A 144,179-nucleotide genomic window follows, 5' to 3' on the forward strand; every position below is an offset into this window, starting at 1 on the left:
CAGTTTGCCATCTGTCCTGGGTCTGGCCGGCAGAGGACCTCAAAGGGCAGATTTCATCTCCCTCACTTGGCCCTGACATTCAAATCCTGTCTGTTCTTACTTACGAAACAATAACGGCATTTATGTCCCAGCCCCTCACAGATGGCTTGACAGCCCCTGCTCCCTCTCCTGCCCCTCCATCCGAGAGAGTCGGGAAGGGACGGTCACTTTCAACTGAGGATGAAGCTGACAAAAGCCCTCGTAGACAGAGAGCATTTTAATTAGGACGTGACAGATGAAACTCATGCACCTTTGCCCTAAGCGTCAACTGGAGAAGCCCCATGGAGAGAGCGTGCACTTGGGAATCAGACTATTGTTGGACCCTGGCTCCCTCCTTACTAGCTGTGTGACTCTGGACAAGATAATTTACTTCTCTGTTCAGCTGTCTTAGCTACAAAAATAACTGCTTCCCTGGAGTTGCTGAAGATTTAATTTAATGGGATAATGTATGTAAATCACCTCAGATCTGACACAGAAGGAGCTTCTTAAACAGTAGGTATTATTGTTAGTAGCTTACTTAGGCTCTCAGCAAATGTGTCTTAAGCCAAGGAAGTCTCCAGGAACGCAGCTGCAAATCTTTTTCTTTGTTGAACTAAGCTCTTCCCAGAACTTGTCCAGAAAGTCAGTTCATCACAGGGTTGTGAGAGACCTTAGAAGCCAGTTGATCTGCCCACTTTACAGACAGGGAAACCAAGGACCAGAGAAAAGTGTTGGCCAGGGCCACCCAGTGAGACAATGGCAGAGCCAGGAGTGGAACCCTAGATCCCTGAGTTTTCCATCTTCACTTTCCCAGCTCTTTACATTCTGTATCAGTTACTGTTGCTGCATAACAAATATCCCCCAAATTTAGTGACTTAAAACAACAACAACTGTGTTCTTATCTGTATTCATTTGCTGGGCTGCCAAAGCAAAATGCCACAGACTGGGTGGCTTAAACGACAGAGATTTATTTTCTCATAGTTCTGGAGGATGGAAGTCCAAGACCAAGGTGTCAACAAGTTTCTTTTCTCCTGAGGCCTCTCTCCTTGTCTTGCAGACGGCCACCTTCTTGCTGTGTCCCCTTGTGTTCTTTCCTCTGTGCAAACACAGCCCTGGTGTCTCTTCCTCTTCTTATGAGGACACCAGTCATATTGGAATTAGGGCCCCACCCTTATGACCTCATTTAACCTTAGTCACCTCTTTAAAGGCCTGATCTCCAAATACAAACACATTCTAAGGTACTGGGGGTTAGGACTGTAGCATATAATTTGGAGGAGGTGGAGACGATTTAGCCCATGGCAGTATCTCTCACTGTTTCTGTGGGTCAGGAGTTTGGGAGGGCCCAGAGGGCAGTTCTGCTAAGGGTTTCTCATGCTATAGCAGTCAGATGGTGGCTGAGATACAATGTTGGGGGCTGGAGCATGTGGGAAATGGCGGGCATTTCTTTCTCTTCACGTAGTCTCAGGGATTCTCCAGGGGCTTCTCTCCAGGAGCACTAGTTTGGGTTTCCCCAGGTGGCACGATGGTTTACATGGCAGCACAGGGCTCTGACCCAAGTGACCAGCCAACAAGCTGGCAGGTGTGCAGTCAGGCAGGGCATCACTTCCGCCCCCTTCTGTGGGTCACACGTCATGAGCTGTACCGGGTTGGAGAGTGTCCCCTCAAATCCATGTATGCCCAGAACCTCAGCATGTCACTTTATTTGGACATAGGGTCTTTGCAGATGGTTAAAATGAGGTCCTACTGGAATAGGGTGGGCTGTCAGTCCAGTATGATGGGTGTCTTTATAAGGAGAGGGGGATTCAGATCCAGAAACACGGAGGAGACTCAAGGGGAAAAGACCACGTGAAGACAGAGGCAGAGACTGTAAGGATACAGCCCCAAGGAACGCCAAGAATGGCCAGCCGCCACCAGAAACTACGAAGAAGCAAAGAAGGAGTCTCCCCTAGAGCCTTCGGAGGGAGCGTGGCCCTTGCCAACACCTTGAGCCATTGATGTTCCTGAATAAACAACAGGAGAATAAATTCTTGTTGTTTTAAGTCACCCAGTTTGGTTCATTTGTTACGGCAGCCCCAGGAAACCAAAGACACAAGCCCACCCAGATCAAAGGGAAGGGAATCAGACTCCACCTCAGGAGGGAAAGTGGTGAAGTTCTAGAAGATCACAGAACTTGCAGTGTTCACCTTTCAACAGTACAATCTGCCCCAGACTCTGAGTCGATTAGATGACTGTGACTTAGGTCACAGGCCTCCAGACCCACCCGAGCCAATCCAAGCTCTCTGGGGTGGACCACCCGCAGCCTAGGGGGCTCCTGGACCATTAACATGGTGGCAAGAATAGAGGCTGGCTCAGGTGGGCAGAGAAGCTGGGGAGGAATGGCCTCTGGACCAGCATGAAACAAGCCAACTCCCCATGAAGCCTGAAAAGGGACATTTGCCAGCCGACGCCAGGAGTCTGAGCTTAAGGAAGATCTCATCTTTCCAGGGCTGGCTGGGGCTAAAGAGGAGGGTCTTTCTGATTCTAGAGGTGCTCTGCCCACCTGGAGCTGTTCCAGGCTGCCAGCCCAAGCTGCTGTCCTGCCCTCTCACCAACACACCCTTCACTGGGTCCAGCAGGACCCGCATTTTGATCTCAAATGCCAACTTTTAGGTTTCGGTGGGGGAGGGAGACCTCCAGCTTCCTAGGGTTAGGTGCTGAGACCAGTGCCCAGAGGTCTCAGCAGTACATCCTAACTATTCAATCAGTTGGGATGCTGAGGGCTAATACTACTACTAATAATAATAAACCAAAGCTCTCCCTTGAGCTGCCTCGATCTCAAAGGAAATGTTTCACTTCCTAAAAGTGTAAGACCAGAAGTGGGGCAAACTTCAGGCATACTGTATTCATTAAGGAAACCCTAGTGCAAGCAAAAGCAAACTCACAAGTGATTAATGGCTCCAGGTACCATAGAGGTTTATTTCTTATTCACGTAAAGCCCAAAGCAGGATTCTGACTGGCAGGTGTCTCTTCTTCAAGGTGTGATTCAGGGACCCAGGGTCCTTCCATCCCCTGGCTTCTGTATCTTCAACATGTGGCCTCCATTATCACCACACTCGACTGCATCACTCTTGCAGAAAAGGAAAAAGCATGAATGATAAATGGTGAGCTCAAGGGTAGGGAGTTGCTTACTTCCTGTCTCCCCAGCAAGAATACAGGCTCCATGAGGGCAGAAAGTTGAGTCTGTTTTATGCTCTAATGTATCACCAGTGCCATGCAGTGCTTGGGACATTGCAGACCATCAATAAGTCTGTGTTGGACAAATGAATAAAAGGGCTACTAGGGCAATCAGGACTGCATGTCTCCTGACTCACACCCAGAAGGACAAGGAGAAGGGATTTAAAAAATAATGTTTCTCCAGCCATGAAATATACAGGTTTTCCTTTTCTGGCTCTTGAATCTGGCCAGGCCAGTTTAGGAGGCATGCTCCCCCAAGACTAGAATCCACCCCCCTCAGTGAGTTGGCTCTTGTTTTCAAGCTGATACCTCATGGTTGCAAGATGGCTGCCATAGCCCCAAGCATTACAACTTCACGCTATAGCAGCCAAAGAAAGAAATAAAAAGGAGGACTCTAGCTAAAGGAGCTCCCCATATACACCTCCCTTTTCTTGTCAGAGAAGAAAATCTTTCCCAGAAGCTTTCCTGTGCACTTCATAATCCAGAATAGGAAGACATGACCTTCCCTAGCTTCAGGTGAGCTGGGCAAAGGGAATATCAGGATTTTTGAGCCTCCAGCATGGGATGTGCGCAAGGGTGAGGGGTAGACAGCCAGCAGGGTTTGCCACACAACCTTACGCAAGACCAGCTCAAAGTGGGGCCCTGTAGAAGCTGCATGGAGGAGGTATCCAGGCTATCCTGGGAGAGGTGTCAGGCAAGGTCAGAGCCAGCACAAGCCACACAACATTCCTAGTTAAGTAACTGGGGCAGAGGTGGGTTCTATGCCTGAGTGTCCACCGCCCAGCCCAGCATCCTCCCCGCAGCTCCAGTAAGCCCCAGTCCATGGGAAGCGAGCAGTAAGGTCCTTGGAACAGCCCGTGAGCAGGCTCAGAGGTACAGGCCTCCCATAAGAAGAAGCACAAGAATGGAGATAAAACACTTTGCTGCTTTCCATCAAACCCTGCGCAATGTAAGGGCTCCAAGGCAGAAACGCCACACATCACTGTTCTCACACCTCACGGTATCCCTATGTCCTCCTGAAGCTGTTTTCCTCCTATTTAATTTCTCCCTCTTGGGGCCACTATAATATACAGTACAATATATTTTTTCCTGGAAAGGACAGCGATTCCGTCAGCATTACAAAGGCACCTTCAATTCGAATTCAACTTGTAACCACAGCTGAGGACAATCTCACTTTTAGTCACTATTATGTGGAATGTTATTCATTACTTCTTCTTACTTCCAGCAAAATATTTTCTATTAATGTATATCCTTTGTGACCCTTTTTCTTTTAACACGACTGAATTCTTCTCTACCACGCTATTATGTGAGGAGAACACACGTGCTGAACTCCAGAGTGTCTTTGACTTCTTGGGAAAGAGAAAGCAAAATGGAATTGAATTGAGGCTCTTTTCCCTGGGCCCGTCCTCAGGACTTGCCGAGACCCCGCTTTCTCCATCCCCTGACCTGCCTAATGAGTGCGCGGGTCCAAGGGGCCATAGGGCAGGGTCGGTCTTCCTGATCGTCCCGAGCTTTAGGGCTCAGTGGGCCATGCAAGTACAAGTCTAAGACAGAGAGGAGTTTGGTGACCCCGGACACACCCCCATCGGAGGGATAGCCTGCTCTGGACAAGGGAGCAGTTACAAGTGGAAGCTGCCTTGGCATGTGGGAGAGTCAAGGCTGGGAGCAAAGCAGGAAAGCCACTGAGCCCAGGGAGCCCCCATGAGCCTCAGTGCTGGCCTCCTCAACGTGGGCTCATCCCCCAGGGTAGTGGGAAGGTAGCAATCTCCCCTGGTCACCGTGCATGGCCACCTCTGAAGGGTAGGGCTCTCTACCTGGGAGTCTTGGCTGGTCTTCAGAAGAAGCAGAACCTGCCAACAGGGGGACACTGCTCTCAGGACCTGATAGATTGGGAAGGAAGAAAGGCAAAAAATGCCTCCTAACCTCAAGGGCTGCCAATGCCACCTCCACCAGGAAGCCTTCCTGATCCCTCCACCCCATCCCTGTTGCTCCTCTCACATTATGCACTGGGGGTCTGTGCGTTTCTGCCACACCCAGGCTTTTCTCATTCATCAGTGAAAGCCCAGAGCCTAATTTCTACTCAATGCTCGGAAAATACTAGCTGACTTGATTGAGACAGCCAGGGACACAGAGACAGTTAAACGTAAAGTTCAATAGCATTGGCCTTGGCAGCAGCAAGTGGGTCTGGTGAGGGCTCCCTCAATACACAGATCCTTGAAGACCTGATTTTAGTGATTTAGAGGAAGGCAAGGCACATCGAGGGCCAGGTCATGGCCAAGTGGTCATTTGAAAGCTGAATCCCATCATTTCCACATCACGTGGAGAGCCTGTAATCAACCAACTCCTGGAAGGCACCTTGCCATTTACAAAGAGCTCTGGGGGACAGGAAAGAAAAATACATTTGAAATGCTTATGCTAGCATTGGGTTAGTATCTAGAATGGGCACGAAACTCCTGCAAATCAGTAAGAAAAGGAGAGCAGACCTAATAGAAAAATGGACAAAAGAAGAGAACCTGCAACATACAGAGGAAGAAAACGAAAGAACCAACAAGTAGGTGAAGAGGTGCTCAGGCACGTGGGTTTCAGGGAGATGCTGCTTAAAACAAATCTCGCACGGCACACACGGTAGACTGGAAACAGCCAGAAAGCCGAGTTATGCCCAGTGTTGGCGATGATGTGGGCAATGGCAACAGTTATTCAATTTAGATTTCTGAGACTCAAACAATCCCACTTCTGGGTTTACAGCCCCAAGGAATTCTTACCCTGACCCAGAAGGGCCCTTGAGGGCGTTCACTGCAGCGTTACAATGTTATTACAATGTTTCACTGAAACATAGGCTCACTGCACTTTGAGAAGCACCAGTGTTTTATGTACATCCAAGAAAGGGAAAAAAATCTGCCAGTTAAACAATGACAAACTGCTTTCTTATCACTTAGAATTTTTATACTCATGAAAAGGGACCTTTTTAGACTTGTTTAGACATAACTCTTCTTGAAAATTATTTTTCACTCTTAGGCACACATAGAAAGGAAAATATACATGAAACTAAGTGAATGAAGTCTTCCTAGCCTTCGTGTCCAGAGCTCACCTAAGACTCAGAGTTCTCGGTACCCGTCTTTTTCCAAACTGCGTTGCTTTCAGAGAACTGATCAGGAAGCGTTTCTTAAATGAATGCTCTGCTATTTTCTCCTGACTCTCTTCAGGCTTCAGTCGCCCTTGCACAAGCTCCAGCTCTGGTCCTGAGGATGTTTGTGAGGGGCGAGCAGTGGCAACTACATCACAGCGGCCAATAGCGAGCGCAAGAGACCACCCGACTTCAGAGACCTCAAACTAACTAAAAACGTGCATCTGAGAATCCTTGAAACTTGGTACCTGTGGACTTGGCGGTCATCTGGGAAAGATGGGAGAGATGAGGTGGAGACTAGGCAGTGGCTAGAAGCACTGGGCGGGGTGCACACACACGACTCTTTGTGTAAATCAAAACAATAATTCTCACTAAACCTACTGGGATGGTTGTCTACTGGAGGGAAAGATAAAGAAAGAGGGGCGTGGGGAGAAAGTGGAGGAAGTAACTAAGTAATTAACAACAGGAACAACAGTGACAAAAACAAGAGAGGGCTCTTGAAAATATCAAAGGAGGTCACATGTTCTTTGCATTTAATCCGCATAACTCTGAGCACCTCCAGTTGGTGAAACTGAGGTTCTCAGAGAGTGGGATGGAGACCCGGGTCCGGGAAGAGGAACACTTCCATTTATTGAGCACCTATGGTATGCCAGGTGCTCACTTAGTCTCCTAACCATCGGCCCAGGTAGGCATGAATGTCCACACTCTATAGATGCAGAAACCGAGGTCCAGAGAGGGAAGCTTTCTTGCTTGGGGACATACAGCTCATAAAGGACCAGGCTGAGATTTGAGCCCGGGGATGAGACTCCAAAACACGTCTCTCCGCACGTCGCCTCTTCCACTGCATGCCCATTAAAGGCTCAGGGCGGGAGAGGGAGGCAGAAGAAATTCCAAGGAATTGGAGCCCAAGGCCACGTCTGCAGAGAGTAGAAGAGCTCTGCACATTGGACGAGGACGGGGACGGGGAGCTCCAGCCAGCGGAGGAGACCAATCCCACGTCACACTGTGAAACCACGAGGTCAGGTGGCTTCACTCACAGGGGGTTAACATGCAGACAAAGACGTGGGGCTGTAGCCACAGAGCAGGCTTGGTGGACAGACCACCGTGGGCGTCTCTGCCACATCCACACTCTGCCCGGAACTCCAGGCAGGTCTCAGAGCGTCTGAGCCCCGTGCATTCTTCCTTCCAGCCACCTTACACGCACTTTTGTGCCCAGTCTTGGAGGCAGGTGGGGAGACTGGCGCCCAAAGGATGGTTCCGATACAACGGGGTTAGTATTAAATTATGTGCAACTTGAAAGTCAGGGGGGCTTCTTGGAAGAAGCGATCTCAGAGCTGGTGGGAAAGAAGAGTGACAGCAGCCCGCCAAGGGATGTTGACGGAGAGTGAACACCAAACCCAAAGGGCTGTGCCAGCACTGTCCTTGCACAGCCGCCCTGTGCCACAGGGAAGACGTTGCCTGCATCGCACTGATGAGAGATCTGAGACTCAGAGACACAAAAGGACTCACTCCGTGTACCTCTAAACCCTGCGCCCTTCCTGCTGTATCCCAACACCCTGCAGATATTCAAGGTAAAATAACCACTGGGGCACAGGTGCCCGTCAAAAGGGAAGCAAGCTGGTGGGACCTCAAACAGCTGCCTGTAAGTGGAGCTGAAGGCTCCAACGGAGACAGTGGTCATGAGACGGGTTTCGGGGGCAGGAGGCTTTGTTCAACGCTCTGACAAGTCCTCCCCGACCCCCACACATAAAGTGCAGCCCCCACCCCCATCCTAGCATATCCTCATTCCATTTCCAGCCAGGGAGGTAGACAAATCCCAGCTCACACCATGCAGTCACATGCCAGTCAGGCAGCTTCACTGACCCTTGGCCTTTCTTTCCTTCCAACGTACTAGCTATTTTACTTATTTACTTGTACTGTTTCTCTCGCAGGAGAAGGGATTTGGGTCTGCTCTCTTCTTTGCCACATCTCCTGGATCTAGAACAACGTTTGCATATAGGCAGCCTCAGTAAAAGCTTTACTGAATGAATGAAATCATGCCCGTCTTACACACATGCTAAGGTATTACGTAGTAACTCCTTTCCCGATGCCCCAGAGTGGCCAGTGGAGGGTCTGAGCGGGGCTGGGACATGCTCAGATCTGCAGGAGTGGGCAATGGTTAGCAGCCAGGCTGCCGGGGTGTGACTCTTACCCCTGCAACAGGCCAGCCTTGTAATTGTGTGCAGGTCACTGAATCTTAGCTTCCTCATGTGCAAAATGGGGATGAAAATATACGTCCTTCAGGGTGTTTTGTGAGCAAGAAATGAGTTAATACACGTGATGTTCACAACGGTGCCTGGCACTTAGTAAATGTTATAGAAGTGTTAGCTGTGTATCAGTTAGTGTTTGCTGTGTAACAAACTACCCAAAGTAGTGACTTAAAACGGCAATCATTTATTTAACGCACGATTCTGTCCTTTGGCAATCTGGATGTTCCTCAACTGCGAAGTCCTTTTGCTGGCCTGACTGGGCTCACTGGTGTGTGTGTTGGCAACAGTGACCTCAATCACATGTTGTTTAAAGGGGGATCTTGGTGTGTGTCTCATCTTCTGGCAGGCTTTTCACGTGGTGTCTCAGGCTTTTTCGTGTGGCAGCTGTGGTGTTTCCAAGCTCCTGTTTGCATCATTTTGCTAATATCCTATTGGCCAAAATATAGTCACCCCAGCTTCAAGGTGTAGAGGAAGAGACTGTACCTCTTGATGGGAGGAGAGGAATTTGTGGCTGTTGTTGAAATCCACCACTGCCCTTACTTGTTCAGAAAGGCCAAAGGCATCTAAAGGGAACTCAGAAAACCTTTGCCAACGGCCAGATTTGATAGGAGACTGGGAGCCCTCTGGGGTGTGAGAAATGGGAAAGCAGCCTGCCTTACTCCTTAATCTTACCTCCCAGTCCTCCGCCATAAAAACCAGTTATTTTTAGTGGTAAGTGAGCTAATGCCAGAAATCGATTTCTGCCCTGTCTCAAATGGTCCTTAGACTTTGGGGGATGGAGAGGGGATGGAGATGGGGATGGAGTGCAGGCTCAGAGCAGACCCTCTTTCAGGGGGTGGCCCGCCTCTGCCTGAGCCACCCTTCTGAGGGCGGCGCTCTCACCCTCAGTCTGCACGGTCCAGGCTGCAAAAGCCCAATCTCAGTGCCTTCTCAAACAATAATTTGAAATCAATGAATTCTGCTCTAACGTACTACTCCTCCCCCATGATTACTGAGCTCTAGACATGGGGAAACAGACATTTCTGCACTGAGCCCTCGGTCCGTGATTACCATTATTGCATAATTGGGGACATCAGAGGCAACAGAGGGCTGCAAGCTGCCAGGCCCAAGCTCCCGCTCAAATGACACCCTGAGTTCAGCTGCTGGGAGACGGGGAAATGTTGGTAATTGAGACTAAAGACTGTTCTGTGTCGCTTTCTAATTTTCTACAGTCAGTTCTTTTGCATTCTGCAGTGGGATCCTTTTGGTAATTGACTTTCATATACTACTGGTTATGTATCGCACTTAAATGGGAGTGTTTCTGGCAGGGCTGAGCTGCATGATGGATCTAGAAGTGAATTTCATTAGGGGAGCCAGCTCTGCAGATCTGGCCACCCCCAATAGTGCCCGCCACACGCCAGTGCTCAGAAAACACGAGCCTCCAGATACGTTCACACAATTATCAGTGGACAGAAAGCATGGCGTGATCCCCATGTGCGTATAGCAACCAGGCACATGATCACAGAATCCCCACATCTTTTCCCTCACTTTACAAGATCGGGTGAGCTTAGAAGGACAAGAAATAAGTGAGGAAACTGAGGCTCAGTTTCAAAGTTGGATCAGTCCTTCCCAATGCACTTTCTTGCACACCTACTGTATGTCAAGCAGGAAATACAGACACGAAAAAGGAAAGGTGTTCACAGCATGGGGGTGGGGTGGGGAGAGAGAACAAGCAAACAAGTTGTAGTAAATGCATCGGGAAAGTCTACACGACAGAGATTTATAGAAATGCAGGATGGGGCAGAGAGGAGAGTAACTCTCCATGGGCACTGGGGAGGTAAAAGTCAAGTTAAGTCTGGAAGGATATCTAGGAAGCAAGCTGGTGGAGAGGGGGTTAAGGCAGCCCAGTTAGAGCAGCAAACAAATGTGCTGCCTATTTCAGGGAAGGGAAGAAATTCTGCAGGATGCATGTGCCACGAGCACCGCAGAGTGAACTGATCTCAAGTCCCTGGCCTTGACAACATCCACAGTATTTGTGGGCGTGTGCTATCCAACTGTTTTGCAAATATGTCGCCCACTTCCGTGTTTACATGGAACCTTTCATGACACCCTGTTGGGAAGCCACCTACTCATCTCATTGGGGCTGTCATCACTCCAACCTCATTTGGAGTCTTATTTTAGAATTGCCGCTGGAGTCCATTTGTAAGCCATATAACGATTTTGTTTATATAGCAATACAATATTTTTGATCCCAAGTGCTATATTCCTCAGCTCAACTATCCATTTTTTGCTAGATTTGGCTCCAAAGAATTCGGAACTATCTCCAAACGTGAAATCCAGCCTCAAAAGTTGAGCATGGCCTCTGAACTGTGCCTGCTCAAAGAAATGGGCAGGGGACCTGGTGCCCAAAGGCTGATGATTCTGAGTGTCCATAACTGTCTACATCATTCTGTGGGATTATTAAGCCGGCCCTGTCCCCACTCCCAACTTATTCACCCTTATCTAAACACACCCACTTTCACTTCCAATTCTTGCAGCTCAAGGTCAGCCAGAGGAGCCAAAGACCCCAAGATTTGGATTGGGGGTTAAAGAGCTATAAGAGGTTATGCTTACTTTAGGAGACAACATACCTATTAAGATATAAATAATACAGAATGTTTGTTTCCAAAAGTCTGATGAGTAATTGAAATCTACACCTCGTATGCAGACAATGCTGGGGAGGGTAGCAAAGCATTTTCCATTAAAAACGTTAGCAAAATCTTTTTCAAGGGCACACAATCCTGAACCCAGATGCATGAACCCAGAGCCATTTCTAGACCAACGTGAGAGTCGCAAGGTTCCCCTCCTGTTGTCATGCATGGGGGCGCCTCCCCACACCAGGCTGGTGTGTGAGCCCCCAGCCCAGAACCACCACGCCAGGAGCATACTGCAGTTCTAGGATGCCCACCTTGGCTCTTGGAATTACATGCTGTGAACTATTGAAAATAAAACCCTGGGACCACACAGAGCATCGGAAAGAAGGACTGGCATTTCCAGGCTGGGAATTCCAGATCGAGGCGCCTGGGTGAGGTCTGTGGTCCCCGCTCCCAAGGGCAACTGGGGCGGCTGGCTGCCCTGCTTTCCATGGATGCTGACGAGCAGGATGACACCGTCATTCACCAGGAAAAGTTCACTTCCCAAAATACCACATGCTGCAGGTAAACGGAAGAAAGGTCAAAGTGATGTAGGTGTGTGTGTTATAAACCATCTTGTACATAAAAATTGCCTAATTACTAGGAAGATATGGAAGAGCACATACTAATCTGAGCAGCGAACCCTCGGGGCTGTGCAGGAGGGGAGAGCATCTTGGGATGTTGAGAACTTTAGACTTCCTCCAGCTGCAGAGAAGATGCCAAAATTCTTTATGCCCCCACCCCACTCCCACACTATTACATATAAAGCAACCTCTGTACAAATAGCAGGGAAACGTCATATATATTTGAATCTTTTGTATTCATTTCATACTTAAGTAATGTGACAAATCATTGTTTCTTACTCTTTGCTCTTGAATTTTCATTATGAAGATTCAAAAGGTATAAATTTCATATATTAGGTTTGGAAGCATGTATAGCATGATACTTGAATGAATTACTTTTTGTTGACTTCTGTCTATTTCAATCAGATTTTGAAATAAAATGGGTGAACATAGTGTTCCCCATCTCCTTTTACTTTGCTGGGTACCCAATCTCTCTGTGACCCAACTCAGCAAATATGGGTTCTTTACCATTCAAAGATCAAATCCCTTCTGAAGCAATACAATTCTTCTTTTAAAAATAACTTCATAATTCATTTATCCCACCAAAAAATCATTTATTAAGTGTCTCTTATGTTCTAGACATTGGGCATTGTTCCAGTATTTCTGTGAGTTTTTTGGAAAAAGACAACATATAGATATGTAATTATAAAAATAGTTGTTTATAAATGTAAAGCAGGGAGCAAATAGGAGGGACATCTAAGCCAGGTTGATGGGATCAGGGAAGGCTTCCTGGAGGAAGTGAAGCTAGACTCTTAACGAATTAATAGGAATCAATTAATTGCAAAAGACGAGAAAGGGCTTTGGGGGCAGCAGGGGTGTCCCATTCAAAGACACGGGGGTTAATGGTGGAGTAGAAGGACGTGCTCTCACTGCCTCTTGTGAGAACACCAGAATCACAACTAGCTGCTGGACAATCATCGACAGGAAGACACTGGAACTCACCAAAAAAGATACCCCACATCCAAAGACAAAGGAGAAGCCACAATGAGACGGTAGGTGGGATGCAATCACAGTAAAATCAAATCCCATAACTGCTGGGTGGTAGACTCACAGATTGGAGAACACTTATACCGCAGAAGTCCACCCACTTGAGTGAAGGGTCTCAGCCCCACGTCAGGCTTCCCAACCTGGGGGTCCGGCAATAGGAGGAGGAATTCCCAGAGAATCAGACTTTGAAAGCTAGTGGGATTTGATTGCAGGACTTTGACAGGACTGGGGGAAACAGAGACTCCACTCTTGGAGGGCACACACAAAGTAGTGTGTGCATCGGGACCCAGGGGAAGGAGCAGTGACCCCAGGGGAGACTGAACCAGACCTGCTGCTAGTGTTGGAGGGCCTCCTGCAGAGGCAGGTGGTGGCTGTGGCTCACCGTGGGGACAAGGACACTGGCAGCAGAAGTTCTGGGAAGTGCTCCTTGGCATGAGCCCTCCCAGAGTCTGTCATTAGCCCCACCAAAGAGTCCAGGTAGGCTCCAGTGTTGGGTCACCTCAGGCCAAACAACCAACAGGGAGGGAACCCAGACCCACCCATCAGCAGTCAAGCGGATTAAAGTTCTACTGAGCTCTACCCACCACAGCAACAATCAGCTCTACCCACCACCAGTCCCTCTCATCAGGAAACTTGCACAAGCCTCTTAGATAGCCTCATCCACCAGAGGTCAAACAGCAGAAGCAAAAAGTACTACAATCCTGCAGCCTGTGGAACAAAAAATACATTCACAGAAAGATAGACAAGATGAAAAGGCAGAGGGCTATGTAACAATGAAGGAACAAGACAAAATCCCAGAAAAACAACTAAATGAAGTGGAGATAGGCAACCTTCCAGAAAAAGAATTCAGAATAATGATAGTAAAGATGATCCAGGACCTCGGAAAAAGAATGGAGGCAAAGATCAAGAACATGCAAGAAATGTTTAACAAAGACCTAGAAGGATTAAAGAACAAACAAACAGAGATGAACAATACAATAACCGAAATGAAAACTACACTAGAAGGAATCAATAGCAGAATAACTGAGGCAGAAGAACGGATAAGTGACGTGGAAGACAGAATGGTGGAATTCACTGCTGCAGAACAGAATAAAGAAAAAAGAATGAAAAGAAATGAAGACAGCCTAAGAGACCTCTGAGACAATATTAAATGCAACAACATTCGCATTATAGGAGTCCCAGAAGGAGAAGAGAGAGAGAAAGGACCCAAGAAAATATTTGAAGAGATTATAGTCGAAAACTTCCCTAACATGGGAAAGGAAATAGCCACCCAAGTCCAGGAAGTGCAGTGAGTCCCATACAGGATAAACCCAAGGAGAAACATGACAAGACACATAGTAATCAAACTGGCAAAAATTAAAGACAAAGAAAAATTATTGAAAGCAGCAAGGGAAAAACAACAAATTATATACAAGGGAACTCCCATAAGGTTAACACCTGATTTCTCAGCAGAAACTCTACAAGCCAGAAGGGAGTGGCATGATATACTTAAAGTGATGAAAGGGAAGAACCTACAACCAAGATTACTTTACCCAGCAAGGATCTCATTCAGATTTGATGGAGAAATCAAAAGCTTTACAGACAAGCAAAAGCTAAGAGAATTCAGCACCACCAAACCAGCTCTACAACAAATGCTAAAGGAACTTCTCTAAGTGGGAAACACAAGAGAAGAAAAGGACCTACAAAAACAAACCAAAACAATTAAGAAAATGGTCATAGGAACTACATATCAATAATTACCTTAAACATGAATGGATTAAATGCTCCAATCAAAAGACACAGGCTTGCTGAATGGATACAAAAACAAGACCCATATATATGCCCTCTACAAGAGACCCACTTCAGACCTAGGGACACATACAGACTGAAAGCCAGGGGATGGAAAAAGATATTCCATGCAAATGGAAATCAGATGAAAGCTGGAGTAGCAATATTCAAATCAGATAAAATAGACTTTAAAATAAAGAATGTTACAAGAGACAAAGAAGGACACTACATAATGATCAAGGGATCAATCCAAGAAGAAGATATAACAATTATAAATATATATGCACCCAACATAGGAGCACCTCAATAAATAAGGCAACTACTAACAGCTAAAAAAGAGGAAATCGACAATAACACAATAATAGTGGGGGACTTTAACACCTCAATTACACCAATGGACAAATCATCCAAAATGAAAATAAATAAGGAAACAGAAGCTTTAAATGACACAATAGACCAGATAGATTTAATTGATATTTATAGGACATTCCATCCAAAAACAGCAGATTGCACTTTCTTCTCAAGTGCACACGGAACATTCTCCAGGATAGATCACATCTTGGGTCACAAATCAAGCCTCAGTAAATTTAAGAAAACTGAAATCATATCAAGCATCTTTTCTGACCACAATGCTATGAGATTAGAAATGAATTACAGGGAAAAAAAACGTAAAAAACACAAACACATGGAGGCTAAACAATACGTTACTAAATAACCAAGAGATCACTGAAGAAATCAAAGAGGAACTCAGAAAATACCTAGAGACAAATGACAATGAAAACATGATGATCCAAAACCTATGGATGCGGCAAAAGCAGTTCTAAGAGGGAGGTTTATAGCTATACAAGCCTACCTCAAGAAACAAGAAAAATCTCAAATAAACAATCTAACCTTACACCTAAAGGAACTAGAGAAAGAAGAACAAACAAAACCCAACGTTAGCGAAGGAAAGAAATCATAAAGAGCGGAGCAGAAATAAATGAAATAGCAACAAAGAAAACAATAGCAAAGATCAATAAAACTAAAATCTGGTTCTTTGAGAAGATAAACAAAATTGATACACCATTAGCCAGACTCATCAAGAAAAAGAGGGAGAGGACTCAAATCAATAAAATTAGAAATGAAAAAGGAGAAGTTACAACAGACACCGCAGAAATACAAAGCATCTTAAGAGACTACTACAAGCAACTCTATGCCAATACAATGGACAACCTGGAAGAAATGGACAAATTCTTAGAAAGGTATAACCTTCCAAGACTGAACCAGGAAGAAATAGAAATTATGAACAGACCAATCACAAGTAATGAAATTGAAACTGTGATTAAAAAATCTTCCAACAAACTAAAGTCCAGGACCAGATAGCTTCACAGGTGAATTCTATCAAACATTTAGAGAAGAGCTAACACCCATCCTTCTCAAACTCTTCCAAAAAATTGCAGAGGAAGGAACACTCCCAAACTCATTCTATGAGGCCACCATCACCCTGATACCAAAACCAGACAAAGATACTACAAAAAAAGAAAATTACAGACCAATATCACTGATGAAAATAGATGCAAAAATCCTCAACAAAATACTAGCAAACAGAATCCAACAACACATTAAAAGGATCATACACCATGATCAAGTGGGATTTATCCCAGGGATGCAAGGATTCTTCAATATATGCAAATCAATCAATGTGATACACCATATTAACAAATTGAAGAATAAAAACCATATGATCATCTCAATAGATGGAGAAAAAGCTTTTGACAAAATTCAACACCGATTTATGATAAAAACTCTCCAGAAAGTGGGCATAGAGTGAACCTACCTCGACATAATAAAGGCAGAGCACAGGAAGCCCCTGAAGGGCTTTCTTGAGCAGCACAGGACTCCAGTTTCCTCAGGGAAGTGGAGAGAGAGCTGCAGGGGCTGAAAACGAGGTAGCCCACTTGGACCCGAGCCTTCCTCCCCCACTCAGCATGGCCTAAAACATTTAAAATCATCTCTAAAAATGTTTAAGGATAAAATGAAGGAAACATCCCCAAAACTGGGATGAAAGACATAGAGAAAAAACAGGAGAGGTCCAACAAGTAACTGCTAAGAGGTTCAAAAACAAAACAGAGAAATTGGAGGGAAGGAAATAATCAAAGAATACTTCTCTGAACTGAGAAACAAAGTCTTCTGGTAGGAAAGGGGTACAGAGTCCAAGCCACATCATGTGAAAATCTGAAACAGCTTCCTCAGTGGTCACCGCTGGTTTCTACTCTTGTTCCTCTGCAGCCAGAATAGCTCAGGTGGTCTTTTAAAAGGGGAAAGTGGAGCCTATCACTCCTCTGTGTGTAACTTTCCAAGTGCTTTTCATTTCAAGTAGAATACAATCCAGACTCCACAGCCCTATGTGATGTGATATGGCTTCTGCTGAACTGTCCAACTTCATTTTTGCCAGTCTTTTGTCCACCACTCCAGCCACACTCTACCCCCTGCACCTCAAACACACTGAGCTCAGGACCTTTACTCTTCCATTTGCCTCTATCTAGAACTGTCTTCTCCAGGTGGCCCCCTCCTTCTTGCCCTCCATGTCTCAGCTCTGACATCATCTCGTCAGAGGGATCTTCCCTGGTCACCCTGATTAACATAGCACCCGCTGTCCAACAGACTTTCTCCAAATTCATTTTTCTCTTTTATATTCTTCACTGTACTGTCATAATCTGAAGTTATTGTAGTTATTTGTACATTTCTTATCTTTTTTTCCCTACGAGATTATAAACTCTGGAAAACCTCATCTGTCTTATTCATGTAGAACCTTCAGAGTTTTGAACAGTGCCTGAAACAAAGTGAATGTTCAATATTTGACAAATAATTGAGTTCCCCAGTACAGCAAATGATAAGAAGCCTCACCAAGGTATGCAATATTATAACAGCAAGGGTAAAGAGAAGATCCTAAGAGTTTGAGAAAAGGGTATCAGAATTCATTGGAATTCCCCTAAGCAACACTAAATGCCAGGAGACAGTAGTGCAACATTTTAAAATATTGAAGGAAAAGACTTTTCAAGCTAGGCTTCTATACCTAGCCAAACTATCAGATGTGAAGAGAGATTAAAGATATATTTTTTCAGACATGCAAGGATTAAAAAAAATTAATAACCTACAACACATGTTTTTAAAGAAGCTTCTGGAGGATGTACTAGTGCAAAGTAAGAGAGAAAATCAAGAAAGAAGCTATTGAAACCAGGAACAAGAGATTCAATACAACAAAGTGGTAAAGAAGTTCAGTATTACAATGAGGGGGAGCCCTAGGTGAACAGCCCTGCAGGAACTCGGGCACTAACTGGTACTCAACTGAGCAAGAAGGAAGGCTCCAGGACGGAGGCCTCTAATTAGAAAAAGAAAGAATTTGATAGATTTTTTTGATATGATTGAAATAAACAATACCTACCTAATTGAAATAATATAAACACTGACTACCAATTTATCGAAAAATATATAATTTTATTGAGATGATAGGAAAGAGTAGAAGAGAGCAAAGATCTCTCATTTTTTCTAACCACAACAAGAACACAATACTTGAGTTTTAAAATTGATAACTAGTAAGTTCATTAATGTCACAAGATTCAAGATCAACACAAAAAACTTAATTACATTTCTTTATACTAACAATGAACCAGTGGAAACCAAAATTCAAAACACAACACCATTTACAATTGCTCCAGAGGAAATGAAATACTTAGGTATACACTTAACAAAATAAGTAAAGGATCTGCATACTGAAACTTAAATACTGATGAAAGAAATCAAAGACCTAAATAAATGGAGAGACACACTGTGTTCACAGGTAGGATGACTCAACATAGTAAAGATGCTGATCCTCCCAAAATTAATCAAAGTTTTAATGTCACTTCTATTAAAATTCCAGCAAATTTTTTTTGCAGACATGGGTTTATTCTAAAACTTATTATAGAAAGGAAAAGGCTCTAGAATAATTAAAACAATCTTAAAAATGCACCAAGTGGGAGGAATCATTCTACCTAACACTAAGGCTTACTATATCTTACAATAATCAAAACAGCACACTGTATTGACAGAAGGATGAGCATAGGTATCAATGGAACAGAAAAGAAATTCCACAGATACACCCACTTACAAATATGTCCAACTAATTTTTGACAAAGGTGCAAAAGCAATTCAACAGAGGAGGGACAATCTTTCCAAGAAATGGTTCTGGAACAACTGGATATCTATAGGCAAACAAACTGAATCTTGACTTAAAACTCAGACTTTATACAAAAATTAACTCAAAATGGATGACAAATGTGAAACATAAAAATAAAACTTTGGGGAAAGATAGAAAATCTAGGGCTAGGCTGAGTTCTTAGACTTGATACCAAAAGCACAATCCATACAAGGCAAAATCCACAGTGGATGGGTGTTATAGAATGTTTGTGTTCCCCCAAATTCATTATGTTCAATTCATACCCTCAGTATGATGGCATTAGGAGGTGGGACCTTCGGAAGGTAGTTAGGATTAGATGAAGTCATGAGGATGGAGCCCTCATAAATGGGATTAGTGCCCTTATAAGAGTCCAAGAAAACTCGCTTCCCCTCTCTGCTCTCCTCAATGTGAGGATAGAAGCAGCTGGTAGTCTGCAACCCAGAAGAGGGCCTTCATCAGAACGAGACCATGCTGGCACTCTGATCTCAGACTTCTACTCTATTTCTCCAGAACTCTGAGAAATAAAGCCACCCAGTCTATGGTATCTTTGTTATAAGCAGCCCAAGCTAAGACAATGGAGATCTCTTAAGTTTAGCATTCATAATTCAACTCTCTGGGAAAAAGAAACTTCTCTATGGAAATGGACTAGTCCAAGCAGAAAGAAACTTAGGATAATTACATGGTAGTGCATCGCTTCAAATCCTCTCTCATTCCAGCCCAAGCTGCAGTGACAGACTCCACACAGGCTTCCACCAGCTCATGACTGTAACCTGATAGCCCCTCTTATATTTCCTTCTTTGGGATTTGTATGAGATGCCTGCCAGGAATAGTGGACCTTCCACACGTGCAACTCAGAAGTGTGGGAAACTTCACACCCAAAAAAAGAGAGATGGGTTGGAGATTGTGAGATGCAGTTCACTGGGCTCTTTGGAAGGTCCTGCAGGATGTGAGTGTCAGACACTCTAAGGCGTAGCCAACTCGAGATGCATCCCTGTAACTGTGCTCCCTCCTTCCCTGTTTCCATTCCCTTGTCCCTCACCTCTGCTCCCTGGGACCACATTCACAAATAAATGACCTGCACATAAGCCTTCATCTCAGGTGCAGCTTTCTGAAGGTCTCAGGGTAAGGATGGGGTTCTTCTAAAGGTGGCCGACTCAAGTGGCTCTCCATGGAAGCCCCAAAATGCCAGCTCTAAGCTACCCTCCTCCTCACACACACAGTCTCAGAACTTCCTTTCACCTTTTAATGGCTTGCACTTATATATAAATAGACAGCCAAGGAAGTGCCAGACATTTGAGGAAACCATCTAAAATAAAGTACAGGGACTTCCCTGGTGGCGCAGTGGTTGAGAATCTGCCTGCAAATGCAGGGGACACGGGTTCAAGCCCTGGTACAGGAAGATCCTACATGCTGCCGAGCAACTAAGCCCATGTGCCACAACTACTGAGCCTGTGCTCTAGAGCCCATGAGCCACAACTACTGAGCCTGAGTGCCACAACTACTGAAGCCCACATGCCTAGAGCCCAAGCTCTGCAACAAGAGAAGCCACCGCAATGAGAAACCCAAACACCACAAGGAAGAGTAAGTTGCGCTCACCACAACTAGAGAAAGTCCTTGCGCAGCAACAGAGACCCAACAACAAAGACCCAATGTAGCCATAAATTAATTAATTAAATAGATTTAAAAAAATAAAGGACAAAGATCCAAACAAAATGGGGGAGTGGGAATGCAATTTGTAGAAACAGAGACTATGTAGGGACAAAAAAGCTTCCAAATACTATAATGAAAATCCTCAGAGATATAAGGAGATCCTGCACGCACGAGAAAGGACATTTGAAGAACAAAAAGCTCTTGGAAATTAAAAATATGACAGCAGAAATTTTAAAAAATCCTAGGAGTTAGAAGAAAATATTGAGGAAACCTCCCAGGAAGTAGAGGGAAAAAGATAAAAGAGACAGCAAGTAGGTGGGGGGAGAAGGAAAAAAACTTAGAAGATCAGCCTATGATTCCCAATATCTGAACAGAAGCTCCAGAAAGAGAGAACAGAGTAGCTTCAAGTGTGCTCAACAGCAACTCTAGAACTAGAAGGTATCAGAGTAATGCCTTTGAAACGTTGAAGAAAAATTATTTCCAATCCATGATTCTGTACAAGTCAAACTATCAGCCAAGAGGAAAGGTAGAACAAAGACATCCTCAGACATGCAAGAATTCAAAAAACTTACCTCCCACACACCTTTTTCTCAGGGAACTAATGGAGGATGTGCTCCTCCTGATTAAGAGGGTAAACCAAGGAGAAACACACGGGGCCAGGTAACAGGTGATCCAACAGGGAAGAGATGCAAAGAGGAAACCCCAGGGTCGGGGAGAAGAAGCGACCCAGGAAGACTGCTGCACAGGTGGGTGAGGCTTTGAAAACCTGTGCCCCAGGCCTGCACGGGGTTCTAGAGCCAGCCACTTGCGTCCAGCATAGACAGGCAAAACCGCAGTCTCTTCTACTGATGGAATCACTAAGAGATCTTCAAAGATAATATAAAACCGAATGAATGATGAGATGATATACGCCCAAACATTGTGAGCAGTTACATTAAAATAGGTGTTTGACCTCACAGCTTGGCTACAGCCTTTATCCCAATAAATTGCAATATAGAAAAAATAAGAGTTTGCATTCTTTCTTTCCTCTCCCCCTCCCCGCCCCCCCCCCAATAAATGGATATGCAGATTGTGGCTTTGGAAGGCTATCCAAACCTGTAACAGTTTTTATTTCTGGGGAGGGAACCTAGGACTATGGAAAAGGAAAGGTTCTTAATTTTTCTGTCATGGATTCTTTCAGTTTTTCATGAAACAAAAACAGGATTATCTTCTATCTAGATTCCTTGGTGGTCCATAATCTTAAATTTAAGACTTCACCATTTACCTTTCTTTAATGAAAGTATTTTTATGTATTCTTGATGCCGAAACAGTTAATTTTTAGCATATATATTTAATATATATAATAGGTTCCCAAATGTGATATGGTATGCTATTTTAAAATTTCTGCCAATTACTTTTTTTCCCATCATACTCTCTATATAGTTCTTTTTTTTTTGGCAGTTGATGTAAGATACTATATAAGTTATAGGTGTACAATATAATCACTATTTACCTTTGTTCCAACTGATTTTTATATCATGTACCTTACATGTATTACCTATGAGTATCTCCTAAAAATTAGTTTAAAATAAAGTATGGGTAGGTGAGGTCTAACATATATCGTAGACATTCACTTAAAGCCCACAAAGGCCATCCATCAACAGCTAGAGTGTTCCCTGGAAAACCACGGTAGGGCTGTTCCTGCCTTCAGTCTTCATGGGAGAAACCACCAACCCTGACCTCTTACAGAGTTGGTGACCCGATTTTCAAAGCCAGTTCTATCTTTATCAAAGGCCAACTCGTTACCTATACATTTTTAATAGTATATTAATTTCACTGCATATCATCTAACACTGGATAAAATGATCTTGACCCCTTCCATCAGCTTCTGACAGAGGACAAAAACCACCAGAGAGGCCCTCCGGCATTTCTGTTCCTTTGTTAAGACAGATGAAGCTCTTCACCTCTGTCAAGGAGGCCACGCTCTCACTGATGGCAACCCAGCCATTTAGCCAAAGGCTAGAGAAGCAAATCCAGACAAAAGATCATATGTGAATGTGAGCTACTAAACATACTTAAAATGGAAATATAATTATAACGAACGCTTGGGTTTCACTAGAATTTGTCTGCCAGGTGGCCTTCGGTAGGGAGCATAGCACCACCAAAGCTACAGCTTGACAGCAGTTCTGAGTAAGAGAAAAGCTAACCAGAAGAATGGCCAGACACTAGGGAGTGGGTAGTACCCCAACCCGCCGCTTACTGCTTTCAAAATTAAGATTAAACTACAACTCCTAATATCTTCTGAATGGGGAAATAGAAAAAGCCGCCAATTGGAGTTTAAGAAAAAAAAAAAGAAAGCCTGTATATTTTTGAGGTGGATAATCTGTTCATTTCAAAACAGGACATCAGCAAATTCGACAGACCAGGGGTGGAGACGTTCTTTAGAGGCACTCAGCTGAGTCAGGGTGACAGGACACATTCGCCTAGTAGTTTCTCTCCATATCTTCATTCCCAGGGTCCTGATGATTCAGAGAAAAAACGTCAACTGAACGTGCCTGCACTAGTCTAATTTCTTTTGACAGCCTGCTTCACAAATTCTAAAAAATTTTGAAAGTATCTTTGAAAATGGAAAACAGACCCACCGTCCCGATATGGAGGGAGCGGGCACTCAATGTGGAAAGTAAAATCTTGGCAAGCCAATTTGCAAAGGGCTGGGGTGGGTGTGCGTGTCAGGGTTAGAAATGATCTGAATTAAAAACCACGAACAATGGGGACTATCGGTTAGGCACGAGGGCTCTGAGCCTATGTGCTGGCTCGTCTACAATTTTTTTTTTTTTTTTTTAACGTCTGGCAGAATGTTTTACAGACTTAAACCCAGCAAGACTACAATTCTACCAGAAGGTGCCTCAGATGGTTTTGCTAATAATTTTGATCAGCTGAAATGGAGAAAAACATCATTTCAATTATTCACTTTTCAAAGCCGTCAACTTTAAGTTGGAATAGTAAATGCCCACCTTCCTCCCTGCACTGCCATCAACCAAATAAAACCAAACCCCAACGAAGCCTCACAGAGAGGAAAAGGGGGTTGGCAGCGACAGTTCTGGATATGTTCATGTACTAAAAATCTTGTTAATGTTAATTTCTTGCCCCTCAGGAAGTTGAGTTCAGCTTAAGTGTAACTTTGGGGAAAGTTCCTTTAGAGAACTAGGGGGGAGGCTGGCACTGCTCCTGCTGCAAAGATGCAAGTGCGAACCACCGTATATTGGCTTTTGTTTTAATAGCCTTTTAACCAACTTTGTTAATGGACTGAGTGCAATTTAGATATGGAACTTGGCTAAAACGTAGCTTCAACTGGCTATTAAAATTTAAGAGCCAACTAAGATAGCTAATTACAAAAAAGCTCCAGTGATAATGCTAAGCTGACTTAGTAATAGCAAATGACAGTCTGTCTGGTCTTATTCCCATAGGGAAAGAAACTCTTAACTGAAGTCAACCAGACACTGTGCAGCCAACCTAATTGCATTACTGGTATTATGGGATACAAATCCGGCAGCTCGCTGGGACAAAACAGGGAAGGCAGTCTGTCAGATTGGAGGCAGAAAGCAACCGACCCTCTTGTCCATACCAGTTACAGCAGGTTCCGGGAAATTTTATTTTTATTCACAGTTGATGGGGAAGTGTTCTTTCCTGAGGAAACTCCCTGTCAAACCCTAGGGAGGAGGGAGGACGCCAGGAAACAGACTCCAAAAAGCAGTTCAAAAGGAGAAGATGTTTTCACCGAGACAGGATGAGAGTCTCCCGTTAGATATTTAGGTCTGAAAAAGACAACAATATATAGCTGACTGCTAAAAAGTTGAGCTTGTGGGGGGAAAATGTTTCACTTCTTTGCTTCATTACAGATACCCTCATTATGGCATCAGTGGAAGTGCAGACTAGCTCTCCTGTGAAGATTTATCATGTGTGGTGGCCACTTTGAATCGGGGGTGCCGGAGTCTTTAACATTCCCTAGTCAAGTGTCTCCCTGCTGTGCCTGTAAATGTCAGTCCAGTTTTTTCACGGCTGTGCGCACAGATTAGAAACAGCAGGAGAGCTGCGGAGTATGACTACAATACCAGTCAGGACACTTGTCTTTGTGGCGCTGCTCAAGTGATTCTTGGAATGCAGGACCCTGCTGTTTTCTAATATTTACACACAACTGGAGTCATCAAGAGCAGTAAATGCAGTCTAAAGGCAGCTTGCTTCTTTTGTTAGGGACTTTACATTCAAATAGGGATATCAACAATAATACCAAAAAAAACACACCACACCCGCGGTTTTAAAAAGTTTCATATTCCTCCCCCCCACCCCCAGTTTTGCTGCTAAAAGACCAACCCGGTATTATCATGACTGTTCATTTAGCTCGACCCCTCCCTTCTGAACATCGTCTGTGTGCATCACACAGTTCATTGGGAACAGCAGGGGTTCCGGATTCTTGCCCTCGAATTGTGACTCTGCAGGCTGTGGCTCCTCTGGCCTCGACAGGAACCCACAGGGCCTTAGGAACCATTTTGATATAATTCCAGCCACCTTTGCTCTCTGAACACTTTGCATGACAAATCAAAGACTTATTGGGGGCCTGCAGCACCTGGAACACAGATGACTTCTTTTTCAAAAGCATAGTTAGGAAGTTTAACAAAAGGTGTGTCAGGGGAAAGCCCACTGTGACTGCATGTCTATCTTAAGAAATGTCTAAATGATCCTTCTTTAAATTATAAATTATAGGGTAAGTTACATATTTGTCTTAAGCTCTTAAACATCTGCCAAGGATTTTTACAGGAGAAATTTGAGGGGTGCTCTTCACCTTATTAAACTTATACAGTGATGTTTGTCAATTATTTCTCAATAAAACTGGAAAAAAAAAAAACTTCAGGGGGCTGGTAGGAGGCGATGGGGTGTTACACAGGGACCACATCACACGCCTTTGCGACCAGCGTTAAGCAGGTTAGGATGTGCACAAGCCCTTCTTCCCGCTGGACTGACTCAGGCGTCAGCACCAAAATGTTCTACAAGAGTTAACAAAATAAAGGAAGACAAAAAAAAAAAAAAAAAAAAAAAAGCTCTTTTTGGGGGGGTCGAGGGGGAGAACTAAAATGCTTAGAACATGAAAGTCTTCTTAAGGATCTTAAAGGCACATTTCTCTATCTAGAAAAGTTCAAGACAGAAACCATGACTCTCTTGGCCAGGCAATCTAACAGAATCAACATGTACTTCCAATTGTAACCTTCCCTGGATACATGCTGCCCTAGAACTTTCCAGTGTTTAGGCTCAGCAGACCCTTCAGGCCCTTTACTCTTTGAAGTTCCCATCCGACCCTTATAAGGAAAGTCTGAGGTATCTCTCACATCTGAGAATTATACCGAGAAGGCGCACCATGAACTTCTGTACTGTGCTTTTTATGTCAAGGTCAGAAAAAATATTAAATACAGCAATTTTTTAGTTATTAAACAACCTGTAGTCCAGGTGTTATAAGGTCTTCATTTACATAACTGTGATCACTTTTCACTTGCTTCTAAGAGATACCAGAAACAGAAAGACAACCTACAGAAAAATGGAAACAGATTTCATACTACTGTCCCACTTCCTCCCCAGCCCCCCGCCCAAGGCAGGATCCGTGCCTTTAATATTCCTTCCTGCCTCCGTACTCCAGGCACAAAGATTATCTTATAGACCGACTCCACTGATAACTCAGACCCCTAAAAAACGGTTGACTTAACCAAGCCGAAAAGAGGATAGAGTTTTTTGAAGATCCTTTGCAGTGGTTCATAAATAAAACTGTACTTGCTTCATGGAGAAATTTTACAGGTAACTTCACGACGAGCCCAAATTACAAAAATTCAGGAACACTACTCATAAGTTGCAAAATACTACTGCTATAATAAAAGTCACCAATATATGAATAACACATCCTTAGTACAGTGAAAATAGTAAGCATTTTATTCGTAAAGTAACACCCAAGTGATAAAGAGAGCTGCCTAAACCATCTGGTCAGCAGTATACTGCACAGAATCACTTCTTCAGTGTCTTGTATTCTTTATACCAGTAGAGCTTAATGAATCAGGGGTATATATAGAATAAACTGTGGAACTTTAAAAGACACACACACACTAAACTTCACCAATGCAACTATTACAACTAGGAAAAATTATGTAAGCATGAAACAGGACTGAAAAATAACACAGCCAAAGGACAAGCGTTTGATTTTTGTGGTGGTAGTGAGATCATAAATGAATTTTTTCTTTCATTTTGTTTTCTGTTAATGTGGTTTGGGCAGTAAATAAGAATTAATAAGTAAATGGCACTAATTAAGTCAGTGTGGTGCTGGCATAAGAACAGACAGATCAATGAAATTGAACTGACAGTCAGAAACAGACCCTGGTATAAGAACTTAATCTGTAATAAAACAGGCGACACAAACCAGGATGGAAAGGGGGTGAGGAAGAGAATTTATTTAACAAATGGTAGTGGAGCTACTGGTTAGCTATTTGAAAAAAAAATCCATTGTGACCCTTACTTCATGGCATACATACACCACATTAAATTTCATATGGATTAAAAATTCAGAAGCATTAAAACACAAATCCTAGAAAAAGCCCTGGTAAATATTTCTGATATCAGGATGGGAAATATTTTAAAACAGTAGCAGAAATTACAGTGAAAAAGATGAACAGATTCAAGTGATAAAAATTAAATCGTCAACAAAAAATAAACTGGAAAAAGTCAGCAACAAACATGACAGAGGTTAAGATCATTACTATACAAACAGTACAAACACAGACATCAAAAAGCAAATAGAATTAGTTTAAAATAAAAAACTGCTCAGGTTCACTAGCAATTAAAAAAAATTTACCTTATCAAATTATAAAAATTAGTAGCACTCAAGGTTGACAAAAATGTAAGTTGAGCACTGATTTCTGGGTAAAGTGTTAACTGACGGAGTTTTGCAAACCAAGTTGATAATGTGCACCAATAACCTTCCATTTTCATAGTCTTTCACCCAGTGCTTCCCTTTTGAAAATCTAAGGAAATATCTGTACATGTAGACAAAGACTTATGCCCAACTTTATTCCAGAATATTGTTTATAATATCCCAATACTGAAAACAACTTAAACCTCCAACATTAGGGAAATGGTCATGAAAGTATCACGAATCCATAAGAAAAAATATTATAGAAACATAAAAACGATATTTATGAAGTATCTGTAATAACATGGAAAGTATTTAATGTTCACTTTAAAGAGCAGAATATAAAGCTTTTATAAAGTATGATGTTTAAAGATAAAAATGCATAGAGAAGGCTGGAAAAAAATGTGTCAAAATGTTAACAGTGGCTGTCTGTGGGTGGTAGTAATATGGCTAGTTTGTCTTCTGACACTTTTCTGTATATTCTAAATTTTCTACAATGATCAAGTACTATTAATACACTTTGATGACCAGATGAATATAGTTTTAAAGGATAAACAAGCATACACACACACACGCACACAAATACATATAATGTATTTATATTTCTACCACTAATTCATTACTATGCAACTTAGCTATTGATATGCACATGTAAGTTGGTAATTCAAAGAAATAATTGGGGTTTTGTTGCCCTGGCCTATTAGTGTCTGATTTGTCTTAAAAGATCACTATTGAAGAACACCCAGAAGATATTTTACATCAGGGCTTAGATGGTTGTCAAAGATTTACCAGCTGCTGTCTAGAAAATATAGCGCACATGTAGCTCCCACTGTCTGAAGGACAAGGGCCTGTACAGGTGTGGGTCCTCAACAGACTAGAAACCCTCAGCTCACTAAGGACCTAAGAAAATGGCCGAGCAGGCAGGACACATGGGGCCAGGAACACGTCCATACGGACGTTGGATTCTGAGGGGAGGATAAAGAAAGGCAAACCCACAGGATGCAGGGATTGGAAAGACAACAAAAACAACACAAGATATGGAACTGAAAAAGGCAAGGGAAAAAGCCTAACTCTGACTGACAAGGAGGTTATCAAACCACTTCTTTTAAATAAGGGGGGGTAAGAAAAACCACAGTAAGGTAGGGAACAGAACAGCAGAACAAGGGGATGCAGCCGATGAATCAAACTGGCTACTATGGCTACTAGTTTTTCATTTCTGCAGCCCTGCCAATAGAGCAACATTTGAGAAAATGCCAGCACTTATTAAAAACAATATGTGAGGAAATGTTTGTTTTCTTAATATTTAACCAACAGGTTTTGCTATGTTTTTGTGTTCTGAAAAATAAAAAAGGCTAAGGCACATACACAAAAACACACCACACACATTTTATCCTATTTTAAGCGTCAATGTGTTTGAAACAGAACTTGAGAGTTGATATAGATGTTACAAATAAACTTGGGACCATACACTGATGAGGACTAAAATCCAACATTCTACAGAAAACAGGAGGCTCTGCCCAAAATCTAGTTCTCTATTCTGTAAAGTCACAGAGCCCTAGAACCTCACGAGCCATTTAAAAGATTAACCTTCAAAGGAAAGTCGGCAGATCTGCTTTGCATTTTTCAGTATCCGACCACTGCAGTGATAAATGCTTCGTGTGACAACTAAATACCACATCAGAGAGCCAAAAGGTAAAGTCTTTGTGTTGGTTCAGAGTTGCTCAAAATTGGTAAAACCCTGACAGTTTCTGACATGTCTACATCCACCTGTACTATTATTTACTTAATATTTTCTTCAAATCAACTTGCTTTTTAAAAAACTGAAATACTTGCTTTAGGCTTGACCTAAGCAATAGAGAAATCACCAGTTTAATGTGCTATTTATATTCTAAATACATATTAAATAAATGCTTACATATTTAAATAAAGGTGTACCTATACACCATCTAAAAACATTGTACGGGCTACAAGTGGTAAGGTGTACCACCCCTAGAAAATCCAATCCAATCCCAATTTCTCTAACAAAGTAAATCTTGACATTGTTCATGCTGAAATTCCAAGCTTTTGTTCCCAAGGCAACTATATAGTCTATATTTTAAAACTTCTAATCACTAAAACTCTAAAGTGCTTGGTCTACTGTATAAATATTATACCATACAAAAAAAAACTTGGAAGAAAAATAATCTGTGAATGAACAATAAGCCAAATACATACATACAAACATACATACATACATACATATATATATATATATATATATATATTTATATGACAGTATTTCGTTAAAGGAAGCCAGTCTAAAAAACATCTTTGATCTGGCCACCACTTGATAATTGCCTGTTTTCTTATCAGCTTGCATACTTAGGTAATTCTCATGTAATCTTTCAAATACATGTATTTCATCTCTCCCTTTCTTTCATAATCTTTTCTCTTCTTTGTACCTCTCATTTCCTAGAGCAGGTGCTTAATAAATGCTTGTGGAACTGAGCAAAATCAATACAAAACAAATCTTATGCCCACAACAAATTGTGTATTTGTATCAAGCAAAAAGAGACCTTTATTTTAAGTTGTGTATTTCCTTAAAAGTAAGGATTTTGACAAACATTTTATACACTCTAGGAAATATACAACGATTAGAAAAGTGCATGTCATAGTAATATTTCTTATATGTACCCCAGAACCTCAAACACACAGCATGGGACAGCTTAAAGGGTATAACCTTAATATTGTGAAATTTTATAAATTAGGCTTTAGTAAATTCTACAAAGTATTTAATAAAAAAAAGTCTACTTTTCAAAGACATAGGTACTTCATTGTTTCCCCCACTCCACAAGACTCACATGAAAATAAAACACTTAATACAGAAAAAGAAGAAAAAGTCAAATGAAAGGAAGAAAAGAAAAACTGGTTCACAGTATTTGATTTACTTCTGGACTCTCTTCCTGGTTTTCGAACCTTGAAGAGAAAACAAAGAGATTTAAATCACTAGTCATTAACTTACAAAAGCAAAAGAACAGAAATATAAGTATTTCCATATATGGTTATTAATATTTAAAAATCTAATTGACTATGATGATTTGTGGAGACGAAATTGATACACAAAGTTATAACTGTTAATACCCTAAAAATCTTGGGAAATTGTGTTAATGTTTTAGTATGTCAAAAAAATATGCTAACAAAGCCGACCTTCTAGTTTGAAGTTATACAGAATGCATCCACTGGTAAAATCATACCCCATTTACACTGGTCCTGAACTATTTCTCCCTCAAATTTTTATTGTACAATTAAAAACATTAACTCCTAATGTAAACTATAGCAACAAGATAGGTATTCCATAAGCAACAAGGACCTACTGTATAGCACTGGGAAGTCTGCTCAATATTATGGGAAAAATATTTGAAAAAGAATAGATATCTGTTTATGTATATATACAGATCACTTTTCTGTGCACCTGAAACTAACACAACGTTGTTAATCAATTACACTCCAATATAAAATAATAAGTTAAAACAAAAGAAGATAGGTATTCCTTGGGGGGAAGCACTGAGGTTATGCATATTATGAAAAGCAAGGCATTTTTTCTAAATGTGTTGCTTTTTAAAGCCTGATCCCTCTACTCTTTAGGCAGGAGAGCACTGGGCTAATCCAAAATGCAAAGTCTTGGGCTTCCTAGGTGGCGCAGTGGTTGAGAATCTGCCTGCCGATGCAGGGGACACAGGTTCGTGCCCCGGTCCGGGAGGATCCCACGTGCCTCGGAGCGGCTGGGCCCGTGAGCCATGGCCTCTGAGCCTGTGCGTCCGGAGCCTGTGCTCCGCAACGGGAGAGGCCACAGCGGTGAGAGGCCCGCGTACCACCAAAAAAAACAAAAAAGCAAAAAAAAACCCAAAATGCAAAGTCTTGTCCACTAGGAATTAAACAGATCCCAACTGAGTCGCCTTCTAGAAAAGTATCACATCTGATACTGGCCTAAGTGCCTTATGACAGTTCCTCTCCAACCATTCCTGCACTGGAAGAATGCGGTGCTTCTCTACCGGGGGCATGTGGATCCGCCTCCCCGAGGAGAATTTGTCTCCCACCCCACCCCAGGCCACCTCCACCGCGAGCACAGCAGGGTCAGAAGGACAGGCTTCGGCCCGATCACAACGGCCTGTGCTGGCGAGAGGAGGGCGCCTTCCACGGCCTCGGGCTTCCCCCTGCCGGCAGAGAGCGACGGTACCAGGGTGAGGGCAGCATGGGGCCCACGACCAATCAATAAACACACCGAACGGCAAAGAGATCAGTACTTCTCTTCTGAAATATACAAAACATTCTTTGAATCTAGGACAACATATCTACCACATATGTCTAATCATAAACAGTTTCTAAAGGCTTTCTGACTACAGGTTTACTTGGGTACTTAATTGGAAGATCAGTTTGTTTGTTATTTTTCCAAGTTCTAGTTTTTATTCAATTGCCATACATTTCAATTCATGCAAACTTCAAGGTTATATGAATATCTTTTTTTCTCTGCCTCTCACAGTGCATGGCCTATACTATGGTGGGTTTAAACTTATGAGTTTTTCCTTCAATTTTTGTGATATAGCCTTCTTTAAAAAATATCCCATGGTAGATTTTTTACTTCAACGATTTTGAAATTAATTTTCCATAGAAAACTGAGAATGCTGTGATTGTATGAAATTGGAATAACAGGATATCGCAAAATCAAGGTCCATAATCAATACTACAGGACATCTCCCTTTCAATAAAATTTGAATCTATAGTCACATTAAAAAGGACACTAAAGTCAACCATTATCGCTATATTCTCATTACTGTCCTAATTTGACATTTTACTCTTAGATTAAATTCCATTGCTGCTTATCCCCATTCAATCTAGATTTAAAGTTTTTCACTGCAACTAAGAATGCCATCACCACCTGCAACTTATTAGATAATCATATTATGCAACTCAGAGACTTTATCAGTTCAGTATTTTTCCTAATAATCAATTCTGACTGTTGCAGAAAAAAATCTATTTCTCCTCCCGTCCCATATATACTCATTCTCATAATACTTTACTAGTGGTAAAAGGCCCAATCATAAGACTAACGGGTAAAACTTAATATTTGAAAAATAAAATATACAAAGTTGGGATACTCTTCTATGATTTTATAATGCAGAAGGAAAAAAACAAGTGGGAAATTTCTTTGTAGGGTGCCTTAAAAATATCTCTTTCTTGACTAGACTGTAACTATTCAAGGGGTAAACAGAAGTCAAACTTTCCTCAAAGAATCCTCAAGAATGGTCCAAAATCCAAGGTACTTCAAAAACAACACCAAGAGTAGGCTGTTGAGTTCTGTCTGTTGTATGAACGGTAGGGACAAAGTATACTGGCCATAAATATCATGGCTGTATTAACTAATTTTTAGTACAGTTCTGAAATACTGGCATAGTTTTGAAATTCCAGAATATGTGTGGTTTTTAAAGGTTTATCATTTTGTGGGGAAAAAATTACTTGCAGCAAATTACCAAATTTTCCCAATTGGTAAAAAATCATGCCTTGCATAAAACTACAAGGATTAGAGGCCTCTGTTCTTCTTGAAAACGACCCTGTCACCCCTCTCTTTCTTTGAGAAGACCTACACAAGCCACATTCTGAAAGCTTTCCAAATGTGTTCTTACACAACAGACCCCCAGCTAGTCAAAATGAGTTTAGGTGTATCAAGAAAATTATACACGTTATTTAAATGGTCTAAATAGATATTAAAGGAAAGTTGCTCCCATTTTGCTAGGCACAGCATTCTGAGAGATCGCACAGTGAGAAAAATCTCTTACCATATGTAAACCATAAATTGTGTTTGAAAGTAAAATTGTTAATGAAGAAACTGACATTTCTAAAGCAGCTGTTAGAGGTGACCGTTCTTGATACATGTTTCTGACACAAAATCTTAAAGCTCTAAAACACAGAATTCACTGAATTATATATTTCTTTAAAAAACTTCAAATAATAATGTACCTTCTCATTCAGGTTACTTTAAATTGATGAATACAAATACATACATTTTCATGAACCCTTGGATTGCTTTAGTTTTCTTTGCTAGAAGCAATAACATTTTACTATCTCAGGTAATAGTTCTCTCATTTATGAATATTTACATAGTAAAATACCTTAACTTATTGGCCTTATACGTTAGGGGGGGAAAAAGAATTACAATTGGAAAATAACAGTATTTAATTAAAGCAATTTAGAGTTTATATGAATAAAAGAGAATTTGATTATTTTTTATCTTCATTTTTTAATATCAAAAAGAAATCTGGATTATTCTCCTTAAATTAGTGATGGGGTCTACTCTCTTCTTTTGTCATTAATAAATAAAACAAAAATACTAGTATAGTTTCTCACAGTAAAAACCATCAGTATAAGGACCTTAAATTAAAATTTTAGGTATAAGAAGCATTTTTCGTAATTACAGTCAAATTTAAAATCACGTATGTATCAAAACAAATACCTCTGATGCTCATTAAGCAAAGTGCAGATAACAAATGACCTCCAGGCATGAAGAGACATGCGTCGTCCCCACGCACAGCTGGGAGCTGGCTTCGGCCTAAATGGGTGTCGAGCTCACTGTAACAATGCAGGCCCGCCCCTAACTGCAGTCTCCCGTGCTGAGACGTAAGGGACGTCTAAGCAGGAACATTACTCTGTCTCGTAAACGCTCCTTGACTCTGCTCCCACCCACTGTCAGAGCCGCTGCCGCCGCCTCTGGCTAAGACATGCTTTGAGGCACTGCCCCTCGGGACCCCTCACCTCCTAATAACAGAATGAACAAGACAGGGGAGGAAGGGGGAAAAAAACAAAAACAGGAGGGAATGGACGACGGCAGCAGACAAGGAAGAGGGACTGTTTCAAAACCTTTAGCTTCCGGAGTGACGTCATACACTCGCTCTTCAGCTATTATCCCAAGGATTCGCTTGGGTAAATTCAGATAAACCTAAGGACGTACTATCCATCATATAATGAAGAAAATGGTAATAAAATCAGGGTAAAGACGATTCTCTTTGAAAGTCAATCTTTGCCTTCCGCAAACATGCACGGCTACCACTGTCAAAGGGAAGGTAAAACTACATCACTGGCCTAAATCTACTGGGCACTTACACTTGGATGAAATTTTTACCAAAAATAAGCCTTTTCTATTAGAAATCAGAAATATTTCAGGACCAATAAAGAAATAAATAAACAAAAGGCAGATAGAAGAGATATCTGGCGGGGGGCGGAAGTGGTACTGTAGCCAGCTCTGAATCTCTCTCTCCTCACTGAGGCAAGTAAACCATCTCTCATGAAACCTGGAACACACCTTCCCATCTTCTGAGCCCCACAGGTGAGCCTACACACCACAGACTGGCCATTTATTCCCCAGACCGAAGTCCAACCTAGTCTCGCCCTTTGCAGATGCTGCCTTTGCTAACGTCACTTCTGGAACTACCCCATACTAGAAGTGCCTTCAGCACCAGTACATGAGCCACTGAAGAAATGACTTTATACCTTGCTTTTTGCTTCAAGACCTTTGGGAAGTGATGATTCGAGGCTTTAACTCCTTGCATCCCAACTTGCTGAGAGAAAAGAAGAGTTGGCGGACTCTGCGGTAAGCCTGGTACTAACCCCCTGACCCCTGACATTCCCTCTCACGCCCAGCGTTCGCTGGTACGTGTGGGGAACCGGAGAGACAGTAGCCTGAGAGGTAAGAGTTCTGGTCACTACCTCTAACCCTTTCACAACAGTTCTGTCATTTAAATGCTCTGTGTTTTGGGCTCCATATCTGCGAAATGAGAGTAACTCCTGGTCTCAACTTCATGATTATTGTAAACATGATTATAGTAAATAACACAATGTGAACAAAGGACATTGTGATACATACTGTATAAATATAAGAATCTTCTCCTACATTTTTTTAATTATAAAATGAGAATGTTATGACCCAAATAGTTAACCCCTTATTCAGTGGGAGGAAATGAAATTTGTGTTTATTATATATAAGAAAAGAGCTAATAGGCAAGACTGTTCAACTTACGGGTTTGTGTGGCCTCTTCTGTCTGTGTATCCGAGCATTCCATATCTTCAACACCAGGTTGTGTGCTCCACTCTATTTCTTTCTTTCTCTTCTTACATATAAAAATTAAAAAAAAAAAAAAAAAAAAGAAAGAAAGAAAAGAAAAAAGAGAGATGTGGCATGATGGTAAATTAAGAAAATATGCAAACTTATCAGATATTAGCATATATATATATGAATCTATACAGGTGTGGGTGTGTGAAAACATACAGGAAGAATACACACAACTTCATGGTGGGGGGTCACCTAAGGAAAGGGGCGGGGAGTGAAAGAAAAGGGGATTAAGGAAACCTTTAACTAGACAGTTAGTCTGGAAGTGGGTATATTTCTCATATCCATCTCTAACTTTTTATGTCTCATATAATTTATTATTGAAAGCCATGTTTTAACCATCAGGACTGATCATACAGAAACTCTCTTTGAAAGCTGATACTTGCTCAGGCCAATGATACTTATCTTCCCCATTGTACGCTGCACGTGTGGGGTGGGGTAAATGTACTTGATAAATAGGAAAATATGTGCCTGGCCCATGTGCTGCATCAGTGGTTATTCCCTCTAAACTGATGGGGAAATTCTGTGGATCAATAATGGCAAACTTCCAATAAATGTTTTATAATTTAAAGTTTAAGAGGACCATAAACCTTACTGTAAAAGAGTCTTAAAAGTACAAAGCTCTCCTAAAAATCTCAAAAACAGGTTGGATTTTCCACCACTCTCTCAGGCCTTTCCTGTTTTCTACATATTTTTCTAGTTGAGTGTTACTCAGGAGTTAATGCCTACGTTCTGTCACCATCCATTCTTTCCAAATGTTCAATTTCTTTTCCTTACTTTCTATCACTACAACATTTCCTAACTAGCTCAGTCCTCTGTAAAGTTTTAAAATACTTAACATCTCTATACGTAGGTATAACTACAGAAGGACATTAGTAAGGAACTGAAAACTCTGCACTTTTCATACAACTTTATCCCACGTAATCTCAAATTTAAATGTGTTAAAATCTACATCAGAATTCATTACTTCTCTAGGTTGCCTAAAGTAAGTCTGTAGCATTTAGGAAATCATCTGATACTTCCCAAATTTCACAGATTCACGACACAGCAGAATGTCCTCATTTATATTTTCCTAACAATATTAAGTTAAACTTTGCCTAAGCATTTTCCTCACTTCAGGCCATTTTGTGTACAGCTGTAAAAGGGTATAATGTCTGCTGACGTCAGGACATTGTTCTTTTTTTTTTTTTTTTTTTTTTTGCGGTACGCTGGCGTCTCACTGCCGTGGCCTCTCCCGTCGCGGAGCACAGGCTCCGGACGCGCAGGCGCAGCGGCCATGGCTCACGGGCCCAGACGCTCCACGGCATGTGGGATCTTCCCGGACCGGGGCACGAACCCGCGTCCCCTGCATCGGCAGGCGGACTCTCAACCACTGCGCCACCAGGGAAGCCCAGGACATTGTTCTTTTGCCTAATGGCAACCATGGGTTCTGTTCCAGAGAGAACTACGTGGGAAAGCACAACTGTACTCAAGCTGCGTGACGTTAAAACCTCCAATGGTCAGAACTGTTATTAGCCATGTATTACAGTTAATCCCACTGTTTCAAAATATTCTTACGGTGGCTGCGGAAAGATTAAACCTCAGAGGTTCCCATCATGGTCCTGAAGAAAATGCTTCACATATGTAAACATAACGTCTTGCCTAAACCTTAAGAAACTTTTCAAAGGCATTCATTTAGCAGATTTGTACATGGAGGTATTACTTCTCAAAAATAGCTGGAAGAGTGGCTATAACTTCATATAACTGATGAGAGAAGGGGAGGGTGCCTTACCTCTTTCTTTTCCAAAGTGTTGCTTCATGATTACTACCTAAACCCTGCTGCGCTGAACAGATTGGTTCGATAATTACATACAATGACTGCAGTGGGCAGGGAACCCTCAGCCGGCACAGGGCAGCTCCCCTGTGAGAACCTCCATATGCAAACTGCACTGATGGAGTGCATTAGGTACAGCTTTCCTGCCGGTGCACAGGCCTGATTAGCGCCAGCCAAGACTCCAAGGTTAGCATGTCAGCAGATTTGTGATGCATTAGGCAGGAATAAACACAGACACTTTTGTTCGTTTGGACCAAAATTAAGGAGGAATATTTCAGTACTATATTGCTTTCCATACAGGAGAGAATGCATTTTCCAGTTTTAGGAGGGCAGATTTTTAAATACTCATTATAAAGGGAGCTATCCAATGTGTTCTACCTAAGAACCGAGGGCATTCACCTTGTTTTCAAGCTTATTTAATAGAAAGGAGCTTTCTTAATCTCCATGCAGGTAAATTACATAGGAATGAAAATCAGACAGTATTCAACGAACAAAAGAAACACCTGTATTTCAGCAGTATGTACTGGGGAAAGCACTGAATTTCATTAAACCGCACTTCAGTTGGGTATCTCTTGCCCGACTTTTCTGACAATGTATAGATCAACAGTTTGGATAGAAAGGACCAAAAGACTAAGGGCAGTTAACAACAACCTTCAAGTTAAAGAATATCTAAGTCTGTTATGCATTGCATAAGGCGATGAGTAAAATTCCAAACAATTTGCTGCCAGCTTCTTTCTACTGATATCACCAAATGCTTCATTTTGTTATTTGACAACTTTTTAGGCTTCAAATAGTGCATAGTTTGGTTCTCTTTAAACAGAAAATGGCTTCACAAAGTGCATTAATCTCCGATTTTGTCATCTGCCATACCAGGTCTCACAGGTGCCTTTACTTACATTTGTAAATGAAATCAAAATATTGCATGACACACAAGAATAATTCATAAAGTTAGGATAGAGTTTTCTTTTAACTCAGCATGGCTAAAATATCTTTAAAAACTAGGTTTATTTTAAAGGGCATTAGTGTGTATATTACACATTGTATTTTTGCAGTGCTCAGATATGCTAGGCTAAACCTTAGTTAATTAGCAGCTTCTCACTTCCAATTTAGAAACAGAAAGACAAATCAGCTAGACGCATCGGACTGATAATCTACTAACAATCTAAACACTGACTGGAGACTAGTTATAGACTTAAAGCTGTTTTAATGGAAAAGAGAATAAAAGTCTTCAGAGACAAAAACCAAAGACAGTTCTTCACATCCCAACTCAAACATCCAAAGATACCCTCTAAATGCTTTCAACAGCATCTAAGAGAAGCCAATCAGATTCATGCTTGCATCAAAAGAGATGAGTACTGAAGAACTGTTGTTGGTTTTTTCCCCCTGATTACCAAAGTCATGAATGTTCATTGTAGAAACTTAGAAGGTACAGCCGAAAATGTTTAAATGGTACCGCACATGGGCATGTCAAAGAACAAAGTACTCTAAACACAAACATGAGACTGCAATACACAGTTAATCTTATTGGTCTTATTTGATTAAGGCCACTGAAATCATCATGCAAATGTATATATACCCTTTAAAAATTACTATTACATTTCTTAATAGTAGCCAAAAATAGAATATTTGTTACTCAGTGGTAACTAAAAGAAAAAGGACATATCTTCTATGAAGGTAAAGAAACACATGTGCTACTCCACAATATTTACAAAACCAGTGGATGTTAGTTAAACTTCCCTGTCCAGACAGAAAAAACTGAGGCTGGGGACAACAGAAAGCTGGGAGAAGCTGCTCAGTGTTTCTAGCTAGTGGTGGTGAGAAGACAAGCGCTAAGGGCTCTTGGTTCTTATTAGAACTTCCTTCCACAGAACCACGCTGACCCCCACGGGACTTTTCGGTGTGAAGTGGCAGTTTCCAGCCGTGGTGCTTTCGTTGTAACGGATCCCTTCCTAGAGAGCTAGCGCACACGTACATACACGTGTACTTGGCAAGCCCAGGGCCACACTGTACTTTCCTTCTCTCCCACCCTGGACACTCCTGGAGGGCAAGGACTGGCGTTTTCCCCACATGCTATTATGTACCTTTTACACATACACAAATATCCAGGGGTCTGCACCTGCTGAGCAACTAGTCCACTACTATCGTAGTAATAAAGAGCTGACTACGTGTTTTACCAAAAGCCCCTCAAAAACCGTGTAATGTTTAAATGGACATTAAGTAATTACAGAAATGTTTTGAGAAAAAGCAGGAAAAGGTCAGACACAACTGAAAAGAGAAAAGATGGGAAGTGGGTCAGGAAATGAGTGAGTGACTTAAATGAGAGATGAATTTGAAGAATGGTCTAAAAAACTGTTACGATACACTGAAGTGATTTATTATTTTAAACAAGTTTGCCTGGTAAAGGCTGCGATAAGAATAATGTACACTACTATTTCCTTCCACAGTAACCCTGATTCTATCGGAACAGAGGTAGGAATCCCATCATGTATTTTCTAAGCACCTACTGTGTGCTGGGCACTGTTTCAGGCTTCATTCTCATAGAGGGAAATAGACACTAACAAATCGTTAAAGCAAAAGAGTAATTTTAGCTTTTATAAAAACATTAAGCACACACAAGTTAAATTTCTAAAACTGTTTGCATTGATGTAAGCCCTATAAGAAGTCATTTCAGAGTTCCGTAAATGAGTCTTTTTGAGTAAGTGACCAATGTAATCCCACACACATGGGATTTCACTCTGTGGAATATCAATCCATCTGTAAATGTAACACAGGCATGAGTGCATGGCCAAACCCTGATTTTGTTTTTTGTTTAAATTTAGATATCTCTCCTGTCCACACTTTTAATTATCTATTCTGAAGGTAGTTAATAATTAACATATTACTCGAGTAATTTTATCATTTATTAGCAGGTCTGGGGGTTTACCAAAAAAAAAAAAAAAAAGCATGACTAACAAAATGTGGAGTATTTATGTCCTTCACTAGTTCAAGCTATCCCACTCTTATGCCATGAAGAATGAAGAATTTGCTGTAATTATCTGAAAATGGTGCACCAAAGATTATTGCTAAGTCATGAGTTAGCAAGTGATACTGATGCATTTGTATACTCTGTCAGAATAAATAAACAAATGAAAAAACTGCATCTAGGTGGCAAGTAGAATTGACTGCTTGCTCCATGGGCAGCACACTTTTTAGCAAAAGCACTGCTTTCACAAAGTAGGCATATTTGTCTACTTGCTTATCTGGAGCAAATGTGTGTCCCTTCTAAAGTTGGGCCTACTGAGGATCTAGAAACAAGCTGCTTTACAGCCCTACCGTCACCCATCCCCCTATAAACAGCCACTGAGGAGATAATGAGCTGAAACAAAAGTTGAACCTGATCACATGATCTTCTGGAGCACTACATGACTGAGAACTTACTCTCATCGAATTTTCATATCATAATGGCAATCACAGACCGGAAAGGTCTCCCAACAGCACTTCTGAATACAGTCAATCCATCTTCCAAAGGTGGCAACAATGGCCTTCCGTGACTCTAATATCATTCATGTCACAAAGACCACAAAACTTCCAATACGATCAAACCTGTAGTCACTTAACAACTGAGAGACGTTTCCAGAGATTCAATAAACAAAGGTCTAAAGACTAATGTGTATTCTCTTCTATGTTGGAATTAATATGACACTTCTTTATGCTTATTTTCCTCTGAAGGTTCCATGACCTGTACCATTAATGTCAAACTTTTTAGCAAAGTTAAGGTATTTCAAGGGCAACCTATGCAGAGAGGCAAATGGATAGCTAGTTATGGTTTAACTGTCTTTAATATTTTATACCTAAAATCACTAGGAGATTTTAAAGTGCCTTGAGTTCCTCTGAGGAAAAAAGCTATGTAAATGCATAATAATAATTAATGGTTGCATGGCCCTGGACAAGTCATCTAACCTCTTCTGAATTTCACTTTCATCATTTGTAAGCAGATGTATGTCATATCAGTGCTGTAAAGTATATGTAAAATAATTTAATACTGACAGACTACAGAATACTATCAATACATAAATGTTCAATGATAACCTAAAGTTTAAAGGGTTGATATCCTATTACCAGCACCAAGCGCCATCAAGTCCCCTGGAGAATTTTCAAACTTAAGTATTAAAAGCACAAGACTGAAGCTATAACACTGCAAACTAAAGAGGCCAATATTTATAAAGATACATATTTCAATGAAAACCAAACCCTATGTATGTACTAGTGGGGAATTAAATGCTCTCAAGCCACACTTGAGCAAGTTTCTTACAAAATAAACCAGGCTACATTAGAGTTCCTATTAAAAACAGACTGCCTGACCTCCCCCCAATAAGGCTATGTCCACAAAATACATAATTCCTAAACACACAGGTGGAAAACAACGAACACAGAATTCTCTGGCACTCAGAAGTCCTCTGCTTTATGTCAACTACTTATGGTCCTTTAGTATCAATCAACAGCTTCAAGGAAAAAAGTTAACTTCAAACTCATTAATGTGATTTATCCATTTTTAATATGAGTAAGTTATGGAGCTGCATTTTGGAACCTTTATTTCACAGTAATTACCATCTTGTCTTTGTTGCAAAATCAACGTTTACCAATTCCCCATCATTTACTAGTCAAAACAATCAATTTGAACACACATACTCACCAAGTGAATGTAAGCCAGTCTTCATTCACATCTGCCCAATATACTCTATTTCATAAACTGAATTTTTAAGAATGTATGATCTTAATTCAAAAGATTCAAATGAAAATGTTCTGCTATTTTCTTGACATCAAGAAACCAGAAAGACTTGAGAAAATGTAAAGTCAGTGAAACAACAGCATTAACAATAATATTGCAGTTAACATTTACTGATTACTTATTATGTATTCAGCACTGTTCTAAGCACTTTCTAAATCTCATTTAACCCACACAACAATCTTATGAGCAAGACAGATAACATTATTTCCACAGAGAGACAGCTTTAAAAAAATGTATCCCTTATTAAACAAAAAGTCACACAAATGTTTAACATAATTCCTAAAAACTAGTCATGATATCAAAGAAAAAGGGAATCCTGCTCTAATACTGTCCTTTGTGATCTAAGTTTTGAACATATCTTATAAGCTTATCTTTTTGTTATGTCAAAAAATAAATCCCCCTGGGTACCATTCAAGGCATTTATATGATGCCAAATTTCCTTCTATATCTCTTACAATAAAGATCGCAACATGGCATGTGTGAATAATTGCCTACATATATACATTGGTCAGGCGGCTGATAAGTACTATTATTTAAAGTCTTTTAGACTTAAATGCCCAATATCTTCTTTGCCTATTTGCAAAAGGGTTGTTTTCTACATAGAAGCAAGAATTCCAAGGTAACTCAAATTTTGGTTTGCAGTGGTTCTCAGCTATATCTGCACAATGTAATCACCTAAAAATGCTGAGGCTCAGGTCCACCCCCAAAGCTTTTGATTTAATTGGTCTGGGGTGCAATCCAGACAATGGGATTTATAAAACCTCCCAGGTGATTTTAATACGCAGCCAAGGATGCCACCCCTGCCTTTCATCTACATTAGAATCACCTGAGGCACTTGTGGTATGGTGCCCTCCCAGATCATAACATGCAAAAAATAGCTGAAGACTCCACTCTGAAATAAAACACAGTCCTCCCCTCAAAATGAAAATTTTATAAAATGCATTAGAGGCTTAAAAAAAAGATTTTAAAAATTGAGGAAATGAGAAATGATAATTTTTAAAACCCAGAGATAAACAAGGAAACTGCATAGCTAATAAATAGAAAAATAATCATTATAGAACTTACAAGTATATTAGAAACATTGAAAAACAGCAAACTGAGCTGACAACTAAATGACATGAAGGAAGGGTGTGGGATGATTACAGATGATAAAAAGAAATAGACTAAGAATTAAGCAGTTAGACTTGGAAGATGTATATGATCTCTATATAGTCAGAGACAAAACTACAAACATCACTGAGATAAATGAAAGAAGCTAAATAAATATAGGGGTATACCATATTCATGGAACAGAAAAGAATACTGTGAAGATGTCAGTTTTTCCCAAATTAACAGTTTTTCCCAAATTAACATTTCCCAAAATGACAGTCAGTGCAATCTCAATCAAAATCCCAGAAGAATTTTTGTGGAAATTAATAAGCTGATTCTAAAATTTATATGTCAAGTCAAAGGGCCAAAAACAGCAAAGACAATCTTAAAGAAGAATAAAGTTGGAGAACTTATACTATCAAATATCATTATGAAGCCAGTAGTTCAAACAGTGTGGCACTGACCCAAATACAGATGAGCAGGCCAATGGCACAGAACAGAGTGTCCAGAAACAGACCCAAACACATATGGTTACCTGAAAACCAGCTACATGCTGTGGGGACATTATAATCTTTTCAATAAATAGTTCAGATCAACTAGATATCCACAGGGGGTAAATAAACACTGACTCACACCATGCGCAAAATCAATTTCTGTTAAACCGTAGACCTAAATGAAAAAGATAAAATTTCTTGACGAAAGATTGTCTTCATGATCTTGAGGTAGACAAAATTTTCCTAAAATAGAATACACAAAACACTAGCCATAAACAAACAAAAACCTGATAAATTATGCTTAATTAAAGTGAAGAACTTCTGTTTATCAAAAGATATCTTATTAAGAGAGTGAAAAGATAAACCACAGACTGTAAAAAAAATATGTGCAATACATATATTGTATATATATACTAAGTGCTTAACTCTGCAAATCAAAGGAAAGCAGACAACCCAAATTTTTTTTAATGGACAAAAGACTTGAAATGCACCTCACAAAAAAAGGATAATCAAGACTGACAGGCTATGAAAAGGTGTTCAAAATCAATATTCTCAAGGAGATCAAATTAAAACCATAAAGAAATACTAGTAAACATCTACCAAAATCGATAAAATTAAACATAATGCAATAGCTAGTGTCAGTGAGCAACTGGAACTCTCATAAGCTGCTGTGGGAGAGTAAACTGGGCAAATTGCTTGGCGGTATCTACTAAAGCTACTAAGCATACGTAAACCATACACCCCAGGAATACTACTATGTATACACCAAACTTGAAATAATTATATATGTTTCCCAAAAGAATTTATAAGAGTGTTCTTAACAGTATTATTGCAATCACCAAAAACTGGAAACAATGCAAACATCCACCAAGAGCAGAAGGGATAAATGAATCATGATAGTCATATAATGGAGTACTACAGAGGAATAAAAAAACAAAAGACTTTTGTTACTTGTGACAGCATGGAAATTCAGAAATGCAAAGCAGAAATACAGACACAGATGTAGAGAACAAACAAATGGACACCAAGGGGGGAAAGCGGCGGGGGAGGGGGTGGTGGAGTGATGAATTGGGAGGTTGGGATTGACATGTATACATCAATATTTATAAAATAGATAACTAATAAGAACGTCCTGTATAAAAAAATAAATAAAATTCAAAAAGAAATACAAATGAATGAAAGACACAAAAGTGTACAACACATATGGTGCTACTACTATGTTTTTCTTTAATAGCAAAACTAATTTATGGTGTTAGAAGTCATAAAATTGGTTACTCTTACTGAAGGGGTAATGTCTGGGAGTAGGGCATGAGAAAGGTTTCTGGGGTTCCTGCAATGATCCATATTTTGATTTGGGTGATGTCTAAATGCATACGTTCACTTTGTGAAGTTCAAATTCCACAATTATTTGTGCACTTGTCTGTACATATGTCATAATCTCACTCAAAAATTTAGGGAAAAAAATACTTGACAAAATCCAACCAAATAAGACAAGATTCAAAATAAAGAACTCAATAATGGGGTATCTAAGGAAAGGAATTCTTACTAAACACTAAATCCACTTAGATACAAAACTAAGGCAAAACTACCATTAAAAAACAGAAAGAAATGTATCAACTGCAACAATCTAAATTTACATAATTAAAATACAGTTTCTATCATTCTATCACGCAAAAACAGCTAGATAGATCTTCACCAAATTTAGATGGTACATTTGGGGCAATCTGACCTAACTATAGGCTACATGGTATAAATTTAACACTACATTAGGTGTGATCATCTCAAAGAGATAGGAAGTTGTCCACCAGAGGAGCTGCAGGCCACTGATGTGCATTGGAAGACCTTTCTCTGCTCTTGTTCAATTCTTTGTACCATGTTCCAGGCTGAGTGCCAGCAGGAATTTATTTATTATTTACTTAACAATGATTTTTAAGGGCATGGTGATACTTAGTGTCTTTCTACTTCAGATTTATGTCATCCCCAAATTCTGTGCTTTAAATAATACTCTTGGGTTATTGAGACTAAAAACAGTTCAAAGTGGATACATTCATATTTCACAAGTTTCCAAATTTACTATACCATAATCAAGCATGGCTGTAAAAAAATGGACAGAAGGCTTGCTTCATTCCACTGTTGATCAATTCTTATAGGTTTTTTACCTTATCTCTTAGGAATATAAAGAGAAATATATATTGAATTGATTAAACTTATCCCTTTCAGAGATATGAGTGTCCTAAAAACAAAGCACATATACTTTTTTTTAAGTTTTAAAAAATTATGACAGAGGAAAAGAAGGAGCAAGTATGCAATTATAAGGATTAATACAGTTTCTATGATGAAGCATTATATTCAGCTCTGAACTTCCTAGTAACCAGAGCAAAAAAAGAATCTCAACTATATACTCCTTCCTAAAAAAGAGAAGGAATACTAATTTCTCAAAGAAGAGAGCTTTCTCTTGTTGGGAGCCCCCAGACTGAAAAGTTGGATGGAGCTCTGCTCTTATCTGTTTTAGATGTGGTGTATTTACAATTTATTTGAAGAAAATGTTCTGATGCTTTAAAAAGATAAAGAAAGAAAGCTTAAAAAAAAAACTGCTCTGGTCCAACTCTTTCACTTTACAAACAAAAAATAAAAGGCCAACAAAATTACAACTCACCTACAGTTACACGGTTATCAAGGAGCTTCATGATCTTACCTAATCTTAACTTTTATTAATTTCTTTTTAATACAAAAACAGTCCTATATCAGCTCTGAGGGGGAAAAAAGCGGCAAACTAATGAAGGAAATCTAACAGTTCAGCTTTTTATGCATTTTCTCCCCCTAAATGAAGCTTTATACATGTAGGGGATGATCTAACAAGAAATTTTTCCAGCTTTCTGAACTACCCAAGGACACAAGAGAATTATAAGGTCACAGATGTTAGCTCTGCAGCAGACTGACCTATTCAGCTGTAAAGTCAGCCAACCCGCAGAAACCAAATTTTCTCTAGCACGTAGGTACAAACAACAGTGATTTGCAAAGGAAAGGGGAATGGTACTGGACAAGTTCTTACCTCAACAGAGATCTTTACTTTTCAATCAGCAAAATTTTAGAGAAAAACACCACAGAAGCCAGCTATAAATATTAACGTACAAAAATCCGTCCTGAGCAGAAGATGCGTGCTACATGTTTATATGTGTACGCAAACTGTAAGTTTACCACCTGACTGAAAAATTCCACTCAGCCTTCCATTTATCCTCTTCACTCAAAGCTGGATATGGCTTTCCACACGGTTGTTGACCACAAAAATGGAGCAGGTGCAACTAAGACAAAACTTATGAAAGCAAAAAGATGTATATATAGATGCATATGTATAATTTCAGATTCTGTGATGAAATTACAGAGACCTACTATTAGCCAAAAAAGTCAAATTCATGATCCAATGTCAAAATTCCTATCTCCTTTGTAAGTTCTTTTAATACGCTGCTTCTTACTTTAAAGAAAGAAAATCTGCTTTTAACTCTTTATCTCATAGTTTGGAATATAAGATTTCCAAAGGAATCTACTAGAATTTACAGAGTTAACGACAATTAGAACAGTCAATAATGCAAAAAAAATATTTTTCTTCTAAAAGCAGTTTTCCTTTCCCATGTAAAAGCAACCAGCACATTTTAGTAAACAATTCCAGATTAAAAAGGAAATTAAGTTGATCAATAATTTTTAAAAATAACCAATAAGTTTATGTATACCTGCAAAATCTGAATTTTAAAGTGATACCAGGAGTTATTTACATGCCTGTGCAATATTTCTACCATAAAGTTTATTATTTAACATTTCTTTCCAAAAAATTAATTCCCTTATATACAGATACACAGCTTTACATACTGAGATTTCTGTAAAGAGCAAAATAATGTTCAAATGGGAAACACAACACGACAACAAACAAGGAAACTTTCAAATGTAATTTTCAAATGGTAATTTTTCAAAACCAATTTTCAAATAGTAAATACTTGGACCACACCAACGAACAAGGAAAAAGTGAAAGACAAGGGCTTCCTTGGTGGCACAGTGGTTGAGAGTCCGCCTGCCGATGCAGGGGACACGGGTTCGTGCCCCGGTCCGGGAAGATCCCACATGCCGCGGAGCGGCTGGGCCCGTGAGCCGTGGCCGCTGAGCCTGCGCGTCCGGAGCCTGTGCTCCGCAACGGGAGAGGCCACAACAGTGAGAGGCCCGCGTACCACCAAAAAAAAAAAAAAAAAAAAAAAGTGAAAGACAAGATCACCCTAAGGGGTGACGCGGGAGAAAAGAACACACAGACTATGAACTGAGTGCCCCACCCAAATCCCTCTGCCCGACATTAGCATCCTGAGTTAAGAATCTCTTTAGGAATTTCCTAACTTGCTACTGGACATAGGAAACACATAAGTATTCATTTTTCTACCACGCTCTACATATTTTTCCATATCATAAAGAGTTTGCTTTTACGTAATGATGATAAATATTTAATTGCATAGCAATCTATTATTTTATTTACCGAGTTACTGGTTCTCTTACCTAAAATTAATATTTGTTGCAATTATAGTCACAGGATGCCCAAAGGAAAATTCAGTAACAAAACTCACCTTTGTTATTGTTTTTGCTTTCAAACTTCCATTCTCCACAACACTGAGGTCCAGCTTGCTGTCATCCTTACTTCCTATAGCTCTCAGTCCTTGCAAAAGAATATCTCGCAACTTTTGATAAAGAGGTTTTTCAGCATAATCCAGTAATTTCACTGTTTCCATGTACTTAGCAATTTCATCTAAAAGAATAACACAGTTATTTTGTAATTTTTTGTAATAAATACAACATACTTTTCTAAGAAAATGATACATGGTTATACTAAAATTAGAATACAAATGTAGAGCTTGTTAAACATGTTTTTTTCAATCACTTCTTCAATGGAAAGTATGCTTTTGAATTCGAGAATTTTCAGATAAGTCAAATAAAAAACGTATTTTAAGAAACAATGTAAAAAACATTTTTTAATTGTGAGAGATAGTAAGACAGAAGACATGCTTAACATTTAAATATATACAAAAAATAATTGCTGTAGTTTTAAAGCTATTTTTTAAAAGGACCTAGAATAAAGATTAAAGTAAAATGTGCTTAAGTATACAATAAATATCATAGCCAGTATTTTTTTTTTTTTTGCCACAGAAGCCATTAGTTCTACAGAAGACAGCTGCATTCTTTGAGTAAATAAGAAATAAAACATATGAAAAACAGGTTGAAAAAAAGAAAAAGAAGCAAGGCCTGGTTTTCCCATAAAAGAGAAAAATCAACTTCTGAATGATGAAAGGTTTACCGTACACTGAGGCAGAACCAAACCCATAAAAAGAAATCTTACAAGTCAAGATCAACACTTTTCAACATCCATCTAAAAATCCATCTTTAGGCTAATGACTCATACATGTTATATCCCCAGCCCAGCCTTTCCACTGCTCTCCAGACTTGTATATCCACTGATTTCCACTGACTCATATCAAATCCCAACAATGCCAAATCCAACCTCCTGACCAACCCCTAGAACCTGTTCTCCCTGTGGTTTTCCCTGTCTTGGTTACTGAAAATTCCATCCTTCCACCACCTCAAGCCAAGAATCCTCTTCCCACGCCCCACATCCAATAAATCAAGAGATCATGTCAGTGCTACACACACACACGTATATACACATTCATTCATTCAGGTATTCATTAAGCACCCACCACATGCCAGGCATGATTCTAAATGCCTGGGTGCATGAGAAAAAAGACACAAAACTCCCTCCCTTCAACTTTCTTATCTGAAAAAGGGGATCTATAGAAAACCTAAAGCAAACATCACCAATTATGGTAAAATACTGAACACTTCCCTGATGAGAGAAGGAAATGGCAAGGAAGCCCGCTTGCACGGCTCCCATTCTGCATGAAAGTCCTGTAGCTTTCAGCCAGTGCAGTAAGGCAAGAAAAGAAACAGAAGGCATCATGAGTGGGATGGAAGATGTAAAACAGTTTATTCATGAACATGACAGTGTATGCAGAAAATCCTAAGGAATCTATAAAAAAACTTCTAGAACCAATATGTAAATTTAACAAGGTCACAGGATATAAGGTAAATATTTAGAAATCTATTTTACTTCTATATACTACCAACAAGCAGTTAGAAAAATAAATTTTAATAAAAATATATCACTTAACAATCACATCAAATACCTAGTAACAATTAGAATGAAAGATGGGCAAGATTTTTTCCAGATTAAAACTATAAAACACAGGTGACACAGAAACTGAGACCAAATTAAACAGAAGACATAAAGTATCAATAGTATAAAGATGCCAATGCTCCCCAATTAGTCCACAGAGTCCATGCAATCCCACTCAGAATTCCAGCAAATTGCAGAGGGACAGGATGTGTGCAGAACTGACAAGGTGATTCTAAAATGTACACAGATATACAAATGATCAAGCAAAACAGCGAAGTCAAGTGTAAAGAAGAAACAGTGCTAGAGGACTTAAACTACCATGTATCAAGACTTAAGATAGGGCTTCCCTGGTGGCGCAGTGGTTGAGAGTCGGCCTGCCGATGCAGGGGACACGGGTTCGTGCCCCAGTCCGGGAAGATCCCACATGCCACAGAGTGGCCGGGCCCGTGAGCCATGGCCGCTGAGCCTGCGCGTAAGACTTAAGATAAAGCTACAGTAATTAACACAGTGAAGAACAATGAAAGAGCCCAGAAACAGACTCACAAAAATCCACACCTGATTTAACACAAAGGCGGCATCACAGGGAAAGGCTGGTCTTTTCAAGAAGCTGCCGTGAACTCTGTTAACTATGCAAGGTGATAGATGTGTTAACTTATGTCGACCTTGGTAACCACTCTCCAATGTATACGCACAGGCAGGCACACCTCAGAGACATTGCAGGTTCAGTTCCACACCACCACAATACAGTATCACAATAAAGCAAGTCACTTTAATTTTTTTTTGTTCCCCAGTGCATATAAAAGTTATGTTTACACTATACTGTAGCCTATTAAGTGTGAAATAACGATGTCTAAAAAAATGTAGGTACCTTAATTTAAAAACACTTTATTGCTAAAAAAATGCCAACCATCGTCTGAGCTTCAGTGATTCATAGTTTGTTCGCAACAGTAACATCAAAGATCACTGATCACAAATCACCATAACAAAGAATAATAATGAAAAAGTTTGAAATATTGTGAGAATTACCAAAATGTGACACAGATAGGAAGCGAACAAATGCTGTTGGAAAAATGGCACCAACAGTCTTGCTCGACTCACGGTTGCCACAAATCTTCAATGTGTAAAAAACACAATATCTACAAAGTGCAATAAAGTGAACAGCGATAAAATGAGGTATGCCTGTATATCAAATCATCATGTTATACAATTGTATTTTTCAGTTATTCCCCAATAACGTTAAAAAGTAAATTAAAACATCCAAAAAAGGCAACAGTGGGAATTAATTTCACAGATGCGATACTGAGTGAAAGACAAAGAACTCCAAGAGAAACTAGAACGTTAAAAGTCCCTGCCCTCATGAAACTATCTATTTTGTTCACGCTATGATTCCATTTCTATACAGTTCAAAAACAAATCCTTAGTGTTGGAAGTTAGGCTAGTGATTCATTAGGCCTGTGGGAGAGGCTCGTGATTGGCAGGAGGCGCCAGGGGGTGTTCCTGAAAATGCCTGTTATTTCTAGATGTGGTTGGTAGGTTGCAAGTTTAAGAGGCATAAGGTCAGGGTAGACCTCCCTGAAAAGGAGATAACTGAGCAAAGGCTTGAAAAGACTTCTAAATATATCCAAACCGACCATTCCTCACTACCTGCACTGCTACTTCCCTTGCTTGGATTATTGCAGTAGCCTCCTACCAGCTCCTGTTTATACCCGGCCTTGCTTCCCTAGCAGTCCATCTTCAGAACAGGAGCTGGAGAGAGTTGCCTTAAAGACAGACAGTCGCGTCCCTCTTCTCCTCCAAACCTCACATGCTCCTGCTCAAAGTAAAAGCCAAAGCCCCATGATGGCTTAAAAGCAGGCATCCCTCAAATACACCTGGCACTCACGTTCCTTCTGTCTGGAAACGCTCTTCCCCAGCCTTCCCCAGAGCTCGCTCCCTATCTCCTTCCTACAACTATTCAATGGTCATCTCCTCAGTGAGACCATCCCTGGCCATCCTATTTACAATTCCAATCCACCTCCTCGCTTCACTCTCCAACCCATCCCCACACCCCCTAACTCTACTGGCTGCTTTCTTCTTTCTGCCACAGTACTAACCATGCAATATACTGTGAAATGCACTCGTTTGTTTACTGTCTGCCTTTCCCAACTAGAGCTTCATGAGGATAGGAAGTTTTATTTATTTTGTTCACTGGTGTATCCTTAGTGCCTAGAATGGTCCTTCGTACACAATAAAGCCTCAATAAAAAAAAAATAGTTGAATTGCTGAATGAAATTCAGTTCCATTACTGAAAGCACTGAAGAATAACTGAATAAGGCCCACGTGTGGCAAGGGAGGTGCCTGTTTCAGGAGAGCAGGCTGCGGTGCACTGATTACACTTAAGAATGCCGAAGCTCCTACATTAAGGGATACTCCAGACCTCAAGACTTCTTTTCTTGCAGAAAACAAGATCCCTACGAACATTCAAGAAGTCTTTTCTTACCTGGCTTGTTCTTCTCAGGAAAACATTTGTCCATCAAACCTGCAATATTTTCTCTGTATCTGTTAAAAATTAAAGGCTGAGTCACTGTTTGAAGCTTGATGCCATGGAAAGTTATTAATATTTAATAACAGTAAAAAGCACATTAAGCAGCATTGTGCTACATCCTAAATACGCTTACAGACATTCTTCTAAAATAAATTCAACAAAAGACCAAGGAATCTTACTGTTTAACAAGTACTTTCTTATTTCTACACTAGTATCAGTTAAAACTATAGTCCCCGTCAAGAAGTTCCGACTAAACATCTGCCTTATCATGATTTTGCCCAAAATAATTTATTATCAGTTTTCCTTTACCTAATTTTGGAATCTCTAACATAGTTGGGATCTTTCAAATTATCCTCCCAAGGAAGATGGCCACTAAGCCACTGGATCATGCAATAACCGAGGATTTCCAAGTCACCACGTCTTGATGGGGCTGTGAAACAAAAGAAGCAGATTCAGCACACTGAAACAATGTTTAAGGTAGAATTTCAGGTACATCTAAAGGAATAAGGTAAAAGGGTCAACTCTACAGTCTTGTTTTTCATCATCAAATCTTGACTCCATTTTGTAAAAAGCACCGAATACCGGGCAGTATAAAAGAAATAATTTACCTCCAACTAATAATTTACTTTAAAACCCAAATTGGCGGGCTTCCCTGGTGGCGCAGTGGTTGAGAGTCCGCCTGCCGATACAGGGGACACGGGTTCGTGCCCCGGTCCGGGAAGATCCCACATGCCGCGGAGCGGCTGGGCCCGTGAGCCATGGCCGCTGAGCCTGTGCGTCCGGAGCCTGTGCTCCGCAACGGGAGAGGCCACAACAGTGAGAGGCCCGCGTACCACAAAAACCAAAAAAAAAAAAAAAAAAAAAAAAAAACCCAAATTGGCAAACTCTACAGTTTCACACTGAGACTATTAGCCTAGGAAATAAATTATATAACAATGACACATTAAATAGTGCCCTTGGAAAATGTGAAGATGTTAAAAATGCTATAAGCTATTAAGAAGCCCAGAGAACTGGGGATTTGAGCTCCTCCAGTGTTGGGTACAGAAGAAAAAGCAACGACTGCTGAAGAAACAGGCCGACTTAATAGGTGACAAAATAAAAGTCTACCTGTTACAAAAGTTGTAGCTGCATAAGAAACTTACAGACTTTTAGGGGGAAAAAACCCCAGTATTCCAATTAAGCTAAATAAAAGCAAAAGAAAGCCTTATCGCAGCTGACTGAACTACCTCCACTACAGAAACCCTCGTGATCTTTGAAGGGTGGAAGGAAGACAGGGAGGGAACACAGGTGCCCTCACATTGCACAAATGTAGGAACCTAAGCTCTCCCTTCTTCTCCCAGCCTATCCTGCCTCTGCAATTCTGATGTACTTGTCTAAGTGTTTACTGCAGCAGAACTGTGTAGGAATTCAGCTGAAAGTGCTGGCAATGGATCTCCTGTTCAGGTGCCACCGACGTACCCACACCATTGTGCGCATCGATGCTGGTGAATTCAATCGTGCCATCGTGACATCTTTTGGGGTCTTCTTTGTATTCTTTGTGAATTCCTTCTGGGCAGTACCGATAAGCAAGGCCATAATCTACCAAGTATACCTACAAATGTCCAAACACCAAGACAAATTAAAGGCAAAATGACTACACATATACTCCTTTAAAGCCCAGAAACAGAACACTGTCACTTGAGGGTAGATTCATCCACAAGGCCATACTACAGCACCCCAAACAAGTTAGATCCAACACGCAAACAACAGCAAGCACTTAATGCTGAAAGACTTTTGAAAGAAAAACGTTAAATGGCCACGTAGCTATAGTGCACATATCACCTGACTTCTTTAGACAAGTGTGCGTTACACCTGTAAATAAACTTGCCTCCTCATTGTGAGCAAGGGTGATAAATCTGACACTTCTCCTTACAGCATCTAAGACAAAACTGGGCCCAGAGTGAACCATCAATACTTGTTGCAATACAACTGCTCCACACTGACTGTAAGACCCCTAACTTAGTTGACACATGCTATGTTAGTTATTCCCCTCTGTCTTCACTTATAAAATAATCAAACATCAGTTCACTTCATAAAAATATTTCACAGATTATAATAATGATCTGAAGAACTTTTAGATGAGGCTCTTAGCTACATTTAAATATTATATATTAAAGTCAAGTCTTCATAATTAGAACTAAATTTTAGTATTATAGATACACATATCTATGGGCATGTATGTGTATATCTGATTAGCATACAAAGCTAATAAATCTGGCTTTCCTCTATTCCAGAGCCACATATTACATCTCTAATTCTGGGTAACTGTCTCACAGATGTATGTAGCTGGTCACAGGAGGGAAATGAAGTAAAAATTTGGGGCTGGATCTAACACATACATCTAATACTAGAAAAATTACCCCATCCAAAACATATGCCCAAAGGATAACCAAGCTGCAAAAATACTTCCATCTAAACAAAAGGCAGCATGTTTTAGTCAACTGCGAATGGAAATAAATTATATTTGTATTTATTATACAAGTCCAGTCTACTTCAACTAATAGAATCCTTACCATTCAGGTTTCTAAACTATGTTTTGTTTGTTTCTTTGCTTGCTTATTTTTAACCTAAACACATCTAAAACAAGTTGCCTGGAAATTTTGTGACTGCCTTTAGGATTTCTCCATTAGCCTGCTCTAGACCAGAAACTTTCTTCTGTTCGGCGTATACAGATCCCTTACAGCTACTGTAACAGAGATGGGGAAGGGGAGGCAAATATATGAGAAGACAGGAAAACAAAGGGGAGCCAAAGGAAAAAGGGAAAACTAAGCAAGAGGAAGTCAAAGTTCGGTCTGAGACAAAGAAGGATAAAGTATGGCATATCGACATACACAGTTAAAATGCTTTAACATTCCTTTCCTATACAAGATCAAGTAAGAAGTGAGAACACACATGAAATGGATTAAATACACTATGTCAACGAAACTTTACTTTTACCAAAATCATGGAATCAGCTTCAAGAAAATTACAAATCCCTCTACTCCAACTAAACTGACCCAAAGAAAGGTATAATAACATTAGCTTTTCTCCTTTCCTTAAAAAATGAAAATTACAAAGTGAATGTAATAAGCTTAAAAAGTGCACATTTGAATTCCAAACCCTACAAAATTTAGACAGCTAAGATATTTCTGTAAACCAATTGATTTCAATAATCCACATGTGAAAGACCAAATTCTCCAAGTAACAGAACACTTACATTTGATGGATTTCTTGAACAAAGGAAATTTTAAAAATGACAAAGCAGAAAGGTAAACATAATTCATTGGTGCACTATGTAATTTTAAGCTTCCACCCTCAAATAGCTATTTGAAATTCATTTTGTATCACAAGTACTTCTTCTGAATATTATTTAGGGCAAAATAGCCAACTTGATAAAGTGCCAACAAATCGCATCAAAAATGTAGAATGTTAACTATATAAAAGTGTCAAGAAGAAATATTATTATTACCATACCTACTTGAAAAAGTAAAACTTCTGCATGGGTTCAAAAGTTCATAGCAACCATATTTGTTTTCAAACAACAGGTTTTAAACAGTAAAAAATTAAAGTTACAAAACTACCTGGTCAGGATTCTTGTAGCTGAGAAGAAGATTTGAGGCCTTGATATCTCCGTGTACGTACTCATGCTCATGAATATATTCCAGAATATCCAGCTATAAAAGCATCATACAGAATAAATTAATGCAGTACCTAACACCAACCAGCAGAGGACCGAGCTTCAACACAAGTAGCCTTTACTGGATTAAAAACGAGAAGAATGTAGCTCACATACAATTCTTAAGCTTAGCTGCAAGACAGTTTTCCGAGAAAACCTTTTGGCATTTGCTTCATATATTTTCTGAAGGTCACTCCCAAAGCGATCCATTATCATAAACCTGTAACTAAAGACAAACAAGAAAAGTCAATGAACACAACGTAACTCAGGAAAACCTATTTTGCACTGAGTACTCTCCTTTCAAAGTAATTTTTTTCAAGGCAATGTTTACTAAGAAAGTAGAGGGACAAGACAAGGAAAGAAAGAAGGAAGGAAAGACAAACATTTGAAACAAGTTCTTCCAACCAGAAATCTCAAAAGCTGTGAGAGCTTTCCTGTCTTGACTTTTACTTTATGGGCCTCCTGGTCTCAGCAAGTTACATGAGACAATAGTCAATGTCAGAAAACACCCACAGAGAGAAGACAACAGACACTTCACGGTAAAGATAAAATAATCTGAGTAAGATTGATGTCACTAATTTTTGTCATAGTTAATGTTAATTTATGTTTCTGTATATTAGCTTCCTGCCTGTGACTGTTCTCTATTTTAAAGGCACATTTTAGCAGTATTAACATTCTGTTAAAATCAGGACTGTCAAGAGGTGCTGTAACAATAGCTAAATGCAATAAAACTGCTTAAATGGTGTAAAAGAATTGTACACTAAGCACTCAACAAACAAGATTTGGGGAACAGTAAATGTCCTGGAAAAACATGAAGATTTTTGGTTTTGCCACAAACCAACTCTGTCCCCTTGGCCAAGTCATGTTTCTTCTTTGGGCCCCAATTTCCATAGGTGTCAAATGAGAGAGTAGGGCCTCATGCTTTCTAAGGTCTTTTCCAGCACCCAAATTCAAAGATTCAATAACCATGTGTTATATTTCAGTGTGTACTGAAAAACATCACCTAGCTGCAGTAACATGGTTCACCTTTTGCTCTGTGGACCACTTTTATCTTTATAGAGTTTTCCAGATTCTGAGTTGTCTAGTTAAACCATTCAATAAATCAATAAAAACCAAGAACACACCTATCTTCTAATGGGGATAAGATTAATAACCATCACAACAACAGCTGGCATTTGTTGAAGGGTTGGTATGAGAACAGCACTATTCTAAGCACTTTAGAGGTATCAGTGCATTTAAACCTCACATCACCCTGATGAGGGAGGAGGTCCCAGGAGCCCCATTTTACAGAAGGAAACTGATCATTAGTAATTTGTCCTCTAGCAAGTGCTGGATCCATGCTTCTGACCACCACACCAAACGTTATCGAAATAAATGAACATAAGTAGGACCCAAAAACCCCATTTATATATTTTAGGTTTCTAAGATAAAAATACAATATGAAAAGTTCAGTAAGGAAGGAAGAGCTAACATTTAAAAGACAACACGCGAAATAAAAAATTCAAGATTCTACCTATTTTTGAAGTGGAAGAGAATTAGAAATCTTTCTAAACATCTTTTAATAAAAGCATTAACGTCTATAGCGGTAAGTTGATTTGTCCAAAGTCATAGAATTAGTCAGTGGCAAAATGTCTTCATTCTTGTAAGATTTTCAGTACCCTGACCTCTAAAATATTAGAGGCAACAGTAATTTTGACTTCCTGACTTCCTCTGTACAACAGGTTCTGAGAGGTTGAGGGATGAGACCAAGGACAAATGTACACACTTGTTTTTACAAATAAGTGATGTGATTGTGTAATTATTATGAAATAATATGTAGGTAACAAGAATACAATCTCTGCTGTTACTCTGAAAGGGAGCAAAAGCACACTTGGTTAATTCAACCAGAGATCTATTAATGTATCACATGAAGTAAAACTTTGTTTTTATTCACAGATCACTCCACCACTGCTCTCAACAATCCCTTAATCGCCTCACCACATCTAAATTATACACATCAAGTGAAGCATGATTCTGAATACTGCAGATAAATTTTTACCACATTCTTCTGCAAGGATATGTCTACCACTGAGTACTAAAAGGAAAGCTACTTCTAAGTAACTCTTCTAAAGTAAAACCATCAATGAATGTATACTTTCCTGGGGACTTGGGATAAAACAATGCAAATAATGGGAATATATAAATCAGTATAAATTATTTAATAATGATAGCAGCTAACATTTTTATGAGTCTAACACTGTTCTAAGCACTTATATTCATATCACTTCAGATGAGTTACAGGGAAAAATTAAGGATTTCTGGCAGGGGAGGAGGGCTGGAAGGACAATCTTACTTTCTATTTTTTTACTTTTGTAAGAACTTAAATGAGGGAATTCCCTGCCGGTCCAGTGGTCAGGTCTTGGCACTTTCACTCATGGGGCCCCAGGTTCAATCCCTGGTCAGGGAACTAAGATCCCGTAAGACATGCAGCACAGCCAAAAAAAAAAAAAAAAGAACTAAGAGAACTAAAATGATTATTTTTAAGAGCTTCAACCTAAGAAGTAAATCAACATCTTATGGGTGATCAATGTTCCCGTTTACGAAATACTTCTAGGCACGCTGTGTTACAGAAGACACAGGCCGAGTTGTAAGGTCACCACAAGTCAATGGTGAGTCAGCTGTACCGCGAGGGTGTCTGTCCCTTTGTTCAAACACGTGCAGTAGCTTCCAACTACCTACTGCACACACGCCCCAAACAGCCCTTTCCTCCCCACCTTCATTACCTGCCTCAGCCTCTTTCTCCAAGTTATTTCCTTCTCTTTCTCATGTGTGCGCAAGTCCCCCCTTTCTTTGTTAAATAAAGATGGCCTATTATGCATAAAGTAATGTAATGTCTGAAAAAAAATTCATTAAAATAAAAAGAAAGATGGCCAAGAGGCCAGCCAGCAGGCCAGAAGCCTATTCTGACCCTGTGCTCATGTTACTCCCCACCCGAGATGCTATTCCTTCTCTACAGTGATTGTTTAAACCGGCAGTTCTTAATATTTAAGGGATTAAAGACCCCTTTGAGAGTAAAAGCTAACACACATATTCTAAGAGCTTTACATTTAATACCCCTTATTATGTGGACAGGTGTTACTCTATTTCACAGATGAGGAAATTGAGGCAAAAAGAAGTAACTTACCCAGTCAGACACATTTTAAGGGGCAAAACACAGATCTGAAACCAAGTGTCTGCCTCTAGTATCCTTACTCTTAACTTAATCCTTGCTCTATACTATTTCTCCAGAAAATTTCCAAAAACTATAGAAACTTGTCCCAGCAAAATCACATATAAAAAAACGTTCTCTCGTCATTCCAGGGTGTTTCCACGCTCCCTCAGAGGTGCCTGGGCTCCAGGATGAGAACCTCCTGGCGAACGACGCTGGCTGCCCCCCCAGCAGCTCCTCTGCTCTCCTTCTTCTCTGACAGAGCGCCACCCTGGTTCAGGCTTCCCCCCACTCAGCACTGTGATCACTCTGCCCTTGACAGTGGCTGGTTTAAGAATGAGCAGCGATAAAACTGGGACCAAGAAAGCATGGGGGGAAGTCCGCCAAGAGACCCCTGGGAAAGGCTTCCCTGCCAGGAAAGTGAAACTCACAAGAAGCAATCGCATTTTCTGCTGTTGGGTACTGTGTCTGCAGGCGAAGCCTAGAAACGGGCAGCCACCCTGAGACCATACAATGGAGAATTCATAGAGAACAAAGCCAAGAGGGCAAAAGGGCAAGATAAAGGAAGCTGGGCACTTGACAATTACTTAAGAGAGCTGAGTCGGTTTTATCTTTACCTGCAGCTGAAAGCATCCTAACCAATATACCCCATTTCCAACTAAATCTACTCTTCAAATCTCAGCTACCAGCATTGCTGAATGATGCTCCATTCATTCATTTAAATATTTTTAAAGTGTCAATTATGCATCAAAAGCATTGGAGGTTTTCTCCAACTCAACTCTGCCAGCAATATTCTCTCCATTCTGAACTCCTAAGACACGTTAAGAGTCAGCATCACACAATTTGGCACTTAACTGGCGTCTGGTTGTTTCATACAGCCTTGTTTTTTCTCTTCAGCTAGACTGAAACCTCACAAAGGTGGGCAGATTATGTATCTAACAGGAAATGCTCCCTTTTACATAAATAACATGGAATTTTCTGTTTGTTTGCTTATTTATTTTTAAGGAAAAAAAATAATGCAGGCAACTTGGCTTTGTTCCTACTTGTCAGCTGGGTTCCAGGCAGCTACTTCCACTCGGTACAAGTCCCCCAGACGAGAGAGAACACCTTGTTCATCTCTGTTGAACACATTCCACACAGCCCAGGTGAAGGCCAAGCAGTACTGTAGGTAGGTGCTCAGTACATAATTGTTGACTAAACAACTGAACCGCGAATGCTCAAAAAGGGAGAAGAAAAACAAAACATGCATATTTTTACCTTTTTCCATCTTTGTCATGTAGACCAGACCCCCAATACTTAGGGACACCCAGGTACTTCAGTTTATGGGTACGAATCCATTTCTGAACTACAAATTAAAACACATGCTTGTGATTTCAATTTTGTTATACATCAGCAATTTTTCTCAGAAAAATCAAGAACAGAACGCCTAAGATATACATGCAATAAGATTTCACCTTTATTCATAAAAAAAGAAAGTGAACAATACCTTGTACCCAACAAATGAACAGTACTTCACAATCAAATCATTTTTATTAACCCACAAAATTGTGTTATCCTGTCCTAAACATTGTCTTTAAAGTGAAAAATCGGCAAAAAACATTTTGTAAAAAGTCAAACCACATGCAATTACAATTAATATCTCCAATTATGTAAATGTTTACTTGTTTCCACAGAAAGACTTACTTTTTACACCTATCTAAAGGTTTTTTTACTTCATTCTAAAAGTCCTCAACCAGGAAATCAAGCTCAAGGAGAGACAGAAGCCCCTCGAGAGATTCCCAAGCCTGATACCATCCTACCAGGAGATTCTGTGGATTTTTAGAAGGGACGGAAGGTGAGAAGGGGATTGGAGGACAGGAGGACAAGGGTAGCTAGAAGAGGTCCTGCTCTCTCCCTTGATAGTCTTCTAGTTCACAAGGGATGGAATCCCTGCTAGTTATGGTCTCCAGAATTTAGAAAAACACTCAAAAAACGAATTGGAGATCCTTAAGCCATACTCATGGATTAGGGTTAATTCTCAACTTTTAATGATATTTCCTAAATCATATATTACTTATTAACTCTATATTATCAATATAAGTGAAATCTTATCATAACAAATCTGTTAAGAGATCAAAATTCTTTCATACAAATCTCATTTAAATAGAACTTATCTATGAAGTAAAAAATAACAAAACATCATAATATAAGATCCAATGATCTAGTCTTAGCTTAAACAAAACAAAACCAGTGGTCATTTTAAAAAGCATCATTTAGGGCTTCCCTGGTGGCGCAGTAGTTGAGAATCCGCCTGCCGATGCAGGGGACGCGGGTTCGTGCCCCGGTCCGGGAAGATCCCACATGCCGCTGAGCGGCTGGGCCCGTGAGCCATGGCCGCTGAGCCTGCGCATCCGGAGCCTGTGCTCCGCAATGGGAGAGGCCACAACAGTGAGAGGCCCGCAAAAAAAAAAAAAAAAAAAAAAAAAAAAAAAAAGCATCATTTAAAAAACATTTTTAAAAGGTCATTTTAAAAACATATGTGTACTGTATTTCTTACTTTGTTCTGGTTTGGCAGCTCGCTGGTAGAACTTTAATTCAGTAAAAAGAGGTCCATTGTCACTGGGTTCCTTAAAACAAAAGAGTTCATTAGCACAAGCAGTAGTTAAGATTACTGAGTAATTTTCAATGAACCTTCAAAAAAGATTAATAAATCAATTTTCTTTCCAAACAATACGATTTTGATACTTCAGTTTATAAAATGTTTAAGATTACGTAAAACTCTTCAAAAATGTCTCAGAAGAGTCCGTAAGTCTTATATTTCTCTCAAGTTCCATTTCTACATGTGATAAACTATACAAAATCAGATATACAGCTCAGTCTTTGCAGAAGTTTAAGAAAAATTGTTAACCTTATTTTCATCATTATTAAGCTTTCTCTTAAGTGAAGATCAGCACCCATGTTAACTGTTTCACCAAAGGGCTACAAGATATTTCTTAGATTTACTGAATAATAAAATTTCAATACCTGATTTAATCAATTAGTGGCAAAATCCCACTCTTTTCCTGTTTCTCATTACAATTTTATCTATTATCAAAACTGGCAGAAAACCAACCTTATCACAAAGAAGAGTGTTCTGGAACTCCCAGAGCAAACAAGTGCTGTCCATGTAACTGTATCCTTTCCTGACACTGATTCTCATGATTTTCAAACTAAGGAGCCCTACAATTTACTTCCCACATGATAATTTAAAGTCAAGAGGAAAATAAGGCTCAATAAGAATTGTTTTCCATCAACTTTACTAAACTACACTTGTTTCATATTCTTTTTTTTTTTTTTTTTTTTTTGTGGTACGCGGGCCTCTCACTGCTGTGGCCTCTCCTGCTGCGGAGCACAGGCTCCGGACTCACAGGCCCAGCGGCCACGGCTCACGGGCCCAGCCGCTCCGCGGCATGTGGGATCTTCCCGGACCGGGGCACGAACCCGTGTCCTCTGCACCAGCAGGCGGATTCCCAACCACTGCGCCACCAGGGAAGCCCCTTGTTTCATATTCTTAAGGGATATTAACAGTTAAAATTATTTGCAGACTCTTATATTCACAAAAAGCTATTTGACAAATGAGAAATATCAGCCGGTTGGGAGTTCTGCCTTGTTAAATACATCTGGAGTGGTGAGAAAGATCTTATAATTTTGTGGACTTTTTATACAGTAAACTTTGTCTAAGACTGATTAATACTTGTTTGATATTTTATGTTGATATTATCTTGTTTATTGAGAATCTGAGAAAAATGTTGAAAAGTAGCAAAAACCTCAAATAAGGAAGCTAACATTTCTCAACTAACCTTGGGGCTGCTTTCCTTTTAGGAAGTACGGGAAGAAAGTTATTTTGGACAGAATATCTGTGTAACTGGAGTTCCAGGGTCAGTGGAGCAGTAGAAGTGATAAATGAGGTCTACTACCTTAACTGAGAGAAAATTGGTGAAAATACATAGGTTTCTGCTACGGGAGATGCCTTTTGCAGATACATAAAATATGTTCACCTTTTTGTATTCAAGATACTCTCACTCTCACAGAAGTTAATTTTGCTCCTTAAGGGTTAAACAGAACTACTCTAAATGCACAGTTCTAATATCTCAGATTTCTTATAGTTCAGAAAAACAGGAATCCCTAGTTAAAGTACTTATAGGAAGATTGATTAGGCAATATGCAAAGAGTCAGGCCGCAGCCAGTTAAGAATATTGGACAGCAAAAGAGCAACATATATAGCACTGGGATCAGAACCCGAAAATAAGCTAGCCTTGTTTGTTACAAGTAAGTATACTTTACAGCCCAGCCTTGGAAGAGAATGGTATACAAGGGTTTGGCATGTCATTACCCCTTAAGAAGTAAAAACTAACCAATGCACTAAGGTATGCCAAATCTCTAATTTGTGGACTCATTACCTTGAGTTTCACCATAACCTGTGGTTCCTTTCCTTGCAGCAGTGGGAGCTAGACAGACACCTGTGCATGTTTAGAGCCCACGGCTGAGAACAGGCCTTCAGCAGGAGTAACAAACTCAGTGTAAGAATGAAAAAAAGAAATTGAAATTCAGGAAAGGAATTTTGGTAAAGTTACTCTCCAAAGGCTAACTTTTAGAGTAGCTCATTAACACAATTCAGGTCTGAAAGGGGTTTTCCTAAGACTAATCCTGGCTTATTACCATCAGTATAAAAGTCTGATTTATTCAGTTTCAATCTATGTCATATCAACTTTAATTCTCAAGCTTTCCTTCAGGCAATAATTTATTAAACTTACAGTAATGAGAATCAACCTATATAAATCAGGCTATTATATTGAAAGCCCCATTACAATGAAGGCTCTTTGAGCTCATTTCATACTTTTTCTAATCCAATAAGATTCCATTATAACCAAATAAAGGAGCTACTTCCTTGGCATTGCACTTGAGCCAAAGCTAGCTATTTCTGTTAAAGAAAATACCTTAACTCATAACTAAAATTTTATTAACATATTTCAAATCTAAAATACTTTGCCAACTCTGTAATAGCCAAGATTTAGAAAAGAAATTGGGACTGACATTTTAACTAGAATATCACTAAACGTTTCTTTAAGACTTCTAAGTGTCAAAATGAAGATGACAACAGAAAAAAGATTAAAATGTGATATATTTCAATGGCACCATCTAAAAGCAACTGGCTGCCATTTAAAAATGAAGCTGTATAAAGTTTCTCCTTCCTACCAAAGAATTATGAGATATGAATTGAAAATTCAGGTCACTTCTCATAACATCAATGAGGGAAATTAAACATCAGCCTGCAAACTTTTTTCCAGAGAACTTCGGAACACAGATTTCTATCAGTACATGTTGGAAAAGGACTATGATGTAAAGAACTGTTAGAATACAAGATCCAAAAGCCTGGCCTCCACCTCCAGTTCTGCTATTAGCTCACTGGCATGACTGCAAAGGGTGATTGAAAGAGAGCTAATTTATTATACAATTCATTAACCAGAAATCACAAGAGGAAATGTCTCTCCTTGCATTATCCAATATTTTAATGATCAATTTACCATTTCTCTCTGCACATTTACTTTCCTGAACTAAAATACAGAGAGTGTCTCCCAGTTATCCAGAGGCAGAGAATACAAGTTTGCCATCTCTTGTGACCTAGCACCACGACTCCAAGGCTGCTCCTGTAAATCAGTAAGGATTAAGGCCCTAAACAAAACCAGACACAGTCATTCGGGAGGAGAGAAAATGTACTTAGTATGTACCGAAACACCTATCTTAAATATGTTAGTCTTAACTTCATTTCAAGACCAAACGTACGAAATGTGTGGGTTAGTATTTGGAGCTCCTTCACAGAGCAGATATCCGTATTAGAAGCGACCAAATGTTCTAACAAGTCTTCCACATTAACATGGAAGTCCCACCAGAAGCACAGGGTAGCTGGTGCCGCTACTGAATAAAAGGATCCCACACAAAGGTAAACATGAGCATGCGCACGGGAGTCCACTGAAACAATTACGGTGCTCTGTGCAACAGACTCCACCAGCGGTTCTCAACCTTGATGCACAAAAGAATCCCTTGAGGAGATTTTACTAGAAATACCAATAACCAGGCCCTGTACCCAGAGATTCTAATTATCCTGTAGAACGAGAGCTGAGAACCACTGTTTGATTTGATACGCTATTACACTATTAAGTCTCATTTCACATTAAAAATCAATTTGCCTTTGATTATTTCTTAAATAACATTTGCTGAGTTTTTTTCTTTCTCTAAAGATAAAATACGTGCTCACTTTAGAAAATCTGAAAATATTTTGATATATTTTCTCCATATACAGCTATTTTATAAAATTACCTCTATACCATACATAATTTTGTATCTTGCTTTTTTGGGGGAATTAATTATGAAATTTCCCCAAAGAGTAGTAGTACATGTTCTTTGAAAACATGATATTCAATAGCTTCTGAGGTTAAAATGGCAAGTGTTTGTAAATAGTTCTGATTTTAATACTGGAAAGAAGTGATAATCATTTTATATATTTCGTGAACCATTTAGACTTTTAATACTACAAAGCTCTGAGAATATAAGAACTGCAGAATAGTGACGGACAGAGCTATGGCAACGCCTATCAGAAGCGAAGGTAGATCATGCCTACAGGCCTGCACTAAAAGGCAAAGACAGAGGCAGAGTAGGTGGCATCAGGAAGTTGCAAGGTGGTAAGCAATTATGCCTAAAAAGTTTTCAGAAGGATAACATAGGCATTTAAGGGTGGCATAAAGAAAACAAAATTTAAAACAAGGTCCTTATCATCAAAAACTTAAAATCCAGTTAGGGAGATAAAATAAACACATAAACTAAAACAAGTAGTGGCCTGAAAGGATATTAGCAAGTGAAATTGTAAAATAAATGGAAATAGAATGAGTGCTACAGAGGTTTAAAGGAGTTCAGAAAAGACAGGTATTAGGGAAGAAACAAGCAAACAGCAGTCACTAAACGGTCCCTTAGAGAGGAAAGAAAAAGTCAACATTGTTTTGTTTATGGCATTCTTCCAGGATCACAGACAAACCACAACTTTGAAAATGTTACTGAAATATTAAATGCAAAAGAGTAACCAACTGAATATTTATCATTGTCCTAATTACAAAGAGTAATATAGGCTAATGGAAAGAGAACTAAATTAGGAGACGAGAGACAGAGTACTGAACTAGGTTTTAAACTTAGAAATATAAAGTAATTTGCTACCTTAAGCAGTTAGGAAATACTTGTTTCTACCCATTCTCTTTCATAACTCTGTAAGTGAAAAAGATTGTAGAAGTAAAGCTACATACATTGAATAACAAATAAAACACTTAGGATTACTCATAAGGAAGAAGAATATTGTCATTTTAAAATAGAACACAATTTAAAGAAGCTCAGGTTATACAGAAGAAAAAAGACATGGTGACACAGCAGCCCCACCTATGAGACTCGGCTCAGGCACACTTTCCTTCAGGGACACAGAAGCGACTGTGCAGGGGAAGGAGCTGCCACGCGGTCAGGTCAGAGGGAACTGCGTTTTCTGAACCTCATGAGGGTGAGAAGTCATAAGGGGACTTGCTTCCTCCTCACAATGGACACTACTTAAAGATCCTAAAAAGGAACTCATCTTACCCATAGATTTTAATATTTTAATCTGTCATATCAAAGACAAATGCAGATAATATTCCATGCAAATTCCATGCAAATGACCCAATTTAACAGTAAGAACTTTTGTTCCTCTGATATAGCAGCAAACTAAATATTTCAAAAGGCATGTTATTCACTACTTCATGAAAAGGCATGAAGAAAAGTGAACTAGCAGGGGAAACAAACCAATAACCGCCCCCCAAAGTTACTAGCGTTACTTCTACGTACAGGCATGTGGAATAGCTGGCATCCAATTAGCCCTCCTACTGTAAACAAATACAAAAATTGGACAAAATATAAGAAATTACTATTCTCATACATTAGACAAAATAGGCAGTATAGGACTGTGACTTCTAAAGACAGGAAACAAGCAAAGTGAGCCCCATGACAGGACACTTAAGATGCTGTGTGGCCAGAAGGGGAGACCAAACCCAGTGCACCAACAACCCTGACACCAACACCGATGAGATGAGCAATGTTTCAATCTTCAGAATATTAGAAAAAAACTAAAGACCAATATCCCTCATGAACAAAAAATAAAAATCCTTAACAAAATATTAGCAAATCAATTCCAGCATTATGTAAAAAGCATAATACATCATAACTAAGCGGAGTGTATGTTGAGAATACAAAGTTAGTTCACCGCTCAGCTATCAATCAATATAACTGCCACATTAACAGAATTAAGGAAGAACATCCTATGATCCATCTCAGTAGATGCAGAAAAAGTATTCAGAAAGTAAACAGGCAAACTACAAACTGGGAGAAAAGATTTACAACATATATATCTAAGAAAGAACTTTATCCAGAACAACTCTCTCACTACCAAATTATAAAAAGCAAAACAACCTAGTTATTAAAAAAAAAGGGGGGGGGGGCGTGTTGACCACAGAAGACCTAAGAGGCACTCCACAAAGGAAAATATATGAATGGCCAATAAGCATGATGAAAAAGTGCTCAAAGTCAGTCATTAAGTAAATATAAACTACAACTACGAGACACTACTGTACTACTGATATCATGGCTAAAACAAACACACCCGACAGCTCCAAGTGTTGAAGGGGGACATGGAGCAGCCAGACTCTCATACATAAAATGGTGAAAACCACTTTGGAAATCTGTCTAGTACTTCTTATAAATTTATAAGGTATTGATCCAAGAAAAACAAAAATACTTGTACAAGAATGTTTATAGAAGCTCTATTCGTAACAGCCCAAAACTGGAAACAACCCACATGTCCATCAACAGGAGATGGAAAACAAACTCTAGCATGGCTATGATATGATATTACCGAGCAGTAGAAGTGACCAAGCAATGGGAATGCCAACAATATAAACGAGCCTTAAAACACTATGTTGAATGTAAGTAATCAGAGACAAAACAGTATAAATGCCATTTATACGACATTCTAGAATAGGAGTAACTAATCCACAGCTAAAACAAAACCACAAAAAACCATAAAAAACCTCAGACAAATGGTTTCCTCCAAGGGTGTGGGAAATTAGGGGTTTGACCAGAAAAAGACAAAAGTAATATTTTGGGGATGATGGAAATGCTCTCTATTTTAATAGGGGTTGGGGTATACAGGTATATGCATTTGTCAAAAGTATTCAAATTGTGTTTATTTATTTCCTTGTAAAAACTATGCCTGAATAAAAAGTTGGTGAAAACAATCACTAAAACAATTCAGGTCCAAAAGAGTTATTAACTCATAAGAGATCAAATATATTCTCTTTAAAAAAGAGAGTAAAATAAAACAAATCAAACCAAAAGACCTTGGGGTGATTCTAATTCGAAAATCTGTAGCCTTTAGGAAAATAAAGCAGGGTGAGGGGACTTATGTGGTAATTTGCCCAAATAACAGACCCTGTTACCTCCTCTATTTAACATGTTCTTCACATGTATTAAAGAACTTTGAAAGAGGGGACTTACAAATGTTGGCAAGCAAAAAGATGCGTACTACCCTGCACACTAACAAAAAAAACAGTAGTTAAAATGCTGTTGAGTGCACCAACATATAAATTGATCCGGCTACTCAGAGCATGCCTATGTTACACAGGATACTGTCTACCTTCACTCGTTACAAACTAATTTCAACGTCAGTATAGCAAAAAGAAGTTTCAAAGTGACCACAAATAAATAATTTCATTTACTAAAATGAAAGGGGAGGAAAGATAATTGGAAATAAAAAGAAAAAATTGACCAAATGTAAGTTCAGAAGCAAATGCAAGATAAAACACAATAAAATTTCATTAAAGTAGTACAGTCTTGCAGGATATAAATATAAAAAGCATCTCATCCGTTGTAAATACAGCTGAAATAAAAAGAATGAGCCGAATATTTTTATTCAACATCTGCAAACCTCCAGGCTTTCACTCAATTTTTCCACAGATACTGGTGCCACTCTAATTCAAAAGAGAGGGGAGAGAATTTTTGAACTCAAATTATTTAAAACTATAAAGCTACTTTTGTGTCTCATTTAATATTTATGAAACATTACTAAAAATGTAGTACCTTATGGTTTAATTAATTCTAGTTATCAAAAAGCATGTTTTACAAAATAAATACTACAACTAAATCAACAGAAAAGAAAACGGTCAGCTGCAATATTTCCTTACCACTTTTACAACACAGGGTGCATCGCTGCCCACCGATTTTGAAGAATTCGTATCAGCTGTTTGAAAAAGTGACATATATAATATCAGAACAAGAAGTAACATTATTACAAATAGCCTGTTACTAACCATTTATTAGTATTTAGATCTGTGTATCTATAACCTCTTAATAGAATAAATTTCAGTTCCCAAATATGTGTCTCAGGATATCATTACTGTATATTTCATCAATTTTAAAACTTCTTTTCATGATTTAACTTGTCTGAAATTGGAAGGCATCTTAAAATTGCTATCTTCAACATGATCATCAATTAAGTATGAAAAAACTGAGTTAAAGATTTCTTTAATTCAAAAGTACTCATGGCCTTTGATATGCTAATGTATGCTGTGAATTCCCAAAAGGATGATAACTGATACAATTTCTTAAATTTAACAAACTGGGGAATCCTTTTAAGAAGGAGCATTAGGAAGGTAAGAAAAGAGGGAGCTAAAGCTCTAAAAAACATTCGTTTGGGAGAAAAAATTTCCTCAAGATCAACAGTTCAGGATACTGGCACGAGAACTTTGAACTGCCATCCAGAGTAATTTTAATGTGGTATCATTTTACTCCACGCAAATAAAGAAGCACAGTTGCCCTGAAATGCTGAATTAGGAATATAAGGTTGCCCATATCCATTAAACACATTATTTTTTACCAGATACCTACTACATGCCAGTTTCTAGGAAATGGATTTAGCAGTGAACAGGAAAAAACAATCTCTACTCTTATGAAACTAACATTTCAGTGGTAGGACACAGACAACAATTAAAATATCAAGTATGTTTGATGTGAGTAAGTGCTAGAGAGGAAAAATTAAGCAGGAAAGGAAGGCAGAGAATGTTGCAAGTTAGTAAGAGAAACCTCACTGACAGGGTGTCATTGACCAGCACAAAGGCCCTGATGCAGTTGGAGAAGAGTAAGTGAGGTGGAAAGTAACAGGGGTCAGATCAGAAAAGCAACAGAGAACAAGCAAATACAATGAACTTGATAGGTGACCTAAAGCTGCTGCTATGAATGAGATGGCGAGCCACTGGAAGATTCTGAGAGAGGAATGGTAAGAGCAGACTTTGCTTTTCTAAAGAATTCTCCGGGCGGCTTTGTGGAGAATGGAGGCTGGAGGGCAAGGGCAGAAGCGGGGAGATCAGTCAGGCTACTACAATACTCTCGGTGAGAAATGCTGGTGGCTTGAACCAGAGTGGTAGCAGACAGGGCGGTGATAAACGGTCAGATTGTGGATGTATTTTTAAAGAAGAGCCAACAAGATTTGCTCATGAATTAGTTATAGAGGATAAGAGGGGGAAAAAGAGATAAGGATGACTCCAAGTTTTTGGCCTGAGCAGCTGGAAAGAAAAAGTTGCTACTCACTAAGACAGAGAAAATTGCAGGAGGAGCTGGTGCTTTGGGCTGTCTTAAGTTTGAGATGCTTATTAAACATCCAAGTTCAGGTGTTAAATAGGTAGCTGACATACAAGTCTTGAGTTCAGAAAAGTGGTCCAAGTTGGAGAAAGAAATTTGAGAGTCATCAAGATAGAAATGCTATTCATTTAAAGCCATGAAAATGGAAGAGCCCCTAGGGAATGAGTGCAGACAGAGAAAAGAAGAAATCCTAGGACTGAGCCCTAAGGCATTCTCACATTAGAAGCTGAAGAGATGAAGAGGGACAGGCAAAGGAAACCAAGAAACCACCAATCAGCTGGGAAGCAGCAGTATGTGAAAAGGCTGAAGCTAAAATACTTCAGACTACAGAAGGAACACCAAGTCATAAAAATGGCTAAATGGGCAAATGAATAAGTCTGAGCTCCTTAAGGAACAGCCCCAAGGAACACATCACTTAGATACTGAATTAATAATAAAGCAAGGTTAAATTTTTTAAAATCAGCATTTAGTGCACAAAATATTAAAATAAGTGTAGCATTCCAATAAGACTGCACAATTTGAAGTTCAATCATTCATTCAAACAACACATACTGCAAAATATGCCAGGCAATAGGAAAACAATAAGAAGAAGAACTGTCTCACTGCCAAGGAGGACGTGTTTATTCTGGAAGAAAGCAAAGTAATTTCAGGGCAGCATGGAAAGTACTATGAAAGGGTTAACAGAGGGGCATTATACACAGGTAGCACCTGCCCGAAGCTCAGCTTTGGAAAGATGAAGCAAAAGAAGAATCACGCACAAAGATCAAGAGGCAAAGAGCAGCATGAGCGTCAAAGAACAGATTTTGAGGAAATAAAAGGGATGAAGAGAAAAGTTACATAGGGACCAAACTGCATGAAGGGTCTGGTATGCCATTCTCAAAGTTTGATGCTTTATCCTAAGGGCACTGGGGAGCCATTAAAGAAGTTTAAATAGACTAGATCACTCAAGCCACAGCATGAACAATACGATGCGAGGGGGCAAGGCTGAGCAGAGAAAATTCACAGCCCTAGTGAGAATCCAGACAAGACATGAAAATCACCTGCACTAAGGCAGTATCAGCAAAGATAGAGAGAAATCAATGGATCTGAGAAGTCAGACAGTTAAAGCAACAGGACCAGATGAAGTACCAGGAATATGAGTGAAGCAATACTTGAAAATGCCTTCCCAGTCTGGCTTGAGGGGTGTCATTCATTCAGATACTCCTCTCCTGATCATAAGAGGATCACGAGATGAAAGAGGATGATACAAATTTTAGGCATGCCTGTGGGTCATCCAAACAGAGATTCCTTATAGGCCACTCACTGGCTATGGGCTTGGACTCAGGGGATCACGTCCTTAGCTACAGATAAAAGATCTGGAAATCAGCAGTAAAGCATCAGTAACAGAAGCCAAGAGACTCAATGAGATCACTCGGAGAGACTAAACAGAAGGAAAAGTGAGCCAAGGAAGGAAAGCTGGAGAACACAGAAGTACTTACAAAGATGACTTAGCATATCCAGAGAGGTAGGAGAAAAACAGAGGTGAAAGTATGTTATCATGAAAGACAATGGAAGCAATTTTTATGTGAAAGAAAGATACAGTATCAAATGCTGCAGAAAGTATCTAAACAAAATTCAGAAGCAACCTTTTAGCAAAAAATTATGATTAGAAATTGCTGATGATCTTGAATATGGCTGTTATGGTGGCAGTGGGCACAGACAGATAAAGTGGAGGCAGCAGTATTAAAGCAAATCCCTTCTCCAGGTTGATCGATCCAGTTTTTATTTTATTTTATTTTATTTTATTTTATTTTTTGCGGTACGCGGGCCTCTCACTGTGGTGGCCTCTCCCGTTGTGGAGCACAGGCTCCGGACGCGCAGGCTCAGCGGCCATGGCTCACGGGCCCAGCCGCTCCACGGCATGTGGGATCCTCCCGGACCGGGGCACAAACCCGTGTCCCCTGCATCGGCAGGCAGATTCTCAGCCACTGCGCCACCAGGGAAGCCCAATCCAGTTTTCAAAAAGCAAAGTTTTATCACAGAAATTTGTCAAACCATTAGATTTAAAAAATATTATTAGGTGGCACTTTCTGATGATAAATACAAACACAAATAAAACAGCTAGCACACATGCAAAGCAAGTTGCAAATTTGCCAAAGGTTACAAAAGCAAACTAACTAATACAAAATGAAGAATTTACTTGCTTTAAGACAAGTTCCCATCCCTAATATAGGATGTCCTAAGTCCACACATTCTGTGGTAGGGAGAGCTTATATAATCTGCCATCTCTAAATCACAAGGTCAAAAATATATACCTGGCTAATATAGCCCTAACCTTTTATGATTTATGAGGGCTTTCGGCTTAAGTGAGATAGCCTAGTTCACTGGAATGGGTTTGGTTCCAAACAAAACTAAAGAATCAACAACTATTTCCCCAAAGACAGGTGCCACTAACCTAGAGAGATTATAAAATACAGTAAAGCGCTGGTTTTTAAACTATGTTTCATGAACATACCTCTAGAGGCTGCGGCTAACCAACTACAGCCCATTGGTCCCCGTTGAGTCAGACACCTCTTGAGTAAGAGCTGTTGCTCTTTCATCTGTGTCAGTGGTTCTCAAACTTTCCCAGGCATTTGAATGCCCTGGAGGGCTTGTTCAATCACATTTCCTACAGGTGGGGATTTGTAGGTCTGGGGTGGGACCCGAAAATGTACAGTTCTAATAAGTTTTCACATGATGCTAATCTAGTATTAATATTAGTATTCTGAGTTAAGATGTTGCTTGAAAATAAAAAAGCATTCACTGCTAAAAATAAAATTTTATAAACCGCATGGCAGAAATCAAATAATTAAATCAAGATTAGAGGTGGAGTAAGAATATATAACGGAAAAGTTAGAAAGAAGTATCAAAAGCAATCATGAAATGCACTGTATCACTACTAATATTCCTGGTGAAGCAGACAGCTTTAGAAGTAATCATGTAAAATATTTTTTAAATCAACAAATTAGTTAACTTACAGAATCCCAGGGTTCCACAATGGGTCCCCCCAGATTTCAGGTTAAGTATGCTAATTATATAGCACATTTCAGGCCTAATATGCAACTTCTAGGTCATTCTCCTAAATTCCACTACAATGACTATTAGGGTTGTATAAAAAGAAAAGGTAAATCCATACCTATTAAAGATCTGAAAATCTCCAAATTAAACCAAAACAAAGGGAATACATCCTAATTGGGTGGATGTGGGGAAAGAAAGGTATTTCTTTGGGTCTTTGGGTCTCAAAGGAGAGTAATATTATATAGAATATCTTAAAAATCGAAAGCCATATGTTCACTAATGAAAATATTACAGATATTTTATCCTGTTTCTACTGTGATTAAATCAACTGTCTTCTCCACTCCCAGATCAAAGATGAATTTTTGCCCAATTATACAATATTATGTTGACTGTAGATTATTAGAAACATCCTTGTAAAAGTTTGCAATTAAGAAACTATCAATATTTTGATAACAAAGCATATACATCTTCGGACTGACAATTAGAAGTAGTCATACACTTACCAAGATATATACAACCAAAGCCACCTTGGCCAATGGGTGATCCTAGTTTCCATTCCTTTTTGGTCATGTCAGTGATTATCTCCCCGGCTGCAAAATGTTCTGCAAGATGTCTCTTTGCAGGGCCCTGTCTTCCAGCTTGAGCTGCTTTTACACGAGGCATTTTCACTATAAAACAAAACAAAGCAACATTCAAGATTATAATCCTAGAAGTGCTGAAAACCTTTTCACTAAGGAAAGCTTCTGTGCAACAAAGATGCTATTCAAATTCCTACTTACTCCAAAACTTAAATAAAGGGCATCTGTTAATTCTAATTTTTAAGTGCTCAATCCTTTTGATTATCTATTAACTTAGGAGAGGAAGCAATAAATAAAATGATCCGTGCAATTACTTTCAAGAAAATATTTAAAGTTCCAGTGGTATAATTATCATCTATGACTAAAAATGCTATTTAGCAACAACAACAGAAGAACGGCTCTATGAAGCTGAGGGGGAAAGGTACATCCAATTAGAATGCACACTCTATACAAATGCAATGAGGAGTTTACAAAGGTCAATGTTGATGGGATAAGAACACAGTAGACATTGAAAACACAAGACAGTTAACATGAGAGGAAAGGGAAACAGTATTTATGGCAAGATAGTAGATGCTTTACACATAGGCTTCCATCCATCCTCACAACTCCATGAAGATTACACTTTCATCCCCATTTTACAGATGACGAAATTAAGGCTCAGCAAAGTTAAGCAACCTGTCCAAGGTCATATACCTACTAAGTGGCCAAACAATAGAAACCTGCACTGAGGATTCCCTGGCTCCAAAGCCTCACCAACATGACCCACAATTACAAGAGTCACCATAATGAAGGAGTGACCAGGAGAAATTACGGCTGTTTAGTCATTTGGGTTCACAGAAAAGGCAAAGCTGGTGATATCCAGCATTTGTATGTTTCCATTCTCACCAACTATCCTTTTGGAGATGAATTCCTATTTACTTTACTTACTAACAGACAAGCTTATCATAGCATTCATGGAGAGCAGTGTTTTACTGCAAAAAGAGCACAGGACTATAATGAAAAGATCTAGATTCGAGTGTAGGTATGAGGCCAGTTTTGGGTGATCTTGATCAAGTCACTTCTCTCTGGGCTTTAAGTGCCCTTAGACATAACTTACTTCACTGAGTGAAGGAAGGATGGGTCAGGAATGGTGACCAGCAAGGCTAGCAAGCTGTAGAGTAAGGGCCAAGTTCTTGGACAAGGGTATGAACTCAGTGGCCCAGAAAAAAAGGAAGTAACTCACTTAAGACCGAAGAAAAGAAAGCATGAACCAGACTGTGTGTGTGTGGTGTGTGTGATTTCAAACTCTCAGATTAATCTATTTTAATCTATTAACTGAAAAAGATTTAAAACTAATAGTTTTTAGGATCCTATAGTTCCCTAAAACTGTATTAGAGATACAGTAAAGAGGGTGATAAGAGCTGTGAGGTAGTCTGCAACATTTGAAATGGCTATTCAGCTGAAAGATGTCTGTTAAGATCCGACAATTTACATAAGTAGTTTGGTTTTGAGCCTAGATAGTCTAAATACATACATACATTAGATTGTAAATTTTTTTAGCAAATAGCCACCCATATCACTCCACATACACAAACTCCATCTATGCAAATGCTCTTTATTAATTTATTGGGGATTTTTAAATTTAACTTTTTCCTACAGAATACTGATGCATCTTCATTGTCTAAATCTTCTCTAAGTTAACAAAAGAATCTTCACAATGAATGTGTCCATTATTTCTTCATATCAACTAATTCTCTTAATATGTTTGTAATCATTATAAAACTTTCCTGAATGGAATTTCAGTTGTAACCATGACAGCCCAGACTCAAAACACCAAAAAAGGTGACTTTTAAAGCTACAGTAGATTGCGTAAAAGAAATAACTAAGCCACACAGTACTTCCAAATACTAAAATGAATGCCTTCTAAATTTTATCCAGCTATATCAAATCATCAGAGTAATCTCCTATTTGATGATTTCCTTATTGTAAGAAGGAATTGTCTTCCTTATTAAGACAGTTTAAATGCTTTAATTCAAGACTTTCTTGAACTTAAAAAAAAAAAAGTGAAACCCCAAAGTGAAAGATCACACCACATACTAATCAACCCAGAATGACCAACACTAAGACACAGCCTAGTCTAGTAAAATTACTGAACTTAATAGTAAAAGAAAATATTCCTTGTGCATGCAGGTCAAAAAAAGACAGTTTGTAAGGAAAGTGAAATCATATTGTCATCACTTTGACTGCAACACTTTATGACAGAAAAAAAAAAAAGGAAGTAACATATTTAAGACTCAAGGAAAGAAAACCTGAACCAAAGAGTCTATACTCAGTTAAATTTCAAATCTAAAGACTTCAAAGTGTTATCAACATGGAAATGGGAAAAGGGAATAAGAATCTACTATAGAACAAGCCTCAGATATCTAAAATGACTAAAGAAAAGTCACTATAAGAACTGACAATGAGCAGTAAATAGATACTTATTTGTAGAAATGAGTTTCAACAAGGGTTATAAAGGAGAGGCTAGAATAGATAATGGGTATATGTTCTGACAATGTGGACATAGTACAATCGCAAAAAATGGGAAAACATGCAAAAAAAAATCAACTTTCCAATAATCATATTGTGGTGGTACTTAGTTTTGTTAACTACAGCTATTGTGGTCACAGATGTGGAATAATGCAAATGAATAATTATGTGTTTTAATTCTATCATCACTGTGTCCTTAAAAATCAGGATTCAAATATGGAAGAAAAAGGATGCAGCTGAAAGAAGAGGCAGCATTATATTTGGAAGTATTTTTTCAATTCAGAAGGTACTTTATCTTTTACAGAAAGAATATATATACATACACACACACCCCTTTGTATTTCCTAGCCCCATTCACAGAAAAAAAGCTTAGAAACAATAAACAACCCAGTAGCAATGAGCATCCCTAGTACACAAAAGGTATTCCTGAAACACCATTTCCTGTTAAAAGAAACCAGGTTCCTTGAAATGACTGATTCCAGGTCTGGAGCTGGAAATGTACAAGATAAACCTGGAACACCTCATCATTTCTAGATGTCAAGGAAACTATCAGAAACTACTAGATTTATGTCAAATATGTCTAAGGAGTCAACTTGAAAGATGTTCCCACTACCAAAGATGAGCCAATTTGAGTCAATAAATATAACCATAATGGACTGAAACACACAAAATGGGTAAATCCAAGAGTTCATAACAGTAAGAAAACTTAAGTGGTCACCTCTAGAGGATAACAGGAAACCACTCAATTTTGAAAACCGGTAAATAAAGGGAAAGAATGCAGCATCTATCCTTTCTTTCTTACATGAATTGTACCACTAGGTAACCAAACAGAAGATGAAGAGAAATTTCTCCTTATAGAAAAATTTCAGCTAATAAGTAAATAAGAATGGTTTTAGCTTAACACTAATTCCACTTCCTAATGCATTAATGGATCCAGACATTGAGTAATGATAGCTACTAACATCAAAATATGAGATATCCAGACATTATATGCCTCCTGATAAAAAAACACACCACTACCCATAAAGTAATCCTGCGAAATAAGAAATGAAAAATAAATGGACCCTGAATCTGATTTAGCCTATCAATTCACAGGATATGAAGGGAACAGAAGAATATGATAAACTGTAACACAGGAATGCAATCAGCAAAATCCTAACTGTGGGAAGCCCTACAGTGCATATAACACCATTTCTTCAACAAATGAAGGGGAAAAAAGAAGAGATGAGGGAGAAGAAAACTAGATTTAAAAAGACTTAAAACAACATAGCTAACAAAATCTGGCAAATCTAAACCACAGTGTTTAGGGATGCACATTTGAGTGCTAAAACTATAAAGAAAAGAAAATGATTACCATAAAAGCTAGAACTTACTTTGGGGGAGCATAAGAAAGTTGTGATTAGGATGGGGCACATGGTGGGTTCAGTAATATCTCTTGACATAGGTGGTGGTTATAAAAGTACCTTCTAATTCATTCGGTCTATATTTGCTTAATAAGATTTTCTGTATTGTGAAATATTTTATGGTTTTTAAACATTAAAAAATTACTGCTCCTATAATTAACAATCCCCAAAGGATCAAAATTGGAAATCTTTTCATACTCCATGAGCTTGTCCAATCACACACATCCAAAAAAAAGAGAAAGAAAGAAAAGTCTCCAAAGTAAAATCTGTACTTCATTTCCTGTGAACTATTAGTAGCCTTTTACTTTTTTATTTATAGGCACCTCTTATATTTTCTATATATATTAAAGAAATTAGCTCTTTACATTGCAAATACTTTTTCCAATTTATTTATCTTTTAATACTGTTTATTTTTAGCTTTGGGGTTTTATGTCATCCTTAGAAAGACCCCTCCCAGTCAAATTTCTTTTTTCAAACATCCCCATGTTTTCCTTTAATTATTTTACGGTTTCATAAAATTTCTTGGTAAATTTTTTATCTGTCTACACTTATATTGGTATAAGATATGAGGTCGGAATCCAGCTTTTTTTTTCCCTTTCAGTCATCCTTCCGTACACATTAGGGAGATCCACAAGTGTGTATGAGGAACTTAAATATATCAAGCCAACCCAAGTAAACTAAGTACAGAAAAAGTTCATATAAACTTGTACAATGTAGGTCCTAGATTACGTTTCTTTGGAATGGAATGGAATGTTGGTTTAGTAATTACTATTTGAAACTAACTTTATGCTTGGGTTAAAACTTCCCTCACACTTCTATCTACTCCACCTGAACGTGAAGAAGTCATTGAAATACACTCTGCTGCTCTGGTAGAAAGGGGCCGCTACAACACAAAATTTTCTTTAAAATGCCCCTAAATGAAACTCCCTTCCTCCCTTTCCACAAGTGGCTTCTTGGGGAAAAAAGATGCAGAGGCCTCCCTTCTGCCAGCCCTACAATCTTAGATTGCTGGCCACAGATAAGCGACAGCCATGTCAGTGCTCAGAGGCTGGCTTCTGCTGGATGCAAGGGGGTGGCAATGGCAGTGGATTAATAAATAAGCATGTGGTCAATAACTCATCTTTTAAAATGTAGAGAGACATAAAAGACTTAAACAAATGCAGCTGGAACTCCACATAGTTATGCGGGGCAATTTAACATGATAACCACCCTTTAAAAAAACATACTACCTGACTAACGTTATGATTCTTAGAGTGTGCTGCTGGATTCTCTTTACTAATATTTTATTTAGGAACAAAACTGATATTCATAAGTAAGACAGACTGGTCCGTAGTTTTCTTTTTTCTAACATATTTATTTGTTTTGATATCAATATTATGCTCACTTCATAAGAACACTTTTGAAGTTTTTCTTCTCTTACCACAATATAAAGAGTTGAAACAGCATTTGAATTACCTATTCCTTACAAGTTGTGAAGATCTCAACTCTGAAAGCTGACAATACTGAGTGTTGGTAAGGATGTGGAGCAAACGGAGCTTTCATACACGGGCCAATGTTTCAGCCATTCTGAAAATCTGTTTTACGGTAGCTGCCACCTGACCCAACAACTCTTCTTCTATGCATATACCTGAGAGAAATGAAAACATGTCCGCCAAAAGGATAACAGCAGCTTTACTCAAAATAGAGAAACACTGGAAACCCGCATGTCCATCAACAGGAAAATGGACATAATAAAATAGACGAACCTCCCAATGCTATGCTGAAAACAAGAAGCCGGACACAAGACGAGACACTCATGATTCCACTGCACTAACATGTGACAACAGAAGTCAAACAGCAGAAACCACTGCAGGGAGGAAATGACTGAGTTGGAAGAAGAAGGTTTCTGGGGATCCGGTCATGTTCCACACCCCGGTCTGGGTGATACCTAAACTGTATGTTCACGTCATTAAAACTAATCAAGTTATACACTTCCGATTTATTCCATTCTATTTTTTCAGTTATGTAAAATTAACACAGTAACTTACACAAACCTTAAGTGTTGTAACAGGGTCCAATCAGGAGAAAAAAAATGCACAAGTAACTTAAACAAGAACACGTAATATAAAAAACTATTAATTTCTAAAAGGTGGCCGACTATTAAAAGGGGTAAAAGAGAACTCTAAGGAATAGAAAAGACAGGGAGCAGATACTATCTACAAGGTTAAGGGAGAGAACACAGAAATGAACTCTTCACTGGAAAGGCTGTGGCTACAGCCCACCGGGTGGCAGGGTGGCGGAGTTCTCTAAGGTGCCAGCTGGTCCACAGGAATCCACCCGCTGGGGTCCTGGTGGAAGCAAGATCCTGCCTACCAGGGTACTAAAGAAAAGTCACAGAGAGTAAGCACGCTGGCATCCATACCTTAAGAGAGAAAGAGGAAAAAAAAGCACACTACAACAGCAAGAGAAGCCCCTTCCCCACTGCCTGGCAGTGTCTGTCCCTCACCCTCTACTGACTAACCTAACCTTGTGCTGGAGAGGAAAACATGTTTACACGGTCTAGGCTCAAGTATCACCAAGAGAGCAAAAAAAGTGTATTTGGAGTTGAGAAGCAATAAATTGATAAGCGGCACAAATGTACACACAGGTTGACGAATGTTCGCACATGCATACACACTTGAGCACCAACCTCCCTGATCAAGAGGCAGAACATTTCATCATGCCATCAAGTGTCCTAGGGCCCTTTTCTGCCAACACCCATTCCTGTTCTTCCCAGCAAAGGCCACTGGATGCGCCCCTCGGGGTGGGCCACTTCCTTTGGAGAACACTACTCTGCCAGTTTTGTCTGAGATGGGTCTCAGACCTGAGAGGGCCACCTTCCAGCATCCTCCCACAGCCCTATCTGACCTTCACTGCACTTGGCAGCCCCTCTTACTTTCTGGTTCAGAGTAAAAGAAGTCTCCGACTTTCAGAGAATATGAAATCGATGTGTCTCAAATCTCCTTGTTCCTTTTCAGAGGATTTCTGAAAAGAAGAAAGGAGAATTATTTAAAACCAGAAGTCCTTGCTCAAAAACTGTAATAAATAACATGACCATAAACATTTACCTCAGTAAAGAACTTAAAATACTCATTGGAATTAAACAATTGCTTTAGTACATTACAGGTTTCTCCTAATAATGAAACCAATACCTACATTAAGGTTTCTATTAAAGAATAAAATGGAGGGCACAAACCTCTACCAAATTAAATCTTTCTGCATAATTTCTGCCCACCGGGAGCAAAGCAGGTTATGACGGCCAATCCAACAGAGAGATTTCAAAGAAAAGAAAGTTTACTGTCACTGACCATTACATAAACTGACCACTTCTTTTCCCACTGATATTAAATGAAATTCAGATGCAAGTGAAAAGCACATGAAAATGCAAATCAACACTGCCCTTTACTGAAATCACTTGCTGGTATATCCCATATTAGCATATTCACCAAAATTTAATTGTAAACAGAGTAATTATGGTACTGAAGTTATTAAATACACAAAGCAAGCTTGGAGCTATACATATTCAAATAGAATTTCAGTGGCAGATCAACTTTTATATCTGAAACAATACCCTAATTAATAGTCAGCTCTGGTAATAAAATGGTCCTCTGTTTTTCAGATAACATTCCAAAAAAAGTTCTGCTGTGAATATTAAAAGTTTTGTGAAAAGAGTCTTAAAATTCCAATAGCTATATTTATCACAATATGGTACTGTATTTAGACAACTGGCATTTTCCAAGTCCTGGATTCAAGTTTGGAATATTTTTTTTAATCTTCTGCTGAGGAGAGAAAAAAGCTTGAATGAATCAAATAACGCCACTTACACTTAATGAGCTCTATGAATTCATCATACCCAAACTGGGAAATTACAATGCTGTATAAATCCTGTCACATACTGGATGACTAGTCATAAATTTTCCCTAAAACAGGTATGCATGTAAGTTACTTTGAGGGGGTCATATATTTTTATGAAATTTTCTTTAAAGTCATAAGCTTCTCTGATGTTTTAAAACTGTATAGAGACACAGTGATTCAAGGATAATTTTCACCATGCCATTAACATGGTACCAGCATATTCTCAGCTCCACTCTTTGTAGTAGAAAGCACTTTCTCACCCTCCCCTAACTACACTTGGTGAAATCTTTTCCATAGGCAAAGATCTAGCTCTTCTTTTTTTTTAACATCTTTATTGGAGTATAACTGCTTTACAATGGTGTGTTAGTTTCTGCTTTATAACAAAATGAATCAGTTATACATATACATATGTCCCCATATCTCTTCCCTCTTGCAACTCCCTCCCTCCCACCCTCCCTATCCCACCCCTCTAGGTGGTCACAAAGCACCCAGCTGATCTCCCTGTGCTATGAGGCTGCTTCCCCCAAAAAAATGGTCATGAAGAACCTAGGGGCAAGACGGGAATAAAGACGCAGACCTACTAGAGAATGGACTTGAGGATACGGGGAGAGGGAAGGGTAACCTGGGACAAAGTGAGAGGGTGGCACGGACATATATACACTACCAAATGTTAAGATCTAGCTCTTCTGCAGTCAGATATGACCTCTGAAGCTTCAGCACTGTTCTTACCTCTTATTGCATTTGATAAATGTTCCCTGTAAGTTTATGAGCTCACTAGGTAAGAAGCTGTCTTACAATACACTGCACTTGGTAGGATTTCAATAAATGCATAAAATTATACAGTAGAAAGGTTAAGTTTCTTTTCCTCAAGTACCTGACATCTAACTTTATCCTTAATATATAATGCCATTCCTTTTAAAAGTCCAGCAATTGAAATCCATGCTGAACCCTATTTATTCTCCTCAAAACTGTATTTCCCCCTCCTAACTCATAACTCTCAACAGATGACCTCATCTGCTGGTTTAGAGAAAAAAGCCACAAACTTCAAGTGGGAATTCTTTTTATCTTTCCAAGACTCAAACCTACAAACCACCTGCACCCACTTCAGGCCTAACTTTACATCCATCCTATCCTCCTCCTGTGATCACAATTTAGGGAAGCCCTCCTCCTCCATCAAACATCAGCTCCTTCTTCACCTGCATCCCATCCCCTCCAACGTCCTGACATAAACTATTTATTAACCCCTCTGTCGAATATTCAACATCTCCCTCAACTAGATCCTTCCCATCAGCTTTTAAATATGCTCATGGCTTGCCCATTGGGAAAAAAAAATGTTTTTTAATCCCCCTCCACTATCATCCTAACTTTCTTCTCCCTTTCAGTACCAAACCTGTACTTATGAACGCGTCCTTTCTCCTCACTCTCCCCACAACTCACTCCAAACCCGATGACCCGACGAATCATCTCATTTGCTCGGCTCATTACCCAGCAGTGCTCAACACTGTTGTCAGTTCTTTCTTTCTTGAAACATCCTCTTCCTTTTGCTTTCACACTACAACACTCTACTGGTTTTCACTCTACTGTTTCCGGCCACTCACAGTCTAGGTATTTTGGGAGACACAACAGTGAGTAACAGCTCATTCTTTCAAGGATTTTGTTCCACTTTTTGATGTATAGTTTTCCAGGATTGTATCATGCTAAAAAAGCAGACCATCACACACGGTCTTACACCAAATACATCAAAATACAAATTCTATAAGAATAAATTACATAAAGGAAAAACATGCCATTAAATAAAATTAGGACCTCTGGAAATAGAATTAATAACTTTAAAATTAAGATGGAGGCATATACAGAAAATATAATTCACTGATATGAATATTCCTTTAAGCTAACAGATCTGCAAATAGTTAATAGTGTCGAAGAGATATCTGCACACCCATGTTTAGAGCAGCACTGCTCACAACCACCTAAATGCGGAGGCAGCCTAGGCGTCCGCCCAGGTGAATGGATAAACAAAATGTGGTACAGATGTACAACACAGTATTATGCAGCCTAAAAAGGAAGGAAATTCTGACTCATGTTATAACATGGAGGTACAAATACAAAGTGGTATTATTTCAAAGATTGTTCTTATACATGCTAATTACATAAATCTACTTGTTTTCACAGCAGTATATAAAGGTTAACTGTGAATTATGTGAACTTATGAAGAAGAGTAATGATTTGTTCATTCATTCACTCAGCAAACATTTATTAATAATCTGCCACAGGCCAAGCACTTGTTCTAGGCACTTGGTATACTTCAAAGAACAAAATAAAGGTCCTACCTTTTGACACTTATATTCTAGAAGAAAGAAACAGATAATAAAAGCTAACATAATGGGTAAATTGTAGAGAATGGGTAATATTTTAGAGAATGTAGATGCTATGTTTCAAAAAAGAAGAAAGTAGAGCAGGTTGGGGGGAGGGGATAGAGGACGGGGAGTGCAAGGTGGCCGGGGGCAGTGCGCAGTATTAACGGACAGGTCATGGTGAGCCCCACTGAGGAGGTGAGATCTGAGCAAAGATGGGAAGGAGGCCACGTGAGTATCTGGGGCAGATACCCCAGGCAGAGGGATGAGTGGTGCAAAGACCCTAAGTCAGGAGCGTGCCCTGCAACCAGGGAAGAGTAAGGATGCCAGTGTGACTGGTGTGCACTGAGCACGGGGAAAGAAGGAGAAGTCAGAGAGGGAACACGGGAGCAACAGATCAAGTGGAGCCCCGGGAGCCACCACAAGGACTCTGACTTTAGCAAAAGGGTAAACATAATATTTGGAACGGGTTTATAGTTGCATTTTAATTCACAGTCCTTCAAATGAATCAAAATCAAGTCAAAATGAAAATCATACTCTGAACACTCAAGAAAAATTCTCCCACTGACCAATTTCTCACCAAAATTTTTACTTTTTTAAAATATTTCTGGCTAACGTGTATTATTCCATCCTCAAAATCCATTTCATCTGTAGGCTAAACTTGATATCATGATTACCAAAATCTTAAGTGCCACTGTCACTAAAGACACCTCAAGGTAGGAATGGTTTTATAATGGATCAACTTCCATTTCTCAAAAGTACAGGATAGGACTAGGCCCTATTCTCCCTTTAACTTAAACTAAGTTATTTGGTAGTGCTACTAGAGTAGATGGTTGCAACTTTTTGACAAAAAATATAAACTTTTACCATTCTATGACTCCTTTTAAATTTCAAATAAAAATAAAACTCAATCCCACAGAATTCTATATTATTACAATACATAGTGTGTGCTTCATTAATTCATTTATTCAACAGATATTTATTGAGCACACACTCTGTGCCAGGAACTGTCTAGAAGATGGGAATAAAGCAGTGAACAAATCAGACAAAAATCTCTGCCCTCGTTGAACTAGTATTTTGTTTAGGAGAGACAGATAATTTTCTTCAAAATTAAAACATGAGCTACGTCCAATGGTAATAAGTGCTAAAGGAAAAAAATAATAAAGCAGGGACAAGGGTGGGGGGGCAGAGATGAAACCGAAAAGGTGCTCTGGTAAAGCCTCACAAGAAAGTGACATTTAAGCAAAGACCTGTACATGAAGTGAGTGAAGTCAGCCATGCAGCAATCTAGAGGAAGAGCACCCCACACCCAGGGAGCAGCAAGTGCAAAGGCCTAAGGCCAGGACACGCCCAGCCCGTCCCAGCAGCAGCACGGTGGCTGGTGCATCTGGCAGAGAATGAGCCCAGGGAGAGCACTAGCTGGTGTCAGAGCCATAAAAGGGCAAGGTGCGGCCATCACGTCCAACATGCAGGCCCCTGTAAGGACACTGACTCTGAATCTTTAAGTGAGACGGGAAATCATGGGAAGGTGTGGAGCAGAGAAGTGGCATATGCTCTGACGTAGATTTTCAAAGGATCACTCTGGCTGATGCATCAAACAGACTGGAAGTAGGCAAGGCAGAAACAGCTACCAGTTATGACAATGGTGTTGCTACTAGAATAACCGCCGACCGCATTCATCCTTACTGAACAGTAAGGATGTCCATTTTTTACAAGCTGAACTGATTTTAAGCCACTAAATAGAGGGGTACAGAAGAACGTAAGAGGTCTTTTTAAACGTTTTCTAACTTTACACAAGCTACCCACCCCCAGAAAAACAAGTCTACAGTGCCAAGTAGAAACAATCAATATTAGTGACAGATGGTCTAGGAAACATGCTAATCATCTCATATTCTAGATTTTCTAAGTTCTATCTTTGCGGCAATTTACTTCACCAGGAAATTAAACATTTGAACTCATTTATTCCAAGGGCATTTATAAAACACCTCCAGAATATGCGCTGGAAACTGTGCTCGGGACTGGAAATATAAACACAAATAAAATGCAACCTTTGGTTTCAAGAAGCTGCACTTAGCTTCATGCAAAAACACCATCACACAGTTACGATTTAATATTATACCATCAGCTTCAAACAAGGATCAATAAAAAGCCCTCCAGGTAAAGAATGTTTCTGAATCCTTTGATAAAACTATTTATTAAAGACAGTGGGCAGTTGTATACATCAACTCTATAAGTTTCAGGGTGGGAAAAAAGTGCCTCTTCCAGTGATGCAAGTTTTTAAGATATTAAACCTATGAAACTCCTGTTTCCTCTTTTTCAGTGAGTGCCTGGAAGTTCAGAGCAAAAGTATAAACTCGATTATAAAACTACCCACTGTCAGAGGCAGTAATTCTCAATCCTGGCTATACATCATGGTTATCAGTGGAACTCTGAAACAGTAAAGGCCCTACTCCACAAGAGCGCCAGCATCTTCTATTTTAATCCTGCACAGGGGGTTGTGATGCACAGACTGGACCACTGGTCTAGATAGTCATCCCTCAGTATCCTCAGGGGACTGGTTCCTAGACCCCCCCTGGGATACCAAAATCCACTCAAGTCTCTTATATAAAATGGCATAGTATCTGCATATATTCTATGCACATCCTTCCATATACTTTAAATCCGATCTAGATTACTTATAATACCTAACACAATGTAAATCTATGTAAATAACTGTCCATGTGGCAAATACAAGTTTTGCTTTTTGGAATTTTCTGGAAATTTTTTCTCAAGTATTTTTGATCTGCAGTTAGCTGAATTCACAGTTGATTGAACCTGTGGATGCAGAACCCACAGATATAGAGGCCAACTGTATTCTGGTACATCTTCCTTTCTTCATTAAGTCATTCATTTTCAATGTAAGGGCTCTATTACACACAACTCTATTGTATTAGAGGATTTTAGAAGTTGGGTAAAAAATATAAAATAGTGAATGAACGACTCAGAAGGAACCCCCCCCAAAACACCCTTTTCCCATCCCATCATATCCCAGGTCAAAAACATTTGTTCATATTTCAAACTTATTTGAAATTAAGAAGTAATTACAGGGCTTCCCTGGTGGCACAGTGATTAAAGAATCCACCTGAGGGCTTCCCTGGTGGCGCAGTGGTTGAGAGTCCGCCTGCCGATGCAGGGGACACGGGTTCGTGCCCCGGTCTGGGAGGATCCCACATGCCGCGGAGCGGCTGGGCCCGTGAGCCATGGCCGCTGAGCCTGCGCGTCCGGAGCCTGTGCTCCGCAAGGGAGAGGCCACAACAATGAGGCCCGCATACCACAAAAAAAAAAAAAAAAAAAAGAATCCACCTGCCAAGGCAGGGGACATGGGTTCGAGCCCTGGTCTGGGAAGATCCCACTTGCCGCGGAGCAACGAAGTCCGTGCGCCACAACTACTGACCCTGCGCTCTAGAGCCCGTGAGCCACAAGTGCTGAGCCCACGTGCCACAACTACTGAAGCCCGCGTGCCTAGAGCCCGTGCTCTGCAACAAGAAGCCACTGCAATGAGAAGCCCACGCACCGCAACGAACAGTAGCCCCCACTCACCGCAACTAGAGAAAAGTCTGCGTGCAGCAACGAAGACCCAACGCAGCCAAAAATAAATAAATTAAATAAATAAATTTTTTTAAAAAGTAATTACACATTTTGGTGTAAATGGCTTCCTGCCAATCTACAGTAAGTCAAAGAATAAAATCAAATGGGAGATAATCAGTCAATAAAGAACTTCATCACCTCTTTTGCTAAATTACATTGTGAACAATTTGAAAGCAATACATCTAAGGACAGTCCTCTTACAAATGAGCCAGCTAATCAGAAGTTGATTAATGCATTGGATTAACGCTAAGAAATCATATGAAAAATAAAATACAGAATCTTGAGTTTATATAGCCACTTCGCAACAATACACAGGGTCTTCTTCATATATTTACTTCATTTTGTCCCCACAAATCCTACAGTTGAGACAGAACTATAAGGACGACCACAGGAATAAAAGTAGAGTTACTATCAATACCATTTAACACAAACAACTGAGACACAGGAAGGTTAACTTTGAGTTCTGTTAGGGACACCCAATCAGTCCCCTGGTTTCACTCAGAGAACCAGGCATATCCATAAAAGTATGAAAAACATTCACAGCTGTATGGTACCCTTAGTAACACTAACAAAGTAAGAGTCAAATGTAACACAACAAACTATGAGAATTTAGAAGTGAACCTGCAGAGATAATGATCCCATCAATTCATAGATTTATTTCTGAAAAACATTAAGCTAAACTCAAACTGTGATACAATCTTTAGAAGCAATTGTCACACTAGTCATGTTTTCACACCTAAGCTGGAAAGAACTAGGTGAAGACTTGAACTTCTAACTTGGAAAAATAAAGTAGATATCTTCACAGGAGAAAAATTTCTTCCTAGTCAGATTCTTTAAACTTGTATTAAAAAAATGATTAACATTAGATTATAAAGTTTTGGTATAGTGAATAAAATGTTTAAAATACAGTATCAAATGTACTTCTTCAACTTTTATTTCCTTTAAATGATTTCCAAAAGTTCTAAAAGAGGAAGACTAACTGCAGAATTAATTTTTAACTGAGAACACGCAGTATGGTACAATTTCAAACACAATCCCAAGATACCTCACTGCCACCACTTCCCCCCAAAAAGGAACGATTTCATGAAGTTTTTGCCGTGCACTTCTGACTTTTGATGCAGTGATTAAAAGATCTATCCATGGAGTCCTAACAGGTCTCCACGAACCAACCATAAAGAAGACACTACAGTAATATTTAGAAAACTTCCTGCTTTGCCCAGGCAAAGGCATCAAATCTAAGAGAACAAGAAGCTTGAAGATGCCGACCTCAAAGGGAGGTGGGTGCTTGGCTCCTTGACCCATAAGCCCTACAAAAAGAGCTGAAAAGGAACGCTTTTTTTTTTTTTTTTTTTTTTTTTTCTGGTATGCGGGCCTCTCACTGACGTGGCCTCTCCCATTGCGGAGCACAGGCTCCGGACGCGCAGGCTCAGCGGCCATGGCTCACAGGCCCAGCCGCTCCGCGGCATGTGGGATCTTCCCGGACCGGGGCACGGACCCACGTCCCCTGCATCGGCAGGCGGACTCTCAACCACTGCGCCACCAGGGAAGCCCTTTTTATTTTTTAAATTAAATTTATTTATTATTTATTTTTGGCTGCGCTGGATCTTTGTTGCTGCGTGCGGGCTTTCTCTAGCTGCAGTGAGCGGAGGCTACTCTTCGTTGACGGTGCACAGGCTTCTCATGGCGGTGGCTTCTCTTGTTGCGGAGCACGGTCTCTAGGCGCGCGGGCTCAGTAGTTGTGGCCTGCAGGCTCTAGAGCGCAGGCTCAGTAGTTGTGGCGCACAGGCTTAGTTGCTCCACGGCATGTGGGATCTTCCCGGACCAGGGCTCGAACCTGTGTCCCCTACACTGGCAGGCAATGGATTCTTAACCACTGCGCCACCAGGGAAGTCCCGGAACACTTCTTTATGTAAAGCAATCACAGGAACTTTTCTAAAATTAGAAATTTTTTTTGAACTATATTGCTAGTATTTTTTATAACATTTAGCACACTTTGACAATCTTGTAAATGACAGATTTCCCATTAGTTCTCGTATTGCGGGGGCGGGTTGCAAAATTAACTACCAAACGTTGCTCGTGGTATTCTCCGGGTGTTCAGTATTAAATCTCCGCAAGATAGCTACTGAACAACATCTTTCCTTATATATTCTTGCAGCAGGGCTCAAAGGAAGACTATTTCTAAATACTCTAAAGGAAATTAGGATGACCAAATAAAGAAAATCAGAAGAGTACTATAGACATTAAAAAATTCTGCATGAAAACATAAAAGAACTTTGCAGAATCTCGGAAACAAGAAGGGTTTTCTAAGCAACACACAAAATAAAACACATAAGGCCTAAAGAAAACTGATAAGTTTGACAAAAATTCTCCACAGGTTAAAAAATACCATAAACAAATTCAAAAGACAAATAAAAAATACCTACAGGACCTATGACAAAAGGCTAATTTTCTCAGTACATATTAAAGAATCCTTTAAATTATAAGAAAAAAAAGACAGAAGCCCAACAGAAAAATGGGAAAGTGACACAGAGAGGCAAATTCATGGAAAAAGAAATACGAATGACCTAAAAAAGAAACCTTATTAGAGGAATTTTCAAATGCATACAAAGTAGAGAAGTGATATAATGAACTCCCATGTACACTACACATCACCCAGTTTCAACAATTATCCGCACATCGCCAGTTTGTTTCCTCTGTATAAACAATCCACTAGCCCCTCCCAAGATTAGTTTAAAGCTCATCTCAAACATCATATAATTTCATATGTAAATTTTTCTAACAGGGACTTTTAAAAAATACACTCACCATATATCATTGTCACACCTAATAAAATTAACAATTCCTTAATATCCTTAATATTTGAACCTAATAAGTGTTCAAATCTCCCAAACTTTTTTTTTTTTTTTTAAAGTCTTAGAGTTGATTTTTTAGTCACTGTAACTGGCTGATGTGTCTTTGAATCTCTTTAACGGACAAGCGCCACCTCTCTCTTTTTTTTCCTTCCCCTTGCCATTTGTCCTGTAAAATTTCCCACACTTTGAATTTTGCTGATTATCTTAAAATTGTCACGTAACCTTTTCTCCTATATTTTTTGTTATTGCAGTTGCTCAAAGCGTCCTATCTCTGGTGTCTGCCTTTCAACAACAGACCACCAGGAACAAACCTGTAGTTAAATAAGTTGAGAGAACACACACCACAGGAACAGTGGGGCATCTCATAAGAGAATGTTGTAAAGAATCTATGATAGGATTTGGGCTTTGGTTGGGTAATTTGGGGGAGGGCTAGGGAAATTTCTCTAGTTTCTTTTGGATGCGGTTAGAAAATGGGGTAATTCTGTGTTGGGTATCTCAGTAAATCTTATCTGAGGGGAGACCAGAACCAAGATAAAGCAGAAACTGGTAAAGAAGCTGCGGTCACTCATTCAGGCCAAGTATTTTGTGGGCGGCAGCAACCTTGGTTTTGGTTGTGCTCTGTCTCATTTTTCCATGCTCTCAGAGAAACTTTGAGGCAGTCTGTGAGATCGTTTATGTTTAAATGGAGAACAGCGTGGCCTAGCGGTGACACCAGGCCAGCTTCTGAGTGCCAGGGCCGCTCTTCTCCTTTTTCTTTTGCACTAGACAATGAAGCCCTTCCAGTTGACCACGGTGTCCCTCTTACTCGACCCCAATAGTGCTGGATATTTTCCTTGGCTCACAACCATGGACAAGTAAGTTAAAAGGGCCAAGATTCAAAAAATATGTATGGCAAGTGTAATTTTTGCAAAAATGCCTTTTGCTAATTAACTTCAAAGTATTCAGAGTGTGTATACTTTAGAATCATTTGCAAAATGAAACGTCTTAAGGTGGTAAAATATTTGCCTTAATGACTAGTAATGTAAATGTCATAAAAAGAGTATAAAAGACAAAACAGAAACATAGTCAATGTTACTATAAATGCACAGCCTAACTATTAAAAAGGATGACTTCCAATGATCAAGAGGACAAAATAATGAAATAACTGATGTAAAGTTTTTAGTTGTTGTTTTACTAATACAAAATGCTAAAAAAAAAAAAAAAAGAAAAAAAAAAAATGCTGACAAAAATTCAGTTGAAAAACCTTGATGTGATAAACTACTGCAGAACATATGAAAAAAGTTAAGAAAATAATGTATAAAAATAGTACCATTATGAGACTACAAAAGGATCTGTTCCAATAACGAGCAGATGTACATTTTCCCATGTAAGGTACTCCACAGTTAAGGAGTTTTGCCAATGGAGGCTGTTGCCGAGAGAATGCAAAAGGGCTTGAGAGCACTGTCAACCCTCCCGCCCACTATAGAAACAACGAATGGTCCCTGAACAAAACGGAAGAAAAACAAAGGAAGGAAGACCAAGGAAAAACATGTTTCTAGTTGAAAAATAAATCAAAGTGAACATTAAAAGGTTAATGAACTCAGTAATAAAAAGGCAGCCCACTTTAAAAACGGACAAAGGATCTAAACAGACACTTCTCAAAACAGATGAACAACCTGGCCAATAAGCACACAAAAATATACTCGACCTCACTGGCCATTAAGAGAAATAAAGATCAAAACTGCAAAGAGATACCACTTCACACACGCTACCATGGGTATAAACAAAAAGACAGAGAAAACCACAAGTACTGGTGACGATTTGGAGAGATCTTCATTGCTACTGAAAATGTAAAATGGTGCAGTCACTTTGGAAAACAGTTTGACAGTTCCTAAAAAAAAGTTAAACACAGAGTTACCACATGACCCAGCAATTCCACTGGTACGTATATACTCAAGAGAAATGAAAACATATGTCCACACAAAAACGTGTGCATAAATGTTCACAGATAGCAGCATCACTCAGAATAGTCCAAAAGTGGAAACAACTCAAATGTCCTTCGACGGACGAATGGATAAATAAAATGTGACATACCCATACGCTGGGATTTTATTCAGCAATAAAAAGAAACAAAGACTGATTCATGCTACAACATGGATGAACCTTAAACACATACTAAGTGAAATGAAAGAAGCTAGTCACAAAAGACCACGTATTGTATGACTCCAATTATGTAAAATTTCGAGAATAGGTAAATTTATAGAGACAAAAGCAGGTAAGTAGTTTCTTAGAGCTCTGGGAGCTGGGGGGCAGTGGGTGATGGCAGAAAATGGAGAGTGACTGCTACTTGGTAGGGGAGTTCTCTCGGGGTTGATGAAAATACTCTAAAATTAGATTATGGTTACAGTCCTGTGAATATACTAACACTGAACAATACCTTTTAAATGAGTGAACTGTATGATAAATGAACTGTATCTCAAAAAAGCTTATTTTTTAAAAAAAGATTAATGAGAGGGAAAATATGATATCAATGACAAAGGAAGGAACAATAGCTATCCTGAAGTTATGACGTTCTGTGTAAAGAAACTATACCTCTGAAAGAAGGGTAGAAATCACCCCAACTCAGGCTACTAAGAACACAGAGGAACCAGCAAAGGGTACACTTTGTTGTGTTACCAGTGTGGCTCACTGACTGCTCCACTGAAGAGCACAAGTACAGTATGCAGCTGTTTGGAGGATATGCCACTTTCCAGCGCACACATGCAACATGAGAGAGAGAATTCACTGAGACTAGAACGCATCTGGTCATGAATGACTTCTGCTGATTCCTGAAACTCTGCATTGTTATCTGTGATCCTCAGAAGTTCAAGTAGGAAACGGAAGCAAAGGACAAGCGAAATGAATAGTCTATGTATATGACATTCAAAAATGGAATTGGTGTCCTGAGCCATGGCTTACTAAAACAGAATGATGAGCTCCTGGCAAGGGACAGAGAATAACAACAAGATCAGAAGAACACGTGCGGGGGAGAGGACTTACCACCGTGAGCAAGAAGGCTCTTTCATCAGTAGCTTAGATGACAATCTAGATGGCATACTCATAATAACTGGTGATAACATAAAGCTGGGAGATATCAAGAACACATCAGATAACAGAACCGAGTTCCAAGAAGATTCTGATAGGCCTAAGTAAAACTGTAAACTAGGGAGAATAATCTAACAAACTAGAGCCGGGATGAAAATCAGAAAACATTTCATTCAAATCCTTCATTTTGCAGGTGAAGCTGAGGCCACAGGGTTTAATAACATGCCCAAGTTCAGAAGGTGCATTAAAGGTAGATGAAGGCTGGGAATACAGGAACCCTATCTCCCAGGCTGGTGTTCACCTGACCCAATGCTACCTGCTGCTACTCGTATAGATAAGCATAAGGGGAAAAAGGGAACCTTGACCCTTACCTCACAACACACAAAAATCAACTCCTGAAAACTGAGACCTAAATGTGAAAGGTAAGATGATAAAACGTCTTGAAGATAACATAAGAAAATATCTTCATGACCAAAGAGTAGCAAAAACTTTTTAAACAAGACACAGAAAACACTAGCCATAAAGGAAAAGATGGGTAAACTGAAATTGATTAAAATTTAGAATTTCAGTTCATCAACAAGACACAAGAGTGAAATGGCAAGTCATAGATGGAAAGAGATTTTTACAATTCATATTTTCAACAAAGGATTCATATCCAGAACATACAAAACTCCAACATTTCAATAAGAAAAAAGACAAAACCCAGTTTGTTAAAAATGGGCAAAAGCCTTGCAACAGGCACTTTACAACACAGGATACCTAAAAGGCTAATAGCATATGAAAAGGTGCTCAAGTCACTAGCTATCAGGAAAATGCCAATTAAACCACAATGCAATCAACACAACCACAGAATGGTTAAAAAATTTTTTTTAATGTTTAAATGACAGTACCAAGTGGAAGTGAAGTTGCAGAGCAATGGGAACTCTCAGTTTGCTGGTAGGAATATGAATTGGTACAATCATTTTGGACAACTGTTTGGGAATAACTACCTATTAAAGCTAAAGATACATATGCACTATGACTAGCAACTCTACTCTTAGATCTACACTCAACTAAAATGAATACATCTATGAAGCAAGAGATATGAACAAGAATGTTTACAGCAGCATTATTCATTAACTGCTCCAAAGTAGAAACTATTCTAATATCCATCTACAACAGAATGGATCAATTGTGGTCTATAATTTGTGGTGGTTTTTAAAAATGGTCACAAATTTTTTGACACACCTTCCATAAAGATGTGAGGTCTAAGTTCCCTCCCCTTGAATCCAGGCAGGCTTGTGTCTATTTCAACCAACAGAGTACAGTGGAAGTGATGTTATGTGACTTCCGAGGATAAGTCACTCTCAGGAAGCTTCCTCTGGGAACCCAGCCAATGTGCTCGAAGAGCCAAAGCCTCATGGAGAATCTGCAACCAGGGCACAGCCACCTTTATAGCAACCACTATACTAGTGATAAGGTGATAAAACTTAGTCCCAAAACAGAAGAGGAAGAATATGCACTGAAGAAAATAAATATAACACCAGCCTAAGCCCCTACACGTGCAATGTCCAATTTAAGCTTGGTTTCTTATTACAAGGGCCCAGAATGAGGATGCAGGAGCTCATCTCCAAACTGTTGTGATTTTATCCAATACCAGAGAGACTCTGCTCACTGGACATTTCCTAAACCTCCTCTCCTTCTCAAAGGAATCTCTGCTTCTGGAAACAAACATTGACCTTCCTCTGGTTATATATGATCATCAACCCCATTACAGCCTTTTCAGCAGCAAAATCTGAACACTATCCAAACAGTCCACCATGGATTCAAAAGTTGCAAAGAAGCAAAGCAAGTTTCAAGTAGAAGTTTCTGACTCCATTCAAACTGTTTTAGATATACCACTGGAAAAATAAAATAGCCACTTTCAAAAAAAAAAACCAAATACCCAAATTAGGTGCTCTGATCAACAATCCCAGATGGGGATTCTTCTGGTAGCGCAGTGGTTAAGAGTCCACCTGCCAATGCAGGGGACACAGGTTCGAGCCCTGGTCCGGGAAGATCCCACATGCCATGGAGCAACTAAGCCCATGCACCACAACTACTGAGCCTGTGCTCTAGAGCCCGCGAGCCACAACTACTAAGCCCACGTGCTGCAACTACTGAGCCCACATGCCGCAACTACTGAAGCCTGCGCTCCTAGAGCCCATGCTCCACAACAAGAGAAGCCACCACAATGAGAAGCCCGTGCAGCAATGAAGAGCCAACGCAGCCAAAAATAAATAAGTAAATTTATAAAAAATAAAAAATTAATATGGTTGTTGTTTAACCCCAACTAAGTTTGGAGTGCTGTGTTACGTAGTAATCAATAGCCAAAACTAATGTATTATGCAATAATAGATAACCAGAACTACAGAGCTATTAAAAAAAAAATCACACACACACACACAACATACTATATGCAACACGGACGAATCTCAGATACAATGTTGAATAAAAGAAGCCTGGTTAAAAGGAGTACATAATATAATTTCATGTACATATAAGTTCAAAACCAGGCAAAACTAAGCTATAGTTATAGAAGTCAGAAGAGTGGTTACCAGGGTGGGAATAATTACTAGAAAGGGACACAGTAGAGACTTCTGGAGTGCCAGAATAGCAAATGTCTTGATCTTGGTAGTAATTATAGTGTGTTCACTATGTTAAAAAAAAAAAAGAAAAAAATCATTGAGCTAGCTAAGATTTATGCACTCTTCCCACTATGTATTTTTTTGAATCAGTAGAACTTGGTAACCTAACAGTTAAGGGTATGAAGGCAAAATAAAGAATGACTCTAAGTTTTCAGGCATAATTGACTAGGTAATGCCATTAACTGAACAGTTAAACCATGGGGCAAATAAAAACACAAGCAGAAAGCAGAGACAATGTCCTATTCATTTTGTATTCAAGTACCTACCCCAGTACTCAACACACAGTCACTCTGGCTTCCAAGATACCCTTCTCATTTCTATCCTACATTTCTGCCCACCCCTTCTTGGTTGCCCTCTTTGCTGCCTCCTTTGTGTCCAGCTGTCTCTTAATATTGGGATTCCTCAGGCTTCCGTCCCCAATTCCTCTTTCATAGATGTGCACACGCACAAACACACACACCTTTCTCCTGTATTTTCAATTTCAGTTGACAGCATCATCCTCACCTACTTGTTCTTTTGAACTAGAAACTTCAGAGTTGACCAAGAATTGGGATTGCCGTTAGCTAAATTAAAAAAGAAAAATTTAACAGGATAAACGTAAGTTCTCATGCTTGAGCACCAAAACTAATGCATAAATACAGAATGAAGAAGATACGGTTTAAACAGATCAAGGGGTTTAATTCAACTCTAGGTTCAACTATGATGTGGTTATCAAAAGGATATAGCTGATAATAAAAATGTAGTATGTAGAAGAAAGGCGATATTTTTTCCTAGCCTAATAGGGGAAAAGTGTTGTATCTAAAACAAGAGATGAAACTCATTTTTTTTTTTTTACTAATCAAGCCCTGCCTGGAGTACTGCATTCAATTTTAAGCAGTACAGTTTAAACAGGGGATTAAATCAAAGGAAAGTCACCAATGTGGTGAAGTGACATGAAATCATGCCTTGTAAGGAACAGTTAATGAACTAGATGGAGGTGTTTCAACTCAAAAAGACTGAGGAGACAAGATGACGGTCTTTGAGTATTTGAAAAAACCATTACGTGGAACAGGAGTTCAGCTTGTCCTACGTGTCTCCAAAAGACAGAATTGGGTGGGAGAAATAAAAAAGTAGACTTCCACTCAATCTAAGAAAGAACTTACTAACAGTCAAAACTTTATTAAAAACAGGGATAATTTTGCTTCCCTGGCCAGGGATGCTAAACACCCAACAATTCAGAGAACAATCCCCTACAACAAAGAACAACCCATCTAAAATGTCACCAGTCACATGGTTGAAAAACCCTGTTCTAGAAGTAGTGAGCTCCCTGTCATCGGAGGCATTCCATTATGGACCAGACAATGTGATGATATCCAATACGTGACTTTCGAGAATGGTGGGGAATGAGTGGAATAGATTTTCTGTTTCGATAAGTCTCTAGAGAATAATCCCCTCAGGCATGTTACAGTGATGATAATGGTGACGATGATAAACACTTACTGAACACGTACCGTGGACCAGACATGATACCAAGTGATTCACTGTACATAGTTCACAGGTCATTCTCAAAACCACCTATGAAATAGCTACTACTTCACCCTGATGTGATGGTAAAATTAGGTTACCCTGGGATCATACAGCTGTCAATCTTTGACCTCCGATCTGCCTGACTCCAATTATGCACATCACTGTCCCAACCATAAATACTAACGACTTCAGAGCTTTCGCACTCTAGAAAACAAATGAAACAGCACATATTCTAGAAGTATCAGGACAATGTCTGAACAGGTTTGTACTCACTGCAAACCTAGTTGGCTGGGAGAAAGAGGAAAGAATTACTTGAAGTAGTCCAGTGATGAAGGAGAGATCAATTATACTGATTGTCCCCAACTGCCTACTTTTGTAAGAGCCAAGAAGCTCTTATATACCCATGGAATCTCAGTCAGAAGCTGAGATTAATGATGACATCCCTTTATCCATAGGCGTGAAAGCTCAGGATGGACAGACGTTTGAACATCCCCGACTGGGAATCCTGCCCTTAACAAATACACTAGATGCAGATACATGGTTTCTTGGCTGCCTCTACGCAAGCCCATCTGTCAGGATGGCAGTGTGCCTGCTCACATGTTGGTCAAACTGTCACTAGGGCATAGGTGCCAAGCAATGATAGTTTTAAATGGGCAGCTTGCATAGCACTGTAAGAGCTTGCTCTTCTGCAGGGGAAAAAAAACCCCAAAAACAAAAAACTCCGCTTTAAAACTGAAGGGTTGCAATCACGAGTAAAACAGTCTTGGTCAATCTGAACATTTAAATGGAAAAAAGATCTAGACTTGTGGAAAAGAATCAGACTAAGGAAATTAAATCAAACAGAAAAAGTGCTTTGAAGGCAAATAAGTGATTGCACTAAAGCTTTTCACATTGCCAATCTTTCATTAATACACGTCACGGTAATCTCTTATGCAGTAAAATCCTTTGCTCAACAAGTCATCATTGATGTTTTATAAAAATGCAATGATATGGCTTTCCATGTTCTAAATTAAAAAGTAGAAATGCATGGATATTTAGTAGTTTGACATTAAATAAGTTCTATTTGTTAAGCGGCTATTTTTTTAATGACAGAAGTCTAATCTACATCCAAGATAATCTTTTAAATGCACAAAAGATGGCAGAAACCAAATGAGATTCCCAAAGGTGAACAGAAAAAGAAACATAATTTCTTCAGGGAAAGAAATCAAGAATGGGAAGTGGATGTTAAGAAAACAGAAACTGAGTATTTTGGGTCACAAATTAATAAATTAGGACTCAGGGGCTGTCACGTATCACATCCCCCTGACTATAAGTAAAATGCCCTAAACTACATCTAGGTTCCTAGTCTATCTCTAAAGATCCTTTGGATCACTGGCATGAAGTATCTAACATTCTTATTGCTTGGAAATTCTTCCCTCAGACTAAAACTCTAAGGCTGCAGTTTGAGCTGTTTGTCCTTGTTCAGTCCTCGGTGATTTTGAAGAACAGCTGGTCATCATCATTCTCCATGTGGTTCTTCATATACAAGTATCAGGACATACTGATTAAATAACCCCTGAGTCTCCTCTTAGCCATGATAAATAAAAGTGATTCCATTAACTTTTCCTCATTGGACCAATTTATCAACTCTTTACGTTTTTATCATTTCAGTTGCTCACCCCTTGGACCCTTTTTAGGCCTGATAAGAAATGTCACCCACATCAACAATGAGCCAACATGTACAAGTTACTAAAAGAAGCATTAAAATGAAGGAGTCTGAAAGTCCAGCAGAGTTCCCAGTATCCATCACTGAGGACAGTGGCAAAGTCTGAAATCTACCATTATTATTCTAGGAAATACAAAGGACTTATTGTTATAAAATGACACCACTGTTTTGCCTTTGTGGTAGATGTCTGTAACACAAAGTACTAAGTCAAGTTCAGGGTCATGGCTATAACCTGTTCTTCCTACCAACCTTTTACTGTACTGCTATATGTGCCCCTAAAACAACTTCTCTTGAAGACCATCTCTCCCATATCATTTTTCCTGCTCAGGAACCCACAGTACATTCTAGTGGCCAATGAAACTGATTATAAACTGGCCAACAGTTTTCTAGACTCATGAACCAACTATCCTCCCCTTCACTCCCATAACTCCTCAGAAGGGCCAGTTCTTAGTTATCTTCTCTAGGACCTAACTTTGCTCATGCTATTCTCTAAAATGTTTTCCCACTTCCTCTCAAATCTATACATAAATTTTTTTCAAGACTTAAGGCATGAGTCTTCATACACCTTCACAAATCTGTAATAATTTTCATCCTTACTTGCTTACTCATTTCCTCCTATCTTCATTTTGTATGCAGTTTACAGTGTACAGCCAGCTGATTTTTGATAAAGGTTAAAAAAATGATTCAATGGAGAAAGGGTAGTCTTTTCAACAAATGGTTTGGAACAGTTGGACATCCATAGACAAAAGAAAAAAAAAAAAAGAACCAAGACCTAAACGTCAAACCCTCTGCAAAAATTAACCCAAAATGGATTCACTGATCTAAATGTAAGACATAAAATTGTAGAACAGAAGAAAACTTGGAACGTCTACTTGACCTAGGGTTTGGTAAAGAGTTCTGAGACATGCATGACACCAAAAACGATCCATACATTGGTAAGTTGAACTTCATCCAAATTAAAAACTTTTGTGCTGCAGAAGACACTGTAAGAGAATGAAAAAACAAGCCACAGACTGAGAGAATATATATACAAATCACATATCTGGCAAAGGACTTGTATTCAGAGTGTATAAAGGATACCCTAAACTCAACAATAAGAAAACAAATTAGAAAATGGGCAAAAAAAAGGAAAGAAAATGGGCAAAATATTTGAACAGACAAATCACCAAATGAGATATGAATGTGTGGGAGTGAATAAAAATTTTCCACTACTCCTCTAGGTTCTTTTGGCTGGTATATTAATTAAATTGACATATGACAGATTAGCAGGAGAAAAAAAAATTTAATTACACCTCCATAAAAATATGGGACCCAAGGGTAGGTTGGGCAGTTGAGGCTAATATACCATCCTGAGCTAAGGAAGGGGACAGGGGCCTGGCACTTCAAAGGGGAGGAAGGTAATTCAGACAATAAGATCAGATGTTTTGTTATTAGATGCCAAACAGATAGGTCTTTCAGATAAAAGTTATCTCTGGTAATAGCTCTCTCTGAGCCAGGCTCCCTATCTAAATTAATTTGGCAGTTGAGGTGGAGGTAAAAAGCTCTTGAGTCTTTTGGGTCTCCACTGTCTTTGGCTTAAGATCATCTGCATGCCATAACAGCACATTTGGGGGAGGCTTTTTCTGAAACCCTTCAAAAGGCAAATAAGCCCATGTAAAGATGTTCAACATCATTAGCCATTAGGAAAATGAAAATTAAAGCCATTATGAAATACCATTACACACATATTAAAATGGCTAACATAAAAAATACTGCTAACACCAAATGCTGGTAAAGATGTGGAGAAACTGATCTCTCATATAGTGATGATAAGACTGTAAAATGGTACAGCTCTGGGAAAGTTTGCAGTTTCTTAACCGTTTAAACACACACTTACCCCTACAACCCAACAGTTGCACTGGAATATTTATCCTAGAAAAATGAACACTTATGCTCACACTAAAACCGGTACATGAGTGCTCATAGCAGCTTTATCTGTAATAGCCAAAAACTAGACAAACCACGTCCTTCAATGGATATTATGTGGCAAAGCCATACAGAGGACGAGCATAATACAATGATCAAAACTAGGAAACTGACATTGATGGAGTGTTAGTAATAAAAGTACTTACTCAAATTTCAGTTTTTACACTGTAAAACAGTTTAAAAAGTTTTTACACTGTGTATGTGTGTGTGTGTGTGTGTGTGTGTGAGTGCACGTACACACACGTGTATGGTCCTGTGACATTTCATCACCTATAAAGATTCTTATAACCGTCACAATAACCAGGACATACAATTGTTCAATCACCCCAAAGAAACTCCCTCATGCTCCCCCTCTATAGTCACACCATACCCCCCAGCCCTCACCTTAGCAAAACTGATCTCTTCTCCATTTCTATAATTTTATCATTTTGTGAATGCTATATAATGGAATTCTAATCACACAATCTTTTGAGGTTGGCTTTTTTCAATCAGTACTATGCCCTTAAACTCTATCCAAATTGTTGCTTGTGTCAATAGTTTGTTCCTTTTTGTTATGTGTGGTGTTCATTGTATGGCTATACCACATTTTATTTGACCATTTACCCACTGAAGGACACGTTGGGCTGTCTCTGAGTTTTGGCTATTATAAACAAAGCCGCTAGGAACATTCACATACAGGTCTTTGTGTGAACACAAGTTTCTATTTTCCGAGGATAAATGCCCAGGGGTGCAATTGCTGGGTTATGTGTTTGGAGTATATTTAACTTTTTAAGAAACTGCCAAACGAATTCCCAGAGTGGCTGTACCATTTTACATGTGCAGCAACACATAAGGTAATGAAAATTTGAAAGTCACAATTTCTACAATGCTTTCTAAAAGCCTGTAAAACAAGTAAGATTAAGCCTCTTAAATGTTATAACGTGAACTTAGTATTTTTTAAATGAATTTTTAAAACTTTTTTTCCTGATTCCCCAAAAAAGATTTCTCCTTTATTACCACTAATGAAGAATGTACAAGATATAATCTGTATGTTGACAGCTCTGTTGCCGTATTATATAGTAAGCTGCAATAAGAAGTGGAACAAAAGCAACATTGCCAATAGAAACAGCAGAGTTTGTTTCTCTATGTTCCTGTTGCAGTCTATGAAGACTAAAGGCTTAACTGCACTTTCTAACGTACAATGTGATCACAATCCATTTATACACAGTATCAACAATGGCAGTTTGTTCAGCTGTTACCTGGTAAGACAATTTGAGGAAAGCAATTAACCTGAAATAAAGCTGTAGCTATAAGATTCCTACCTTCATGACTTTTTTAAAAAATTTGGATATAATTGACAATTAGATAGATAATGGAGTCTCTTTGGGATTCCTGAAACAAGGAGCTAGATCTGAAGCAGACATATCTATCCCAAATGTAAACAGCAATAAGTCTGGCAGTCTGCAGAGAAAACAAAATAAATGCACAGAAAGAAACTATAAAGCCGTGAAAAGAGTGGGATGGTGCTGCCCTTGTGCCCACTGACTTTCCAGTTCTCATTCAGTCCCTTTCAGGACCAACTATGTAATTCTCGATATTGAGCTCCATCCATTAAGACAAATGTGTCCTCACAATATGATAGAACACGTCAAATCTCAAATTAATAACCTTGCAACTTAATTACATGACTTCTATCTAGTGTATCTTCCCACTTAATATATGTGGCTTATTGATAAACATTTTAGTATGTGTATATATTTAATATTCATCCTAAATATTGGCCAGTGTGGACAGCATCTATATAATTTTCAAATCGGAGAGTACTGTTTCTACCCCTTGGAGAGAGAGGAGTTATTGCAAAGAATCATCAAAATCCATATACCTACACTAAGACTAAATAAATAATACAATTCAAACCAAGCTGACAAAAATGTTGTGGCTAATAAAATTCCCCCCCCCCTTTTTTTTTTTTTGGCCTCACCACACAGCATGCAGAACTTTCCTGACCAGGGATCGAACCTGTGCCCCCTGCATTGGAAGCATGGAGTCTTAACCACTGGATCACCAGGGAGGTCCCTAAAATTCTTAATGAATTTACTCACCAATGTTACTAGAAGTCGTTTCCTGTCATTAGTATTTACTGGTGAATATTAAAAATCAAATTCTAATTATGGGGGGAAGGGCAGACTTAATGCCTCTCCAGGCTCCCTAGAGAGCTTTTCTTTCAAGTGTTGTCCATATGTCATGCAGAAAAGAAGAGCAGAATGTGCTTGAGTCTGAGTGTAAAGCTTTAAGACGATATTGGGAGAGATGGAGCAGGAATAACTGGGCAAGTGCATGAAACTATTTCCAAACAACCACCTCAGAAGGTTAGGTACTGAAATATCATTCAGAAGCTAAGGCGACAAGATATTAAAGGGCACAGCCCTCTTTACATCTTTATAATGGCAAGTACGAACATATTCACAGGAATTCGGGTCAAAAGGGCCAAACATGCCCTAGAGTATAAACACATCTTGGTTATACCCCCTACCTAAAAGCTTTGCCAGGATTCTATCACCTTTCTAAATTAATACTACACCCTTATTAAAAGTTCCATATTTTCTACATTTTGTCACTAAGAGTATAGTTTTCCAAATGTGCCATACACATTTGACTCCTTGTGTGGTGGTGGCTAGACAACCGAAGTCAAAAAGAATGACCTCTATTAATTTAAAAGAAAACTTGCTTCGACAAACACTACACTAGCAAGAACGGACTCTGCACCCAGCACAACCCCTGACATACAGTAGCCACATGACACCTGGTGAATAAATGAGTCCACCTCTCTGCTCACTCTGAAAAATAACCTCGGCAAACATGTAAAATGTCCTACCAGTCTGAAAAATATTCTCCAGGCCTATTCAGTTACCCATCATTCTTAAAACCCATCAAGACCAATTTCCATGAAAGACTCACTCACACACACAGGCAGCATTTACTTTCCATTAGGTTCAGTGCCTGATACATGGAGATATCAACATTTGCACACGTGCATAAATTCAGGAGTCATCCTTCTTCATTTGATATAAGGTAAATTTTTAAGCTTTGCCTCATTTCCAGTAAGTTTTATTTATCGAATCAAAAATACTTTCAAAGTTTCATTTTTTAAATCAAAATTCTATTCATAGTACATTATATCTTCTTAGGGATGGTTCTAAGAGAAAAAAAACCATATAGCTGTCAAAATAAAAATCTTGTTTTTCTTTCCTAGACATCTGGGACATTCACTTATGTATTTATTATTATTTCACATTAGTTCTCAAATTTAAAAAAAAAGCTGGCCTATTTAAGAAGTTTAATTTTAGGGTCTGTCAACATTTTGAACGCACTACTGTTATTTTTAAAATATACACTTGCATCCTGGAATAAAACTTAGCATAAGCTTTCCATATAAGCATTTCCTGGGCACTAACTAACTTGCTATATGCCAGGTTCTGTGCTTGACACATTCCTCCATTTTCTCATTTGTTTAACAAATATCCTCTCGCGTTTTTTGCAGTGCTGAACATTAAGAAGCCATTACACTCTAAACTTCATATTTGCACTAGATACTAGTACTAAACGGACAGTAATGCTTAACACAAGTTTACTGTCATTGGATTCAAGGTGTGTTATCATACTAACTCAGAATCTGATCAGCAATGTTGAGATGCACAGAGAACAGCACTTGTGGCAGCTTCGGCAGAAGCTAGTGTTAAGTGACGACTTAAGTTGCATTCCCTTCCACAGGTAGCTAATGAACATCACCTTACCTACCCAGAAATTTAATTCCAATTGCTACAGGCCACTTTGAACAGCACAAACACAATTTGAATGAGATGATTATATAAAGAACCCCTGCCCCGCCTCTGAAACTACTTTAAAATTGTAGATTAAATTCTCCCCAAGACTATCACACTCAGCACGTCATGGAAAATAAGGGGCCTTTATTCTGAACTCTTAAAAACAAATGCTGCCCTACATTTTTTTTAACTCTTGCAAATTTCAGACTCCACAGATGGGAAATTGCAGTTAAAAAAAAAAAAGAAAAAAGAATAATAATTAATGAGACTCTTTGACAGTTCCCTGAAACCGCCACCCTCCCAGTAGCAAAACTGGTATTTCCAAGTTGTTCCAAGAAGGCGAGACGGGGGAGGGAAAGGAAGGGTCAATACAAAGCAAGGGGTGGGGGGGGATGGGTGACTTGATAGAAAACAAGTTAGAAAAATGGGTGGCCTCAGTAGGAACCTAGTGTCTGTTTCCCCTTCCTCTCTCTCTCAACCCAGCGACGCTGGTGCTGTTCGTCGAATTTAAATAAATCACCTATGAGTCTTAAGACCGGAGCCAAAAATTATTTCGACAGAAGGAAAAACTATTTGCTGCCCTTGAATACAGCTGCATCAGCAAAGGGTGCCACCCTGCAGCTACGGAGAGACAACAAAGGACAGCTGTCAGAAGGATGCGAAAATCCCTCGTGTAACTCCCCACGGAGCTCCACCGCCTTGAACCCTGCGGTTAAGTGCAAGCTCTCGCCCGGCCTCAGCCGGACCCTGACAGGTTAGAAAGGCCTGGAACGCTATCCTCCAGGGAGCAGGCTCCTTCCCCCAACTCGGATCTCAAGACCAACGTAACCTCTCCTGAGATGCCCTCCCTCACCCCCACCACTCTGGCCCACAGTCGCCTGTCCTCATTTTAAGGGAGCTTTCCAGCATCTGCAAAGTGTCATATTTGCTTCCATTCAGTTTCCTCTGAAGAGGGTGAGCTCCAAGACGGCGGAGGGAGGCCGGCGGACTAGACTGGCCTACAGAGGTCATCTCCCAGACCCAGCCCGAGCAACCAGGATGCGGTGCAAGTATGACCAGCCTATATGCCGTCCAGAACCGGGAACTGAGCCTGGGGGACCGGCCTGGCCGGTGCAGGCAGCCCAAGGCCGCAGCGGGGCCTGACGGAGCCCCGGCGGGAGAGGACGCCAGCGGCGCGCCGCCCGCAGCCCACTGCGCCGCCCAAGGTCACGGCCGCCCGGCCGCCCCGCGCCAGCCCGGTCCCCGGCCGCCCCCTCCGCGGCGCCCTCTCGGCGCCGGCGCTCTCGGAACGCTCGGCGCGTCTCCGCCCTACCCCGAGCCGCAGACCCGTCGTCTTCCGCTCAAAACGAACTTCCCGCCGCTTTCGCCGACTCGCAACTCTTCAGCGGCTCCGGCCCCTTCACACCCCGCAGTATGCGCCCTTCCCATTGGCTCAGGCGAGCTGGAGAGGCGGGGCGAGCGGGAACGCGCGGAGCGGGGCGGAGCCCGCTCTGGCCCCCACCACCTCCCCAGAAACGCCTGGAGCCGCGGGCCGGCGCTCCCACGGCATGCTGGGAAGTGGAGTCTTTTACTGGCAAAGCGAGATCCCGGTCCCTCTGCCCCCGTGGGCTTCTGGGAAATGTGGTCTACAGCCTCGGCGTCCGTCCTTCTGGTCAGATGCTGTACCCGGCAATGCTGTAGGAACTGAAATAAATGTTGCCAGTGTTCGCAGTAGCTTTATTTATTAAATAAGTGTGTTGACAAAGAGTTGGATGTAAAAGAAATCCTACGTTCTCTTTTGGCCGAGTGTCTCCCCTCCCTACCGGCGCTTGTGTTTTCCCACCTTCTGGTCCACACCCTGATGCTCATCCCACAGCAGCTTGGTTCAGTATGCTGTGGCCTGGCTCTGGAAGCAAACAGCTCGCGATCAGATCCTAGCTCTTCCACTCTGTAGCTTTGTGACCTAAATGACTTCACCTCTGTGAGTCTCGTTTTCCTGTTTCTGTCGTGATTAAATGAGTGCTTTGTATGTACAGACAGTGCTTTGTACGTAGTAGATGCCCAATAAATCGTAGAGAGTATTAATATTATTCTGTCCATTCACAGCCATGAGTCTAAATCCTACCTGTCTGTCAAAGCCTATGTCAATGCCTACCTAACCTTCTGTAGTATTCCATCTGTAATTCTCTTATGTCACAGTTTGCTTTGTAATTCTAATCAGTGGTCTACGCCTCCATTACCCATGAGACTGTAAGCTTATTAAGGGCTGGGATGCTGTTCTAGGTCAAAATCACCAAAGCCATAGGCAGAGGGAGATTTACAATGAAACTACAGTAATGAAGCTTAAGCACAGGTCTCTTGCAAAGCCTTCTGTTAATAGCTTTGGGGGTTTTTTTATTTGCCATGGTAAGATATTTTTGTATGATTTTCTCTGAGTGGACCCCAAAATTGTGTGAACTCTGTCTATTGGACAGTGCAGTATTGTGCCTGATGACCCACATTTGCCCCTCCAGATACCCCCACGTGATCCAGATGCTCCTCCAGCCTGCCCTCAACCCCAGGAGGCTGAGCTGTACAAACCATTTCCAGGTTCCTGTGCCCCCCGGCTTCTGGTGGATTTGGCCAGTAGAGAACCCCACAGAGAAGTGGAAGGGAAGAGAGTTGTTGCTGAAGGTAAGGATTTCCCTGGATCCTTGTTGGCAAGGTCACCTCCAGTTGGCTGGGGCCCTCAGCTGAAGGCCACTGCTGCCTGGCCCTCCCCTCTAGCTGCAGTGACACCTCCCTCCCTTTGTGCCTCAGACCTGCAACTGATGACACCACAGCTGCTGCTGAGACAAGGTTACCGCCCCATCCCCGTGTTTCCCGCCCTTATACTTTGGCAATACTCTCATTACAAATAAACTCTCTTCAAATAAACCGTTTCAAACATGTCATCTGCTTCTTGTTGAGACCTTGATGGAAACACATGCACAAGGTGAGCACTCGATGATTAATTGTCAGCAAAGAGGTCTCAAGATTCACACATCTCACAGGTGTGGAATTCCCCAGCAAGAATCTGTGGCTAGAATCCATTGAGAGAAAGATATTCTTCACACACACACACACACACACACACACACGCACGCGCGCGCTAAGAAAACTTGGAACAAGACTTATCTGTCACATCGTGACCATGTTCCCCTAACCTCACCATACACGTGCAGAAGAAATGTCCCTGATTCCACACTGGGTTGACAACTGGCTGGCCTTGAAAGACACTTAAATCAGCAACAGTGTCTGGAGTTTTCCAAGGTGAGAATGGAATGTATTTATTCTGGAACTCATGGCTCCCTCACCCTAACTCAGATGACTTACTGTTAAACGATGCTTAACTGCAACCACGTTCCAAGGCAATTGCCAACTTCTCTGGCACCATGCACACGTGCTGAGATGTCCTACCAGTGCAGAGCATGGCAGGACATCCTTCCAAGCTGCTGTCACAGAGATTGTGTATCTGAGGTGCTGTAGGTGGGGATACAGCCCTGGGACACAGGAGGCCCTCGATGAATGTTTATGAGTTGATAGCTTGGTATCAACATCAGAATTCTGCAGAAAATTGACCTATGAGGACTTGCTGGGGCTGGGCTTTAGAATTTAAGAATTGAACTTGGGAGGAAATATTCACAAGTATAGTCCTGCCATATATTCAAAAATATCTATACAGTCCAAACAAATGTTTACTGAGCACTTACTGTGAGCCAGGGATTGGGCTAACCTCTGGGAAATCTGGGGCTTCTGGTTTAACGAATGTTTAAGGAGGCCTTACTATGTATTACACACTGTGCTTTTTCACATACGCTATCTCAGTTCTTAAACAGGAAAAAAAGTCCAAAAAGTTGAAATGATTCCAGGCCCTCAAATCTACTTCCAAATGTTGTTTTTACTGGGTCTTTATGCACAGCCTCAGTACATGAGGATACTTATAGCGTAATAATGTCAATACTGTGATAGAGATTTGTACAAGATGCTGGCATAGTCAGGTAAAGGGATTCTTTGACAAAGGATTATCATGGATAAAGCAGGGTGGCCCATGACTGGGTTCAGCCCAATTAATAAATATTGTTCCTGCTGCCCAGCAACGGCAGACCAGCTGAGGATCTATGCATGGGATCTGTATTGATCTGCCACATAGGCCCCGGAGTGTCCTCTTTTACTTCCAGGAACTCTCCAACCTGAGTATAAAGGCACAGAATGGGAACAGTAATACAGGGCACTTTGGAAAAGGGAGAGGAGGTTGGTAGTAGCTAGACCATGGCAGAAACTCAGTCTGTGAAACTCAAACAAGCATGCTAGTCACTAGGAAGTAACACTGCCCAGGCAGTCTTCAGCAGACACTGGATCTACCAGTGAGTCAGTTCATGAGTCCTTGTCCTTGTTGATTTCATCTGTAGAATGGGCACAGTCATCCTGGACCAAGAAGTTCTGCGCCTCCCAAGGCTGATGGGAGGTAGATGAGGTCGTGTCTGAGAAGGGCTTTGATCCTCCTGGAACAAAGCCGCTAGGGTGTTATTGCTCAGTGTAGGCATCCTAAGAACAACCCAAGGAATTATTACCTCTTGGGAGGAGGGGAAAGAGAGAGGAATGAATGAAGAACAGAATATGTTCAGAAGTCTTGAGTACCCTGGCCCTGGTTCCTACTCGTCCATTCCCTTTTGATGTCTCATCTCATTCCAGGGGCCCAGAGCCCCTATTTCCATTTTAGCAAGGACTTTTGGGCACTTATTATGTGCTAGTCACAGTGTCCTTACAGATTCATAATCCAGTGGGAGAGCCAGACATGTTCACAAAGTCTAGTAACTATGGTTTTTATGAGCATTTACTTATGACGTGTTGGGAAAACCATTTCATGTGACCCTGAGAGGTGGGTAGTATAATCCCCGGTGTCCAGAGCAGGATATCCACAATCCCAGGAAAATGAAATGATTAGCTCAAGGTCATACTGCTAGTGGTGGCCGATGGAGCTGGCTGACTCCAAATCCATCCTGATATCAATCACAGCTGCTGACTCTTGGAAAAAGTAATGAGATAATATGGTGGCACTTAGGCTCCGTGCAGTGAGAATGAAGGAAGCAGAACAAATTGTTCTGCCAGGCCTCGTAGACAAGGTAACACTGACCTAGTTACTCTGCTGCACTTTTCTAGTGACTTCCACAATAGTAGAGGTAGGTTCTTTTGGATTTAATGATACAATCATTAATGATTATAGATTGTTCTGAGGTCAGAAGTGGATGAATGAGGTTTTAAAGTCCTAGGCAAATGTTTCCTGCTTGTCCTTTTCTTCGTCCTGATAATGATGACATTAACGATGATGATGATGGTGATGATGGCAGCTTCCACTTATTAAGTTTTAAGCACTTTCCAGGAATTTACTGATAAGTTACAGACAACATTTCAAGAAATCTTCACAATAACCCTTGGCATTTGATATTATCCCTCTCCTGACTACAGAGATAAGGAAATTGAAGATCAGAGAAGGTAAGTCACTGATCCAAGGTCACATAGCTAGTAAGTGACACATTTGGGCTTTAAGTCAAGGTTTAGGCTAATTCAGAAGACCAAACGCTTAACCACTCTACATGCAGTGCGCCAGCCATTCATTTCACGTGTTTATATCTCCTGAGTATGTTTTCAGGATGCCATAGTTATTTGTCTTCCCCAAGATGTGAGAGATTAATGGTACAGAAAAATTTAATGTGCGCGCCTCCGAGACTGACTGAAGTGTTTCACAGTGTAGTGGTGAAACTCCCTGAGTTGAGGAGGATGTGAGCTGCCAGCGGATGGGTTGCTTTCTGCCCACTTGTCGGGAGGAGTAGCAGACACGGGGTACTGACACTCACACACATTTCTACTGCCTTCTATTGTCATTTCCTGCTGCAGAGGCTGCAAAGCTAAAACCTGCATTTCCCAGGCACCCTAATGCTTAGTTAGGACTCTGGATGCAAATTAGGTTCCACCAGTGAGATTCCTCAAGGAAGATTTGGAGGCAAAGTGAGGTGTCAACACAGTAATGAAGTCTTGGGATTTTTCTGCAGCAGTGTTCCAGTGCCATGTGTCTAATGCCATCAGTGTCAGAAAGCAGCGGTGTTGGTGGCAGTAGGAACTTCCTGATCCCTGGGTGGCGGGTACAGTTGTGAGTTTGTGTAGTAAAGAATTTAACCTTGCCCAAAAAGGGCTCTGGTCTTTGTCCTCAGCAAGGTGATCTCCAAGACCTTGGAATGTCAGATAGGAGTGTCTTTGTTTCCAACAATATGACATAGGGTGGAGGCTGGCCATGCTAGAAGGACCAACAATGCAATTTACGATGGGTGCTTTGGGTCACACAGTATAAGTCAAACTCCACAGGGACTGGAGACTGAGATCAGCATGCGGGTGATGAATCATACTTTTGCGATGGAGTCCCAGTAAAAACTCTAGACACTGAGGCTTAAGGGACTGGTTGGCAATTACTCCACATGTATTGTCACACACTGATGCTGGGAAAGTAGCACTGTCCTAACTCCATGGGCAGAGGAGCTCTACATTCCAAACCCTCCTGGCCTCTGCTTCTGCCCTTGCAATTTTAATCTGCATCCTTTCCCCATAATAAAACATATCCATGGGTATGACAGCTTTCAGTGAGTTCTGTGAGTTCTTCTAGCAAATTGTCAAAAGTGAGGGTGGTTTGGGGAACCCTCTACTAAATTTGCAATTGGTGTCAGAAGGGAGAGTGGTGGTCTGTGTTCCCTCTAACCGTGCAAGTGACGAGAATTCCTAAACTCTCTAGTCCCAAATGGCAGTCTCCTCTTTCTTCCCCTTTTTGATTATGGCAGAGCTAGTGGCTTCCTAGGTGAGGCAGTTCTGTGTTGCTCTCACTATTGCCTGCTAGTCTAGCCCTTCAGTGATTTTACAAGTACCTAACTCCCTATATTAAATCCCTTTGTACTTAAAATAGCTAGAACGGTCACTGTGTCCTGTATTAAACTTCAGCTAATACAGGAGAGGACCTGGCCTTGCTAAATGACATAGCAATTCTAACATGCAAGCTTTTCACATTTCAATGTCTCTGAAATCGGTGTGTCTTACAGCCAATGCCACTTGTAATTGGGGGTGATTTTATTTTTTTCTTCATTAGTAGCACATAAAATAATGGGGCATCTTAGAGCTGATGGAGCCTTAGAATTTATTAAATTCTAGGATACCTGGCGCTTTGCTTCCTCAGAACTTCTCTCTGGATCATCTCAACCCTTCATTCCAGTCCCCACATTGCATGCTGGATCTGACACTCTCAAACACCCAAGGATATGGAGCTTTCCTCCTTTTTCCCACTCCACACTTTTTTGAAAGTGAAGACAAACATCCTTAGAGAAAGAGGGAAGCAGTGTGGTTATGTGATAGGAGGAGACAGGCCTGAGTCTGGAACCTCCCTCCGCCATTTAATTGCTGTGTGACCTGGGATAAATTATTAACCTCACTGAGCTCCCTCCCTCATCAGTACACGCTAGCAGTTGTTGGGATGGCGTGAGACAGCATGTGTGAAATTCCTGGCCTCTGGCAGGCACTCGGTGACGGTTGTGCCCTTTTCTTCTGCCCCACCCCCTCTTATTTTCCTCCTTCCAAACACCATGAGGTCCACTTCTCATGTCACTCCGTCTCCAGGAGCCAGACGACAAGCAGCTGTCATCATGTATTGTCAGTGGTTTGCCATAGACCCAGGTCAAATACACATACGTGTTCACATCCAGCTGCCAAGTTGTAAGCTACGAAAAGAAGGAGAGCTTTTCCAAAAACAAAAGCAAATTGTTGCTTTTATCTTTGCAACCATCCAACTCATGTTATGTTTTGATTTCAGGGCTGCTCCAAGATTCTGGGACAAAAGGCACTATATATAAGCATTATTATGAGACTCAAAGGGGCTCTGAGCAAAACAGAATCCTTTTATCACAAGAGAATTGGAGAAGAATTGTTGCCAAATATAGTCACTGTGTGGAAAATGCATTTTTCCTTTATTCCACACATCCTCACCATCACTAACTCCTTGCTTTAACTAAACCCATAGCCTATCAATTAGTCTATAGGCAAATATTTTTAAATAATAGCAGCCAACATATTTGGGCAGTTACCGTGGGCCAGACACGGTCCCAAGTACTTTACATCTAGAATCTCCTTTGGTTTTCCCAGCAGCTCTATGAGGTAGGTACCATTATTAGCTCATTTTACAGGTGAGGAAATTAAGCCTTAGGGAACTTAGGCAACTTGCCGGAAATCATATAGCCAATAAGTGGTGGAGGCAGGATGTGAATCTAGCTGTATGATGTCAATGATTATGGTCTTCCTCGATGTCAAAAGGAATGTGGGATTACACAATGAAGAATACACATGGCCCCAAATCTTCAGAAATCTGGGATCTGATCATGAGATAAGTGTCATGCTCAAGTGTAGATTAACAGAATTCCTAGAAAATAGCAAAAGGGGACAGGAATGAAAAAGCAAATCTATTATGGGATGGCTTGAGAGGACGCTGACTTATTTAATCCTCATTATCAACCCTGAAAGGCAGGTCTGATTATCATTACCTAACAGGTGAGAACAGGAGATTTAACTGTGGTTGTGACTCCTTAGTGACAGAATGGGGTTTTATACCCAGGACTGTCTGACTCCAAAGCCATGGTAACTCCACACTGCCTACTAAAACTAGATCAGTGGACTTTTTTACCCTCTTTTTCTGCCTATTTGTCTCTGGTGAATACCTTGAGAGAGAATGAATAATCAGGCTGTTGATAAATTATACGCACGTCAAGCAAATAAGTCAATTGTTTTGCCTCTAACAGGTGTGTCTTGATTGCAAACCATTAGTGACCATTAATAAAAGAAACCCAGGTTGTAATTTCCCAGGATTTGCATTTCACACCAGGGAGCTGAGCTCAGCCAATATTTTCCTAAGCTAACACCTGCAGCAGAGACAGAAAGCATGACCTGAGGTAACATTTATCTTTGAGAATTAAAATATAAGCCACAGGACAATTTGTGAACTTGATCATTCTTTCTCCGGACTGTCATTGGTCTTAGCTTAGCATAGAGATAAGGCCTCAGGTGTTTAAAAAACCTGTTAAGCAGCTTTAAGAGGATTCAGGACATAGTGCAGAGCCCTTCGAGGCATCTGCTAGTTTAAACTGAGGTTTATTCATTTACTGTTTAACAGAGGTTTACTGAACACCTACTAAGGCCCGGGCGCTGTGCTAGGTTCTCAGGATAGGGATAAACAAGACAAGATTTCTGTTCCACCGTTGCCCATTCTCTCTCCTTAAAGCACTTTCTCCTCCCGGCCTCTATAACACTGTTCTGTTCAAGGTTCTCTTTTTCCTTTTCTGAATGTTCCTTTCCGGTGCTTCCTGCTAGCACTTCTTCTTTGGCTCCAACTTCTAGGTCTTCAAGGCCCTTTTCTCTACCTTTATGTTCACATCTACACAGATTTCAGAGGGTGGAGAGCAAAGCTCGGGAATCATCAGCATATAGTCAGCTTGTTGTTAGAAATGAGAATGGATTATCCATGAGACAGATGAACTAACCCAAGGAGCAAGTGTGGACCAAAAAAAGTAATCGGAGGGGCTTCCCTGGTGGTGCAGTGGTTAAGAGTCCGCCTGCCGATGCAGGGGACACGGGTTCCTGACCTGGTCCGGGAAGATCCCACATGCTGTGGAGCAGCTGGGCCCGTGAGCCATGGCCGCTGAGCCTGCGCGTCCGGAGCCTGTGCTCCGCAACGGGAGAGGCCACAACAGTGAGAGGCCCGTGTACCGCAAAAAAAAAAAAAAAAAAAAAAAGAAAGAAAGAAATCAGAGCATTCTGGTGGTAATGGTGGAATTGCTTATTCATACTCACCTCCCACAGAACAGTAGCCAACAGCAGGCAGAAACTGAAGGGGATTTGACCCTTGAAAAAAGGGAGCCACCCTGCAGGAGATCCATGTTTATCTGACTTCTCCACTGAGGACACTCCCCAGTCCACAGGCCACAGGGTGGCTAGAACTCAAAAAGAAAGCCACAGTCCTTTTAGCCTGAAGAGTCAGAGGGTGGAGTCTGAACAAACTGGAAATTGGGGAGGGGCCGAGGATCTCAGAATGGAGAGGGCCACAGGGCAGCCCTAAAGCCTCTATATAAACACCACTAAAATCTTTGGCTGATCAGTGGATTGCACCTGCATGAGCAAAACTCCAAGGCTGCCCAAAACGGAAACAATAATTGGAAGGTTAGAAGAGCAGGCAGAGATTTCAGCTGCTAACCACCGCAAGGGAGTTTGGAGTCTGAGCCCCACCAAATCAGAGAAGGTTGGTTAATTTCTAGTTAATTTCAGGCTGTCCAATGAAACCCAAAATGTACCAGGCCTGAAGAAGAAGGGCTATGTCTAAGGATTAGGGAACTAAGAAAGGGAGGCCCAACAATGTCAATAGCTTATTTTAGGCATACAGGCAATGAGTGGCTTTGCTGGGATTCAAATCCAAGGGCTCGGCCTCCAGAGCCCACGCCCTCGACAACTGCGTTCAAATTCCCCTCTCTCAGCACCCTGCATCCTTCCTTTCAAGCACTCACCACCAAAGTCAACAACCAACGTCATTGCACATTCAGCTGTTTTGTCTCCTGCACCAGAAAGATTCCTAAGAGCAGAGCGCTAGCACAGTGCCTGGTACACAGTCCGATAAAAATGTGTTGAATGAACAAATGACTCGTTTGGGATGGCTGACTCACCAACGCCTATGCGTGTATAATTTATTAATATATTTTCTATTAGTAAACACATATCATTAAAAATGCATTCCTGCCATATAATTTCACCCCCTCTTATGATCCTGGAGGGAATTAAATCACCAATAATCACTCCAGTTTGTAGTTGGGTTTATTTGTACTTATCTGTTACTGACTGTTTTTAAGCATGATCAGGAATTTCTAAGTGTAATATAAATGACTCAGTATTTTGATTAATCAGCTCAGTAGGGGAAATTTCCATGGTTAATCAGACTGAACATAAAGATAGGGCACATGCTGAGAATGAATAGATGGGAAGGGAAAGTGAGAGAGAGAGTGAAAGACAGAGATGAGAATTTTCTTGTAGTCAGAAAGGCAGTTTGAGTCAACACCACAGAACTTACAAAGTTTCTGTTTTCTCATAAACTTTGGTTGGTAGCTGTATTGGTTTCCTGTGGCTGCCACAACCAATTGCCACAAATTGTGATTTAAAAGAACAGAAACGTATTCGCTCATAGGTCTGAAGACCAGAAGTCCAAAATCGAAGTGTCAGCAGGGTCAGAAACTAGGGGAGAATCTTTCCTTGCCTCTTCCAGCTTCTGGTGGCTCCAGGAATTTCTTGGTGCTCCTTGGCTTGTGGCAGCATCACTCTAATCTCTGCCTCTGTGTTTACATGGCCTTCTTCTCTGTGTGCATCAAATTTCCCTCTCCTTTCTCTTTTAAGGACACTAGTCACTGGATTTAGGGCCCACTCTAAATGATCTCATCTCAAAATCTTCAACTTGATTACAGCTGCAAAGACCCTATTTCCAAATAATGTTACATTCGCAGGTATGGGGGTTAGGACTTGGACATACCTTGTTGGGGCCAGGATTCAGCCCACAACACCAGAGATGGCAATGTCACTGTTGTAATTTCCTCTAATGGGATACAGAGAGGGGGCTGTGCCGACAATTGCCCATCGACCCCAGGTGTTGCTGGGCATGTCCCCTGCTGTCACGTGCCCTCCCAAATTGGAGCCAGCTCTGGCCCAAGCACAACCACTCTGAAAGATCCCCACTCTCCAGAGATGGAAACAGCGGCTGAAAACGTTAGACCAAGCTGCTCAAGGTCACACACATGGAGGAGTCAAGATCTGAACCCAGGTGTGTCTTCTCCAAAGCTGGACATGTGGCCATCCCACACTGCCTGAAACACTTCCATTATTAGAGAGCCACTGTACTCTTTAAACTCCTCTGTTAAAATACAAACTCTTCCTGAGAGGGGTTAGCCAAGCCTTCACAGAAACCCCGATTGTGGAGAAATGTATTAGATGACCTTCTAGAACACAAGAGATCCCAGGGGTATCTACGGGGAGAGAAGCAATAAGGAGGAACTTGATATCGGGGTAAATTTACACATTGAGAAATCGGTGCCAAGAGAGGTTAAGTGACCTGACCAAGAGTACACAGCAAATCAGTAGCATAATCAGAAATCACACCTGAGATTCCTGACTCTGCATAAGGAAACCTGGAAGACATCAGTCACCCTGAAATATCCTAAATTGGCTGGGCCAAAGGGTTGCTGTCAGCGGAAGCAAGTATAAACAGCAAAGCCCTAACCAGACATTGAGAAGAGGCTCCCTTGGGTCAACCCTTCCCAGGAGGCCTCCCTAGCTGCATAGTTCAAAGAGGAGAGTTCAAGAGCATGGAGCTGAGGGTAAGAGATCTAAATTTTCGTGGTAGGCCTGCTACTGAAGATTCAAGAGAGTCTTCAAGACTCAAGTCACTTCCCCTCTAAGCCTCAGTCTCTTTAACTTGAAGGAAAAACATTGGATTTAATAATCTCAAAAGTGCCTCTGGCACTAAGCATTTATTATTCATAAGCTTCTAGAGCTTGAGCAAGCCTCAGGGCCAGCTAGAACCAGTTCTAACCCCAAATGGATATCTGTTGTTTCCTCCGCCTGACATCCTCTCCCCCTTCCCCTATCAGCAGCTTCCCACAATTCCAAAGGGAACCATCCTCTATAACTTTTACTTCACAGTTGGAACGCGCGGACACCACTCCCTGCTTCTGCTCTAGGTTGTCATGTGACCCAGGCCTGGCCAATTAGTGTAGCTGTACCTGAAAACTGTGATTGGCTCGGGAGTAGACACGTGATCCAATCCTAGCCAATGAGATTCAATCCAGGGGCTTCGGTTGGAAATTTGGGGAGAAAGACGTTCTCCATCTACTGACTTGGCCGAGCCGCCAGAATGTGAACCTGGGGCAAAGCGAGGGAGCATGACTGACCCCAATGTCAAGAGACGGGGGGAACCAAGTCCTGATAACATTGCTGGATACACCCATGCCTAAACCTACAACACTCTTGAGATTTGTAGTGACATGAGCCAAAATAGTCACTTTTTTTTTTTTTCTTAAGCCACTTTGAGTTATCACTTGCAACTAAAAGTTTCCTGATTGATTCAAAAGCCCTCATTTTAAGGATGAGGGAATGGAAACCAAGAGTGGGAAAATGGATTTTCCATGTAATCTGACAGCAGGAAGCACCTCGGAGCCCATCAAGTCCAATTCTTACTATTTACGGGTAAAGAAACTGATATCCAAAATGAGATGGAACTTCTTATGTGTATACAACAGATACACACACACACAGAGTGGTGTGAGTTGTCTTATTACAGTGCTGAGAAACTCTGTTTATCATCAAACATTTCATACATCCTATTACACGTGAGAGAATAATTATCCAGCCTGGTGCCGTGAAATGCTTTTTCCCATAATGGAATTTTACTCTGGAAGTGTATTTTGGTATTAAAAGGTTCCACTTTATAATGTCGATGGTTCAATCTGTGATCTAAAAGGCACTTAAATGCTTTGAACAAGAGGCATAAAAAGCTTTTATTGCAAAAGCCTTGCTGGATCTACCAATTTTGCCATTGATCCTTTTCCCCAGAAGGCTTTTCTGGAAGCAGCCCAGGCAACAGCTAATCCCATAGTGGGGCTGGACCTCCAGCTAGTGAGTAAGACATGTTTCAGAGGGCTGCACTTTCCATACACCCGTTTGCAGATATTGAAACCATTTCTGGTTGGACCGCAACAAGCCTCTTCAGGCATGTGACTCAAGCAAAGACATCCAAGCCATCCAGAATTCGGAATTAAGCCTAAGGAGCTTAATTCTAACTCCCTTTGTTACTCCCAGTGTGTGTCCTTGGTTGTACTTCAACAAAGTACAACCTTGGTTGTACTTCATCTGTGACATAAGTTCCATAATATCAGCTCCCAGTGTTCTTGGGAGGGGCTGATTTATTACAGGTGCAAAGAAGCCTGATAAATAGAGGTGCTCGGTGAACATAGGTTCCCTGTCCCTGGTTGACCAGATTCTTCAATAACTGAGGGATTTGGGTCCCACTGAGAACAGTGGAGCAGTGGAGGAAGCCCACATTTAGAGCACAGAGACCACTGATCTCTCAGCCTTACCCTGGGCAAAAGCCATTCACTTCTTGAAGCCTCCACTTCCTCATTGTAAAGGGACATTTGAATATGTCACAGAACTGTCATGGTAAGATGCTCAACATCGCTATGCATCAGGGAAATACAGATCAAAACCACAATAAGATATCACCTCACACTTGTCAGAATGGCTATCATCAAAAAGAACACAAATAACGAATATTGGTGAGGATGTGGAGAAAGAGGAATCCTCCTACACTGGTGGTGGGAAGGTAAGTTGGTCAGCCACTATGGAAAACAGTATGGAGGTTGCTCAAAAAACTAAAAATAGAATTACCAAATGATCCAGCAATCCCACTCCTGGGTATATATCTGAAAAAACTAATTTGAAAAGATACGTGCACCCCAATATTCATAGCAACATTATTTACAATTGCCAAGATATGGAAGCAACCTAAGTGTCCATCAACAGATGAATGGACAAAGAAGAAGTGGTCTACATACATAATGGAATACTACTCAGCCATGAAAAGCAGACAATTTTGCCATTTACAGCAACATGAATGGACTTGGAGAGTATTATGCTAAGAGAAATAAGTCAGACAAGAGAAAGACAAATACTGTATGCTATCACTTATATGTGGACTCTAGAAAATACAACAAACTAGTGAACATAACAAAAAAAGAAGACTTACAGATATAGAGAACAAACCAGTGGTTACCAGTGGGGGGGGGGGGACAATATAGAGGTAGGGGATTAAGAGGTACAAACTATTGTGTATAAAATAAGCTACAGGATATATTATACAGCATGGGGACTATAGCCAATATTTTATAATAACTGTAAATGAAGTATAACCTTTAAAAATTATGAACCACTATATTGTACACCTGTAACTTATATAATATAGTTCACCAACTATACTTCAATATTTTAAAACAGGGGAAAAAAAGAACTGTCATGGTCACTTATGTTGTGCTTGAGCCCATATGTTTGCCTCCATCCCCCATTCCATGTGACCTTGCAGCTCAGTCACCTGCCATGGAAAAGAGCATATCATGGGCACCTCTTGGCAACTGACAATTGCCAATAGCTGGGTCCTGGGACATTTGGTCCCCTGCCGGGTGGTCAGGACCTAATGCAGGAGTATCCCCTGCAAAGGGCTGTGGGCAGAGCATCAGTGGGAAGCTGGGATAATAAAACAAACTTCCCAGCGTGTGTACCATGGACCAGTGGTCTTAGTAGGGTTCCAGAGTAAAGTAAGTTTGGGAAACATGGCACCCTGTACTTTCTGTTAGGAGGTTTTCAATGCCCACCAGCGCATTGCATTCAATCTTGGCCTTCCCAAACTTATTCCACCACAGAACATCTTTCCCACAAGCGGCATCTATCCTCATTCCATGCCACTAATGGGAGGCAGAACACACTTGGAAAGCAGGGCTCCAAGATTCCAGAAGCTGAAACAGACTTTTCAGCTATTTCTTAGCTCTGATGCTCCTGTTGATGCTTCATATGCTGTCACTCAGAAATTCCAACATGAAGCCATTCCTCAGGCCACACTATCCGCCTGTTCTCAAAACATTAATTCCTACACCCATTCCACATTCACAAAACACACACTGCTTCCACGTCCTCTCCTAGGCAAAGACAACCCCCTCAGAGATACAGCTCCTGATTGCAAGGAGCTCCCTGTCTAAAAGGGAGGAAGGATGCCTGAACAGATAGTTACCATGCAGAGTGACAAGGTGCGTAAGATAAAGGTGCACTTTGTAGGGTGGCATGGGATAGGGCGGATGTCAGAGAAGCTTCGTCTGAAAGATGAGTTGCTGCCAGAGGAAATCGACCGAGGAGCAGGCATGGTACGGAGGCAGCACATGCAAAGGCCCTGAAGAAAGACAAGGGGATTGCTGGAATTACAGGTACAGTTAGCCCTTTGTATCTGCAGGTTCCAAGATGATTGAATTCGTGGATCTAGAACCCATGGATATGGAGGGCCGAATGTACTAGGCCATTATATAAAAGGGCCTTGAGCATGTGAGGATTTGGTATTCACAGTGAGGGTGGGGGACTAGGACCAATTCCCCCTGTGGATATGGAGGAACCAGTGTAATTAAATTAGGATGGAGAACAGGGGTTGAGGGAGAGGAGTAGAAAGGTAAGTAAAAACCAGGTCATGAAGAACTTACTGAGCCATGAATGCCAAGAGCTTAGGTATCCTTCAGAGGCGATTGAGGAGCTCCATATTTGTGAGGGTGTGTGTGTGCATGTGTGTGTGCACATGAGTGGGTGTGTGCAAGGAGCAGGAGAATGACATGGTTAGATCTGTGGTTAAGAACGGTAGTTCTGAGACCCCGAGGAGAAGGGATTGGAGACACCACCTGGGGCATTGGTCAACGGCTGATAGGCAGGATGAGCTTTAAAGCTTAAATGTGGCTGCAAATTGTGTCAATCTTCCGCTGGAGAGGTGGAGTTTGTTTCCCTTCCTCTTGAATCAGGACTGGCCTTAGTGACTTGCTCGGCCAATACAATGTGGGAGAAGGGACACTGTGAATTCTAAGTCTAGGTAATAAGAACCCTTGGAGTTTCCGCCTAGCCCTGGAATATTCACTCTGGAAGGGGGCCAGCTGTTCAATTCACCTAGGACCACCATGCTGTAAGGAAGCCCAAGCTAGCCACTTGGAGGTATGTATTGAGAGCAAGATGCCCAGCCAGCCCCAGCTGTTCTAGTCACCCCAGCCCAGTCATCAGACATGTGAGTGCAAATGCCCTCTTGGAGAATACAGTCCTAGCAAACACAAGGTGGAGAAGCATCAAGGAACACAGCCAGCAGCCAGGACCAAGCCCCCGGAGATGCAGACTTGGTGGAGCGGCTCAGCGACCTCTGATTGTTCAAGTCATCTGAGCTGAGGCCAACCCATCGTGGAGCAGAGATGTCTCACATTCCTGCCCCCCTTCATAACTCACAAAACTGTGTATATAATGAAATGGCTGTTGTCTCATGCCACTAAATTTTGGGGTGGTTTAATGCCCAGCAAGAGATACACAGAACACTGGACAAGCTCAGAGCGTCAGATCGAGTAAAAAAGTAACCTGTGAAAAGACAGGAAGCGGTGTGTGCACACACACGTGTACACACACACACACACACACACACACACACTTTTCAGGCTCGTCTCCTAGTTCATAGTTCATTCTCACCCTGTCTCCTGTCCCAGCAGGTGTCACTTCATTTAGCCACAATTCTGAAGTCACAGGAACAGTGACCCATATGAGAAAGAACACAGCATAAATATGAAGAACATCATTGGTAGGTGGGTTTCATTAATTAATGAGAATTTCATGCAACTCCAGGAGCCAAGCAATAACACCATGTCAGTCGGTCTTTCGTTCCCACGGCAAGATCATCTCTGTGGCGAGTTTCTATGTCCCTGAGTTAAATCCAAGACCTCACGGCAAAGCCAGCAAAAACCTCCCTTTGAGGAAGGCATTCGGGGAATTTCAAGCCATTCATCTCCTCCCAGGGCTCAGAGCCTGCCTGGTATAGAGCTAAAGGTGAAGCTTGGCCTCCTCCCCTTCACTTTCTGACTGGATGTGCCGGGGCTGAGAGGCGTTGGGGAGGCGAGCCCATTCCCCAGAAGGAGAAAGAAAGTCCTGGAGGCCTAGTGTGAGCCTCCTCCCCAGGCCACTCTGGAGAGGCCCGGGCCCTGCTCAGGGAGGGGAGACTGCCTCTTAGATCCCGGTTCTGCGACGTGTGGCTATCTGTCTCAGGGGGTGTGTGGGGTCATAGTGAACTTGCAAACTGTCTGTTAGGTCTGGGAGAAGGAACCTTGAGATCAGCTTTCTAAACAGTTGCTATGGGTTGAATTGGGTCTCCCCAAAATTCATGTTTAAGTCCTAACTCCCCGTACCTGGAAAGATGGCCTTATTTGGAAATGGGCTCTTTGTAGATGGAATTTAAGTGAAGATGGGGTCCTACTGGAGTAGGGTGGGGCCTCTGCTCCAGTGTGACTGGTGTCCTTATAAAAAGGGGAACTTTGGACACAGACATGCGCACAGGGAGAACGTCACGTGGAGAGTGGAGTTCTGCGACCACAAACCAAGGAACTACCAGCAGCCGGGAGAGAAGCTTGGAACCTCTACTTCCCTAGAGGCTTCAGAGAGAGCACGGCCCTGCTGACACCTTGACTCCAGACTTCTGGCCTCCAGAGCCGTGGCAACAACTTTCTGTCGTAAACCACCCACTTTGTGGTACTTTGTTCCGGCAGCCATAGGAAGGTAATACACGAGGTCATTTGTTTAACAAACATGCGTCCATCAAGCTCCTTCTATGTCCTGGGCCTTATGCACAGAGGTGAGCAAGACACAGTCTTTCCTTGCACTCAAGAGCCTTCTTGAGAGAAAAACTCATTACAAAGCAATGTGCCAAGTTCAAAGCAATGGCAGTGCAACAGTGCAGAGAAGAGGCTCCTAACCCAGTCCAGGGAATCAGGGAAGGCTTCTGAGAAGAAGGGACATCGAAGATTTGGGTGGTCCCCAGAGAGCTGTGAGGGACCAGGTTCCCATTTGGTAAGTGCCACGGTCGTGTCTCACCCGGGGGATTTGGGCACTTGACTCCTGCCCTCCACTTAAGATAAAACCCCAAATGGCTGGCTGTGGCCAAGATAAGAATCCTTTTTGCCACATAGGGGTTCTTGTTAGCATAAGAACAGCTAAAACTATTGGAGAAAGTCAGTGAGGGCTTCCTGTGTCTTCACAATTCTGCATGAATTCCATGGGGCCGGGAAAGGTGGTAATTTCATGGACTCCAAACCCAGCAGGGTCCAGAAAAGAGCCTGGCACCTGGTAGGTCCTGTGAAAGTGCTCATTGAATGGAGAGGAGACGGGACTATACCCCAGCCCAGCCCATGCCTGGGGTCACATTGACAGCTGCGACCACCCGCTCCTTCACATGTGGCAGTGGACCTACTCATCCAGTCCACCCATTTGTGGCCAATGCCGTGGGTGGGAGGTGAAAGGGAGGAAGTCACATCATACAAAACGGCAGCCAATTGGGCATCTGATTGGATGTCTGACCCACGGTGAGCTAATAAATTCCTTCCTCCGAGGGTTTTGAATCGAAAGATGGGGAAAAGAGATGATGGAAGAGAGACGGGTGGACACCAAAAGAGCCTGAGACAGAGAGGGAGACCGAAAGGGAAAGAGATGGAGAGAGAATTTAAACGGTCTCTGTCCTTGGTACTAGCCCCTGGAGCTGGCAAAGTTCACCTGTAAGAGACAGGAGATGGGGAGTCCTTTCATCCCTACCGCCAATCCCATTGGCTCCTCTAAGGAAGACCATGAAGGATGCTTACCACCAGGTGCCTCGGTGGGTTATTTCATAATAACACAATGGAAACCAAGAGAAACCTTGGCAAACTTTAAAGAAAATACAGTTAGTCGCCACTGACATTCTCCCTTCAGTTACACAAACAGGCCCTGGGTTTAATCACATGCATGATTTTAATCAGCCTGCCAATCACATTTTGAAAGCTTTCCTTTTTAACATAATTACAGTAGAATACCCACAACCCATCAATAATATGGATAAGGCAAGATTGATACTGTGTTTCCAAATGGGGCCTGACAAGGCCATCACTGCTTCTGTTCAGAGGAAGAAAGGTAGGCTGGCTAGCATCTCCCTCTCACGTCAGGACTGGGTTGAGTGCGCCTGTCTAGCTCGTCGCTCACAAGGGGCTGGAAAACCTCACTCGTCTGAACTGTAATTGGGAATTTTCAGTTTTTCAAGCCTCACACGTGTGACTCTCATTGAGTAACAAATTCACACGAGTGCTCCAACCACGGGCCTTTTTGCATCAATACAGTCTGGTACTGTGAAATGGAGGCCTATTGTGAATCTCTGTTTTATGTTAATTTGCCTCATTGTACGTATTAGTTCCTTACTGTAGATCAGTTTATCCGCATCTACTACTCTCAGAAAATAAAACATGAGCGCTAGAAACTGTAAACTTTGAACCTGCGACCTTTCCCGGTAATTCGGTCATGACCACCTCCTCCCTTGCCCACCTTTTTGGGTCTTGTCTTTTCAAGGTAGAGCTTTGCGTTTATTCCCAACAATGAGTGTTAGACGCTCTGGACAAATTGGCAGACAAATTGTTAAAAGAAGGACTTTTTTTTTTTTTTTTTGCATACAGAGTTCTGTTCCTTCAGGAGAGGGAACCTGATCCACTTGGCTAAAGCGCTGAAGATGGGAGAAAAGAAGGACATTCAGGTCTTAGGAGAGCACGTTCTCACTCAGACCTTTTTTAAAGAAGCATCCTTCCTTGAGAACATACATTGTGTGTGTTTGACCAACCAAAGGGGGCGTGAAATAGCTTCAAAGCACATCCTGGGGGTCTAGGACAGAGGTTCAGGGTGTCAGCAGTATGTCTCTGAAGCAAGCAGACCTCAAATATTTTGACACCGCACTGACCACCCAACCCTGGGAATTGAACCCTTTTCAGCAAGGCCAGGGCGCTGGCAAACCTCCCCTCGGGCCCACACCCTGACCTCAGACTTCTAGCCTCTAGAACTGCGGAAAAATACATGTCATTTAAGTCTCTCCATCTGTGATGCTGTGTTACCACAGCAGTCCTAGATCAGTACAGTCTTTATTGTGACCTCTCCCTTTCCTGCCCGGGCTCCAGACACTTGGTTCCCCTACCTGCGCCCACCTCAGGGGCTTAGCGCTGGCTGTTCCTTCAGTCTGGGAGGTTCATCCTCCAGGTCTCAGTTTAAGTGTTATCTTAGCGATGAGGGCTCTCCTGCCTACTCTTTTTAAAAAATAGCAACACACTGCCCCCTCTTTCTCTTCCCTTCCTGCTTTATTTTTCTCTAGGATAACATTTACCACTCTGACACACTGTATCATTTGCTTATTTAGCTGCTCCTTGCCTGTCTAGCCCCTCCTCCCATAAAATGTAAATCTCCTTGAGGGCAAGGGCTTTGCATCTTCTATTTAGGAGGCTAGCAGTCATTGACCCATAGTAGCTACTCAAGTAATATTTGGCAAATAAATGAATATATAAAATACTTACTATAAAAGAAAGAAGAAACCCTGACAGAAAATAGACAAAGTGTGTGAATTGTCAAAGGCAATTCACCAAAGAAATAGAAATGATCAATAAATATGTGAAAGATGCACATTACTATTATATAACTAATAAAAAGTAAAACAACAATGAAACATCATTTTTCACCTAAAAGCTTAAAAACTTTTTTTTAAGATTAATTTGTGTGTGTGTGTATTTTGTGTTGGTAAGGGAGCAAGCAAAGGCACTCTTGTCTCCTGTTGGCTGGAGCATCAGCGGTACGACCCATAGAGGACCCCTGTGGACGTATCTACCAAAACTCTCATGTACATAGCCTTTAACTAAGCAGTTCCACTTCTAGCACTCCATCCTAAAGAAATATGTGTGCGTGTGCACAGAAACGTACTTCATAAGCATGTCCACAGTAGCACTGGCAACAGCCTGCCTGGCTGTCAGCACAGGAGGGTAAGTGACTGTAACTGTACTACTGGAATAGTATGTAGAGGTTGAAAAGAATAAGATAAACTGGAGTTGCTCACAGAGCAGATTTTCAAGAAAGATGCAAAAACGGGGTCACAGAATCATACACGAGTATGGTCCCATTTATGTTTTGAGAAATTTTAAATATTTTCATGTGTATTGTATATGTTTATAAATAATTGTAAAAAGAGCCAGAGAGATAAGTGGGAAATTGAACAGATGGTTATCTGGGGAGGGTAGTGATAGTGAGAGGTCATGGATGGAGATTTAAAAATTGTACTTGCTAGTTTAGCAGCCCTGGACAAATACTGCACTCGTGCGTGATTACACAGCTAATCCATGTGGGATCTGGGACAAAATTCCAGGTCCCTGGATTCTTAGTCCAAGGAGTTTTCCCTGTTCCACAAGGCCTCCCCAGAATATCAACTTGAACAGCAGTGTTAATGAACAAACTAAGTGAGATGTCACACCCTTCCTGCAAAACCTGTAATAGGATAGGTAAGAAGCATCAGATGCCAAATACAACCAGTTATATTTTCTGTACACCAAATGAATTCCTTGAAATAACTGTTGGGTATCTTCAAGGCTATCCATGCAACATTCCTGAAGCTGACATTTTAAACACAGACCCCTTTATTGGCAGTCATTTCTTTCACTGGAGGCCATGTTTCAGTGGACAGGATTTGGACATCTGAGCCAGAAAGACATCAGTTTAAGTCTCTGTTCCACCACTTCTTAAGGCTTTCTGAGCTTCAAGTCCTTGTTCACAAAATGGGGATAATAGTTCCTCATAGGATTATCATGAAGATAAAACAAGAAAATGATTGGAAAATGAATAGCACCGTGTCTGGCATATAGTTGTCATTCAGTAAATACATTTCTTCCCTTCTGCTTCATTCAACTATAATTGGGAGCTTCATGCATCTATCTATTACAAGAGAAGGAAATATTTCTTTTATAAGGCACATTGCATTTCTGTGCTGAGTCAAAGCTTTACAGGAAAATAACAGAATGGGGGCTTTCTGATTGGAAGAAATCTAACAGATTAGTTTCTCCAACAACCTGTCTGGGTCCTGAAGTCTCCCTTGAACGCTTCGAATACCAGAGAAAGCATGATCCTCTAGGAGGATCTACTCCTCCAATCCACCAACCCACCCATCTATCCATCCACCTCATCCATCCATCCATCCATCCATCCACAGTACATTCCACAAACACTTATTGAGCAAGTATTATGGACCAGGCATGGTGGTAGACACTGGAGCTTTTAAATTAAACATACCACAGTTGGGCTGTCAAGGAACTCAAGAGCCTAGTGTGTGTCAACAGATAACAAAAACACACTGTGGGGCTTCCCTGGTGGCGCAGTGGTTGAGAGTCCGCCTGCCAATGTGGGGGACACGGGTTCGTGTCCCGGTCCGGGAAGATCCCACATGCCGTGGAGCGGCTGGGCCCATGAGCCATGGCCGCTGAGCCTGTGCTCCGCAACGGGAGAGGCCACAACAGTGAGAGGCCCGCGTACCGCAAAAAAAAAAAAAAAAAAAAAAAAAAAAAAAAAAAAAAAAAAAAAAAACCCACATGTCAAGGAACTCAAGAGTCTAGTGTGTGTCAACAGATAACAAAAACACACTGTGACAAGTGCTATCATAGAATCCTATTTATTTATTTTTTTTAAAAAAGAATCAATTTTATTTATTTATTTTTGGCTGCGTTGGGTCTTCAGTGCTGTGCCTGGGCTTTCTCTAGTTGCAGCGAGCGGGGGGCTACTCTTCAATGCGGTGCGCGGGCTTCTCATTGCGGTGACTTCTCTTATTGTGGCGCACAGACTCTAGGTGCACGGGCTTCAGTAGTTGTGGCACGTGGGCTCAGTAGTTGTGGCTCGCGGGCTCTAGAGTGCAGGCTCAGTATCTGTGACGCACGGGCTTAGTTGCCCCATGGCATGTGGGATCTTCCCGGACCAGGGCTCGAACCCGTGTCCCCTGCACTGGCAGGCGGATTTTAACCGCTGCGCCACCAGGGAAGTTCCTAGATTCCTCTTTAAATTGCTGTGGGAGAACGGAAATAATAACTTCTGGGGGTATCAGAGAAAGCTCCCAGCAGGGATGACATTTTAGTCAGAAGCTGAAGAATGTCTAAGAGATATTTCCTAAGCAAAGAAGAGAGAAAAGACATTACAGACAGAGGGAACAGAAAACTGATTACAGAAAGGTACATACACGATATGCTCAGAAAATTGCAAATAGTAGGGTGTGGGTAGGGTGCGTGGGAGGGAGGAGAGCGGAGCAGGGGGAGGACCATGAGACAGTGGACCCAGAAAGGTGACAGGAGGTGAAACGCCGCAAAGCCTGGCCATCCCCGCTGAACTTAAAGTTTTGACGAGTAGAATAGTTATTCTCTAGAATTCTCCTTAAGAAAATATGCAGAGAATCCCCATGATGTTCTTACATTAATCTGTGCTGCCGGCTTGGCTTTAGACGCAGCTCTGCAGAATATATTTTTTAAAGTTTCATTATGCCACTGTACATCAAAATAGACCAATATAAATTATAATATGGTCATGCCAATAGGACTCGCAAACACAGTATTTTAAGTTTATATTGCATTCCAAGACCCATAAAAATTATTCCGAATGGCTGTTTGCTTTTTGAAGCCAAATGAAAAGGTATTTGCAATTTGATTATTAACAAATCAAATCACTGATATACCATATTGGATTCGGTACATCTCAAACTGACTGAGAGTGAAAAATCCTCAGTGGTCAATTATGTAGCGTGGCTGGTTTATAGTTTCCTGTGAGTCATTGAGAATAAGCACCACAGCCAGCTCCGATTTTATTTTGATTTATTTTAACCATTTCCCCGCTCTGAGGAGTTCTCTCTAGGCCTCTACCATGCATTGGAGCTTTTCTCTGACTGAGGCTGATATGGGTATGACCAGATGCATAGTTGACTGAGTAAATAGAGCAATGTGTAGATAGGTAGGTGAATGAATGAATGAATGAATGAATGCCTCATTGTGTGGATCAATGAATGCATACCTCTTTAATGCACACCAGTCTTTTAAAAATATTTTATATATATTTTTTTCTTGAAGTATAGTTGATTTACAATGTTGTGTTAATTTCTGCTGTACAGCAAAGTGATTCAGTTATACATATATTTACATTCTTTTTCATATTCTTTTCCATTATGGCTTATCACTGGATATTGAGTCTAGTTCCCTGTGCTAGACAGTAAGACCCTGTTGTTTATCCATTCTGTATATAATAGTTTGCATCTGCTCATCTCAAACTCCCAGTCCATGCCTCCCCCAACCCGCCTCCCCCTTGACAACCACAGGTCTGTTCTCTATGTCTGTGAGTCTGTTTCTTTTTCGTAGATAAGTTCATTTGTGTCATATTTTACATTCCACAAATAAGTGATATCATATGGTATTTGTCTTGCTCTGTCTGACTTACTTCACTTAGTATGATAACTTCTAGGTCTATCCATGTTGCTGCAAATGGCTTATTTCATTCTTTTTATGGCTGAGTAGTATTCCACTGTGTATATATACCACATCCTCTTTATCCATTCATCTGTTGATGGACATTTAGGTTATTTCCATGTCTTGGCTATTGTGGATAGTGCTGCTATGAACATAGGGGTACATGTATCATTTCGAATGATAGTTTTGTCTGGATATGTGCCCAGGAGTGGGATTGCTGGATCATATGGCAACTCTATTTTCAGTGTTTTGAGGAACCTCTATACTGTTTTCCACAGCGGCTGTACCAACTTACATTCCCACCAACAGTGTAGGAGGGTTCCCTTTCCTCCACACCCTCTCCAGCATTTGTTATTTGTAGACTTTTTAATGATGGCCATTCTGACTGCACACCAGACTTCTAAGAAGTAGAAGCTCCAGAGCTGAGCTGCTTCCATCATGGTAAGAGTGTTGGTATTCCAGGATTTTGCCTTTTTAAAAAAATATATTGTAAAATATAATGTAATTAAAATGTAAAATACCTTTTCTTTAGGTGTGTTCAGGGCCTTTTGAGAGCAATGGCTAGAGAGAAAACAATATATCTGCCCCCAAGTAAAAGGGATCATCCTAGATTAGGGTCCCCTGTGCAATGTCTCTGATCTCTCAGAGGGTTCGGGGGAAAAAAAAAAAAACCCTCCTTCCAGCAAAGCCACCTCAGCCTTGTAGCAGCAGGATGCGTTTCTGTCTTTGAGAAAGTCTCTTCCCACTTACTTCAAGTAGAGACCTCGATTTCAGGGACTCCTTAGCTGACCCAAACTCTGCAAATGCACAGAAATACACGACCTGGGAAACGCAGGACAAAGGTCTCTGCGGGCGGAGTGTCTGGGGACATAACCTCCTGCTTCCTGATCTGGAAGACTTGTGTGGTTCCTTTCCTGGCTGTGGACAGGATTTGGGTTTGGGGAGCCACAGCTTGTCCTGCTTTGCTCAGCTTTGAAGCTGCTTGTAGGTTGCTACCAGTGCTGATGGCCAGCTCTTCAAGATGGATCCCGGGGACAGCTTTCCCAGGCTTCCTGACACGCCCTTTTTCATCCTAAGCCTCACAGTAGATTAGACAGGACAATAATTGTATCTTGAGTTTTTCTAAAATAAGAGGAAACAAAGCTTTAGGAAAGTTAAGTGTCTTACACAAGGTCACAGGAATGAACATCTGTTTATGTCTATTAGGGGTCCATTTTCCCTTCTTTGGCAATAGTCCCTTAAATATCCTCTTAGGAAGTGACATTCCCCGTGCTCAAGCCACGGTTTGGGCAGGGCTGATGCCTAGTCCTCCTTCTAGAGGTAAAGAATGTCCCTTCCGCACCACTTCCAGCCACATCAGAAAAGGTTTAAGGAAGCTCAAGTTACTTGGCCAATGGGATGTATTTCCAGGAATTTTGTAAGGGCTGAGAAAGAGCAGGTCTGTCCTCTGGTATTGCTGGAAGCAGGGGTGATACAAGTCTGGAAGTTCTGAGGAATATCACTGGAAAGAGGTGGTTTAGGAAAGAAGCAGCACAGAAGAGAGCAAAACATGAGAAAGAGAGAAAAACTAGACCCAGAGAATTATTTGAGCCCCTGGATCCAGCCATGCCTGAACAGACCTCCCTGGACTTTTGCATTATGTATGTGTTCTGGTTATCTATTGCTGCACAACAAACCATCTAAAAATTCAGTGGCCTAAAGCAGTCATTTCTTATTATCTTCTTGGTCCTCTGGGTTGATGGGCTCAGTTGGGTGGGGCTTACTTGTATTCAGATGTCGACCAAGCTGGATGTGCAAGATGGCATCTTCAATAATGTGTCTGTTGGCTGGCTTAGTGTAGCTGGACCACCTGGGAGCTGGCTGGGCATCCCTCTCCATGCAGCTTCTCCATATGACTAGCTTGGTCTCATGACAGCTGGACTTCTTACATAATGTATGGCTTTCTTTATGGTGAATGTCCCAAGAGAAGGTGGAAGCTGCAACACTTCAGCCTCTGAAGTCGGGCAGCAACATTTCTGCCACTTCTGTTGGTTACAGATGAGTTTTAGGGTCAACCCAGACTCAAAGGGAAGAGCCTCAATAAGGCATGGATACCAGGAGGCAAGATTCACCAGGAGGCCGTCTTGGAGACTAGCTACCATGAAAGGTTAGAGTTAGATGCACTGAGATGATGTTTCCTTCACCCAAAACCCCAAAAGCAAGTTTAAGCAGAGCCTGGATTAGGATATAGGCCTGCTCTCCTCTGCCTGTTGCAATCCTACCCGATAAGCCCCAATCCAACATGCTTCCTGGTGTGCCCCTCCCCCAACTTCTAGCTGCCCCCCGCCCCCCCCCTCCAATTTCTCATCCCCAGTCAGAAGTAATCACCTCTTCTTGGTTCTACTGCATGGTTGGAAATCAGTTGGAGGAACTGGACAGAGCCTGAGACACCACTGACTCTCAGCTCCCTGCTTTAGCAGCTCTGGAAACGGGCCCAGAGAGGTCATGAGTAGCTACCAAAGTCACACCGCAAGTTAGGGGACTGATTAGGGAAATGTTTAGAACCCGTGCTGGTAGAATGGATACTGTGGAGGCATCTTATTCGCTGTCCTAGGTGGCAAACACCTTAGAAGCAGAGACCACACCTTCCATCTCCATCGTCCCATGGCTCCTTGAACAGGTCTTGGACAGGGAAGAACGTCAATGCTTAAACAAGCATTGTTTAAAATTTACCGAGGCAACTCTTACCCCGGGACTATCCCTGGCCGACTCTGCTTTAAGCTGCCTTCTGGTCCCTGAGGAGCCACCCCTCTGCTCCTCCCGCCCTCCAAGAAAGGAAGGCAAGGAGGGACAAAAGGCAGCTTGAGGACATAAAAGGCAGCCCCTGGGCTTGGCATCCCAGGGCTGGCTTCGAACAGAGGTTCTGCCAGTTGCCCGGCGAACCTCCATCTCCTTATCTCTATGGGAGATACACTCCCAGTCCTGTGGCTGTTGGATGCAATCGTGTGTACAAAAGGGCTTTGAAGGCCCTCACGAGCTACACAAAAGCAAGGGGCTGGCGCCGTTAATAGATTAGGATGCACAGACTCTAGTGTGCTGGTGGGGCAGGGAGGGGAGGCTGAGAACCCAAGAGGGCCCTGATCCTCGCAAGAGCTGCCAGCCTCCCCCTCGCCTGCCCTGCAACCCTCCCCGGGCCCAGAGGATGAGCACCGGCCCCAAAGCTGCCCGTCACAGCCCAGGGCGCAGGGACAGGCCAAGCCTCACCCGATTTCCTCCCCCGCCCCTCAGACTCCGCAGCCATTTTTAACCCCCTGTGGGGAAGGAGACATGACTAATCGTGCCCACAGTTGCCTCCTGGCATGGACAATTAGCCACCTGCATCTAATTCTGAGGGACCCAGAGGCTAATTGCATCTGCCAGACCCCATGGGCTGTGTGTGTGTGTGTGTGTGTGTGTGTGTGTGTGTGTGTGTGCGCGCGCGCACGCGCGCTTGCACGTGTCTCCTTGAGTTACCACTGGGCACCAAAGCAGAGGCTGCTAAAGTAAGTGGGTATTATTTCATTTAACATCCGCCAAGAGCCTGCTGGCCCCTGAACACGAAGGACCAGACCAGGTCATGGTCCTTCCCCAAGGAGGGGGCACAAAGGAGGCTTTTACTAGCAAATGAGAAAAGCAGAGTCCGATGGCTGCTGGGCACCCTGGGAGCCGTCCTGGGGTGCGGGAAGGTCTGACCAGAGCCACCCTGCCTCGGGTTTCTGCAGAGGTGCCGTCGGGACCCTCCTCTACCCCATCTCCTCCCTGTCAGAGCAGCGGGCACGCTCTGCTTTGACATAACGCCGGCCTGGGAGCCTCCGGGCTGGGTTGGGAGCATGTCAAAGGCAGAGCCTGTGTGTGTCGGGCTCTCTCCCTGGGTCGGGGTCATGCACACAGGGTGTTGAGCAAAGGCATGAAGAATGAATAAATGAATGAGCGAATGAGTGAATGACCCCTGCTGCCCCCAGAGTGCTTCTCATGCTTCCAACCCCGTGCTGTTAGGACACCTCACACCCTCTGGCCTCACACCCACGCTTGGGGACAGCAAGTAGAGACCTCCCGTGGCCCTGGTTTCCACACTCAGCCCTGGCTCGACCTTCTCATGACCCCATCCTGCCCCCGACCCACGCTGAGCTCCTAATCTTTGCTCTCACCCCGGAGGACACTGGACCCCATCTAAGGGCTTCGGGCTGGGATCCCCACCCTCCTCTTTCTACTTAACATCTCCTTGGGGAGGGCGCCTGCCCTGGCCAGTCCCTGGGGACTCAAGCTTGTCAGGCTAGCTCACCTGACCCCAGAGAGGCAGGATTAGGGGTGCTGAAGACCACCTCCTCTGGGTCACTTGAGCCCCTGCCTGGACAGGCCCACACCTGCTGTCCTGCCTTCTCTGCCCTCCCCCAAACTCCATTCAGCCTTTAGAGTCACCTCAGGGGCTCCTCCCCCGCGGAGCTCTCGCCAGCCCCCACCCCCAGCAGAGACACCAACCTGCTGTCTCTGCCATCACATGCCTTGCACCCACCCACACACACTCTGCTCTCCATTGCCCACCTGGAAATCACTTGTACTGGGTTGAACGGTGCCCCCAGAAAAGATATGCCCAAGTTCTAAGCCCCAGGACCTGCCAATGTGACTGTATTTAGAAACAGGGTCTTTGCAGAAGTCATAAGTCGATCTCGAGATGAGATCATCCTGGATTTAGGACTAGCGTCCTTATAAGAGAAAGGAGAGGGAGATCTGACACCCAGACACAGGAAGACTCCGGGAGAAAGCCACGTGAGGGTGGAGGCAGAGACGGCAGTGCTGCAGCTGCAGGCCAAGGAGAACGCTGAGGCCTGGGGGCAGCCGCTGGGAGCCAGGAGACAGGCCTGGGACAGATCCCCACTCAGAGCCTTCAACGACAACCAAATGTGCTGACACCTTAATTTCAAACTTCTGGCCTCCAGAACTGGGAGACAGTGAATTTCTGTTGTTTTAAGCCACCAAATGGGCTACAATTGCTACAGCAGCCCTAGGAATCTAAAGCACCACCCGTGAAGGATCTGACGGCTAAAAGCAAGCTGCACCTGTATTTCCAGGAGCCTGATTACACGTGAGACCAAAGAGAGTGCCTGAACTTGTGTTGTGCGTGAGAACATATGCCTCTCTGAAGAACATTCAAATTAATTTTAAAGAGAAAAGAAAGCTGAAATGAAATGCTATGACAGTAAAACAAAACACGTCACCATTAGGGATTTGGTTTGTAGCTAGGGTGACCATATGTCCTGGTTTCCCTGAGACAATCCTAGTTTATCCCTATTGTCCCAGTGTAATGATGAATAGGACCCCTTCACTCTCAGAAGTATTCAGTGTCAATGGCAAATTATATGGTCACCCTACCCATGGATCATGAGTTTTCTGTTCCCTTCATAATAAGCATTCAGAACCTTACCCTACTTCTAATCGTGTCTCCCACCCCACTGATAGATTAGATTACTGTTCAACGAAATTCACTGCCTCCTCACCCCCACCTCCATGGGAGTATTTTTCTCTGTCCAGTAGGTATAGGGCTTGGTCATTATGACTCTCCTTAACCTCATGGTACAAACGGGCAGGGTGTACTTCCCTGCTGCTGAATTTTGGTCCTAGCCATGTGACTTGTTTAGCCTAAGGGGATGTTATTAGATGTGACTGAGCTGAGGGTTATAAATCATTTGCACAAGTGGGGTTTGCCTCTTGCACCTATACCGTCATGTGAGTTTTTCCCAGGTAGCTGCTGCCCCTTCAGCCTGGGTCCTGGCATGAGTGCCCTTGGAGCAGACCTGAGTCCAATCCTCAGGGAGAAGCCCAGCCCAGCCTAGGTCAGCTGCACCCCAGCCAGTCTGCAGAGGTGTGAGACAAAGAATGTATATTGTTGTATGTCTCTGTGGTTTTTGTGATTGCTTGTTACACAGCAAAAGCTGACAGATACACCCTGAAACCACCGTTTGATCCCAGTATGTTTGTGCTCACTCTCAGTTCCCTGGATCTAACTCCAGACTCCTGATCCCAACTTCAGAGCCTTTGCTGACCCCTCCATCCTGCCTTTGGGACGTCCTCTCCAAATCAGGCTCCAGCAGTAGGGGGATGTGGAAAATTATAACACTCCTTTTGTTGTGTCATAATTAAACAATTACATATCTGTGAACCACCTAGACCCCTGCTGCCCAACAAAAATAGAACGTGAGCCTCATATGTAACCTAAAAGTGTCCAGTAGCCACATTGAAACAAAACGTGAAAAAAAAGCAGGTGGAATTCACTCTACTCATAAGTTTTATTTAAACCAATATATCCAAAACACGATTATTTCAACACGTTACCAACATTAACTTTTAACTCTGTTTTTATACATTTCTAATGCATAATAAATATGTATTATTTAAAAGACATTTTGCTTTCCTTTCCATACTGTCTTTGAAATTTGGTGTGAATTTAACATGTGCCCCACATCTCACTTCAGATGAGTCCCCATTCAAGGGCTCAATAGCCACATGTGGCTTGGGGCTACCATACTGGATACCACAGATCTAGAACATGGAACCTAGAACCCAATGCTGCCAATGTTTAGCATGGTACCTGGCACATAGGAAGGACTCAATAAATTATTATCGAATGAATGAACTCATGATAGACACACAGACATTGTTCTCAAGCTGGTATTAGTGGGCAGAACTACGACACATGTTAAAAACAGCCATGGCTTATATGAATCGACTCTTCATTCTGAAGAGTGGTGCTGCTTCAAAGGACCAGGTTGGCTGGTACTTCATCTGAGTTTCAACATAATAATCTTGCCCAAAGGGGGCGTGTACTCAACTAAAATATAACCTCAGGCAGCAGTTCCCAAACTTGTTTCACCACGGAATATTATTTAAATCGTACCATTTTGTCAGGGTGCCCAGAGGAGGCTCAAGAGATATGGTTTAAATTAAAGTCAACAGCAAAAAAAAATGGTCTCACAGTTGAATTAATTGTGAAAAGAAATGATCAAAATTTGATCCATATGCTTAATATAAAGTAAACATTGAATAATTGCACCAATAAATGTTAAAATTATGAGATAAAATGAATAACAAAGACAGGCAATTTTCAAATAGAAAACACACAGATTGGTAGTAGGAAGGCAAAATGCACAACCCCCCCGCTAAACATCACTGCTTCCTGTACCAGGCGATCTGTCACATGACTTCCTCCTGTTGTCAGGGGCGGGAGAGCTTTTCCCAAAGGGAGATGATCCCTCTGAAGTGAAAGCTACCACTAGTCAAAGGTTTCCTGAGCCCCAGGCACTGTTCTAAGCTTCCCAGGCAGGTGCTACAATTAATCCATTTTACAGATAAAGAAACTGAGTTGCAAAGAGATGGAGTCATTTCCCAGGTCACCTTGTGCCTGAGGACTCAATAACGCCATACCACCTCTCTCGTTTGGTGGTTAGAACAGCTTTACTAAAAAGCTTAGCATTTTTCTAACATCTACTTTTTTTTTTTTTTTTTTTTGTGGTACGCGGGCCTCTCACTGTCGTGGCCCCTCCCGTTGCGGAGCACAGGCTCCGGACGCGCAGGCTCAGCGGCCATGGCTCACGGGCCCAGCCGCTCCGCGGCATGTGTGATCTTCCCGGACCGGGACACGAACCCGCGTCCCCTGCATCGGCAGGTGGACTCTCAACCACTGCGCCACCAGGGAAGCCCTAACATCCACTTTAAAATGAATTGAAGATGAAAAAATGCCCCCAGCTGGGACTGCTCCTTTGCTTTGTAACATCTCATGGAACCTCTGTGCACCATGGAACAGACTTTGGGAAATGGTGTTCAGGAGCCAGACTCAAACGCAATGCTGCCGGAAGCTATTGTAAGCCGTTTGCTGATTGACTGAATCACCAAGCTTCCTCTCCACTCCATTCCCAAAAAGACGGCTTCCAATAAAACTAGAATCAGATCAAGCAGGAGGGTATGATAGTCTAGGTAATGAAGCCCCAAAATGAAGCCCACATTTAGCTCTGGGCTTCCCAACGCCTGGAGTCCTGAGGGCAGGACGGCAGACCACGGGGTTCTTATTGTCTAGAGGTCGGACCCAGGCTGTACGTCAGGAGAACCAAGATTTCTTGGCCCAGAGCCCTAGGATGCATTTGCCGTAGGGACATTTGCATAAGTGGTAATGAGCAGTGTAGTAAGTTATGTCCCCAACAGTCATTTTATTTAAAAAATGCAGTGATGTTCCTTGGGTGGCTCTCCTTATATCATTGTGTAACCTTTGCTGAGGGCAAAATATTAAAGTGTTGGTCTGCAGAGGCAATTCTAAAGAGGAATTTAAGTGACTCTCATGCCTTAGTTCATACAAAAGTGCACACAGAAATCATTCTGGAATTTCCGTTTAAACTGCTTTCAAATCTCTCCCCTCCCCCTGATCCCTGCTGCCAGGGCCCGGAGCCAGCCCTTCCTCGTCTCCTTCTAGCCTTTCTCAGGAGTCTCCTCAAGGATCTTCGAACCCAGTCCACCTCCGGCCCCTCCTCCGAATTGTCACAGAGATTGTCCTCAAACTCAGATCTGAGCATGTCCTGCCTGTCTTGCTCAAAACACTGCCACTATTCTGCTAGAGTATAAGATCGGCCACCTCGACTGCTTTGCTTATCTCTAACCGCCCCCCTCCCCCAGGGTCTGGCACATAACAGGGGATTCAAAACTGTTTACTGCTGTGTAAAGGTATCGTTCAAAAATAAAAAAAGAAAAATGAAGTTCAAGGCTTCACTCCTGCCAAGGTGTTGGTTCCCAGACTCCGTATCCACTTGCCTTTCTCTGTGTCTTCTCTCTTACTGGTCAGCCTCCATCTGTGAACATCAAAGTCAAATGCCATCTCTGCTATGACAGTTTCCTCCTTGTCCCCAGAAAGGAGGCAGGAACCCCTCCCTGTTAAGGTCTCCGCAGCATTCAGCGCAACAGGTAAAAAGACCTGAGTTTCTTATCTATGAAACAGAAACAGACTCACAGACATAGAGAACAGACTTGTGGTTGCCAAGGGCGAGGGGGAGTCGGGGGGGGATGGAGTGGGAGTTTGGGGTGAGCAGATGCAAACTAGTATATAGAGGATGGTTAAACAACAAGGTCCTACTGTGTAGCACGGGGAACCATATTCAATATCCTGTGATCAACCATAATGGAAAAGAATATGAAAAAGAGTGTATATGTATGTAGAACTGAAACACTCTGCTGTCCAGTAGAAACTAACACAGCATTGTAAATCAACTCTACTTCAATAAAATAACTTAAAAAAAAAAAAAAAAGACATGAGTTCCAAGGTCAGGAAGCCCGGCATTGAGGGACACTCAGGGAAGTCGTTGAAGAGATCTGAGCCTCAGTTTCCACATCTAGAAAATGGCAGTGGTGTAGGGAACCACATCACCAGGCACACACGAGGAACAGATGGGATAGCTTTTTAAGTTACAAAGAGCTACCTTCTTGTCGGCTACCTCCTCCAGCCTGCTCCCCTCTCACCCACGGGCTGCTCCGGAGCACATGGTGCAGACTCACCTCGGCATCCACCCGGGTGCCTAGCAGGGCCCCTCCGTCAGAAGGATCTAAACACCCGCAGATTTCAATGTGAGGGATACGACCTGTGCATGGACTTTATGGCAGGTGTCCTAGGTCTCGAACCCAAATTTTCTGGGCGATATTCATACATATCCAGCATAACTCCCAACGCTTCAAACCTCTTTGATTTCATGGCTCTAAGTATAGAAATAGCCTCCGGATTTTAAATAGAAACTGGGGAGCTGAAGACGAGGGATGATAGTCTTTCAAGACATCCGGGCACAACTGCAGAGTTCAGGCAGGGCACGCAACTCGGAGCGGGAATCTGCCTGACAAACCTCTGAGTGAATCTGAGCCTGGGAGAGCGTGGTCTGTGCATGTGCTCTGCTGGAAACGGGCTCAGCCTGGGCAAGAAGGATGATTAGCAATAAATGGAGAGCACCTCAGGGGACCCTCCCACAGACAGTCTGTCACCCAGTGTTTTTACCATTCCATTTCAAAGTTTAATTAGATAATCACTTTCCAATGCTTAGATGCAATTAACCCCTTTGGAGCAGCCCTGGGATGCAGTCAACTTTCACAGGCCACAGAAGCTGAAATGCCCATGACGGCCTTCAGCATGCAGATTTGCGAAGAACATTTCTCAAAGAGAAAAATAACTGACAAATATTTGTGGGCTCTCAGAAGAGAGCTTTTTTCCTCAATGTCAGAAGAAAACAATTTCTCATCCAAGAGTTCAGCCTTCACCACCACACAACTCCATAAACAGAAAGAACACTCCTCTGCTGGAGCTGTCTTAACTTCCCTGTTAAGGGGGATAAAAGGAATTGCAACCTCTCCTTCAAGGCTGCCGCCTGGTTAGCTTCAAAGACACACACCCTCTGGCTCACTCACCGGTTGCTGCGCTGGTCCCATTTCAGTTAAATCAGTGGGAGACTATAGACCCCCTTTGGTCCCCTCTGACGCCCCAAGCTAAGATGGCAAAGAACCCACGAGAATTCAAAATGTCCCTGGACATCTGAAAGCAATTTGTTTATGTGCGTGGCTTTTGACCCTTACAACATCCCCACAAGGTGGACAGGAAAGAGACTGTTATGTTCATGTAACACACAAGGACACTGACTGGGGTTGGGGGCTGGGTACATACTCGATGTCACACAACTGGGAAGAAAAAGCCAGAGCGAGACTCAAACCCAGGGCTCCAGATATGGACCCCCAGCCCCAAGTTCCTTCCATCAAGCCTTTCTGTTTATCCAGCAAGTACTTATCAAGCACCTACCATGTGCTAGGCCCTGGGGATTCAGCACCCAGCAGGACACGAGAACAACCTTCGCTCAAAGAACTAGAAATCTAACGGAATAGGTAAACAAACACAAGTAGTGTGAGACTCGGCTGAGAGACGTAAGCCCTGGAATCCGACGGATCCCCATGGCAGGCCCGATCTGACGCTGGGAAGCCAGTGGGAAGTTAGCTTAGCAAAGCCAGGATGAGGGTGAGACAAGGGAGGTGCCCGGGAGCAAAAGTTAAGGAGGCACCTGCTCTTAGGGGCCTGCGAGTCACAGCTCTGTTACACAAAGGTGTGCTGGTAAATGTGGAGAAAACAGACTTGATTTGCCCATTTCCGTGGTGTAAACACTTTCAGGACAACTGATTTCAAGCTCCCCACGTGAAGTCACCGCAGAGTTAGGAAGAGATACACCCATGTACTCTTGGGAGCGGGTGCGGGCTGCTGCAATCCGGCTCCGACACACCCCTGAGGTGACATCTAGACTGAGGCCTGAAGAGCTGATGACGCTTGGATATAAAGGATGGATCTGAGTTTGAGGGAGACCAGAAGCAGAACTAAGGACAGGTTTTTATAGGGCTGCACCACCCAATACTACAGTCACCTGCCCTATGTGGCTATTTGATTTACATTTAAATGAATTAGAACGAAAGGAAATGAAAACTTCAGTTGCTCAGTGGCACTAGACATGTTTTAAGAGTTCAACAGTCACATGTAGCTAGTGGCTACCGTATCAGACAGCACCGATTATAGAACATTTCCAGCAACACAGAATGTTCCACTGGAAAGTGCTGTAGGGTAGAAGGGAGAGAGAGTGTGAATTTCTGGCAAAAGAAGAGAAATTCTGAAACGGGAGGTGAAAGGTCATCTAAAATCAACTTCCCCAATCCCTCAATTTTATCCACGGTCAGCCTTGAATGAAGGATGGAAAGCAAACAAGAAAGAAAGAGCAAAAAAGAAAGAGTAAGAAAGGAAGGAAGGAAGGAAAAGAGAGACAGAGAAAGAAAGACGGAAAAAAGGAACAGAGAAAGAAAGAAAGAAGGGAAAAAAAAGAAAGAAAGGGAGGAAGAAAGAAAGGAAGGAAGGAAGGAAGGAAGAAAGAAAAGCAGGGTGTCCAGTGCCTTGTCTGCAAGGAGACTCCTGGGTGAGTCTCCTCCCCTGTCATAGAGAAATTTACAGCCCTGGTACAAGCAGGGGCTTTGCATGCACCAAGCAGTTTGGACCATTTCCGGACAGCGTACCACACAGCACGCTTGGGGAATCGCTTACACTGCTGTTTGTGGTACCTGGAGCCCAGAGCTACTGCTATTGCTGAGAGAATGCTCAGGCGCGAGCAAAAGAGGGTCAGGTTTGGGTTAAAATCCCAACGAGAAGCAGCTTTCTCGGACTTCCCTGGTGGCGCCGTGGTTAAGAATCCGCTTGCCAATGCAGGGGACGCGGGTTCGATCCCTGATCGGGGAAGATCCCACATGCCGCGGAGCAACTAAGCCCGTGCGCCACAACTACTGAGCCTGCCCTCTGGAGCTCGCGAGCCACAACTACTGAAGCCCATGCACCTAGAGTCCGTGCTCCACAGCAAGAGAAGCCACCGCAATGAGAAGCCCGTGCACCGCAACAAAGAATAGCCCCCGCTCACCTCAACTAAGCCTGCACACAGCAGCGAAGACCCAACGCACCCCAAAATAAATAAATTTATTTAAAAAAGGAAAAACAAGTAGCTTTCCCTCCAAAGACAGTGTACTATGCATCTTCCTCACTGTGGCATCAGCATAAAGGAAGATGGTGAGGGCCACAGAGGACGTAAGCCGCAGACAAAGAGGTCGGGGAGTGTCGAAGGAACCAACCCCACATTCAACAGCTAAGGTGGCAGGAAGATGCCCAGAGCCCAGCACTGCTCAGGTCAGGGAGTGGAGGCAGGATTCCAACCGAGGTCCACTCTCCTCCCAAACCTGTGCTCTCTCCTTTATCCCTACATCATCTCAGAATCTGAGCACTCCATCACTTCTATTTCAGAGCCCCAGTACATCCTAGGACTTGGTTTCCTTTCCATCAATCATATTAACTTTTCTTCTCCAAGCCCTTGTCACTTTCACAACCACTTTTAAGAAGGAAAAGGAAAAGCAACTGTTCTATTCTAAAGGGAAATTCATGCTCCTTCTAGAAAACGAGAAGTCAAAAGAGG

At 41.3% G+C, this 144,179-nt stretch overlaps 1 protein-coding gene and 1 long non-coding RNA gene across 8 annotated transcripts; one reads left to right on the forward strand and one right to left on the reverse strand.

Moving 5' to 3' along the window:
• Positions 1-29,928: 29,928 nt before the first annotated feature.
• Positions 29,929-107,384, reverse strand: VRK1 (VRK serine/threonine kinase 1). Of its 7 annotated transcripts, XM_067027787.1 has the most exons (15): positions 107,280-107,345; positions 81,468-81,556; positions 80,009-80,180; positions 74,568-74,732; positions 69,576-69,631; positions 61,847-61,916; positions 60,568-60,655; positions 56,241-56,349; positions 56,029-56,121; positions 53,888-54,020; positions 52,739-52,859; positions 52,385-52,443; positions 48,305-48,483; positions 35,450-35,540; positions 29,929-30,357 (listed from the first exon to the last, which is right to left on the reverse strand). In XM_067027787.1, exons 4-15 carry the CDS (start codon positions 74,725-74,727, stop codon positions 30,326-30,328), a joined length of 1,191 nt encoding a protein of 396 aa, XP_066883888.1. In that variant the 5' UTR covers positions 74,728-74,732; positions 80,009-80,180; positions 81,468-81,556; positions 107,280-107,345; the 3' UTR covers positions 29,929-30,325. The 7 variants fall into 7 exon arrangements, with proteins under 7 accessions (XP_066883888.1, XP_066883890.1, XP_066883889.1 ...); XM_067027789.1 differs by lacking the exon at positions 81,468-81,556 and having other exon boundaries at positions 35,450-35,537; positions 107,280-107,362; XM_067027788.1 differs by lacking the exon at positions 81,468-81,556 and having other exon boundaries at positions 107,280-107,362.
• A 227-nt stretch (positions 107,385-107,611) lies between these two features.
• On the forward strand, positions 107,612-108,857 carry LOC136793913 (uncharacterized). The gene is made up of 3 exons (XR_010839996.1): positions 107,612-107,927; positions 108,460-108,619; positions 108,746-108,857. It is a non-coding gene; the product is annotated as an uncharacterized lncRNA (long non-coding RNA).
• Positions 108,858-144,179: the final 35,322 nt, after the last annotated feature.

This window comes from Kogia breviceps, chromosome 3 (genome assembly GCF_026419965.1).
Source record: "Kogia breviceps isolate mKogBre1 chromosome 3, mKogBre1 haplotype 1, whole genome shotgun sequence".
Taxonomy (NCBI): domain Eukaryota; kingdom Metazoa; phylum Chordata; class Mammalia; order Artiodactyla; family Physeteridae; genus Kogia; species Kogia breviceps.

Coding starts and splice junctions, on each gene's coding strand:
- VRK1 (XM_067027784.1), bottom strand. Junction 56,350..60,567: donor CATGACAAAGATGGAAAAAG/GTAAAAATATGC, acceptor GTTTGTCTTTAG/TTACAGGTTTATGATAATGG. Junction 48,484..52,384: donor TCCTGAGAAGAACAAGCCAG/GTAAGAAAAGAC, acceptor TTATTCTTTTAG/ATGAAATTGCTAAGTACATG.